General features: G+C 32.7%; 15 protein-coding genes across 27 annotated transcripts in view; 6 read left to right on the forward strand and 9 right to left on the reverse strand.

Annotated features, from left to right (window-relative positions):
• Positions 1 to 6,689, reverse strand: part of LOC114421492 (potassium transporter 10-like) — an 8,387-nt gene extending 1,698 nt beyond the window's left edge. Inside the window, exons 1-10 of one of the 6 annotated variants that reach the window (XM_028387435.1) lie at positions 6,294 to 6,653; positions 6,049 to 6,124; positions 5,613 to 5,926; positions 4,609 to 4,834; positions 3,840 to 4,085; positions 2,719 to 2,769; positions 2,331 to 2,591; positions 2,052 to 2,219; positions 855 to 1,109; positions 194 to 280 (exon numbers count right to left, since the gene is read on the reverse strand). In XM_028387435.1, the coding sequence (XP_028243236.1) occupies positions 194 to 280; positions 855 to 1,109; positions 2,052 to 2,219; positions 2,331 to 2,591; positions 2,719 to 2,769; positions 3,840 to 4,085; positions 4,609 to 4,834; positions 5,613 to 5,738 (1,420 nt within the window). In that variant the 5' untranslated portion in view covers positions 5,739 to 5,926; positions 6,049 to 6,124; positions 6,294 to 6,653. Of the gene's footprint in view, positions 1 to 193; positions 281 to 854; positions 1,110 to 2,051; positions 2,220 to 2,330; positions 2,592 to 2,718; positions 2,808 to 3,839; positions 4,086 to 4,608; positions 4,835 to 5,612; positions 5,927 to 6,048; positions 6,125 to 6,234; positions 6,253 to 6,293 lie in introns of those variants that run through there. The other 5 variants (XM_028387434.1, XM_028387437.1, XM_028387436.1 and 2 more) reach the window with 5 other exon arrangements.
• A 7,884-nt stretch (positions 6,690 to 14,573) lies between these two features.
• LOC114422620 (pentatricopeptide repeat-containing protein At2g41080) lies at positions 14,574 to 16,814 on the reverse strand. The gene has a single exon (XM_028389072.1). The coding sequence runs from the start codon at positions 16,678 to 16,680 to the stop codon at positions 14,656 to 14,658; it is 2,025 nt and encodes a 674-aa protein (XP_028244873.1). The 5' UTR covers positions 16,681 to 16,814; the 3' UTR covers positions 14,574 to 14,655.
• A 2,299-nt stretch (positions 16,815 to 19,113) lies between these two features.
• On the reverse strand, positions 19,114 to 22,711 carry LOC114421494 (ATP-dependent zinc metalloprotease FTSH 2, chloroplastic). The gene is made up of 5 exons (XM_028387441.1): positions 22,555 to 22,711; positions 21,022 to 22,215; positions 20,627 to 20,940; positions 20,174 to 20,414; positions 19,114 to 19,692 (listed from the first exon to the last, which is right to left on the reverse strand). Exons 2-5 carry the CDS (start codon positions 22,213 to 22,215, stop codon positions 19,351 to 19,353), a joined length of 2,091 nt encoding a protein of 696 aa, XP_028243242.1. The 5' UTR covers positions 22,555 to 22,711; the 3' UTR covers positions 19,114 to 19,350.
• Positions 22,712 to 24,132: 1,421 nt separating this feature from the next.
• Positions 24,133 to 33,563, reverse strand: LOC114421495 (UDP-N-acetylglucosamine diphosphorylase 1-like). Its single transcript, XM_028387442.1, has 15 exons — positions 33,202 to 33,563; positions 32,952 to 33,006; positions 32,684 to 32,835; positions 30,193 to 30,232; positions 28,977 to 29,069; positions 28,791 to 28,903; positions 28,642 to 28,716; positions 27,608 to 27,647; positions 27,390 to 27,472; positions 27,210 to 27,287; positions 26,703 to 26,846; positions 25,620 to 25,687; positions 25,091 to 25,205; positions 24,725 to 24,881; positions 24,133 to 24,526 (listed from the first exon to the last, which is right to left on the reverse strand). The coding sequence occupies exons 1-15, from the start codon at positions 33,361 to 33,363 to the stop codon at positions 24,429 to 24,431; spliced, it is 1,473 nt and encodes a 490-aa protein (XP_028243243.1). The 5' UTR covers positions 33,364 to 33,563; the 3' UTR covers positions 24,133 to 24,428.
• Positions 33,564 to 35,809: 2,246 nt separating this feature from the next.
• LOC114421496 (SAL1 phosphatase-like) lies at positions 35,810 to 41,071 on the reverse strand. Its single transcript, XM_028387443.1, has 8 exons — positions 40,803 to 41,071; positions 40,292 to 40,367; positions 38,775 to 38,848; positions 38,476 to 38,681; positions 37,399 to 37,609; positions 37,212 to 37,310; positions 36,936 to 37,089; positions 35,810 to 36,259 (listed from the first exon to the last, which is right to left on the reverse strand). The coding sequence occupies exons 1-8, from the start codon at positions 41,031 to 41,033 to the stop codon at positions 36,096 to 36,098; spliced, it is 1,215 nt and encodes a 404-aa protein (XP_028243244.1). The 5' UTR covers positions 41,034 to 41,071; the 3' UTR covers positions 35,810 to 36,095.
• Positions 41,072 to 45,148: 4,077 nt separating this feature from the next.
• On the reverse strand, positions 45,149 to 49,895 carry LOC114421497 (uncharacterized protein At3g50808-like). 3 transcript variants are annotated; one of them, XM_028387445.1, is made up of 5 exons: positions 49,598 to 49,895; positions 47,042 to 47,116; positions 46,639 to 46,779; positions 45,399 to 45,594; positions 45,149 to 45,282 (listed from the first exon to the last, which is right to left on the reverse strand). In XM_028387445.1, exons 1-4 carry the CDS (start codon positions 49,805 to 49,807, stop codon positions 45,418 to 45,420), a joined length of 603 nt encoding a protein of 200 aa, XP_028243246.1. In that variant the 5' UTR covers positions 49,808 to 49,895; the 3' UTR covers positions 45,149 to 45,282; positions 45,399 to 45,417. The 3 variants fall into 3 exon arrangements, with proteins under 3 accessions (XP_028243246.1, XP_028243245.1, XP_028243247.1); XM_028387444.1 differs by having other exon boundaries at positions 45,149 to 45,594; XM_028387446.1 differs by lacking the exon at positions 45,149 to 45,282 and having other exon boundaries at positions 45,446 to 45,653.
• Positions 49,896 to 55,318: 5,423 nt separating this feature from the next.
• On the reverse strand, positions 55,319 to 57,488 carry LOC114421498 (60S ribosomal protein L35a-3-like). The gene is made up of 5 exons (XM_028387447.1): positions 57,333 to 57,488; positions 56,789 to 56,824; positions 56,447 to 56,675; positions 56,324 to 56,366; positions 55,319 to 55,547 (listed from the first exon to the last, which is right to left on the reverse strand). The coding sequence occupies exons 1-4, from the start codon at positions 57,362 to 57,364 to the stop codon at positions 56,325 to 56,327; spliced, it is 339 nt and encodes a 112-aa protein (XP_028243248.1). The 5' UTR covers positions 57,365 to 57,488; the 3' UTR covers positions 55,319 to 55,547; position 56,324.
• A 2,010-nt stretch (positions 57,489 to 59,498) lies between these two features.
• On the forward strand, positions 59,499 to 62,677 carry LOC114422550 (thioredoxin O2, mitochondrial-like). Its single transcript, XM_028388964.1, has 7 exons — positions 59,499 to 59,795; positions 59,897 to 59,962; positions 60,138 to 60,188; positions 60,753 to 60,832; positions 61,043 to 61,087; positions 61,949 to 62,043; positions 62,409 to 62,677. The coding sequence occupies exons 1-7, from the start codon at positions 59,594 to 59,596 to the stop codon at positions 62,416 to 62,418; spliced, it is 549 nt and encodes a 182-aa protein (XP_028244765.1). The 5' UTR covers positions 59,499 to 59,593; the 3' UTR covers positions 62,419 to 62,677.
• Positions 62,678 to 63,898: 1,221 nt separating this feature from the next.
• Positions 63,899 to 65,062, forward strand: LOC114420863 (pentatricopeptide repeat-containing protein At1g06143-like). The gene is made up of 2 exons (XM_028386581.1): positions 63,899 to 64,132; positions 64,292 to 65,062. Exons 1-2 carry the CDS (start codon positions 63,899 to 63,901, stop codon positions 65,060 to 65,062), a joined length of 1,005 nt encoding a protein of 334 aa, XP_028242382.1.
• A 1,028-nt stretch (positions 65,063 to 66,090) lies between these two features.
• Positions 66,091 to 66,781, reverse strand: LOC114421500 (60S ribosomal protein L27-like). Its single transcript, XM_028387450.1, has one exon. The coding sequence runs from the start codon at positions 66,694 to 66,696 to the stop codon at positions 66,289 to 66,291; it is 408 nt and encodes a 135-aa protein (XP_028243251.1). The 5' UTR covers positions 66,697 to 66,781; the 3' UTR covers positions 66,091 to 66,288.
• A 7,741-nt stretch (positions 66,782 to 74,522) lies between these two features.
• On the forward strand, positions 74,523 to 79,861 carry LOC114421501 (copper-transporting ATPase RAN1-like). The gene is made up of 9 exons (XM_028387451.1): positions 74,523 to 74,863; positions 74,957 to 75,574; positions 76,049 to 76,478; positions 76,640 to 76,965; positions 77,442 to 77,500; positions 77,594 to 77,936; positions 78,254 to 78,451; positions 78,543 to 78,800; positions 79,220 to 79,861. Exons 1-9 carry the CDS (start codon positions 74,588 to 74,590, stop codon positions 79,694 to 79,696), a joined length of 2,985 nt encoding a protein of 994 aa, XP_028243252.1. The 5' UTR covers positions 74,523 to 74,587; the 3' UTR covers positions 79,697 to 79,861.
• Positions 79,862 to 85,664: 5,803 nt separating this feature from the next.
• Positions 85,665 to 86,642, forward strand: LOC114423892. The gene has a single exon (XM_028390803.1). The coding sequence runs from the start codon at positions 85,775 to 85,777 to the stop codon at positions 86,438 to 86,440; it is 666 nt and encodes a 221-aa protein (XP_028246604.1). The 5' UTR covers positions 85,665 to 85,774; the 3' UTR covers positions 86,441 to 86,642.
• A 3,446-nt stretch (positions 86,643 to 90,088) lies between these two features.
• Positions 90,089 to 95,228, reverse strand: LOC114421503 (6,7-dimethyl-8-ribityllumazine synthase, chloroplastic). Of its 2 annotated transcripts, none has more exons than XM_028387454.1 (8): positions 94,980 to 95,228; positions 94,677 to 94,795; positions 93,151 to 93,246; positions 92,098 to 92,193; positions 91,898 to 91,976; positions 91,423 to 91,469; positions 91,272 to 91,331; positions 90,089 to 90,419 (listed from the first exon to the last, which is right to left on the reverse strand). In XM_028387454.1, exons 1-8 carry the CDS (start codon positions 95,128 to 95,130, stop codon positions 90,381 to 90,383), a joined length of 687 nt encoding a protein of 228 aa, XP_028243255.1. In that variant the 5' UTR covers positions 95,131 to 95,228; the 3' UTR covers positions 90,089 to 90,380. The 2 variants fall into 2 exon arrangements, with proteins under 2 accessions (XP_028243255.1, XP_028243254.1); XM_028387453.1 differs by having other exon boundaries at positions 94,677 to 94,801; positions 94,980 to 95,226.
• Positions 95,229 to 99,967: 4,739 nt separating this feature from the next.
• On the forward strand, positions 99,968 to 116,237 carry LOC114421504 (E3 ubiquitin-protein ligase UPL1-like). Of its 3 annotated transcripts, none has more exons than XM_028387455.1 (15): positions 99,968 to 100,194; positions 102,018 to 102,113; positions 102,200 to 102,406; positions 102,635 to 110,524; positions 110,607 to 110,918; positions 111,139 to 111,340; positions 111,439 to 112,012; positions 112,185 to 113,313; positions 113,500 to 113,646; positions 114,020 to 114,100; positions 114,319 to 114,544; positions 114,630 to 114,769; positions 115,117 to 115,223; positions 115,325 to 115,501; positions 115,802 to 116,237. In XM_028387455.1, the coding sequence occupies exons 1-14, from the start codon at positions 100,162 to 100,164 to the stop codon at positions 115,425 to 115,427; spliced, it is 11,247 nt and encodes a 3,748-aa protein (XP_028243256.1). In that variant the 5' UTR covers positions 99,968 to 100,161; the 3' UTR covers positions 115,428 to 115,501; positions 115,802 to 116,237. The 3 variants fall into 3 exon arrangements, with proteins under 3 accessions (XP_028243256.1, XP_028243257.1, XP_028243259.1); XM_028387456.1 differs by having other exon boundaries at positions 115,805 to 116,237; XM_028387458.1 differs by having other exon boundaries at positions 102,638 to 110,524.
• A 1,125-nt stretch (positions 116,238 to 117,362) lies between these two features.
• Positions 117,363 to 121,505, forward strand: LOC114421505 (U6 small nuclear RNA (adenine-(43)-N(6))-methyltransferase-like). 3 transcript variants are annotated; one of them, XM_028387461.1, is made up of 9 exons: positions 117,363 to 117,744; positions 118,080 to 118,285; positions 118,533 to 118,648; positions 118,706 to 118,968; positions 119,069 to 119,273; positions 120,320 to 120,427; positions 120,504 to 120,650; positions 120,738 to 120,807; positions 121,184 to 121,505. In XM_028387461.1, the coding sequence occupies exons 1-9, from the start codon at positions 117,509 to 117,511 to the stop codon at positions 121,246 to 121,248; spliced, it is 1,416 nt and encodes a 471-aa protein (XP_028243262.1). In that variant the 5' UTR covers positions 117,363 to 117,508; the 3' UTR covers positions 121,249 to 121,505. The 3 variants fall into 3 exon arrangements, with proteins under 3 accessions (XP_028243262.1, XP_028243260.1, XP_028243261.1); XM_028387459.1 differs by having other exon boundaries at positions 118,533 to 118,968; XM_028387460.1 differs by having other exon boundaries at positions 117,403 to 117,744; positions 118,122 to 118,285; positions 118,533 to 118,968.
• The last annotated feature ends 391 nt before the right edge of the window (positions 121,506 to 121,896 follow it).

Consider the following 121,896-nt stretch of genomic DNA (forward strand, 5'->3'; position numbering starts at 1 on the left):
GTATTGGCTAGGTTTGAACTGGTGTATGTACTACACTTGGCATGTAGAAGGAGGCCAATGAAGTTTGTTAGTCAATCACATTTTACTGTTCTCTCTTTCGATTGTTTCCCTTAACATAGTGTTTGTTGTGCATTTAACATTTGCAAACAAATAGACATAAAGGGCAGTCCAGTGCAGTGCACAAGGCTCTCACCTAGTATGGGAGGGCAAATGTACGCAGCCTTAACCCCCCACACAAAGCAGAAGGATTGTTTCTCCAGGTCACAATGCAGCAACCTTTCTGTTGCTCCAAGGCTCAACCTCATTATCAATCTTGCATATTTAAATGGGATGCATATAGGACCAAAAAACATCAAGATATTTAAATGGGATGCAATATAGCATAAACAGCATGCTAGCATTTGTGTATGAATAAACATACATGGCAGCTGGACAATATCAAGATGTTTAAATGGGATGTACGGCTGCATAGAGGTTGTAGGATGTAATGTTAGGGTCAAGTTTTAGTGCTTATTAGTTGATGTAAGCTACTTAAGGAAATTGCTTTCTAATACTTTCACCAAATAAAAATAGAACTAATTTACTTAGCTAAGCTTTTTGAGTGCTTTTCTCAAACGTGGCATGATGTGGATCATCACAAAATACTTTTGTTTTCATCTTTTATTATAATTATAAAAAAAGAGCAAAGATGCAGATGTAGGTAGGATGTTTACAACATGATATTTTGGCATTAAGATCATTGTTTCTCAATTGTCTTCTTATCAAGCCTAAAATTAAAAAAATAAAAATTGCATCATGTGCATATTTAAAAGCAAGAAATATCCATCTTAATATTCAACAAGGGAAAAACTTACCATATGCATTTCCAATCTGGTTTTGATTTTCGAACCCAGCAGTAACAGCAATGCAAAGAATCATAAGGATCCAATTAATATCTGGAACATATATCTGGCCGAGAAATTTCTTTGATGTATATACAACTTTAACTCTGGGGAAACATCCGAGAGCAAGGGCTTGCTTAATAATCGAAAAAGTTGCAGTTATTGTAGCCTGGCTTGCAACTATGGCTGCCAATGTCGCAATAATAAATACTGGCCAATATATTCTATCTGCAGAAACCATAGATGATCAACATCTAATGATAAACTAATACATGAAGAAACAAATCAGCATCATTCAAACAAATAAAAATAGACAATTCTTGTAATAAGTTTATCTCCAAAGATGAAATGTAAAATTAACCATTTAGGCAAACAAGTCAAAATGATAGTATTCAAACAAACTGGATGCAGGCTTTAATATAAAGAAACAGATGCCATGGCTGTTCAGGCAAATATGTAAGTTGATAACAGACAAGGAGAAAAGGCACAAGAAAAGTTTGGCAGTGAAAACCCAACGATTTACTATAACCATTACATAAAATGATAAACCAGATCAGCAGATAATTCTGCACTGGCTAAAATGAGAGTACGCTATGAGGTCGAACACGGAGAGAACTAGTCTGTATATCCCAAAGCCTAACTTGAACAAAAAGGCCCAAAACATTATTTATGACACACATACACAGTACACACACAGTAACTAAGGCTTGAATTTATCATTTAGGGATGTGAATTATCAGCTTCAATTCATTTGAGCTGGTAAGGACAAGTTAAATATATTATGCAGTCTAGCAAAATGCAAGGATGATTGCATTGTAAAGTATAGAAAGAAAATTATAATAAAGTAGTTAACATAAATTTGACAATAGGAGGGGAAAAAAGAACAGAGAGAAACATTCAAGTTTTTTACTCTTAATGTGGTAATATACCTGCTGACTATCAGAATATATTCCTGAAACAGGTTTTTTTGGATAATTTTCCATTATCAACAATCAAATTATAAACTTTGGACAATAAACAGAGCACTACCTAAAATACAAATATTCTACAAATAGTAACCACAATTTCAGAATCAATTTAATCCTGTGATTCTGGGATTTTCAACAATTCCAAATACTACAGGTACATCACAAACGAAAATTTCAATATAGAATGAAAAATATGACTGACCTGGAATTGAACGATAAAAAGCATCTTGTGAATGGGTCAAGTTATTCATAAGGTAAGCAGCTTGACCAGAATAGGCTAAAAGAAGGCAAGGAAACACAACTAGAGTAAATGCAAGCTGCACAGCTGAGACCGGAAAATGGGCTAGGTCAGCAAAAAGAGCTTCTGTCCCTGATAAAAATCATCAAAAGACATGTCAAGTACAAAATAATAACTATTGACTTCATTTGCTAATGATTCTGAAATACAAGGAAATCAACAGCAATAAAAAATGAATTTTACCAGTTATGCTGAGCATGATCCCACCAAGGGAAGTCCAGCCTTCTTTTCCTCCTCTTCTAAAATAGCGATATATATACACAGGAGAAAAAGCTTTTAGAACACCGCTTCCATACTTCCAGATGTTAAATATGCCTATACCTCCAATTAGGAGAAACCAAAGCAGGACAATTGGAGCAAAGAGCCAACTAACTCTATCTGTGCCATAATGTTGCATGCTGAAGAACCCAACTAATATTACCACAGCAACCAGCACTACTACACCTGTATCCCAGACAGAAAGAAGCTACTCAAGACCCATGAACTTAAAATTAATTAAAAACAATAAATACTTCTACATATAACAGTAGAAATTGAAGAAAAATGTCTTATTACAAGTGTAGGAACATACCACTACTCATCCGAGGCTGATTTACCTTGATGCCACCAACAGCTGATAAAACTACAACATAATGTATGGTTATGAATCTCTTGAAATAACTGGAGAATGGAGATGTGTTAAAGATAATACTCAAGAAGAAGAAAAATAGCAATGAAAACATTTACTATAGAGCCTTTTGCAATACAGCATACATAAAATATAAACGGAAAAAGATCAAAGAAAGGGCATATTTGGTTTGAGAAAATTAGGAATGTGAATAGTGGCTGACTAATCTGCTGCAGCATTGTTATTAAAATCGTGATTTACCTCACAGGATTGTACATCCTACGAGTTGAATACACCCAGGCGAGCTGAATCGTGCCTGGATCGCCGGTGGGTAAGTTCAGAGTGGGATTGTGATCTTACACGTGCAATTGTGAGATCGTCAATCCTCAGCAAGACAGAGCAGGCTGAAAAAACCAGGTTGGGTCTGTATGACCCAGTTCCAGAGTCCCTTTCTTCTCATTCGCAAAGCCCTTCCCTACCCCATTTGCAAATTTCTTCATCCATCACTGCCAGATGTCTTATTCGCTTACAACCTCCAGATCTTCACTCCACGCTGCCACCACCACCCAAGATTGTCGCCACCTGTGCCATCGATTGTGCCTCCCTTTGGATGCAGCAATGTGCAAACTGAAGGTCACTCTCACTCTAGTCTACCACTTCTCACAGTCTCATGCTCAGTCTTTGGGATTTAATTTGTTCTCTCATCTCTGATTTCAGTGATTGGGATTGTTCATTCACAGTTGTTGTGTTATGAATTGTGTGTTTTGTTATGTATTGCATTTGTCTATTTGGATCTTATAACTTATTATGCTATAATTTATCAATTTATGTTTGTTTAATGTTGTGATTTAGAGGTTACTTTCTTTATGTATATTGATTTTTATGTATATTACTTTTTTATCATCCCGTAAAATGAATTTGTAACTATCTTTCACAGTTTGGTAAATCAGCACAAATATGCACACATAATATGTAAGCACATGCATTGATAGATAACTTACTTTGGTAAACAGCAAGCAAGTTGAAATTTATGGAAATATTTTTAAGAAAATGGGAACAATATCAGATTGAGAAAGAAGGCATACCGGATATAGCCGGGGTAAGAATCCCGTCTCCAATAACCATGCAGGTGCCAACAAGGACAAGAATAAGAATGGCTCTCTTCGCAGATTCTTGTTCCTCTAACCATCTTTTGGTTTTTGCAGCAAATGACCTTTCATGAAAGGTAGACCGACTATACGTCGTTAGCTCTTCATCAGTTCGATGCTGGTTAGGAATGGTTTTTATCTTTGCATGTCGGCAAAGCAAGGAATAAAGAGCAAATGTTCCACCTGTTCCATAAATGTTAGTTTGATAAAACTTCATTGCAGCTCAGTAGTCTAAAGCTAGTATATCTATCTAATGCACCCTATATAAAAAAAAAACTTGTGAATTTTACTTACAGTTATGAAAGGAAACTGGATAGTTTATCAATTAACAAGAAACATGGTGAATAATCAGACACCGTCATTATACAGTACTAAACTGTGTATTTGATATACTCATAAGGAATTTTAGTTATGAATGCTAAAATACTGCAGATGTCCTAGGAAAGGAAGCAAGGGGGATATTTTCTGGTATTAAGATATTTGTCCCATTTCAGATTTGTATGTCTCAAATATTATCATATGGGATGCAAATATTTACTACACAGAATGTATGCTGTAAGTATCTTATTGACAGAAAATATCATTAAACCAGATTAAAGGAGCTGATTGTTGCTTAGAAAAGTTACAACATGGTACCAAGTATTTCCTTTGTACAACGTTAACTATTTTAAACATATACCCCAAAAATTAACAAAACAATCCATACCTTGGCCATTGTCATTTGCTCTTAATACAACAAAAACATATTTGAGGAGTGGCACCAAGGTAAGAGAGTAGATAATCAAAGAAAGCGCTCCAATTACATCCTCCTCATCTTTCACTCCATTAGGAAATGTATTGTAGAAAACATACAAGGGTGAAGTGCCCAAGTCTCCATAAACCACACCAAGACTCTGAAATGCTAGCCGCAGAAGCAACAATGCTGAAAATTTCTGAACAACCAAAAACTACATTAACAAGGAATTACATACCAAATCCCTTAGCTTACATAATAGCTTATTAATGCATCCATATTCTGTAATTTGTATGGCACAGAAAAAGCTGGATTTCTGGGTCAAATTGACATCTAGTTATGTATCAAGTTGCTTTAAGTAATTTTATCTTTCAAATGAGACCAATAAGGTATCAAGTTGCAGTTGTGGCTGCAGTCGCAATTTTATCACGATTCTTGATGTTACAGACAAATGCGGCTGATGCAGCCCCAATTGTGGTCATGTAGAGTCCAAAAACCTTGATGTTTAGGTTGAAATTGCGGTCGCAGAACATTTTTCAAATCCTGTGCTATTTCAAACTATGCTCCACAATGCATTTAAAAGCTGGGGATCTTTCTTGATTTCAAAGGAAGGCCCTATTTTTTGTTCAATTTGTGTTCTAATGAAGTCCTTGACACTATTAGCAACTAAGAATACAAATTAAGTGGGCTGAAATTAAAAGTAAGAAGAGGCAAATCAAAATTATGGATTACATAACTCAAATTCCAAGCATCTTTTTGAATAGCGAGCAACATTTGACGATAGCTACAATAGTTAAACTTTTTAATTTTTGATTGACAAATCATCATCGCAAGTATTAATTTATGTACAAGTTAAGAACCATAATTAGAATTAATGAATTGCATTTTTCCCCTCAATAGTAACAGTAATGACAAAACACAAATTCAGCAAGAGAAAGAGAAAGACTGTAAAACCAAGTTGCAATGAGGCATCATACTTTTTCTCTGTACATATTTCTGAGCCTTCCTGCCTCTTCATCCATAGGCTGGTCAAGCTTCTGATCCAAATCCCACATACTACCTCTGTTATCATTATCTTCATCAGTATCTACTCTTGAACCCATTTTTTAGCTTAGTTCAGTAACTTGCAAGTTCCAAGCAGCAATAACAGCTATGCAGCCTTATAATATCCTTTTTCAAGAGTTCCTCCACCCCTTAAGAAAAATACACAGCAAAACCTTCAGGCCTTCAATTTGAACTCACTTGAAATCCATGCCTATTGCGACCACGGATCCCAACTACCCAAAAAAATCTGGAAAAGAAAGCAATATTGAATATTTCACTGAGAGGTCCATGTCATCCATGGGGAAAAAATAATAAGAAAGAAAAAAATTCCTCCAACCCAATTTCAAAAAATCAGCACAAAATCTATACCCTTAAATTGATCCAGCCTCACACTCTCAAAAACTTCATCAGAAACTAGGATAAAAAGAATCAAACTTTGCCAGGCCTACATAGATAATCATAGTAAATTGAGAGATATCTTGAGCAGCCAATACCCTAATAAGAAAAACTCAAATTTGAAACACAAAAACGCAAATTTGATCCATGCAACCATACCCCTTAATGAAAAACAGGAAAAATTCTTGCTTGCAGGTGTTAGCTGAACCAAGTCTCACCTCTTGTAGCATAATCTGCTACTTGCCACTGAAAGTTCCAAAGTGAGTTCTCAAAAAATCTCTGTTTTTTTTTGTTCCTTCTAAGTCAGGGGGGTCAAAAACCAGAACCCATCTGAATTTTCACATAGCCAGGCTCAGTGTTGAAAACTAGGAGATGAGAAGAACACATGCAAGGTCTTTTTATATATATGTATATATATATATAGGAAACGAAGATTGTTACAGAACTGAAACACGAAGTATCCAGCTGCTGAGGTTGTATTGCCTTTTTATGGTATGTGAGTCTTGGAAGCTAGCAGACAAAAAATCTCAGAGCGAGAGAGAGAGAGAGAGAGGGACAAACCAAGAAGAACTAAACTAAATTCTAGAGAGATATAGAGGTGTGGATGTGAGACCAACGAGTAACTTTATTATTTTTTCAGTTGCTTTGTTATTATTATTATTACATAAAAATAAAAATAATTATGTATTGATAATATAATTTTTTTTACACGGAGATATTTAATAATTTATTATGATAATTTATTTAATTTTTAAAATTTATGATTAAATGAAAGGATAAAATTATTTTAAATTCCCACTAAACTCTTATTATTATCGTGTTTTTCTTATTATTTTATTTTTGTTTTATCATGGTGCTGCTTTTTTCATTATTTGGTGGGGGGGGGGGGGGGGGGGGGGGGGGTCCTCTATGCTGTTATTAAATTAACCATTAGAATTGAGGTACATATTGGAAAAAAAAGGTTCTAGAATTGGCCTAGCTGGATCAAAAGGTTTCTCACCTATTTTCATGTTGTGGGGTAATATAAATTTATAGGAATGATGCTTATACTATAGATATAGATTGAATTTTTATATTATATTTTTAATTATGGGCGGAATTTGTAATATCATACATAGTATCTTATATTAAGAAAGTTTTAAAAAGTTGTGGGACTATTCATCTCAAAATCTACTAAGTAAATCTGTCGTTCAGCTAAGTAATAATCTATATTTAGTGAACAGTTAGAGACTATTTTTTTTAAGGTTTGGAGATTTATTTAAGAGATCAGCTTTTTTCAATCAAATTTTATATATACGAATTTAAAAATCAAATCTTAACTAGATCTTAATTAAAAAATATAATTGTATGTCAACCATATCGCATAATCGTGATGTTTTTAATTACTGTGGTTTGTGGACCATAATAGTTGAAAGTATTCAGTTTGAATTGGGCATCTTTGTAGTTATCTCGTATTGAACATACTGCTTTCTAGGTTTTATATGGTTTTTTCAACTCTCAAATTAAGCTTGTTTGTTTTTACTTTTTTATTTTTTATGAAATGTTTGTTTTTACTGTTGGTAGTTGGTGGTTAGGCTTTTGAATGATGGTTTGTTTGGTCGAAAGAGTCCTGTTTTCCGATAAAAACGTGCTTTTGTCATATTCTTCTTCTAGCTTTTTTTTTTAGAATCACAACTATATTCTATGAAAATGGTTCTATTTCAGTTAGATTTATAATTTAGTAGTCTTAACAAAAAAATTAACTTCCATAAAAAAACAAAAAAATTAAAATAATTATTTTGGGGAAAATTTTCTCTATTTCAATTCTCAGACAAATTCTATCGGCGGTTGGCGGCGTCAACTACTTGTCATTTATTGTGTCAAATAAAAAAAGATATGAGTATTCAAATTGTTTCGCATGACTATTATTTTTGTGAAATTAAAAAAAAGCTTCAAATGGTTTTGTAGAAAAAAAATAGAAGAAAGGCAGGATTAAAGTATTTTCTGTGCTGTCATGCTAAAGAATTTATTAGTAAAAAAATATAATTAAATTCCATCTCAATAGTGTAAAACACTGATAACTTAATCTTAACAAATGTAAAATTTAAAGTTAATTTTTGAATGTGTATAAAATACCATAAATTAATCATAAAGAGAATTTAATAATAAATTAGTCTTTAAACTTTATAATTTAATGTTAAATTGATCTTAAAAATATAAATTACCATAAAATTATTCATTCAACATTATAACTTAATAATAATGTGATATCACATATTTAAAGGTGGAACTAATTTATGCATACTTTTTATGTATTTAAAAATTAAATTAAATTTTTTTTTATAAAGATCAATTTATTACCACATTATATTTAGATATGATTATTTACCCTACAAAAACTCAGTTAATGTCTTATTTTAGTTTTAGTAAAATTTATTTAAAGAATTTGATTCATGTGATTATCGTATTTTAATGAGTTTCCACTTTGATATTTATTTTTCTCACATTACTTTAACCTTCTCTAATTTACATACTAATTAAATACTATATTAAAGGAATTTGATCTATATGTGAAAAAATAATCTAGAGCTATAATGTTATATAAATTAAGAAAGATTTCCACAAGACCAAATTTTGAATATTTTTCAACATCCAAATTTTGAATATTTTCCAACTCAAGTTGCAAAGCAAAATCCAAATGGGGCCTTAGAAGACTTATGATAAATAAGAATAATCCACAGTACACTACTCGTGTTACATATTTTACAATACGTATCATTCTTAGAATCCAATACATAATTTATCGTAACTGCTAATGGAACTTTTTATAATAGGCAGATCTAATCATGTGCAACGTCACCCTAGAAGCAGGGAGGGACCATATGCAGATCATAGTACAAAAGTAAAGTGTCTTTATTGTTACTGAATCTTATTGATGCATTTTTTTTTTATTAAGTGTGTTGAAAAGGCTGAGTTCAGTTGGGTTTTTATTCAAGCAACAATTTAATAATGCATAATTATTTATTTAAATTTAATTCAGTCTATAACTTAATAATACATGAAATAGGAATGAAACTTTTTATTCCCCATAAGATTATGATTATCTCTCTTCATCAGACTATTCTCATTCACAATATATAATTACGGTTGACTTAACAAATTTTTATACACAATCAAAATTAAATATAATATTAGATAAATCATACAATTAAAATATAAAACTAAAGTTGATGGATATTTTAAATAAATAGTATTATATAAAGATAATATTATGTTTTGTTATTTATTACGAGAAGTAGTATTGTAATTAATAAAAAAAATCATATATAAATAGTTTTTTTTATAAAAAAGGACATTAAATTAGGTTGGAATAACCTAAAATGTAGTTTGAATTCATCCTTAACATGATATATCACTTTATTGTATTCATTAAATAATTAAACAAAGTTTTCTAAAAAAATAATATAGTTAAACAAAGTTCTGATAAGTTTTTTTTTAAAAAAAAAATCACACCACAAAAGTTGAGCTGTTATAGTTGAAAACTTCTAGAATTTATAAACATTACACTAGAATCACATATTTTCAGTGTAACATTCACACATATCATTTTCAATTAGATACTATTAGTCTCTAACCATTTCATTACTGGGAGGAGAAAAAAAAGAGTCAGCTACATCTCTCAATTTAATGCCCAAATTATGAAAGAGAGAAAAACTTGCCCGAGAGAGATAAAGAAAAGTAAAAATGAAATATACGATAGGTTATATATAATAGTAGTATAACATCAAAAGGTAGAAAGTAAAAATGCTACGTAGTATCAATATAACTGATAAACAAAAAGTCAAATTCATCAAAGCAACGGCTAACGTGGACGCAACTACTTTTTTAGTTGATGACAAAGACATATATCAAAACTAATTTTAGGGGGTGTATTGGATTGGGATTTTGAGAGAATATTTTGACAAAAACAATCTTGAAGATTTTAAAAGATTATGTGGGATTGTATTGATTTTGTGGGATTTTAAAAGATTTTTTTTAAAAGACTTTTTACAATCAGGATTCTTAACCCAAGATTTTAATGGATTTCTAACACAGATTTTTAAGATTTCAAAGTACTTTATGGATTTTTAAGATTTTGAAAGATTAATACATTTTAAACAAAAAAATAACGGAAGTTACAAAAGTGAATGAAAAACATGATAAATAAATTATAATGTTTGAATAAAGAAAATAAAAACGATAGAAATTTTAAACCTTTTAATAACAAAGTCATTATTGCCTAAAAAAATAATAACAAAGTGATTCTCACTTCATGTTCGCCTAAAGTGATTCCAGAACGTTGCCTTGATTGTTGATCCCAACAGCGTTTGAACTCCCTCCATACTCGGATCTCCTTCGCTTGTGACAGTTTTGTTTTTCTATGGGAACCTCTGAATCTAAAGGGGGGTGGGATGGTGGACTTGGTTGGTTTGGTGATGGAGACTGATATGCTGGTTCATAGTTATTTGGTGTTATGAATGTATCACTATTAGGATCATATGAAAATTCTTCTATCCCAACAGTTCTATTTTCTGGCTCAAAAGTTGTTGCATCAGTATCATCTGGATCGACTGATATAGAATTATTCCCGCTAGAAACTCCACCCCCAACAACGATCTTCAAATACTCATAATCAACCATACTTTTTCCTCGAAGTTTGCTGTGACTTGGGTGGGACTAAAAAAAAATCATTGTTAATATACTACAAATATTATAATTTACTAAATTTATAACTATTAATATATTTAAAAGATTATGAACTTAGCTCACCTTTAAGTAATATTTCCATACATCCTCATGAGCAGTGAAAGTTTTTCCAATTGGGTCTCATCCAAAGCTAGAGTTGTTGCGCATAAGGGTTGACATCATGTTATACTGGTTTCGAAACCACTTCATCCGACTCAAATAATGACTATAAGTTTTAGGGAATTTAGTTTTTGCATTGAGTTGAGGAAGTATTATTCGTTCTACATTTTGTTTGCTAAGTGACCCATTGGCATCACGCAATCCCCTATTCATAGCATCCACCAAGAGGTGCAACAACTCATTGGTATCCTCCATAGTCCAAGATACATAATTATCTTTGTCTCTACTCTTTCCTTTGTTATTTTCTTGTGAATCCCCCATTTGATCGCTAATATATATATAAGAAACTAGTTATTTGACAAAAATAGTTATTGTTTCCTAATTGTCAAAAGTATAGTGACTATATCCCGAATAATATACAATTCAATAGAAAAATCAATAAAAAAACTACCTAATAATAAAATAAGGGTCATGCTAACATGCGCACTTAGGACACATGTTAAGGATACTTCCAATAGTAACTATGTCTTAAAAACAACAATTTTTGACTTTTAAAAAAGTAAATTGCACAACTTTCAATACAAAATTTCTATACATAATACACTAACAAGTGTCTTAAGGGCACATGTTAGCATTTTTCATAAAAATAATACTCATATATCATAAAATCATTTAAAAAAAACTATTAACAAAATAACAATAATAATAACACAATAACAATTAAAAAATTATTAACACAATAATAATAATAATAACACATTAATAATTAACATTTTAATAATAACACAAGAAAATAATAATAATAATAATGGACGTTGTAAAAAAACAAGTTGAAGAAACAGAAAAAAAAAGAGTTTTTTATTTTGATTTGCATATACAGTACTAAAAAAAAAGCAATATGAAATCTTGATGCATATCAATTGCCATTCTTTTGATGCATATTCATTGCCTGGACGTTGAAAACAATATGAATACGAAATCTTGAAGCATATACAGCACCCTTTTCTTTTGATTTGCGTAATATACATATAGTATGAACAATATTGACTATCGATTGCCATTAAAAAAATAGGTAAAATTGATTGAAAAGTTGTAAGAGAATGAACCTGGTAGTGGTTTGTGTCTTGTTCGGCAGGAGAAGAAAAAGTCTTTGGAAGATTATGAAAAGTCTCAAGGGTTTGGGTGAGATTGTTGGAGGAGTATTTTATGTGTATTTCTAACTAAAAAGTCTCTCAAAATCCATTCCACAAAAGAATCCATCAAAATCTATTTACTTTTGAATACCAAAAGACATTTTAAAAGTGGTAAGAAATCTCAATTGAATATCAACAGATTTTGTTGCCCTGAAAAAAAAATCTTTATTGTCTTAATTGAATACCACAAGATTTGTTTATATTTTATAAAAGTCTTGATTGAATACCACAAGACTTTTTAATCATAAAAAAGTCTTTTAAAATCTTTTGAAATCTTAATCCAATACACCCCCCTTAAATGTGCCGTATATATTGTATGAGTTAATTTTAAGTGTGCCGTATATATTGTACGAGTTAATTTTAAATGTGTCGTATACATTGTACGATTTAGGTATTGGAATTTTTTATTTCATTTTCAAATAATATTATAAGATAATTATATTAGTTATTTATTATTAGTAAATTATATTTTATGTAGTTAAATTAAGTGACTCTGTTAAATAATTAAATCAGAGAATATAAATTTAAATGAGTATATGTGGGAGTTGACCTATCATAGGATAATGGGAACCCCGATTAATACGTTATAAGAATACCATGATCCCCAATATACTAGGTCGTCATATATAGTTTCTCGTTTTTTCCATTTAAATCGTTAAAGACTAAAAATGTTCCAGTTGAAGAAGAATTATGAAGTTATCGGTTAAGTTGTTAACCTGTTATCCGTTTCGTAACAGATTCTAAAAAAAATATATAAATCAGAAACCACGTACAAATTCTCATTCCACTGTTTTTGTTTGATCAATCATTATGGATGTAATGTGTGTTCCTGATAGTTATATTTATATTTTATAAGAATCTTTTAAAATTGTAACATTAAGTGAAAAGATTTATTTTTTTCAATTTTATCCTAGTAAAGAGTGCTTACAAACCACTCCAAAAAATGAGTAACTTGACTTAAATTAGACCATTGCTTCCTGTAATTTTCTAAGCTTCCGAAATATCTATTCAACAACGTAAAATGTAAAATTATATTCTGAAATAGCTTTTTCATAATATATTTTTTAACATTTCAGAATAAGTTCAAGAAGCCATTAGAAAAGTGCAGGAAGTGATTGTCCTTAAATAATTGAGCAGACAAGAATGATATAAATATATAATGATAGGCTGAGTATGCTCCGTGGGCTTAATGCAAATAATTCCCACGCATATGCCGCTGCAATTAAAGTTGCATCTTAGATTGACCCAATTTGCAAGAAATTCTCCAGAGGAAAATAGATTCTCTCATGTGTGTATCACTCAGTTATATTTTTATCTTCCTTAGAAGAGGATGCTTCACCCCTCCCCCAAAAAATAATCATTAAATGTTAGCATTTGACATATCATATTAAGTAGGTTTAAATATATTTTTATTTTTATAATTTAATATTTTTTTATTTTAATTCATATAAATTTATTTTTTATTTTAATCTTTTAAAATATGTTTATTTTATTTTTTGTCTTTAAAGTGATTTAGATAATACTTTAAATAATAATAAAAAAAATTTGAACAGTGAAAAATATTATCTAAAATACTTTAAGAATGATAAAAAAAATATATTTTATAAGGACTAAAACAAAATAAAAAAAATTAAAATGAAATAAAAAATTATAGGAACGAAAATAAATAAAAGATACTAAATTACAAGGAGAAAAAATATATTTAAGTTTATTAAATATTTAAAATTACATAAAAACATACTAAGAGTTTTTATTTTTTATTTTTAATATGATAAACGCTTTTATTCTGTTAATTTCTTCTATCAGTGTTCTGCTATTTTTTTTTTTTACTTTACCTTAATCTCGGAACTGATTAGCATTTATGACCATAGTCATAAGATAATGGCGTTGCATATTATAAAATGGGTGGTGGAAAATGGGTCGTGAATTTGGTTTAGGACATAAATAGTGTCTTACATGCAACCTCTAATTAAGGTGCATGGATGTACTAAGTACTAACCTTCTAAAACCATTAATTATTTTTAAAATTTAGTCAATGATTAAAAGAGTTGGTGCATGCATGTACTTTACCTAGGAGGCGCATGTTGAAGGCTTGATCTTTGTTGTTCCAACTGTGCGTAGATTAACGACCCATGACTCCAATAAAACCAAACCTAGCTAGCTATTCATTCGGTTAGCTGCTCTCGATCTCATTCTAATTTCTAAAGCCAAGTGTGAATTGGAAGTCTTGATTCCCCTGTTTAACCGCTGGCACATGCCATCTTGAGGGAAGTGTTAGAAAGTTATGGACTAATTACAATTAGTTGACCAAAAAGAATCATTTAGCCATCAATGCAGTTCAGATAATTGCACTTTATAACCAACAATAACTGACACCAGTGTGGTTAGAAGCAACCACTACTCAATATCCTTTATTAGATTTGAGTATAAAGAATTCCCTTTCTAATTTGAAGTTAGTCTCACATATTTATTGTAGTAAGGTTGTGATAAATGAAAATGAAATTGATATGTTAGCTCTGCAAAATCACGAACAACAACTGAAATGGAAATCAAGGAGTAACTACTACCAATAATCTCCACAAGAGCATGTGCCATTTTTGAAATGGTGAAACCTGCTAGAATCTCGCACAATAATTTCTAATTTTTTAATCTCTGATATGTACTTGATGGCAACATGACAATCACTGCAAACCCGCAAGTTTTTCATCACCCTTATTGGCACTCCCTCTGGGGTGTTCATTAAAGCAAAAGCAATTGCCAATTTCTCACTATGGTGCCTCAAGATCTGTTCTTTTTCCTCGTTGTCCATGTCGTGCAAAACGGAGCTAGTATCAGGTACATAGCCCTGCCTCTTGATTTCTGAAGTTAATTCTTCCAGATACTGATTAATCTCCACGTGTTTTGGGTGGCATTCATCACCCATATGAAACTGATGAACCTGATTCTTTACTTCTACCCAACTTATGCCTGGTTCTTTCTTCACCATCTTGTCTTTCATGGCTCTCCTCACCTCAGAAACATTTTGCCATCTGTTAGCTGAAGAATAGATGTTGGCAAGTAGAACATATGAAGCTGAGTCTTGAGGATCAATCCTAAGAACTTCATCAGCAACCCTTCTTGCAATTTCAGCATTCTTGTGGATTTTACATGCAGATAATAAAGTTTTCCATATAATTGCATCTGCTTTTACAGGCATGGACCGTATCATTGCCTCTGCCTCCTCCAAACAACCAGACCTGCCCAGTAGGTCAACCAGACAAGTATAATGTTGTAGTCTGGCCTTGAGTCCATACTTTTTCACCATCATATCAAACAAACCGAGTCCTTTGTCCTTCAATCCACAGTGACTGCAAGCATACAGCAAGCTCAAGAATGTGATCTCATTTCCAGGCAGATTTTCTTGTTCCATCTCATTGAAAAGCTTGATTGCTTCTTCTCCTTGACCGTGAAACCCATAAGCAGCAATCATTGAGCTCCACAACACAACATCTCGCTCTTTGCATTCCAGAAATGTTTTGATAGAGTCTTGCAAGCATCCACATCTAGAGTACATACTAACCAAAGAACTAACTACGGAAACTTCAGAACTAGCTCCTGCTTTGACTGCTTCAGCGTGAATTTGCTTCCCTTGACAAAGGATGGCTAACTCCGAACATGAGCTGATCACACTCACGAAAGTAATCTTATCTGGTCTAAAACCCGCCATTTTCATCATACAGTATTGATCCAGAACTCCCTCGAAGTACCCTTTTTGAGCTTTTCCAGACATAAGTGTATTCCAAGCAACTAAACTACAATCTGGCATCCAATTGATAACTCTCTCCCCATCATGCATGCTTCCAGCTTTCATATACATATGAGCTAAAGAGCATCCAACAACCAAATTACACTCAAACCCACATTTCATAACATAGGCATGAACCTGTTGCCCTGCCAACAAAGCTCCCAAATGTGCACATCCCCTGAGCACGCTACCTAACGAGTACTCATCCGGCATGAAACTCAACTCATTCATTCTCGAAAACAATAATAAAGCCTCTTCATTCATCTCAAACTTGGTCAACCCCGTGACCATCGCATTCCACGTGGCAACATTTCTGTCGGGCATTTCATCAAACAGGTTCTTGGCACTCTCGAGATTACCCATTCCAAGATAGGCCTTGATCATGATGTTACATGACATGATGTTCCTCCTTGGCATTCGATCAAACAGTGCCACAGCAGCTTGAAGTTCCCCAAATTTTGAGTAGAGGTTGAGGAGGTGGTTGGAAATGAACTTGTCTGAGGAACACCCAGAAGTGAATATCAGAGAATGAAGCTGTTTCCCCAAAGAAACAGACTTTAACGGAATGCATGCTTGGAGGAGGTTTGAGAACAAACGGGGTTCGGCCCATATCTCAGATAAAAAGCTTTCAAACGCTTCTCTTATGTGCCCTTTGGAACACAAGGTGGCAAATTGTTCATTGCCATCAGAAAAGCGACCATTTTGAAAGTGGGTTTTGAAGGAAATCGTGGAGAAGCGAAAGATTGAATTTTGAAAAACGATAGGCACTGAGAAGCGAGTACGAGAAACAACAAACCTGCCCATGGATGAAACATGAGCTAATGGTTGTTTATGGGGTTGAGTTGAGTTTTTATTAAAAAATTCTAAAAAGAGTAACTTTTATTTTTGGCTGAGTTCTACTATTTAGTGGGGGAAGAATGTTTTGCGAGGTACGTATGGGGCGTAAGATCTTTTATTTATTAAATTAAGGGTCACGATTTGTTCTTCTTTTTCTTCCTTTCATCTCCCTATGCAAATTCATTGAACAATCTTAACTTATACCAAGAAGATTCAAACCGAAACAAATATAAAGAGCTTCCATAAAAGATGGTTGGAGACCCACGAAAAGAAAAGAAATAAACATTTATCTTCTTAATTGGAAAATATATTTTTTCTCGCACTTTCTCTTCTCACCTACGTAAGGTGGTGGAATAAGAATAAAAATATGCATTAATTTTTATAGAACTAATTAATTTGTAAATGAATTTATATTGGCATAGAAATATGAATGAATATTATTCTATTTAAAAAAATTGGTACACATAATATTTATTTCTTTTAGTACATATTCTATTTTCCTAGTCCGCTGGTACTTTTAATTAAGAAACATACAAACCTCATCCGAACAATGCCTTCTAAATGGAATTAAGGAAATGATAAACAGCACACATCTATATCGATATAGATAAATGAAATACTATTTATACCAATTACTTTCTTTTTGATTTTCACATTTTTAAGATCATTTTACTCTTGATAATATTAAATATTGCATATATATATATATATATAAATTCATTTTTTGATTGTGGGTTAACATTTAGTTACAAATTCCGCACAATATAATCACATTTACATATATTTTCTTCTATTGATTCGATTCTCTCTCTCTCTATTCCTCGTTTGCATGTCGTCGCTAACAATAACAGCAACACAAAAGCAAGTTTTGGAGGAGTGAAATCCAATAACCATGATCTAGAAAAGGAGAATTCCAATTAGCATTCGAATAACAAGTGGAGGCAGAAGAAGAGGAAGATGAGAAGCCAGAACAAACTATATCTTACAAACCTTCCAGAACCCCTTTCACTAATCTTAGCTAGGTTGATGCTACATTGTTTGACCAATTACTTCTGCTTTGTTTTCTCTGTTGTCACCATTCGTGGAAGCAATTGAGCAAAGTAAACAAAAAAAAAAAATGTAATCTTCACATGTTTTTTTTCCTCACTTTTTTTCATGTTTTATCAATAAAGTAATGTGTCTCATCACTTTTTCTATTCTCTCTATGTTTTTTTTTTCCTTTTGTTTTTAAAAGTCAAAAAGAGTGCAGTTGAAGTAAATGTGGTTTATTAAAAAAAAAACAAGGATAGAGTAAGGTGATTAAAAAGAGTGCCGTTCTTTACATATCCTTTCATCAATTAAAACATATAAAGCAATTTAACATAACATAGATATTAAAAAATATTGCTGCGAATAAATTTTCAAGAAAGAAACCAAAAAATTCATTTATTAGATTCAATTTCATCACTTTATATTTTAATTTTTTAAGTAGGTCCTAATTTTTTAAAATATATTTAATTTGATTAAGTTTCTTATTTTAAAAAAAATTGATTCAATTTAATCATATTTTAAATCAAATTTGACAGTATTTTATTTAAATGTTTAAAGTGAACAAAATGAAATGAGACGAAATTGAATATAATAAATAAATTAAGAAACAAGAAAAATAATTTACCTACTGTATTTATAAGTTACTTATAGCTATGTATATAATAATCATATTTTTGAACTATAATCCAATAATAAGATAAAATATTTCAATTTTAGTGGGAAAAAGATATAAACACACATGCATGATTTTGTATCTTTTTTAAGGTAACTCTTCATTTCACTCATTATTAAACTTAGGTATTTCTTTAATACTATTAAAATACAATAAACTATGCACAAAAGATAATATAAGAAGTAAGTATATTAAACTAAAATTAATATACACATCAATTAAAAAATGATAAATATAAAAATAATATAACAATAGAAATGTGAACACATAGATAGTATCATGCCTGTGTTTCAGGGGTGAATAAAATGAACCAATCTAAGGTGGTTCTGTGACAAATTCTATTATTTGGATGCAAATGTAACCAATCCAAGTTCCAAAGAAAGAACATGATTTCATTTTTGTCTTTACTAAAAAAAACTCCTTCCATGTAAAGTTATGAGATCAACCATCAAGCCAAACCCTAAGACCTAAGATAGTGGTCAGGTAAAATCCTCTTCAAAGTGACAACTCAAGATTTAAATCCTTAATATTACAGAAGAAGTTTCTCTAAGGTCACATTTCACTTGCGCTAAACGAAATATTACATTTATCAAGAATGTTTAATTTAATTGATTGAATAAAGTATTTAAGTTAGTATTTTTTTTCATTTCCATTTATAAAAAAAAAAACTAAACATTGTGTCTCACCCGTTACAACTCTACATTTAAAAATAAAGGTTTATTAAAGTTACACTGTATTATAGACGTAAAGAAACTACAAATTTTTACACTAAAAACAGTTTCTCTTTTATACATATTCTGTTGTCATTTGTCAACACTACAAAAAATGAAAAAGTAAGGTAGAATCTTTAATCATTCACAAATATGGAGCAGGCTGCAGAGGGCATTCTGTATTCTAAGATAATACATATGAAAGATGTTACATATATAGGCTATTCAAACAGTGGCTGGTACTGGAGTTGAAGGAGCAACACGGTTTTCAGCTGGAATTTCAACAAACTCAGACAATATAGCACGGAATTCATCTCCGCTCAGAGTCTCCTTCTCCAGAAGGACTTCCACAATCTTGTCAATGGCCTCACGGTTGTTCCTTATATGCTCTAGTGCAATTTCATATGCTTCATCTGAGATCCTCTTGATGGCAGAATCAATGTCTTCTGCAAGCCTCTCTGACATTGAGTTCCTTGCCATCATTCTCATGATGACATCCCCACCTTGTGCTGATGGTTCCATAAGTGACCAAGGACCAATATCAGACATTCCAAATGTGGTCACCATCTGCAAGAAACATAGGAGGTTAAGGAATGAAAATGATTTTTTTTTTTTATAAGAAGAATTAAAAGTTCATCCTTCAGACTGATCATTACCATTCTTTCAATTAAAGCCAAAGTTTTAAGTTTCATGCATTCAAGAAATCAATCATATGGCTGTATTTGTTGCAGGTTTCACCAATTAATTGTAACTAACAACATAACTCCCATTGTTCTGACAAAATATTGCCAAATGAAATCAGGTTTTAAATTAATTTGGTTATAAAATAAGTGAAGATTTCTATCCTGTTGAAAGTATCATAGGTACAACTTTTAAAGTAATTATTAGTAAAGTCAATAATTTTATCATAAATGATGGTAGTCGATCACTCGATGACATTGTAACTTTAAATTAAATTCATGAAGTATTAGCATTTTGCACAACAACAAAAAAAAAAAGTAAAGAAAAAGGAGATATAATTTAACACAATCACATAATTAACCAGTACCTGTTTTGCCAAACTGGTGATTTGCTGCAAATCACCAGCTGCTCCAGTTGTAACTTCAGGCTCACCGAAAATAATTTCTTCTGCAGCCCTCCCACCTAGTCCTCCAACAATTCTTGCAAAGAGTTGTTGTTTGGAGATCAGAGTTGGGTCATCGTTAGGAATGAACCATGTAAGTCCACGAGCTTGACCGCGAGGAACTAGTGTTACCTTTTGCACAGCATCATGACCAGGAGTCAAAGTTCTGCAAGCAAGTATAAACAGATGTTTCAGAACAACTTTTTGAGAATTGTTTACTGAAACTGCTTTTAAATGTTACCTCTTAACGGTGGTAGTTTTGCTTGCTTAAGCTCATATATTAAGTGTTACATGATTTACCTAATTAGGCAAAACACCTTGCTTCCTTGCAACCTTAAAACATTTACTTAAAGACATAAACTGAGCCAAATTTCTTACCCACAAATAGCATGACCAACTTCATGATATGCCACTAAACTTTTGCTCTTCCCATCTGTCATCACTGTTCCTTCCATTCCAGCCACAATCCTATCAATAGAATCATCAATTTCTTTAGATGAAATAGCTGTCTTTCCACGGCGACCAGCTAATATAGCAGCTTCATTCAACAGATTCGCAAGATCAGCTCCACTAAAGCCAGGTGTTCTCATTGCAATCACTTCAAGAGAAACATCAGCATCAAACTTTTTGTTGCTAGCATGAACCTTTAGGATTTCAGTCCTTCCCCTTATATCTGGAACATCAACTGTCACCTGCAAAAGCATTGATGTTTTTTTTGTTCAGTAATTTAATCATTAACAAAAGCATTAGGCATTTCATAACATAATCAATACCTGTCTATCAAATCGGCCAGGTCTCAACAAGGCCGAGTCAAGAATGTCAGCCCTGTTAGTTGCTGCAACGACAATGATACCTGTGTTACCCTCAAACCCATCCATTTCTGTCAAAAGTTGGTTGAGGGTCTGCTCTCTTTCATCATTCCCTCCACCAATTCCAGTCCCTCTTTGTCTTCCAACAGCATCAATTTCATCAACAAAGACAATGCAAGGGGCATTCTCTTTCGCCTTCTTGAACAAATCACGAACACGAGAAGCACCAACACCAACAAACATCTCAACAAACTCAGAACCTGATATAGAGAAAAATGGAACACCAGCTTCACCAGCAATAGCCTTGGCTAACAAGGTCTTCCCAGTTCCTGGAGGACCAACAAGAAGAACTCCTTTAGGAATGCGAGCCCCAACAGCAGTAAACCTCTCAGGCTTCTTTAAAAACTCCACCACCTCCATAAAGTCCTGCTTGGCTTCATCCACCCCAGCAACATCATCAAATGTCACTCCGGTGTTTGGTTCCATTTGAAACTTGGCTTTGGATTGACCAAAAGCAAGAGGAAATCCAGGGCCACCAGGACCTCCCATCCCTCCGGATCGTCTCGAGAGAAGGAACAATCCTCCAATCAAGAGCAAAGGGAAAGCCAGATTCCCAATCAGGTTAGCTAAAAGAGAACCTGACTCTTCTTGGGGACTATGAGCTGCAAAGTCAATATTCTTTTCCCTGAATTTCTGAAGGAGCTCTTGGTTAAGTCCAGGGAGTTGAACTCTAACATACTGTGACCGGTTCCCCAACTCGGGCGAAACAGCCTCAACAACAGCAGTGTTTCCATTGTCATAAAGATCCACTTTTTTAACTCTGTCCTTGTCCAAATACTCCAGAAACCTGGAGTAAGACATTCTGGAGGATGAAACCCCTTGTTCATCAGCATAAGCTTTGCCACTTCCCAATAGTGCAGGCAAACCAACTCCCAGATTTCCAAGCAACAGTTTCAGAAACCCCCTTCTCCCTTCTTCTTGCCTTTGCTCCAAAGATGCCTTTATGGAAAATGCTTTTGATGCCTTATTGTTGTTCAATAATGAAAATCTCCAAGATGAGTAGAGATATCTTCTTCCATTGAAGTCCTTCTTAAGAGTTATTCTATTACCCCGTGTAGATAAACCATTCCCTACAAGGCATGCTGATGATGCTGCCATCTGCATCCAATCCAAAACACAGTAATTTCTTAGTTCTTATTACAAAAAACAACAGAGAAAACACACTCGAAATGTTTGGAAAATTCTAGAATGAAAAACAACAAGCCTACAATTTCTCTAATTGGAAGGAACTAGGAGGTCTCAATTCAATTGAATGAAAGGTATAAAACTTAAAATATGAGCCTTTTAGATTAAAGGGTCTATCACTAACACCTCCAACAATCAAATTACTAAAAAGGTAATCGAGGAATTGAGAAAATTAAAGGCAATTGACATAACATTAAAAACATGAAAAAAATGCAAAAAAAAAAAAAAGCAAAGAAAAAGGCACATACATACCTTGTAAGAAAAATGTGATAGAGAGAAGTGAGAGAGAGCAGAGAATTAGAAGGTATGGAGCTTATTGGTGGTGCATAGGAAGGTGATGATGGAAGAAGAGCTGTTAATGTGTGGTTTTAGAAGGAGTGGCTGTGGCTCGGGAGACTCATACGTGGCGATTTCCTAACGTTTGATTCGTCCCTCATGTTCACATGAAGAGATATTCTTTCGGTTTTCAGTTTTCATCAACACTGTTTAACTTTGGTTAGTTATTTAGTTAATTTTAATACTAGTTTATATAATGAAGTTAATTGTATGACTTTATTGAGCCAATGCACGGAGTCTATACATCGCATCTAATTTATTATGCAAAAAAATCACATAAATGAGTTTTTAAAACGCTTTCAAAAATTAAAAAACAAAGGAAAATATAATTAGAAGCGTCTGCACCGAAGAAAGGCACGTTCGCGTTAAAGATATGTCCAACGCCATCCACATGGAATTTGATTAAAATTTGGCCATATAAACATTCAAAAATCTTTGACCAGTAACGAGTGTGGTTTTAACTTTGATTGTCATCTCATGATGACACGTAGCTAAATTTCCATGGCTTGTTTAATTTTAACACGGCGTTCCAGTGATATGACAGGTATCTGCACATTTTTTAATTTTAATTGTTATCATGATATTATCAAATTAAGTGATATATTACAATTATTTTATGCCTGTGACTTACAATTTTTGAACATAAATCATAAAATTATATTCACTAAGAAGGACTAATGCTACATCTAAAGTTTCTTCTAAGAGCTTTTTTTTCCCTTTACTTTTACTTCTATTCTACTACTTGTTTCTTCTTTTAAGAGTCAAATTCCAATCCTACATCAGAATAAATAATAGGGGGCTCATTGACATTTGGATAATGTTTTAAAGTATCTTCTGTGACATTGTTTTGAAATTTTTCTACTTATTGTGCATCAAAAAAGAAAAAAAGTAAAAGTAAAAAAATGTAATTCATATTTTTTTTACAATAGTAATAATAAGATTTAAATTTATGACCTTGTACAAACTATTTAAACTTTTCACCAATAAGTCGATTCTAACGGATTAAAATTTAAAAAGTTAATTCATATAAAGCAAGTTTTAAGACCATATTTGTAAATTACATATAAAATTTTATAAAATTATGTCACTCAAAATGGCATGCCACTCATAAAAGTACATTTGCAAATCAACAGAAACATGAGTGGTTGGTGATTCACATAGGACTTGCACTCAGTAAATTGTATAACCAAATATGAAAATTTGGATATTTCTCATCTTATTGTTGCAACCCAGGTGATAATGAAATTAATTTTACAATACGTGGATATATGGAATATGACTTTCAACAAAAGAATAAGTAGTTAACGAAATATGTAAAATTTAATTTTCCAAACGTATAATAAAGCACGTAATCCAAATCTTACATGGATAGTGAATTTGTTTAATGGGCAGGGATTTACATCCCCGTGTCATTCCCTCATCACCTCTATTCCCCCAACTACCTCAAATAAAGGGTGAAATTACAATAAAAAAAATTATGGACCATGGCACGAATTAATTTGGTAAATAGTTATGGAAAAAGGAAAATGGGGCGATATATTGGAGTCTGCATGGGCAAATAAATGCTCAGTAAAATTATGATACATGTACATTCCTCAGCACACTAAAACAGATCAGTGGCCAAAAAAGAAAAAACCAAAAACCAATCAGAAACAGATTGGAGAAGATAATATACATTGATAACTGTGAATGATGAGTGGCATACGCAAAGTAATCTTGCAACATGTATGGGACTGAGAACTCCCTCATTGTAGTGTAAGTCACAAAAAAGCTGCACAAACAGGGTGGAACTAGAACGAGATCTCACAAGGTGCATGAAATGTTCTTCCTCGACATATTGGTTCCAGGTTTTCACCAGCATACGAACAGAGTGGTGACACTTCAACACCTGAATGAGGGCGGGACATTTCATAAAAAGAAAAGGAAGAGTTAGATAAGACAATCACTTTTCTAACAAAAAATTATACTATCTCTCCATCTCTTTCTGTCACATTCTCTCCATGTGTGTGTGTACATATGTCTGTGCAAGAGTCCAGCCGCAATTATACTTCTTCTCCATGAAAAAAAAAAAGAGTAAATAACTTACCTGTTGCATATAAGGGCACTGAATGTGTTAAGAAGCCACCTGCAGCAACTACCCAACGAGTGTGGAGTCGAAGAACAAGTAGTTTCGCACTGTCTGGAGTGTCAACATTGGATCCATTTGCATTTTTCACTGGTGCAAATTCCTCCTCCCGTAACACCTGAACATGGATGCATAAAATATGCAATAATGAGTAGCTCGCTTTTGGTCTTTATTAGGGACTAAAGAGATCACAAATTAAGGATTAAGTGTAGACTATTTCCAAATTAGGAAAAGAAAATCAATTTAAAATTTGAGGGACCAAAAGCAAACTTAGTCCAAATTTGAAGGACCAAAAAGATATTTAAGCCAATTTAGAATTATAGTTACCTCAAAAAGTGCAGTCGTAGGAGCATATGGAAATGCATCAAATATAAACTGTTCAAGTTTTAATCCCATTGTATATCCATGTATGGAAGGTATTTTCTTCTCTGCAAGATGATAACTGCACATAAAATCAATCCACATATCAATATATACAAAACAGCTAGAAGGTTGCAGATTATATGATACAAAAGTGGTATCAACACCCTTTTTGACTTTATCCAGAATTAAACTTCATTAATTATCAATTACTGATAAATGAGGCCTCAGAAGAATAGTGATTAATTTTCCTGAGTAATCCATGCCATTTGATTAAACTAGTGAAGATGATCTTTTCTCTACCATCAAATTGGTACTACAGCAATGTCACATTTTTTTAACTTGATATGGTATATGACATTATGACATTAAGTGTAGCTGCATGTCTAGCAATAAGTAAATGTCTTCGCAGTTGGAATTCAGAAAACAATAAGAAGCAAGATGGAGGACAAATAATGGGGGCAGAAGGTTGGAGTTAAGAAGGCAACACACATACATGCTGTCTTTTTCAAGGCCATTTGCCACTTGGTTCAGAAAATCCAGAGTGAACATGTGTAAGCAGACCTGAAATCACAAGGTTGATCAGAAATCTTGAAGATAACTTAAAACTCAGCCAGTAAAAATAACAATCAAACTCTAAAGTACAAATATTTTCATGATCTGTACATGACTAGTTGAATGCTCAAGCTTAAATATGATCACACATAATAGCATTCATCTTATACTACTACAACAACTGAGCCTTATCCCTTTAGTGGGGTCAGTAAAATAGATTAATTGACACCATTGAGTCATTGAGTCACTATCGTCTTATCTTTATGAATTTCCTGTTTTGGTTGATAATGAAGCATGCGTAACAAGCCACTATGACAACCACATGGATGCATAGGAAAATAAGATCAGAAGGAGTAATTATATCTTTCTGAAATATTTAATACAGAACCAGAAAAAATAGGTATATAAGATATTTAGAAACAAAACTGGATGATAAATTTTCATCTTCGAAAGACTCCCATAGTCTCCAACACTGTATGCCTATTTGGTAACAGATAATATATGATCATATCAAAGAGCAGAAGCTCCTGCCAGGATCACAGAAAGCCGCTATCAAAATTTGATACTTTTGGTTTCCACTTAGTTAGGAATTGTAGTGATAGGGCCAGGGAGTAGATGTAGTTAGTTAGAACAGTTAGGCAGTTGAAGATGTTGAGGGAGGGAATTAGCTGAAACAGTAGAAGGTATAGAAGAGTGGACATTCCGACATTACCACTAGGGATCTGAGCATTAGCTTTCTTGGAAAAAGAAAAAAACCCTTTGTGAAGGGAAACCTTAGGAAATAAACACTCTGAAAGTATTCATATTCTCTTCCTTTCTTTTCTCTGTCTTTCTCATCTCTTTTTTACTGAAAACTCAACTCGTTTCTAGGTTCCAATCATGTAGGGTGAGAACTCTTCAATCCCTAGATTTCCATTCTAGAAGATCATACCCAAATTTAAAGGGAAATGATCCTCAAAGCTTATGGCAAATTGAGTGCAGAAAGGAGAAGCAATGAGATTATATATAGGAAGAATAGACTAACATTACTCCAACAAAAACGAAGACGGCCAGTTGCTTGATTGACTGCAGAAGCTAGTGACTGGTCCAACTCACTGTATTCAACTACAGTAAGAGGACCACCTTTACCTCGTCTTACAAACACACCAACCTTTTCTTGTGGATACGCCTGTCATATAATGACAAAATTTAATATGCATATAGTAAGCAAATAAAATCAATTGAATTTTTATTTTTATAAAAGAAACTACTTATCATTTGTCTCGTGCAATTTTCATAAATTACTGATTCTGAATATTACCAACATCACAATGAGATATAGAACTCTAAATATATTAGAATTGAACTAAACCGTAGGTATATACATTTAATGCATGCTTCCACTCTTTTCCTTGGCTATCATTTCTTAAACAGACTTGTTTCATTTCTTCGCACAAAGATGGGAAATATAAGCAATAAATAAATTGACCTCTCAAATTCAGAAATTATTCTACCGATTACCTCAATTGGAATTACTTAATTGATCTGTTACCTTACGGACAACTTTTGCAGCAGCAGCAACACCTTTATCAATGAAGTAACCTAAAAAAGTTGGATCAGCAACTCGAACCTGTTTCACAAATCCTAATCAATATTTCTTTAAATAAGAAGTGATAACTGACCAGGAAAATTGATTAATGAGAGAAAAATAGGAAGCAAGGAAATAAATTACCAGTGCATTGTCAACTCCATAGCAATCAATATACTTAATTCCTTTTGAGGCCATATCCTCCAATAATTTGGTAGATTTCAGAGCTGAATAAAAAAAATCCAATATATTCAATTTTGACCAACCAATATGTAAATAATATTAAAAAAAATGCAGTCTAAGTCAGCATTTCAGACTGGAATATGAGAAAAGAACTCGTCTATATAAACCCCACAAGGTACCTGAATACACTCCACCATTCCCATCAGGAGCCTTTGCTACCTGGCTTTAAAAGTTTCAAATATTAAACCACCGGACATGTAACCAAAGTATACATAGAATTAAAAACAATTCAAAATGGGGTCATAAAAAAATAGGAGCTAGAGTTCAAAAGTAGCAAGATATAAATAAAATTAGACAAGTAAAATAAAACCAAACGTTGTGAATAAAGAATCACCTCTTCAAGTTCTCATTCCCTAATTAGATACTTTAACATTTCACAGGCCTTAAAAAAATTGAAAAAAGGATGAGTGAGAAAATAAAGGCTTTTTTTTAATAGTTTAGTCCTCTATTATTTTTGTTACTTAAAATTTTTGTCAGGTAAGATGTCTTAATCATTGGCATATGTTAAAATTTTAAAAAAAATGTCATGCCATAAGGAGCCCTGATTACTCCCTAACCATTTCAACATATTGGTGAATAAATTTGTCTTTCCAAACTACCAATCCTCAATTTTAAATAGTCTGTCATTTGAAACCAAATTATTTACACAATTCAGCACAAAGAGAAGGACCCAGCTCCTCTAAAATGAGCAACAGCATTCTTGTCAATAAGCTTAATGCAAATTGTTCAAGGAATAGATACAAGACCTAAACATAGGACAAAACATGAGGCAATGCATATATAGCATTCTAAATTTGAGCTTGAAAAATCTTGCAACTCAATCTGACCTCCCATAAGCCATATTGCACAGGAACTCCCAAGTTTTTATTAATATGTATATCCCTAGGATTTATTTTACAAGACACTTCATCTAGAAAAATTGGCACACACCAAGGTGCAGCAGCCCCCAAATTCAAATTTTGAATACTTAAAGAGATGCAGCAATTGTTCCAATTTATGACATTATCAAATAAATAAATCATTTATCAACAATAATAGGTTGAATGCTAAGTTCTTGGTACCCTCATTTTTCTATGTTTTAGTTTACATAAATTTAAGAAAGCAAAAAAGAGAAGAAAATATATTTACAGCTCAGTAAAGAATGAGAGTATACCCTGTATGGAGTCTCCATAATAAATCTGCCATCCTTGGAAACACAAGGGATTGTTCCTTGCTGGAAAAAGGTAACCTATATCAAAGAGATAAGTCCATAGTAAGTAAAACGAGTACTAATAGAACATGAAAAAGGTTTAGACATCTTACCTGTTCTGCCTCAAGACCAAAAAATTTATGACTTTCAAAGAATTTGCGTGTTGCCTCATCAGTGAATGGACTAGTCATGATGTACCAGTGTATTTGCACTGAAGAAGAAGAATCTGCAATGCATAAACTGATGAGGATCTAACCAAATAATGCGAGAGAAACTGAACCAAGACAAATGAAACTTACTCTCATTTGTAGCTTGAGCAGCTAGTCTCTGTGCACACAAAATCCTCTCAGCTTGAAGTTGAAAAAGTGATTTTCCAGATGGAAGTCCAATATCTAAAATATAATATAATATAATAATACATAAAGATATATTTCATGATTTACCCTCAAAGCACATTAAAATGACAAAAATACCACAACTTACTTAGACATAAATACAATAGTGAATGGGTAAATAAATAAAGAAAGGCTTATAAAAAATGCGGACTGCAGCTGCTTTGATACAATTTAGGAGTCAAGCTTGGCAGAAATTTTGGCAAGATAAAAGGGACTGGGAAGTGGAGAAGATAGGAAATGCACTCAGAATTCCTATTTATATTCAGTAAAAAAAAAGTTAGTAGTCCCGGAATCAGAAATTATTAGATACCTTCTACTTTACATGCAAATATCAACTTGCTTGTAACCCATCCATGCTCAACATTCAACTACTTCCTTTCTGCTATCCATGACAAATATATTTTGCTTTCTTTCTTACCAGAAGGAATTTAACTAAAGAATCTATATATAAATAAAAGCTTCTGGTTTTCATTTCATCCAAAGAAGTTTGTTATCTTCCCAAACTTTTTTGTCTGAAGGAAGTTTCTACCATTGGTTCTAATTAGAATGATTTACATGAAATAGAAGGGTGAGTGCGTCAATATATAGTGTGTAAATTATAAACATCATTAAAAGCCACAACAAATGAAAAATGAGCTTCCCTATGGTTAAGAATAAGAGGTGAAGAGGATATAGGCCAATTGATAGATCAACTGATCAAGTTTGTAATATGCCTAAAATTTGGAAGGTTTACCCTAGGAAGAGAAAAGGAACACGAGGAGGGAACAAGGGATGGGAAGGGATGAGAGATAGAATGGGATGAGTTGGCAAAGTTAGTTATAGAGGGATGGGAAGAGAGAAAAGGGGGGAGAGAGAATATATTTTGGGGAAATTTCAGCCTCTTTAGCTTGGACTCTCAACTATGGGAACTGAGAACTTTCTTAGATTTTTTTTCCATTTTTTCTATTTGTTTTCCCTACTTATCCAAAAGATATCTACTGTTTGTGTGGAATCTCATACTTATATAACAGAAGCATTTCAGTAGCATTGTGCCTCTGTTTCTATCAAACTGGTCCAACACGCCAACTAAAGAAATTTGAGTTTCAATAATTTGCTTTCAATATCAAGTGAAAATACTCACTGAAACATCCTTTTGGATCTGAACTTCCAAGTCGAGTCCCCTGCATTTAAAGTTTTGGGACATTCTTAAGTCAGCCAAACAGATAGAGTGATAGACAATTTGAAATTTAACAGTTAAGAATGAAGACTGAATACTACTTAAATAAGTTCCAGATGCATCAGGTCAACTAAGAATGTAATATACATAACTAATATTCTGAGGCTTAAGCATCAAAACAAATCTCAAGGCAAAAAGATTATTTCCTCCAGCTGCTTTTAGTCAAAGATTTATTTTATGCATCATAAATCATTTGTAAGTTGTAACATCTTTCCTCTTTCACGATACAAGTAAATGTTTCTCCAGATTTACTGTATGTGCTTGTATCTCATTCACAGCAAATGTCCAGTGAAAAAATTATCAAGAAGGTTTTGATTGAATTATCAAGAAAACCATAAAAGATAATTCATCAGGCTAACGTTTCCAGACTTCATGCTGCAAGAAGTATTGAGGAAAAAAAACAAACAAATCCATAATTTCTAAAATTGAAGATCGACTAAGAATTGGATCAGCATTGAACTCTTATGCAAATGCATAACCATCTATAAAATTAGTCACATTTTTATAGCAAAAAATAATACTTGGTTCATGATATTATACTTAGTCTCGTGATTAGACAAACAATGCCAACTAAGAAGCAGAAAAAAGGAGTCTTTCAAATTCCCAAGTACAAGTGGTTTTTCAAGCCAGTTAAATGATCTGTTATATATTAATAAAAAAAACATTTTATTTCAACACATTATTATTGAATGTATTTCATGTGGATGTGGGTATCATTAAAAAATCACACTCTCTTTTTAATGAAACTCATACAAAATTCATCTAATAATAGTGTGATGAAAATAATATGTTATTAGTATTTCTTATAATAAAAGTAGTCAATACACATCAAGATGATATTTAGAAATTGTATAGTCTTTAATCTTTTAATCTTTTTACATTGTTATAGATAATATTTAGAAATTAATTTAATTAAAAAATATATTTTAATGAAAAAATAAATAAATTAAAAGATAAAAAGTATAAATATTCACATATTTTAATTTTAAAAATTATTGTTATAATTATATTTTATTAAAAATTTACAAATACTTTGTTATATTTGATGTTGATTGAGGAAATTTAAATATTTATTAAATCTTTGACTAAAAGAGAAGAAAAAAATGAATAATTCTCAGGACGCATGTTACCACATAAAAAAAAAAAAAAAGATACATGATTTCATGAAAGAAAGAAAAAAAGAGTATGATATAACTTCATAAGAATAAAAAATGAGACATCAAATTTAATAATAGAAATAAATAAATAATAACAATATCAACAACAATGACAGTTCATGTAAAAGCCACCTGCCGGATACTCCAATATGGCCAACGAATCAGTGTCGGACACCGATCAATACATATCTGGGAAGTATTGGAATTTTTTGTTTAAAAAATAAAAAAACAACGGATACAGCTAGGAGGTTAGGTTGGGGGGAGACGGCTCAAGCTACAATTTAATATTTTAAGTTAAAATTTTAAAATTTTAAAAAAAAGCTAAAAGGATAGGGATTAGAAAAAAATGTTACTTCTCTTAAAAATCTTCATATTTGAATACATATTTTTTTAATAATTTTTTATTAACATATCAAAACTTATCATATCCTTAATTTTAGCTATGAGCCTACGTCACAAGTAATAAACTACTATTGAAAAATCAGGAATTATTTTTTCTTTTAAAATAGGAAAAGCATTAGAGAGTTTTACTAAGCGGGAATTAAAATTTAACTATGTCAAGTATCATGTTTTAATGTTGATGCCGCTAACCATATGCTTTTTTTTTTAGAGGAACCGCTAACCATATGCCATGTATTCATATTCATATATTGCTTTTTGACGGAATCCGATGAGATGAGAGACACGAGGGCAACCCCATAGCACAAAGCAACTTTATTGTACTTAATGATTACAATAAACCAAGTTAAAGCCACTGCTTTTTACACCTTAGGAAATCAATTACCTATTATTTTAAGTGAAAAACAAAAGAACCGCATCATAGTAGTAGCATACCATAACACATCAAAGCATATTAGTAAAGTTAAAAAAAGAATAAACAAAAGAGCATCCGCTCTTACACTATCACACCTTTGCAGCCAATGATGTTGCTTTTTAGGGACAATCAAAATGGAAGACCCCCGAATTCTACTTTGTCTCTAACGGAGAAGGTTCCCAAAAGGGTAGGCATTATAACAAAATAATGCTGATAGAAAAACAAAGAAATCATACAGCTTGAAATCTTTATCATCATAATCATCACATCAATTATGCACCATTGCACCATGTATTCAAAGATTCTAAACATATGTCGCTGGCATCAAACAATATTGAAATAACACATCATTATTATCATTCATCATCTTCTAATCACTAAAAAAACAAAGGTATACGCTCATCAAAAACAGATTCAAATGTACCTGGCCACCAGATAAAAGCAACACGGCTAATTTGCCATCTGAAATAGCTTTCAATCCCATTTTCAACCATCTCTCTCGATCCTCCTGGCTTCTCTCCTCCACCGTCGACACATTGCTCTCCGGCACCGGCTCAATGGCCGCCGCCGGCAGTCCTGAGAAGCAATCGCAATTCAGTTACACGCAATCGTTAATTAACATGCATGAACGTAAAGAGAAGAATTCGATTCGATTAATTAACAAACACGTAATCACTGATTAGCATCCAAACCTTGAGATCGCAGCGAGCATCGAATAATCCGGTCAATTCTCGAAAGATCTAAACTCTGCAAAACGGAACAGAATAATTAAACAAAAAAAAAAAACAGAAGCAAAAATCACGTGCTACGAGGTCAAAACAATCTGAAAACGAAAAATGCAATGAAGTCGAATCGCGAATCTGAAGCTCCGAGCTCGAATCGGAGGCGAATTTCGTGGCGGAGAAGAAGAGATGGAATTGGATCGGAAGGAAATAAAATTACCTCAATGTCCTTGACGAGAAACTCGCGTTCCTCGGGGGAGAGCTCGTACCAGAGGGCGAAAACGTCTTCTTGGCCGTAGTCTTTCAGTCTCTCGATGAGAGCTTGCGGCGGCGAAGAAACGACGCCGTTGCCTTCGAATCCCACCGACGATGGTTCCCTCATCTCTCTCTCTCTCTCTCTCTCTCTCTCGGTTTCACGTTTTCTCTCTCTTCGGTTTCGATTTCGATTTTGATTTCAGATCTGGAAATTGTGAAGAGAGCGAATGAGCGAGTGAGTGAGGTTGAGTGTTGGTTTGTTATGGAGACAGGGGAACAGTGGCGAGGAAGACAAGAATCAAATCGGTAACCACCATCCTTCAGTCACTGCATAATTACCTAAATACCCCCTCCCTCTTTCACATCTGGAGTATGCTGCCGCCATTATCATTTTCGTTACTAATTTAGTAATTTCACGCCAAACCAAAATATAAAAAAAAAATTAAAAAAAAAGTTTGGAGAAAATTGTTTTTTTCTTCGATAGCACTTTACTAAAGTGATTCTTAAGTCAAGATTTGTCACATTCAATAAACCCAAAGTGAACCTAACATATGTTATTCTTACACCCACGACATCTTGTAAAAGATTAGCCAAACTAGAAATTATTTGTTGTTATTACGTGTACAATGAATAAAATTTAATTATTTTATCACATCATCTCAATCATTAATCTAATATGTTGATATTTTGAAGAAAAATATAATGATGAGGTAAATTTATATTACATGTTCATATAATTTCACATTAATAATTTATATAAATTATTAAACTTTCAAAGTCTTATAGTAATTTTTTATTAACGTTGACATGTGTTTCTTGGTCTGATATTCATGAAGACCAATAGTACCTATCCTGCATATTTTTTGGGGGTGTTCAATAACAGTTTTTAATTTTTGTAGAAAAATAACAGATTCTCTTAACTACTAAATAATCATTTCCATTTAGCTGGTTGAAGTCATGAACAGTCACCCAACACGAGTAAAAAAATTATTTAGAATTCAAGTCCACAAGGACACATTTTATTTGTTAAGATGAGATTGATTGGGAAAGATCTGAAGTTGATAATTTTTGTTTAAGCAAGCACATTGCAATAATTTAATTTGGACAGATTACCATAACACACCCAACCGACCCTAGCATATTACAATGGAAAGCAATGACTTCTAGTTAGGCAAGAGCATATGTCAAATAAATATAATACGGATATGCTCTTGATTGCATCAATATCATAAACATGTCATGGCCCTCTGATGTGAAATTCCGATTACCCCCTCCTCCCTCATATTCTCCTATTCCTATCATTGCATATTTTCATATTTTTTACGTACGCACACGTAAGATACTCACTCGTGTTGCACTGCTAAATCCAAATTTAGTTATTAAATGAAAAACTGAAAAGAAAAAAAAAATTGCACATCTAGAAATTTTACATGCATATATGAATAACATCGCAAACAATTCATACATAGCAGAAAGTGACACGTTGTGCATATATGAATAACATCGCAAACAATTCATAGTTTCATACATAGATGTATAGCTGAGTATATGAACTGCGGCATACAGACAATTTATTTAATCTGTAATTCGTACATGCTGTGGGCTTTGTTAAAAAAATTCATTTTAAATGTAGGTTTCCTTCAGTCCAGTTCATGTAACTTATAGAATTAGTGATTTTTGTTTCCCAGGTTAATAAACGTAGGTTTCTTTCAGTCCAGTCCATGTAACTTTTACAATTAACGGTTTTTATTTCACAGCTTAATGGGTTGACCCCTGAATCATTATGTTATTTTTAATGGAAAATAAATTAATAATATTTAATTTATTCTGTTAAGACTTTCAATATTTAACTGATATAATTTGATAAGACGATAGTCATTCTTTCTTAAATATTATTATAAACAATAAAATTCTTTATAAATATTTAATACAATTGAATATCTGAATCTCTTAGATTACATGTTAAACTCAAAATTTAGCATAACTCCACACTAATTAATTTATTTATGATGTTTAGATCCTTTTAAAATATATTGGTGCAATATTATATTTGATAAAGTAACTCAATTATTTGTCTACCTTACCACACTAGACCAATTCTCTATGCATACATATATAACTTCCATTTCTTTTACAAGTGTATTGCCAGTACTTTTTTCATATATTAATCTCTCTATATATATACACACACATATATACACATGGGAGGAAATTCACTTGCTCTAAGAAGAAATCTTTTAAAGTTACTCCTCATCTCCATCATTATTTTAAGATGTAATTATTGTAATAAGTAATTAATTTTAATCATTAGATCTTAAGAAAATAAGCGATGAGAATGAAGAATAATTCTAAAAGAATTATTCTTAGAGTATATAGATCACAACTCATATATATATATATACACACACAAATGTATGTTTCAAAGTTAACATTTTCTGCAAAACAAACACAGATCTTGATAATATGAGGTCACTGCTTGCCATCCTTATTTTCCTGATATTTGATAACTAAATTTTAGGTTATTTTTGGACTAATATATATTGAAATTTTGAAATACATCACCTCTCACAAAGTAATGAAGAAGAATTAATTTTCAAACAGGCTTAAAAGAAGACCTCTCATCTCTGTTTACTAACAGAAAAGGAGAGAAAAAGACAAGTATTAAGGAGAAGAAAATAGCATCTGCAAAAAAACCAGAGCAGAAATCTGCTACAAAGAAAGTATCAGAGGAAGTCCCATCATTTATTCAACTTTATCAGATCACGAATGAAATATAGCACAATTGAGGGGAAGGTCCCATATAACGAGCCGACAACAAAGTTAGCAAGCTCATTTGTAGAATCATTCGCTTAATGGAGATCACAAGGATGAAACTTTCTCATTGAGTGCTTCTTTAACTGCTCTCAAAAGCGATGCCTTCAATTTCTGGTTTGTAACGATAATACCAGATACAACATCAAGAAACTTTCCTTTTGAAAAGTCCAGAGGGTTCCCCGCAGCATCCATGGCGATACCTCCAGCTTCTACAGAAGTCCAGTTGCATGTATAGAAGATTAGAAGCAGAAACATACATTCAACATCTAATCTATGCAGGAACCTAACTCTTGAAACATGTAAATTGTCAATGAAAGTCATAATTTTTGGCATGTTTCATTCTCATTTATAAGTACATATGCCATTTAAAATAAGAAAGCAGTATATCATATCATCGTATTGACCCTTGAGGACTAGTGTGGACAAGAAAATTATAACCACTAAAATATATTCAATACCCCACTCCCCCCAACAAGCAAATTTCCGGTATTCTTGTAGTACCTATTCCCTTACAATTATTTTTCTTTATTTAGCAGATTTTTCTTGTTTTTTAGAAACAAAAATTAAATTAAGGAAAAATAACCATACATGCCTGGTGTCTTACTTTGAAGGGAAGGGAAAGGAGTATATAAAAAAATCAAACCCCCAACCCCAACCCAACCTTCCACAGGCAACAAAAGAAAAAGTAGTGCATTCAATTTATTTCTCCATCCATTAGACCAACCAAAGACCAATGCTAAGGAACATGATAAAGAAAAGTCAAACAAAATCAGTGATTGAAATATAACTATTCAGCAGCACCTTAAAATATGTGAAGACTGAAGAAACATCTTACTACAGGAAATAATTCATAATAAAAAGACAAAAAGAATGAAAAATACACACCAGTCACAACAATGCTGCCAGCAGCATGATCCCATATTTTTTCACGGTATCCTTTGTGAGGGAAACGCAAATATATAGCCCCATCTCCTCTTGACAAAGCTCCATATTTTGCTTGGCTATCAATTCTGACTGGTGGTGCTTTGACACCGAGTTTCTGTTCATGAAGTAATAATGGTCAAGAAATGTCTGCAGAATAAATCTAAAAGAGCTAAAAGAAAAACTAAAAAAAATATGAAAAAGGACAAATATGTTAACTTCTAGTTCTAACAGTATTACTTCTGCAATGGAGCTAGATAAGTCATGTGAGGAGTGTGCTGCTTCAAAAGATTCAAAAAATGATGCTTCCTCTGGGTTATCAATATCACAGACATGCACCTGGATGATCATTTGGTCATAGGAAAACAGTCAAGGAAATTACCAAAAGTGTAAAGTTTCAAGTAAGAACATTTTGATAAGCACCAACCCTAGTTTGTGTAGAACCACCCAGTGCTTGCATATATGTTCCATCACCAACTTTAGCAAAGAAGAGACAACCAACTTCATTTGAAGAAGAAAGCTGCTGATTGGAGCCAATGGATGCCAGTGGAAGGTTTGGACAAGCCAAGACACCCAATACAACTTTGCCTTCATCTAGTAAAGCTAACGCTATAGCATATTGATCTCCTCTTACAAACCTATAATGTCATCTCACAACCATGAGCTACTCAATGACACATACACAATGATAGCACAGTAACCATGCAAGTGAAACAAAAAGTATAATATAGACTGTAAATTAGGAAATTAATGAAGAAAAAGAATTATTCAATCAAATGTTTAATTATTTTGATGAGTAAAGGAAATAAAAGTAAATATTACTATACTAGTATTTTATGTGATCAAATTTTTATGACTTCAAAAATATAGATTAACAATCTTCATTTAGCATGAACAGATATTCCAATTTTCATAAGCCAGAAGTGTTCTAGACAAATTAAGGGCATTTGCTTTGAGAAAATGTTTTCTATTTTCATTTTATGTTTTCACTTGGTTTCCTTGTAGAAAATGAAAGCAGAAAATAATAAAAATTTGTTTTTCCTATTTATTGTACAAACTTTTGAAAATAAGAAATAAAATAAAAACAAGGTGACATTTTTTAAATTAAAAGTGAAAAAAAATTAAAACAGAAAACGTTTCTCGAACCAAGCAGTCCTTTAGATAGTCAATTTCACCATGCCTGTTAATAGATATTAGATAATGTCTTTCAAAATTAAAATCATCTTTATAGTTATATGTTTGTTTGAAATGATAGTAAATGGATTTCAACCACTATTTTTGTCCTTACTTCCTAATCAAAATAAGATATTGAATGACAACTGCAATCTTAGAAAATAATCAAGATTAATAATACTAGACAAATTTCATGTATTTATGACACGAGATATTACAAACAACTTCATGCTGCAACAAGATTCCAATTTTGTAGGAAGAGAAACTTATGAAACTTCGACACACAGAATATTGAATTTTTTGAGAAAAAAAAAAAAGAAAGGATACTCACCCTTTAGTACCATCTATCGGATCCAAAACCCAGTGCCGTCCAACTGAACCACCTTCAGATTTACCACCGTCAATGGCCGCAAGCACATCATCTGTTGTTAAAGTAGAAAAGCTATTTGATCCTTCACTAGCAAGGGTATCATTGACAAGTTCTGTAATGCGCTTCAGCGTATCCTGACCACTCTCCTTACGAAGATCACCTGAATCCTAAAGTTTTAAAATTGAACTTTATACTCAAGCATGGAAAAGAAAGAAGAGTCTTTGCATGTCCAAGAAATTTGTAAGAGTTTACAATTTCACCTCCTCAGCTACTAATGAAAATGGTTCAGAAGGAAGTTCTCTCTCAAGTATAAAGCTGACCAATGCTTGTGAACCTGTAAACCACATGGAAGCAACACAATTTATATGAAGTGCATTGGCACTTCAGCTAAACCTCAATGAATGAGTGTAGCAACTAAAAAAAATATAAATGGAAAACGATGCAGAAAATGTAAATAACTATCTTTTTTTGCAGGTGGTCCATATTATAGGCAATGAAGCACGAGCTCAAAATTTACATGATCTTACGGGAAAAAAAGACTTCCCAGAAGCAACCAAATTGCCACCTTACAAAGGAAATAGGGAACATCCACTTTTTTGGGGGGGAGGTGGTAGCAAAAGGAATATCCACTAATACGCATATGGACTAGTTTGTTATGCTCAAGAGAAATTTGCCCAAGAACTTGCTGGCTGAGCTAAATATAATTAGCTCCCGTTTTTGTATTTACAAAACAAATAAAAAATGGAGACACATTGCAGAACAATACACAGTGTGATAATAATAAATAAATTAGTAAGGAAAGGCAGACAAAGCATTTGGTATAGTTGCATGTTATAACATAGAACTAGAATTAGAAGTGGAAGGTCTTTCCTCATCTCTGTCCTGTAAGACAAAATGCTTTATACAAGCCAGACAAAATGCTTTATACAAGCCAGCCTTGCCTTATACATAGTAAATCATCAAACACAATTTACAACAATAGGCTTATACTAGCAAATCATCACAATTTTTCAACAAAGAGAGTTTCAATACATGGTTTAAAACTAGTATGTTAGGACTTATAAATAATTGGTGTAGAGAGACTGTATTTATAACAATATTATTAAAGAACAACTCCTAAAAGCTTAAGCCTTAGTGTATTTATAACAATATTATTAAAGAACAACTCCTAAATGCAATAGCTTTCAAACTGCAATGATACTGTTAATATTGGTTGGCTATTTCTTGTAAACCTAATTAGTTATATATTGATGGAACGCATCATCTACACCCATTATACGCAACAAATAAAAGAAAAAAAATTTAAAATTAATGAATGTGAAAAGCTCATAGGACTGGACTCCGTCTGCGCTATTCAATGAGGAAGAGGAACACAAACCTGCTGTTGTGTTGCTCTGTTTGCTGGTTTTGTAAATCAGTTGCAGGGTTTGAACCATAACACTAATAAACTATATGTTGTGATCAGATCAGTAACCCTGTATTATCCATCTATAAATAAACCATGGCAAGTAGTAGAAAAGATAACTCGATATTGCACATCATTCCCATTGTTCAGCTTCTATTTATCTAGACATAATCCAACCGGTACAAGTATCCATAACAACTAAGACAAGAGGATAATATTATAACCGGTCAGCACTACTTCGACTCAGTCAATAGACAACAACTTTACAACTACAATTAGCTTGTCAATGTGAGCTATTGCAGAAAAAATTATTCAACATTAACACATATATATAATCAAACACTATGCGCATAGGAATAAGATAAAACTAACCATAATCAGCCACTGTGACAGGACTTTTGTCTGACTTTGAGTGCACATCGGATTGCAGAAGAGCCTTCTGTACTTTCTGTACAAACCATACAAAGAAGAATCAATCAGTATTATACCAGCATTTCCTCTTCGTTTAATTTTCAGGCATTAATCGTCGCAGTACTTTTGAAAAATAAACAAAATATAAAACTCAGCAATTCCAATAGTTTTTTTTTTGGCAAATGTTAATTGTTAATATTGTTTGTTTTTATTAGCAAAAGGGATTGAAACGGCGACCTTTCCCCTCTTTCCTTCTCCCTTAACCATCCAACTCGCCTTATGGGAATAGTTTTACTAACCAGGATATGCAACAAAAATACAATTGCGCAAAAACTAGTCTAAAATTTCAACATAATAGCACATCGCAGACCCATATGCAAAATAAAGGGGGTTATCTAAAAAAAATTAAATTTTGTTAATGTAAATGGTGATGGTGAAATAAAGGGTTAGTAATTGAGGGAAGGGGTGGTGCCTTGCAGAGACGAGCAGCGAGAGTGGCTGCTTTTTTTGCAGCGGCGAATTCCTTCTCGTAAGGCATTGAAGAAACGATTAGTGTCAGCGGCGAAGAACAAAAACAGCTTCTGCTTCTACTTGTTGACACGGTGGTGCCCTTTTTTCGGATTCTGGATTCGAACAACTTCCAATCACCTCCTACACTTATAGTAGTTCTTGCTCTACACCAAAGTGTTGTTTGAGTACCCATCTTTTTCCTTTCTCTTTTTTTTTTTTTTTTGTTCAAATTAGAAGATCCCTTATTAATTCTTAATTAATTGTTACACTGCTCTTTCCACTACTGGGCCGTGGCCTGACTTTAATCCTCACACACATTTATGTCTATATTTTATATTTATTTAATTTAATTAATGAGAATAATTAACATGTCTCTTTCTTTTTTAGGTGAAATTTTGAGTTTGAATTTTGTAAATAAAAAAAATTAATTAAAGCGTGAGATTCTACTAGAGATGACAGGCTTATCATAGTAATAATATATAATTGGTGAACTATCATTTTAGTACTAAAATTATAAAGCATTGTTGCATTTCTTAAATATAAGAAAATCCAATATAAAGTTATAGTATTGTCATTTTTAATTCATAAGCTTAATTATTTAATATTATTTTAATTCTTAAAAGTATGTTAATATTATTACAAATCACAAGAGTTTTTTAATTTTAGATTAATGAGAGTAACAAATTACACTTTTAGTGTTTTTTTTAATTTTATTATTTTCCGATACTAAAGTGACAATGTCTCGATTTGAATGAACAAATTGATTATTGTGTCAATTTCATATTCACTTGCATACAAATTAATTTATTAATTTATTATGGGGAATCACGACACGCAATATGCACCTATAAGCGAGATTCGGATATCATATGTTTGGAAAAATCATTAATGAATTTTTAACTATATGGATCATTTTGAAATCTTTTTGCTAAAACTTAAATGTTATACTTCCTTCTACTCAATCTCGAATATAAAAGGAACAAAAACTCATTTCACTTTAATTAATAAAATTAGTTAACATCATTAAATATTATTTAACTTATTTAAAAATTAATTTTTTTCTAAATTATATTTTGTTACAACTTATATAAAAAATTAAAAATATTAAAATATAATCTCGATTAAATAAAAAATATTTTAAAAATATTTTCATTAAAAAATATGTTTTTTTCTTTTTATATTTGACACTAGCGGAGTACATAGTAATATTCACAAAAAAAAGGGGAGTACATAGTAAGAATGGAAACTACACAAGCACAACAGTACATTAAACCTAAGTATTGTTTTAAAGAAACAATTAAAATTTTGTATTTGGAATACCTTTTTTATTCATGGAGTATTTGATATAATTATTAAATGTACAAAATTAAGATATTTTTTATTTTATATATATATATATATATATATATATATATATTTCAGTCAAAAAAATAATTAATATATATGCAATATTTTTATTAAATGTATTTCTATTAAATTAACGAAAATAGTTAATGTAATTTTTAAATATATGCATATATACATATACATACAATTAAAATAATTATTTATATTTTTTGAGTATCAAGAGGTTATAGTTCATATGGTTGAACGTTCAATTTTTTTAATTTTTATTGATAAAAATACATAATTATATCAATTATGATAAGTGCAACTCTTGTATATTCTGACATAATGACATATTTTTACAAATTTTCATTAAAATTAATTATTGTTTGGTACAATATACAAATGAGAATAATCTCAAATAAATAATGTCAACTTTTCAAGTGTCAATCTCTATTACAATAAAAAAAAATATTATCTAAAAAAATAGCGTTAATTTCTAGAATAATTTTTTATGAAATTTTATCCCACTTCACACTGCAAATCCTTTATTCATTGCTAGCTATTTAGTGTGTGTTTATTTTAACGGTTGAGGGGCCTCAACGCCTCTAACAATCGTCTCAAACAATCTTTCAATCAAAAGTAATAAATTGTTACTTCTCACAAAACGACACTTTAAAATTTGTGTCAACTGATTGTAATGGAAATACAAACATGTCCTTATATATCAATTTCATATTCATCTACACACATTTAATACATGGAGAACTAAGATAGCAAGTTATTAATGATGATTAGATTAATTATTTAGGAAAAAAATTATCTTAAAATAATTATTATTTTATTTTTTTAATATAATATTATGTATTTTTTCATTTATATTCCTTTTAATATCAATGATATGAACAAAAAAAAAACTAAAAATCAATCATAAGATTAATTTTATAAAATTAATATTTATTTATCTTGATCTTTATAAAATAATCTAAGATTTTTTTATTAAGTAAAACAATGATAATTATAATGGGACTGACAATATTTAATTTTCTAACATAGTATGTATTAAGAATGGAATCTGAACAACAATACAATAAACCCAAGTCATTTTTTAAGGAAACAATTCAAAATAAACATGATATAAGAGTAAATATTTAATTAATTCTGTAAAAAAGAGAGAAATTGATATATATATATATATATATATATATATATATATATATATATATAGTAAAACTAAAAATACTAATAAGAAAATATATAAGAAAAAAAAGATTTTTGAGTTGAGATATACTTAATTTTATTTTAATAGTAGAACATATATTTTGTTTCACACATAACATTAATAATAAATATTCTTATTAAACTTATTATTTATTAAAAGTTAAATATATAAATAATTGTGTAAAAAAAGAAGTTTGACCCCATTTAATACATTTCTGGATTTATCCTTGCTTCAAATGGTGATAATCTTAAAATAAATATCATATAAAAAAAAAACCTTTAATTATATGTTGATATTTATATTATATAAGACCAACAAAGATTAACACAGTGAAAATGATTTAAAGTTTAAATTTTAGATGACTTTTAAATATGAAATAAATCATGTTAAAAGATAAATACATACTTTATATATGCTACGATCATTAATATAAATTTATGAATACTTTAAACTTGACAACTTTATACAAATTACTACTTTGAATAAAAAAAATTATATTATATGAGATCGAAATTTTATGTGAAAAAAACATTTATACATAAATTAAGAGATCAATTTAAATAATTTTTTTTATATGAATATATATTAGTATCTAAGTTACATGAAATACTTGCTTTACATGAAAATATAAATTTACAACGGAACTAAAAATAAAATATTTATGTCATATATAATATTTATAAATCACATATTTATGTGTTATAGATTAATAATGTAAAAAACAAGTTTGTAACCCCCCAAAAAAAACATGTAAAATCAAGTATATAATCTGTACATTTCATTTTTTTTCATACTACTATACTAGCTACATATAATGCCCGAATAATCTGTCAGTCCTTTACAATGTAGTACGTAAAAAAGAAATGTGCAATATAATACAAGTAAATGTATATGATTTTACTGGCGAACTCACAGACATTCGCCCATAAATAGAATATGTTCAAGATATTTTTATATCATTATTTTAATTATGAATTATTGCACATTTGTTAAGTTTTATAAAATTATTTTAAAAACCTCACTAATAATAATTGTAATTAATTGACAGTATATTTTTTATATTGATAGTTTATAAAATTTAAACTCTACAAATATAAGTTTTTTTTAATTTTTTATAGATTATATATATTTTTTATTAGAGACAATCTTAATCACATGTGTGAATAGGTAAATTCTCTTTCTGAATGATGAAAAAAATTATTTACCTTAAAAAAATCTATTTTTAAATAATTAATGAAATTACATACTTAAAATTTAAATTTAGAGTTCGAGATATTTTGATGGGAAGATTTTTTACTAGCTAGTAGTTAAAATCCTCTTGACTAAGAATACCAACATGTGAAAAAGAAAAAGGTCAAACAGTAAAGAAGGATAAGGTATAGTTCCTTACTCATACAACAATAGTATATTTCATTAACACCACACACTAAAAATTTCCATTTCATCATAGCAAAATTGGCAGCTTCGTTAACCACCTTAGATGATAATGAAAAATTCTTCAAATCAATACAAGCATAATATTTTTTTTTTTTTACAATAATCACACTGAAATTAAAACCTAATTATCTTATACATACTATCCAAATCTTCTCTTCACTATGCCGACTCTAGTAATGTGTTGAATTGAAAATTAATACAGACACTAACTCAAGAACATAAACAAATAGTGATCACTATGCCTCTAATAAGGATCCAGATTCTCTGCAGTCAGAGTTTTAATGCATCTACGCAGTCAATTAATGGACATCATCCGATGAAGATCACACGAATCATATTTTAACTCAAATGCTAAACTTAAAATAAACAGTCAAAATATAAACTGTCCAATCTTCATTCAACGGTCTAAATTTATTTCTGCATCATTGCAGCAAATCCAATTCCCGCAAATAAGATCCTTCAAAGGAAGATACAATTGTGAGAGAGAGAAAATACACATAGCAAAGGTGACATAACCTAAAACCTAGAACTCATTTATTAGTTCATAAGTTTAGGTCAAATAATAAAATGTACCCATATTTATTTGGTTTCGCTAGGAGAGTGGAGCTCTATGGGGAGCCCCCTTTCTCCTGCTTCCAAGAGAGAGGAAGAAGCCATTGGTGTTCTTGTTGTTGTTGTTGTTGGCAATGCTGTTACTGGTAGCCTCAGTATTCGAGCAGGAGGAGGTGGGGACAAATTGGGTATAGCAATCAACTCTTAGACCCTCGAACTGCAAAAATGTAAAATCATATTCAATAATGCTTGACCCTCACATACCATGTGATCAACCTGCATTTACATACAATTATTTTTTGTGGGGTACAACGTTAATTTTCATCTTCAAAAAACTGCAGTGTTACATTTATGTAAATGCAGGTTGAAATGTAGACTTTTTTTTTAAGTGTCAAGAAAAAGGTAGACTTTTTAAACACATCACCCAAAACAGAAAAAACAAAAGCTGCAATTTTTACCATTATTTATTAATTTATTTGTCTGACCGTCACATTTGAAGTTTTCAAACAAAACATACTAGCTTATAATTAGTTCCCGTTTACTTAATTATTTTGTCCATAAACTTGGTTGGACAAATTTGTGTATTAGTTTCTATACTTAAACACTCTATATTTCAATTCTTATATCGGCAACTTTCTCATGTTTTAATCTATTTTCTGACTGTGTAAACCTGTCACAAAATTAAAACATAAGGATTAAAATGTATATAAAAAAAATACTAATAATGGGGACACAGTAGATTCTTTATTCATTTTTCAGTGTTTGTAAATAATATACAAGTGATAATACGTAGAGTACGTAATTCGTATTTAAATGAATTTGTTTTTAAAAAATAATTATAAATATAAATTCAATTTATCTTAAAAGGTTTTTCTTCTTCTTATTCTTGATAAATTTATGTAGTTGGGAACACAAAAGGCCTATGAACTAGAAACTGACATCAATGTGTTTAAACTCTAAAGAATTTTTTTCCCAGTTTCGTAATAGACATAGTAATTAATTTTACTAAAAGAAGAAAGTTCCCTTTACGCCAATATTTTTTATATGGGCATCACAAAGGTACTTTTTAATTGATTAGCATGAACATGCTACAAAACAATTCGGCATTTTTACACTAAAAACAAATCAAATGTTGACAAGGTTTAAAAACGTGGATCTTGACCAGTAATTTGTTTGTAAGAGTTAATAGCCAAATAAAAAAATAAATAAGAAAGTGAGTACGAGTGAGAGAGAGAGAGTAACAGTGACATGAGACAAAAACCTTGCATGACAGACAGCAGAAGTGAAAGGGCTCCTGAAGAATCCTGTCACAAGTGCAGCAAGCATTGGCAGTGCCTTTGCATGACCTTGACTGTGGCCTCTGATTTAAGAATATCACTTTCGCACCGTTAATGGTATATGGCTGCCACCCATTCAAACGACCAATTATATATGTTAAACTCACTCTAATTAACTAATTATTACTTCTAAGATTATTCACTTTTACCAAATGGCATTGCATGTGTTAGTTTTGCTCTAATTATTACTACTCAGTAGTAATAAGGAGAAAAAAAAAAACTAGCAAAGTCTATTTTCTACCCTAACTAATTATTTTATTTTATTTTATTTTGGGGAGATAAACAAAAGTTTTTGTATTTTCTTGAAAAGAATTGCATTTGTCCGACCTGAATATTGGAACAATCGACGAGCTTTTCCAGATCACCCAATCGAACCACGTCATGGTAAACATACCTTCTCACCTGTACAATGGCATCAAAAACCTCCATTAGTGTATACCATTATTGGTCACATATTGACATATATGTGAACAAAAAAATAATAAATAAAAAAATTATTAATTATGTGTGTGAGATCAAGTTACTCTACTTCCTTAAGCAAATCAAGTTTAATTCTAGTCACACCAACAACTTATTTTGATACTTAAATATATAATTTAAAAAGTGAGAATTTCATTCTCCTTAATTAAATATTTTCAATTTTCTATTTCTTCTCATATTTCAACGCTAATGCAATTAACAAAAAAAACTCTCAATCATATCAAATTATTCTGCTTTTTATCTTTATAATTAAGTATAATTAATTTTCTTAATTATTTATCTCTTTAAATCTTCTTTCTTTTATTTTTATGAGCATGTTATGAATTTTCCACGGGTTGAAATTCTCTGTTATTACATTTTCACTACATGTGATCTTAACTATTTAATTTATTTTTAAAAAAATATTATTTAGTTGTGTTTAAAATTTATGAAGGGATGAGATAAGGGTACTTTATAAGTTTTGAAAACCAAATCTAACATTCTTAGAATAATTTTTAACAAGTTTTTTTTTTATCATCATAAGAATTGAGAGAGTGTCTACGTGGAGAATAATATTTTTTTTGGATGATTATTTTATTAGTATGAAATACTTATTTACTTTATCAATTGACTAATTTTCATCATTCACAAAATTCAAATTTAGTATCTTATTTAAAGAATTTGAGTTAATTTCACTTTTACAACTTGTGAAAAACAGTAATTTAGAAGAAATTTTGGGTTCCTATACAAATAATAATAAACTAAAGAGACACAACGTGAATTGGGAACCATTTGGTCAAACTTTTCGCTTTCCATGAAAGGAACAGCTGAGTAACCTTTGCAGGGGAAAATGGATAAAAAAATAGAGATCTTCCATTCATAGGAAAGAAACCAAAAAGTTAAAATCAAATAAGACAGGGTGAACCCTTCCGGGAAACCATGTATAAATATATCATATATGCATAAACATGTATGTATGTGGAAACAACAAATACAACCAGACAATACCGGAAGTGACTTCGATTAATCAACAAGAAGGGGCAGGGCTTTCAATTTTGGAAAAACAAACCTCAATTGTTTAAAGAGAAACTAGAATTTTATGGGTAGAGAAAATTCTATAACATATATCTGACAAAAAAAATAATCTATAACATAACAAGTCTAGCGGAGAGAATTAATATGAAACAAGTTGAACCGAGAATTTCAACTTCTTTTTAAAAAAAGAAAAATCATTATCCTGTTCTCACTAATCCTCATCCAAGGAAAAGAAAATTTTAACGTAACAACACTTGTTTTTCTCGTGGAAAAACAAAAGGCATCGAGGTCAAGCGCATGTTTCATTAATTAGAAATAAGTTAGCATTAACAACATGATTAATCACGTGCAATAGTTAAAAATGCATAAACTATAACTAATCAATATCTTCTGCTAAGATGTAGTGTATGTTTGGTTAACAGTTAGAATAGGGTAAATGGACATTTCAATGACACACAATCTTGCTTTCAAATTTCAGGTATTAGAAAGTGTTAATTCTCCCTTATAGTAAACTGGTTTCCAAATTACACACCCTAAAAATTGATGTCGAATTTTCCTATAAGAGGGTATCCAAAAACACTGGAAATTATTCTTTAACCATTTGGTACAAAACTACTTTTAAAATTAATTAGAAATGAAAAGTTCAATGACTGCAACCATCTTCACTGTAAAAAGGAAAAAAAGAAACAACGAAACTTGAAGCTGTCATAAATCCTCCAAAGTTGCATGTCAGAGAAAACATAATCAAAGAAAACCGTAGAATGAGAATTTTGAGGGAACCATTTAAGATCCAAACCAAATATCATATATAAATGAATGTATACCATGTTTGGATACCTACAAGAATTGATTCAGGAACCCAAAATCATGGTGAAAAACTGAAAAAATAAAAATAATTATTTTCTGTTTTGACTTTCAACATGATTTTGGAATTGATGTTAGGAAAATTCAATCTAATCCAAACATGTCAGTAATCTATCAAAAGGAAAGAACCAACGTACACATGCAAATCAACCATCTGATGAGTAGAAAAAATGACTAGGAACTAGGAAGAGAGTGACCCACACAAATTGAGAAAATCCATGAATTTGCAAACTAATACCCATTATATTGACATAATCACAATTCACAACGGATGTGAGTATATATGAAAAGAAAATCCAAAAATTTGCAACTAGCTGGCCTAGAAAAGAAGTGTTGTGAGAGAGGCAGAATTAAAGGTAGTCACAAAGAAATAATTAACAAAAAGGTAGCTAGATGAGTTAATACTTTATATATATATGTGGGGGATATATAATAAAAAAAAGTGGATTAGTATATGAATTGAAGAGGATGAGGAATTGGTGAAATAATAGTGATATGATGATACATAGTATATAGTATAGATACCTGGAGAAGGGAATGGGAGCGGTGAGAAGGGAGGCAGTGGGGGCAGATGCTAAGGCAACAGTGCAAGCAAAAGATGTTCTTCTCGTTCTTCTTGTGATTCTGGTGGACCCCACAACCACCAAAGAATGTCTCAGCCATAAGCCTCTCAAGCCATGCAGATGCAGGCTTCACACTCATGTCTCCTCCTGATGATGCCTCACTGCCCTTCATTGATCTTTGATCCCAAACCCCTGGCCTCACTCTCTCTCTCTCTCTCTGCTATACTATTAACTCATAAGTCATAAGAGTTAACACTACCCGTCAATTACCAATCCTCTATGTACATGTTGTTTTAGTCATGGATATATAGTCATTTAAAATTACCAAGCCTCTTTAATTTGGAGTCCAACATATATTTCCTACAATCCTTCACAATGATTAATATATGTGTAATGTGTGTGACTTAACTATGTCAACTTAAAATTTTAAGAGGCATGATATTTTAATATTTTTAAATATCAAGCATCTCATTAACATGATTAATTTTTCTTTATCTCTCTTCTCATTACATCATAATATCTATTATATTAAAAAAAAAATTCTTCCCTCTCAATATGAGGCTTTTTTCTTCTTAATCAAATACATTAATATTTTTTAATTTATTAGGTCAAAAATTAATTTTATTCGTAATATATATCTTTGTTGGTCCATTAAAATTTTGTATAATATGAAAGCTAGATATAAATTTTTTCATTAAATAAGTTATTCTCATATATAAAATGTAACAAGACCTTACACCAAATCACAAGAAATTAAATAAAACTTTTAAGAACAAATAAATTAAATATTATACTTTTGCATGAATTGAATCCGGTGATATCTAACTAAGGTTCATCCTTTCATATATAATTAATTTGAATGTGTGTTTAGAAGAACCTTTTTAAATTTATTTTTAATAAAATTGATTTTGTAATACTGATTTTGGTATAAAAAAAACTGATTTTCAAATAAAATTATTTATGTTCTTATGTTTTTATCTAAAAAAACTATATTGGAATTAAATTAGGCTCTAGTTGGTTCAACTCAACGTAAAAGTTACTTTTTAGTTTTTATTACTTCTAGTCAAATTGTCCTTAAACTGAAATCAATTTTTTTAACCATCGTATCTAGGATCTTTAGTTCCATGGTTGGTTGTAGTTAAACTAATTCTCATTATAAAATCAAGTTTAATGGTTAATTATCATTATTTTTACCATAAAACCAAACGCACTCTAATTATACGTTTGGTTTCAATCGTACAATATGTTTACCTATGTCAAAATAGAAGCGCAACTGGTGGAAGCTAGCTTTTATGTCTTTAACCAAATTGATGTGAAATTACAAGGTTATGCATATCTTACATGCAAATCCAAACATATTATAAGTGTTTTCCAATTAATGCAATTGATTTTTTGTATGTTTGGTTTTCTGTATGCTCTTCCTCCCACACGTGTCTTTCATAAGTAATATTTTAAACGATATTTGAGTGAAATTTCATATAAATTTAAATCAATGCCAGATTAAACAAATGCTTCGAAGTGAAATGATTTATATTAAGATTTTTATTCTGAAAGTAAAATAACTATATAATTCAGTATTTTTTATCTAAGACACAAAAGCTACCTATCTTCACCATAGATGGGTCATCTTGTTAGATTTTTTTAATCTAATACTATTTTAGAAATTAAAATCTTAATTAGAATTATTTAGTAAATAACCTTAACCAACTAACTTAATGTATTAAAAAATTATGCCAGGTGATAAAACGGTGGATACAAAAAAATTAGATTCAGCAGCACCTTTTGGATGGATTAAAATTAAAAAACAGCCTTACACACGATAGAATACATCTATCTTCTATTCTATTATATAGTCTCACAAGACTTTGAAAACAAGGTATAATGTACTTGATATCAGGTCAACTTTATTAGTGGAATCCAAAAAGAGTTACATAAACTCTTTCTCTTATTAATAAATAGTTATTTATATAAGCAAATTTCTCTCGCATATGCAGTCCCTATATATACTCAATTACTCATACTCTCTTCCATTTTAACAACATTAATTGTAAAATATGCAGTTGTTTATTTTTAAATATATAGCTTACAATATTATAGTTGTTCTTAAGAGTTTTTTTACTAGAGAATTTAGTAATGTATGAACAAATTACGTACATATATAAATATACCGATATAATCTATATTGACGATAGCGGTGGAAATAGGTTAGGCCGGTCTACAGGGATCTACGACCTGGCCTACATAAAGTCTGACCTGAACTGTCCTATTTAATTAAAAAGTTAAACTCAGACTTTTTAAAAAACCTATTAAATTTAATAGATCAGGCTTATACTTATTAAAAACTTTAAAAGCCTGATAGGTCGGCCTATATATATATATATATATATATATATTATTTTTTGGGTATCAATATATAATATTATTTTTTAGATAAAATTAATTTTTTTTAAACTATCAGACTTTGATTACGCATTATTGTTCCACAACTTCTATTCCTACAATCAAGGAAGACTTTAATTACAATTTAAGTGTGAGTCATGTGTCATTTTATATTCCTTATTATTTTAATTCACTTTCATTTTTCTTTAACTTTCCTATTACGTTCTTACTCTATAAAATCTTAAATATTTATTGTAAAGAAGACTTTTAAAAAGGCTATCAGAGCAGGTCAGACGTTTAAAAAGATCAGGCCAAACCAAAATAAAAACTTTTGATAGACTATAAGTCAGATTCAAACCTCAAAGATTCATCGTACATTAAGTTCAGATCTTTCAAAGTCTATTTTAACGTAACCTATTCTCACCGCATAATTGCTGGTTGAAGAATGTGAAACTTTTATACAAATTTTTTTTAACTAGCATTGGCTGCATTGCTCTACGTGATTATTGTATGTCTAACAAAATATGATTTGTACCGTCGAATCAATCATGGTGGTCAAATTATATAGATTGTTTTCTTCAATGCGTCAGAACTTCACATTATTGATGTAAAGGACATTTCATTCTACAATTACTTTGCAGTCAATCATTCAAAATAATGGAGACAGGTTGTTAAAAATATTTGATTTGCGATATCTAAAAAATATTTGATTTGATTTGCACACAAAAAATAATGTACTTTTTGCGTCGCATCAAATTAGAAAATTATTATTTTTATTATGGATGAGAAAATAATAAATCTAAAACATTCAGAAGAGATGACATGAAATGCATTTATTTAATAACATAAAAAAATTATACAAGCTCGTTTGAAACATTATTTTTAACAAAATGATGATTAAGTAGAACTTATTTCGACATATATGATGATAGTAATTGTTGCATAGTATTCCGCGGAATAAAATTGGACTCAGTCTCAAACAATGAAACAAATCAATTATTGATCTCAGTGCATGGAACAGGGAGAGAAGAGAAATCTCAAACTTTGGGTAAAAAAATAATCGGAGATGACTAGGACCAATTCTTGATTGATAAAGATAAAAGTGTATATTTTAGTCTTTTTTTTTTCCCGAAGTATGCTAGTTTTGAATGAATAAGATCGTAATACGATTACCAAACTATAGGTTCTTCTAGTTTCTTCTGGTTTGAATTTTGGTTTTTATCTCCTCAATCTGTTCTTCTTTTGTTCATTTCTTTCCCATTGATAATATTTATTTTTTGCCGTGTGTCTTACGATTTTTAATGTTTGCGGTGCTAACCTACTTGGAATGTCTTGCATTATTGTGAAGTCATATCATCAAGGTTCATTAAAACAAAGTCGCTTCATTCTATTTCTAATGCAAAATTGCATAATCCTTTTCTTGTCTTTATTTTATTTATGATGAAAGAGTTGCTTCATCTAGTCTAGATATTAATATTTTCTTTTTACTTTGATATTGATATGAAATAATTTCTATTAAAAATAATGATTAATATTTATTGAACCATGAGTACACAAAATGATTTATTTCATATCCAAAATCAAAATTAAAGCATGAAACATTTGATTAATAAACACAATTTATTATATTTTTGCATAACCTTTGTTGGATACATCAATAGTACTGTAGACCCTGTGTCTTATTAAATCTCTTTCTGAGTTTCCAGGCTCCTTACATGACCCCAAACGTCCCACATTCGTATGTATCTATAATAATGGTACGCACCATGATGGCCTATTCCTGCTCTAATTTTTTTTTATCTATATGTGATAAGATTTTCTTTAGAGAAGACACGTACACTATCAAATAACTCGACCGTGTCAACTATTTTTATTCTTCAAATTCGTTGAAACTCTAAAGCGAGTAATTTTCTATTTATTGAATGACTCAAAACACCTAATTGCAGTGTTGCTATCTACTAATTTTGGGCGGTATGCCATTTTATTTTTATTTTAAAAAAAATCATTATAATACAGGTTACATTTATAGCATGTTTAGACTGCCGTTGTCGATTCACGTATAGACTGTTTTCTCAAAAAAAAAAAAAATGTAAAAAACACAAACTATTCTTTGTAGCTTAATTCATGACCTGAGTTTCTAACGTGTTACCAAACATACTATTAGTAAAACCATACTATATGAAAAGAGATTCCAATGAAAAACATTCTTCAAACTAATGCACAAGGTCATAATTATTATAATCTATAAAAAAACAAAAGTTAATGAAGTTTTGTAATCTAGAATCTAGATTAACCCGGGTAACTCACAACAAAGTGACAAATCAAAATAGTTGGTCACAAAGAATCTGATGCTCAGAACAATATTGATCTTTTCTTAGAGTGAAACTGGTCTCTTTTGCTACGTCAATTACTTGTGCTTGACTTTTTCCATTGAAACTTGGCTTGAATAGCATAATATGGGACTTTGCAAACACCAAATAGGCTAGAACAACGAGCATAACCAATTAAAAGCCTTCTATATCTGGTATCATTATAGAGACTTTCTAGCCATTTTCTAACCCAAGACTTTAACCCTTTCTTTCTAGTAAATAATAGGATTCTTTGGTTGCATCCTATGAGTCAACACAGCTTGATAAACAGATGCATGCTGTTGAGAACTGCCGATCATTCGTGCTTCTCTCCAGACTAAAGGTTTCAGCACAGTTTGTTGGGTTATGAAGAGGAAAAACCATAACAACAATCTTATTGCGAGCATAGTTTAGAAATTAGGAGGGAAGAGAATTTCCATTACTTTTGGCTTCAAGTTTGCTTGTTCCAGGGTTCCAATCCATATCTTTAGTCATCTTAAGGCTTAGCCCTATGGAAATGGATTGGCATTAGTCCTCTCAGGCAACAACTATTTAAAAAACATCTAAATTGCCAATATCAATTCTGCATTGCTCTTGATGCCAACGAATATCCACATATCCAACATTGCCACGATTTTCATTCCATTTTTTAAAAATATTCATTTAAAATAAGGGGGCATAGTTTAATTAATCGACTAATTATTCCATAATGCCACTTAAACATACCCAAAAAACTCGCCAGTACTAAATTACCAGCTGGAAATCTAGCTTTACATGTTTATTAAAGAAACCAATCGGAGATAAACTTCAGCAACATACTACGTTAACAAATCAAAAGTGAATCAAAAAGTAAAAGCTATGCAAAAATATACAGTCAATAATTAAATTCTATTAAGCAACACACGCACAATTACGATGGATGGAGCCGAGTAACTTTGCCAAATGAAAATCGGGAATAGAAATGCGAACATTCAAGGTAACCAAATCCACACGCTTCATAGTAATGAATATATAATCTTCATAGACAATAGCTATAATAACGGAGAAAAACATTCGTTCAAATGAACGTCTAAACCGTAAGGAAAATTCTCAAAAAGTTGACAGACAACAAAATTATCAAAGCTGAAACAAAAATCCTTGTGCCTACTATTAAGCTGCGAATTCTGAGCGTCTTATCACCTGAATCTGCGACAAAAATGTCCACCACGTAAAATTAGGGTAAGTTAAACCACGTAAAATCCAGGGATATAAGTAGAATTAACTAAACCAAGGTCATGAACAAATCCTGATACAATAACAAGCATCTGAGTAGAAGAATAATTTGCAGAAATTTCTTTACCATTTAATGTTGAAGCAATAATACATTTTTCGTAACTAAATAACATCAGAAAATGTACAACAGTATAAACCAATGACGTCCATTCAAAATTCACAAAAAAGAAACATTAAAAATCAAGGAATAGAGGACTTGAAACAGTTATCATAAACAATAAACAGTCTCTCACAAAACCTAATTAATTTTTTAAGCATAAATAAACACTTACACAAGCAAAAGATGAATATTAAATTTACCATTATTTGTTAGTTTCTTCTCTTAGACAGCATGTAAAAGTAAAAACAGTTTTACTAAACTAGCAACATTGGCAAACAGAGTGTTGATCTATAAAAAGAAAAAAACAAGTGAAAAAGTAAGCATAAATGTACAACAAATGAATAATCAACATGTTATATACACATTTGGATAATCAACAAATGGATAACCATCGTGTATGTTATTTACACACATTTGGATAATGAACAAATGGATCGTCATCATGTATGTTATATACACATTTGGAGACCCAATGATGCAGTACATCCACTGACATAACGCATGGAATACAGCACAGGATTTCCAAAGAATGTTACATAGAATAGAAAGACAGAACAACTAGTTAGAGAACATCAACAAAAGAGATTACCTCATATATTACTTGGATACATGAATACTCTTACTCGAGCTCCCTGGAATGCATCAAAACTCAAAAAAGTCAAATACCATAAAGAAAGCCAGCATAATAAAAACAGCCCTGTCAGATTATTACCATCGATCTGGGTGGAAGGTTTGACTTGAATTTTGCACGGACAACACCACTGTTGCCGTGAGGCCTCGTAACCTTGCCCCATATGCAGCGGTAATGGCTTCCATCCTTTTTCACCTTAGCCTTGTAGATATAGGCCATTTTCTTGCCAGCATACCATCCTACTTCTTCTTTGGTGTTCACTCCCTCAATTTGGATCAGGGATGTGTTTGGGTACTGGTTGGACTTGGACCTGAGAAACACCACCAGTTTATCACAAACCAGACATTTCATTTACAAGCAGCTAGACACAAAAAAAAGGGGAAGCAAAAACTTAATTAAACTAGCAGGGCAACAAGCTTTTACCTTTTGTATCCAAGGATTGTACCCCTCACGTAGAGTCTAAAGCAAAAGATAAAAAAGTACAGTGTTAGGCAAATTTCAACTAATAGAAAATACAAATAAATAGACATTGAAGAAGGAACAAAACACAATAAAGTAAGATCATCCAAACCCAAATCAACATATATACCCAAAACCCTAAAATCTGAAATGCTACAACTACAAAAACCAGTATTTAAATCACTTTCTTTTGCTGTCAGTGAGATCAGTAAATTAATTTCTCCAGGTCATACATCTTTCACTGAGATAGCCATAAAATATGTTCCGGTTGTAACAGTGACTACACTCCAATTCTAACAAACATCATTAAACCATACCCTAAATAACAAATCAACGGTGGAAATAATGAAGCAAACCAGGGTACGCCGTATTTAAAAACACAGAAAACGAATCCATTTAAAAATTGTCAATGGAGTTTCGAAAGAAAAATCAGATAACTGTTACCGATAGAGCGTGAAATTGAGAAATGGGCGAGAGCAAACGCATATAGAAACGAAAGAATGAATACCTGACGCGCTCTCCTTGACGACCTTTCACCATCGTTGGTAGCTGCACCTGATACACACACAAAAAGCGACGACGGCGTAACCCTAGACTAGAACTATCGGAATATGGGTTTTTAGGGGTTTTATAGGGAAAGGAAGAACTACACAGTTGGGCTTTGAGTGGTAAACCCAACCCACATTAAGCCCAATATGAAGTTTTAAGTAATGAAAAAAATATATATATTTGTATTTAAGGACAAAAAAAAAATTGTATATTCAATAATTACATGTATTTTCCATAGCAGATGATCTTAGTCAAAACCCACCAATTACTAAATATAAATTATAAATTCTTCTTACAATAAAAAAATTACATTGCAAAATATATGGGGAATTTATAATAATTTTGGGATAAGAAATAATTTTAACTTTTAAGAGTTTACAAACTATAAATTTTAATGAAATTTTGATTTAAATTGTAGAATTTTGTAAAATTCAAGACTATGGTTTAATTATTATTTTTTTGTTTAGTAAATTTGAAGAAAATAAAATTTAAAATCTTTTTATAACAATTTAAGTAAAAAAAAAAAAAACAGAGAGAGAATTTGAAGCTTCAATTCCCACTTAAATTTATACTTTTGCCTAATGAATCATGGACTTCTATATATAAAAAACTGGTTGATTACATGTAGGAGTAAAAATCTTGTAGACAAACGAAAGATTTAGACACCTTAGCTAAAATGTGAACATTTTTTAAAAGTGTAAGACCATGTTTTATTAAAAAAACGAAGGACAAAAATATACTGAAAATGTGAACAACTTGATTAGTTTGCTTATGAATGAACTTTGCATGCTAGCTCTGCATAATGGAGAGATATATCGGCTAAGGAGTTTCTAAGAATCACTCCCAATTCATCCCTCCAAATCTCTTGCCATTGAATACGCCCACTACTTACTTACAATCTAACTCAATGATAACATGCTTCAAATTCATAAAAGCTAATCCGTTTGCAATGTTTATGTGAATGATGCTTCAGCTTTTCTGTGGTGATAGTACTGTATAAGAGCATTATGTTCTTGTAGTCATAAAATTCCCCTGCTAATTCTGATTCCTTATACAAGTTGATAAACATGTCGTGTCATCTTCGTAAAAAATTGGAACATCAATGTTGCATTTTTAAAAAACCGCCACAAGGCTACATAGTCACTAATGGTTTAGGATCGGTTTAATAAAATAAATATTTTTTTGTGTTTATTTAAACTGTTTTTGATTTAAAAACAATTTTTTGCTTATTTTAAGAAACAAATAGATCTTAAAATAATATTTTCTAAAAGAATGTTTATTTTAAACTTATTTTTTAAAATTTGAACAAATCCACCCTTAGTTAGTTTTTGGTTTCTTAGCTGAAAATTTTGTTATCATACACAAGATTGAATCATGCTATATTGAAAAAATTTATTTAATTTGACTTTTTTATGTAAAATTTCTTCGAACTAACAAAAGTAACCATTGTGAGCAAAAAATTATTTTCTGTAAGTTATGAGACACTTGTGATCTTTAATCTAAAACAACAAAAAAATTATTTAATCTAATAAAAATATTTTATAAATAAGTTTTTTTAGTAATTTATAGTATATTTTGAGTTACTCTTTCAAGTAGGGTTATTTAAAAATGTTAATTTCTAATTTATAAATTTTCATAGTTATTACTTTTTTCCTTGTGATATTTATTAAATTTGTGTTTTACTTTTTAAAAATAGAGTAGATTTCATTATTAGTAATTTTTTTATTTAGACACTCTTATTTATTTTATTTATATGGAGGGCATTGAACAAGCGTAAAAGGAAAAGAATAAATACCTTGCTTGAACGAGAGAAAACTCAAAAGTTTAATAAAATGAGCAAAAAAGTTGTAGGAGAAATTTCAATAACACTTTTATTATTAAAAAATTTAAAATAAATAATTATATTCTTACTAATTATTTTCACAATAATTTTTATAATACTATGAAAATAGTATGGGAACAGAATAGAAAGCAGTGTGTATTAAAAATGAATAATATATAATATAGAGATAATTTTTTAAAAAACAAAAAATCACTCTTTTGAATTATACATTTTTTTTTTCAGAAAGAAACACATGTAATTAAAAATTAAAAATTATGAAATTAAAGTGTGGTAAGAATTCATATGTGTAAACCCTAAGCCCAGAAAAAAAAGTGTTTATGAAGTGAGAAAGCAAAACAAAGCAAAGGGAAGGAGAAAGGGGAAGCAGAATCAGCGTGATGGCGAGAAACTGGGTGGTTCGATCCTTGGCGCTTCGTCACGCAATGAAGAATAGGGTTCTCCCACTCTCCTTCAACCGAATTCTTCCCTCACTCCCATCAAAATCCTCTCTCTTAGCCACCACCGCCGCCGCCACTGCCTCCTCTCAGCTCTCCCTCCTCCCCTCCTTCCACCACTCTCGCTCCCTCTCCTCCGCCTCAGGTCCCTCTCTCTCTCTATATATATATATCTCTTACATTATACGTCGTTTGATTTTTTATATGTAGTAATAACTAAAAGTCTAATGTTGAATCATTTTTCAGCTCCTTCCGACGTTGTCCTTGTTAATTCCGAGGAAGAGTTCAACAATATCCTTACCAAAGTCCGAGGCATGTCTTCTTACTATTTTCTGTTTTCTCTGTTGTAATATTTTGTTTTTCGATTATTTAAGCAAATACACTCTGATACAGGTTTGGGAATATTTTATTGTTCTTCTGTTCTGTTATATATATATATATATACGGAGAGCTGAGTACTTCTTGCTGACAAAATTCTGTTGAACAGATGACTCGTTGCACGCGGTCTTCTATTTCACTGCGGCTTGGTGTGGACCTTGTAAGTTCCTGTGTCTGTTCTTTTTGTTGTTCTACGATATTTTACTGTGTTGTTGGTGGGGCATGTACATGACCATTGCAAAAGGACAATGAGAATTGAGAAAGTGATCACATAATTTTAATTAAAAGGAATATTTGGTGATGATACCAAACAATAAATTACGCTTCACCCATGAATTATACACACGGGATCTTCACCTGTGTGCTAAATTCAAAAGAAACATGCTTTTGATGTGCTAAAAACTGGAAATTCTGATGATATTAGGCTTTGTCTAGTAAGATTAGGTTCCAATCCCCCTCATCTTCATGGATGTTAAAATTGAAAAATACCCCTAAGATCTCTTTATTATAAACTTCAAATTTGCAAACAAGATTCCTGCCCTTGTTCTGGTTGTAGTCTTTTGTTTAAACTGTCATCATGCTTGTGTATAAATTATGTGGATGACACATGTTATGCCCATTGACAATCTGCTGAGAGGTGATGTTCCTATAATTTTTTTCTTTCTCGCTGTGTATATTCTAAAGAGAAATTCTCACAATTTTCCTGGTGTATGTTTCTGTTTAGGCAGGTTTATTTCACCTATCGTTGGGGAGCTCAGTAAGAAGTACCCTCATGTAACAACATATAAGATTGACATTGATCAGGTATGGAGCAAACCAATTTGTCAAATTTAGCCTGTCACTAATTTCATTGGCAACCATTAGGTTTTTTCATTTTGGGGATCTGGTGGTTTCGTTTTTTGCATGTTATGTTTTTGTATTTACTTCAAAATTTTCTTGCTTTATGGCATCAAGAATTTGCTACGTGTCAAGGTGGCTTAATCTACCATTACTTTTTCTTTCCATCTATCCCAGGAAGCACTTCAAGGCACACTGGGCAAGTTGCAGATTTCATCTGTGGTAATTCATTTAACATTTTGTTAGAAATTTATGTGTTCAGATACTGTTTGTGGTGATAAAAACTTTTTCACGCATGTATACAGTATAATCTGGTTGTAGCATGTGAATCATGTTAGGCATTCGTTAAAAGAATATGGCTGAGAAATTTGAAACTTCTCTCCAGCTGTTTAGTCATCGTTTTTATGAATGCATGCCTCTTTTTGTTTGTTTACATCTTTCTGGTATTGCTTCGATGATCTTTATTTTTTAAACTTTCTTTTGTCTTCCTTTAGCTCCTTAATTAGATTATTATTTCATTAATGAAATGGTGAAAACATAATGCAGGATAGACTTTTAAATCTTTTGATCATAGATGTCATGCTCATATTCTCAGACCTAGTTGTAATTTGTATAAATACATGCTCAATTAGGTAAGCTGTGTTTTCATTGTCAATTGACTTTAATGTGTCTTGTCAGTTTAAATGTGCACAGGTTTATGTGTCATTGAATAAGTGTGTTACAGTAGCATTGATTTTAATATCATTTCGTAATTATGGAGTCACTGAAGATTTTGGCAATTTCAGACCATAAATATCTGGAAATTTTTTGGTAACATGAAATTCATGACTTGAACTTTAAGATTTTATCTCTTCCCTTGTTTCTTCTGCGACTAATGGCATGCACCGGTTAAACCCAAGTGATTGAGTTGTTCATATATAAATAAAGAAATGTGCCATTTCTCTTTTTTTATTTTTATAAATTCAGTGGAGACAGTAGAATTTGCTTTATAATGCCTTCCCTTGCAATCTTAACTGTCTCTTCACTGCAATATACCTCCTCCTGAAGGTTATAACATAATAACAATGATTTTACCTTCTGCAGCCAACACTTCATTTCTTTCAGAATGGGAAAAAGGCTGATGAGCTTATAGGTGCTGATGTTGCGCGATTAAACTATATCACAGAGAAACTCTTCAAGTAATCCTTCAGAGTTGAACTTCATGTTATGCTTTCTAAATATGATGCATGCACTGTGAGGCTGTTATTTCAGCCCTTCCATTAGGTTTAACATTGGTGCTTTTCAAGTTGTAATGTTCTGTTCCGACTTCTGAATGTGATTACTGATCTGTTATATATGCATGTGTCAAACATTCTTGCTTTGTAATTTCACTCACTGTAATCACTTGATCACTTATTGCCTAGTTTGGCCCCCCTGCCACCCAAAGGAAACATTCTGGTTGAATCTATTGAGATGGTTTTGCTTCTCACTGGATTTTGTGACCAGCATAAAATTTTATTGTTATATGCTGAATTTTGGCTTAACTAAGCTTTTTGTGTTTCAGGAAGGACTGACTTTGATTTTGGCTGAATGGACGATGAAGTGCAAAATGATTGAACTGTGGCTGCTTGGAGTATGTCTAGGCGTCCCTCTTGATATGCTGGTGTCAATGTCTTGGTTTAATATTGAAGTGTTTTGTGTAGGTCTTTAGGACATGGGATATTTGTTATACGTAATGTTTTTATAGAAGGAATATTGAGAAGTTGAAAATTCTTAAAATTGACATCATTCTAATTTATCTTCTATATGATACTTAATTGTTGTTTTGTAGGATCCAAGTTTGCAAGTTTTGTTTTTATGTTGTTTTAGCGTTGTTTTTCAAAAATTGATCATTTGAGGTCATGCTTTGTTCATTCCGAGGGACCTAGCACGACTTTGTGAAATACATTACGGGTTTCATCTCAGGTGGAATTTAGCTTGACCAAGTCATCAACCTGAACGTCTTTTTTTTCTTCCTTGCGCATGCTTTCCCAACTAAGTTTCTTTAGGCTCTTCACACCTCAAGGGTTTAACGAACTAAAAACAAGAACTTTAATAATTGTTAAGATTTTTAAAGGACCCAATTGGGTAAAATTAGAAAACAAAAGAGCATAGCCAAAAAACTAAGAGAATTAATTGAGCACTTTAAATAAATTAAGGAATCAATTGGGTATTATTAAACCAAAATAAACAAAAGAATGATTGCAATGAATACAATTTCAGCATTTTCAGTCTTTATTTCAATCTTCGTTAATGTCTTGTTTGCATAAAAACAGAACCTTGATAGTTGAAGGTTGTGTAGACTTGGAGCTATGAGAGATGAATATTTTGATTTGCATTAAATCTATGCAGACATTGAACATGTTTTTATTTATTTATTTATTATTATTCATTGCTTTGTTTACTTTGGAGATATATCCTTATATAATTCTTTTAATCTAAAGAAACTTGACAGTTACAGGGGATAAAATAAGAATTTAATTGGAATAAACTTACAATATATAAATTTTTATATTATCATCTAATTATAAATTTGTTGTATATTTGAAAACTATTTATTTCAATAATAGTTACTTAAAAGATTATATTTCAAGTTTCAGTCATACCAATTCAAACAAATATTTAGATATTTTATGTTGATCGGTACATTAAAATTAATCTTTAGAAATAATGCCATTTTTTTTTTCTTTTAACACTGAATATTTTTTTTAGCAACAGAGACACTGGTTTATTTAGACTTTTTTTTTATCTTACCTTGGTTCATCAGGAAAATGAATTTATTTAATTTGAAATTTAATCAAGAGATAAGTAAAGTTTTATGAATTTATTTAATTTGAAGTTTAATCCAGAGATAAGTAAAGTTTGATAATAAAAAAAAAAATTGTTAATGATGAACTTAGTACTCAAACGATTCAAAGAATTATTTCACCACATTAAGCACTTGGAAGTTGTAATCACTTGGTTTTTATTTAGATAAGAAAACAGAGGAATTCCGTGTCCAAAACATTTTGCAGCATGAGCTTCTCCATTGCACACCGCGTGCACCAACCTCCTCGTCATCTTCCCCATGCTTCCGCAAACAAAGCAGCCACGCTTCATCATCATTCACACCACCCAACACCTATTGTTTCCTTTCTTCAGACTGCAACACTTTCAAAGGAACCAACGTGGAAGCAGATTAACCAAGTCCCATACTCAACCACTCATTCGAAGAGAACTTGGGCATCTGACATAGACCCGCCGCACTTGGTTGTTTAGTTAACACACCTTGGAATGCAATGATAACGGGTTATTCACAAGCTGGTTCTCACAGAGGCCTTACAACTGTTCACAAGAATGTGCCAAAACAATATCCAATCAGATTTATACACATTCTGTTGTGTGTTTAACTCAATTGCTGCTTTGAAGTGTCTGAAATCATTAAGGGAGACTCATGGAATGGCTTTGAAATGTGGATTCGATGCAATGCAGATTAGTGCAACCAATGCCCTTGCTGATGCATATGCCAAATGTGACTCACTTGAAGCTGTAGAAAATGTATTCAATAGAATGCAAGAGAAAGACATAGTATCTTGGACAACCATGGTGACAGCATATTGCCAATATTCTGAATGGGGAAAAGCCCTGGCCATCTTCTCACAAATGCGCAATGAAGGCTTTGTACCCAATCATTTTACCCTTTCTAGTGTGATTACTGCATGTGGAGGTCTTTGTTTACTAGAATACGGCCAGCAAATTCACGGTCTGACATGCAAGGCCAGCATGGATACCGAAACATGCATAGAAAGTGCTCTAATTGACATGTACGCCAAATGTGGCAATCTAAAAGGGGCAATGAAAATTTTCAAAAGAATATCCAACCCCGACACGGTTTCATGGACTGCAATAATATCCACTTATGCCCAACACGGCCTTGTTGAAGATGCCCTTCAACTCTTCAGAAAGATGAAACAGTCAGATGCAAAGATCAACGCTGTCACATTACTTATGCATCCTTTTCGCCTGCAGCCATGGAGGAAAGGTGGAGGAAGGCCTGAGAATTTTCCATCAAATGGAGGACACCTATGGTGTGGTGCCCGAAATGGAACACTACCCGAAATGAAGAATCAGTACCTATTGATAATGGTAAGACTGAACTTAACAGCGGGAAAGTCTTACCCTTCCAAATTGTTACTATGATAGTTTGTTATGTTGCTTTCTAGAGTAAAAACTACTTTTCCCGTGATACTGTTACTACAAATTAAAATGCTTCGTCATCACTTTTTTTTAAGCTCTTGATCTTCTGAATGTTCAAGATAATTACAAGCATCTCCTTGTAATACATTATCATTATAACTTGTATGAATAAAAGAAAATTTACTTATATGATAAATAGCTTAAGTGTTCAAATCCATGTTTGCTTTTGCTGCGTATTTCTATAAAATAGGGCCACAAATAGAGCTCCTCGCAGGAATGGACAGGTCACACATTCAAACCTGCAAATTAACAATTAGATGCATGTGTAAAACATTTGCGCTTTGTAATTTTCTTTTCACCTTGATCACTTAACCTATGCCATGCCCCCTGCCCACCAAAACAAATTCTACTTCACTAGATTTTCCGGGGAGATTGTAAGATATTAAATTGGCGAATAATATAAGGCAGTAGCGACATTGAGATGGGAAATGGACCATAAAGTGTAAAATGATTGAACAGCGGCTGCTCAAAAACAGTCTAGAAGACCCTTCCGATAGTCTGGTGTCAATGTCTTGGCTTGGAATTGAAGTGTTGAAGTAATCATTTGATTGTACTTTTCAAAACTCCATACATTTTTTGTGCAGGACATTGGATATTTGTGACAAGAAACGTATTACAAACTTGAAAATTATTTGATACAAGTTCACGGGTATAAAAATAATATCATACATTCATTTTACATTGAAAATATTGAGCTGCAGAGGCACTGCACGGTTTTTAGATAGATAAGAAAAAGGGGAATTCTGTGTCTACATCACGTGCAGCATCATGAGCATATGAATTGAATTTGTTGATTCACTATAATAATAAGTTTCAGTGAACTTTAGCCATAATCATTCTGAAAATTGTGAATGCAGAAACTTAACAAAATATTAGGGCTAAAATCGCAATTAAAACCTAGATTCAAACAGTGCATGTCAAACGAACCAGAAAATTTCCTATCTGAATAGACCCATTTGTGCGAATTCCTCAGTATCAAAACATGCTCGCATTCATTTCCCCCGTAAATTAAAAGAAGGCAAATGTATTAATTAACAAAAGAAGAAGACGACGACGACAAATCTTAAGAGCAGAATAATAGTTTTGATAAGATTTGCAAAACAAGAATACAATATTAAAAAAAGGCAACATTCCAAAAGCCCTAATAATAAAACCTCACGATTGCGAGATCAGAATCTGAGTTTGGTAAAGAACCACCTATTCTTGCCGGTCTTGAACCTCTCCTCCAACCGCTTCTTGGTCTCCTTGAGAGCAGTGACCTTCTTGTCCTTGGTGCCGAGAACATCAGGGGTAACAGCATCCTTGAGATCCACGTCGAACGTGTAACGCGTGGGCATGAGGTGCTGGTAGTTCACGAGCTTCACGAACGCCTTAACCCTAGATTTCTTGGCCGTCTTCTTGGCGGAGTCCTTCTTGATGACCTTGCTTGGGTACTTCTTGATTCCGGCGACGAGGCAGTGGCCGTAGGGGCGCTCCCTGGTTCCCTCGTCGAAGGTCCTCACGATCACCGCCTTGCGCCCGGCGTAGCGGCCCTGCAGGACGATGACAGCCTTGTTGGGCTTAAGGAACTTCACCATCTTCTTCCTCGACTGGTGATGGATGAACTAGGGTTTTGCTCTCGCTGGCTCTGTTGCTATTGCTCCGCTGGTGCACAACAAAACCCTAACTTCGGTTTTTATATCCACACAAGACCGATAGGTTTTTCCTGGCTTCTGGGTTTGGGCACATTGCTAAATGGGCCGTTTCTAGTGAGTGTACAATAGGCCAGCGTTTTCTTTTAATTGATCTACTATTCCCATCACCAACAGTGCTATTGGCACTACAAAGTTTTGTGAAATCACTCTTTTGCCCATTCACTAAATCCCTACACCCCCTCCCCTTCCCCTCAGACTTCTCCCTCACATAGTCACGGAACCTTGTCACACCACCCCCACCCATCATCTAGCACCGTTGCATACCCCCACCCCCATCCAAAATAGAAGCTCTGAATCACACCTTCATCGCGTGCCACCATTGTTGTCGTCCTCCAGCATTGTGTGTGCACACCCCGCCCAGCCTAGATCCAGAATCGTCACTTGCCACCATTGTCTTTGTCCTCCAGCATTGCACGCACACACCCCACCTGACACCCAGCGTAGATCCAAAGTCTTTGCGCATCACTCTATCATATTTCTGTTGTTTAATAAACAACAATTTATGTTGTTTAATAATTCAACATAATAGTATTTTGGTTGTTTACTAAAGGGTGAAGAAAATTAAATAATGGAAATACCATTTTATTGTGTAAAAGAGGGTGCAAAAAGATTACATAACGGAAACACAATTTTGTTGTTTAAATACATAACGAAATCATGTTTTAGTTATGTAATTTTTTTTTTCATCCCCTTTTAGGCAATAGAAATATGATTTCATTGTGTATTTTACCAACAAGATCATGAGCTCATGTTTTTAGTGAAAATGATTTTTGGAAGAAAAAAATTAATGCACACGTGGTTAATGTCAATAGCCCTATTGGTAGTGTCAATAGTTGCTCCCTCTACTTCGTTGCTTTAATTAAAGTAACATATTAGCAATTTTAGAAGTGGCTCTAACATTCCATGGAGTGAGGGAAAGATAAAAGATATTTGGAGAATTTTTTATTTTTTTGGCTCCTTGTTAATTTCTTTTTCCTTGATTTAGCTTCGATTTTAGTCTCTGTTTAATCTTTCGCGCATCAAGATCAATAGTTGCAGAATCATTCCATCTTAATCAATAACTTTTAATTATTTTAAAAAAATTGTATGTTGCATTAATTATATTCCTATTACAATACCCTTAATTAATGGTCAATCTGGATCGGTCCGATGGACCAGACCAGACTAAAAAATTATATGCCAGAATTCCACTAGACATATCATGACTCAATATTATTTTATTTTTTTCGCTTAAATTTAGAGGGAAAAAAAAACAGGCTAACCTGATTAGGCCATACCACAAAAGTGTAAACATATAAATACGGGCCCGTTTTAGCAGTTCTAGCAGTAATGCATGTGGGGGTAATAGCCTAATAGGAATAAAGATTTTCCTACTTACATTGCATGTGGCGTTCTTGATGGTAGGCGTGTGCAAGTGTACGGAAAGCACTCTTTGCACTACGCAGTTTCAAATGGTAGTGTGCTTCAGTGCTGCCCAAATAATCATCACTTGTTCAGTGAAAGAATTAGACATGTTTCTAATTTTTATTTTTATTTTTTAAAACTAGAGTTCATGTGTAGTTAACGAGTAACTACATTTAATAAAGGGAGATGCCAGATATATGCAGGATTCTTCTCACGATTCTTGTAGAGGAACAGGACACTTCACACTTCAGCTTTCAAATCATAATAATGAATACTTAGTAAGTGAAAAGCATAATGGGAAACACATTAACAAGTGCACTCTACGCCTGTGAGACTTTTGTGAATATATATATATATAGGACTAGTATTGTTTTAATCACGACAAGAATTCAGCATATTAGATCTAAGAAATTAGTGGAATTAACGACAATGACCAATTTTACACATTAAATTAATTAAATGAAAAACTAAGTTAAAAGATTTTATTAGAGGCTAAAATAAAAAGTTTTGAATTGTAGTTTATTAGAGACTAAAATAAAAAGTGGTATTAACTCAAATTATAATATCATAATTTAAATTAGTTCTTACAAATTTAAAATATAGTTTATATTTGCATACATATTTATTTATTATGAACTTTGTTCTTGTAGTTGGGTCATACCTAGGATTCATGAGACCCATTTAAAAGAGTTAATATTCAAATGTGAAAGTATAATTTGGCTTCCCTAAGTTAAGCTTTGGGGTTATATGAACAACACTAATGTTTTTGAGATGATTTTGTATATCTAATCTAGTTGTTATCCCAAAATCACTAAATGCCTATAGTGAGTGGTTATGTTTAGATCATGCAATAGAGTTTCGTCACATGTTCGAGGGAAGATGATTATCGGGTTGTTTATGCTCATACCAAACTAACAAAGTGATGAGATCACGGATCCAAACTATAGACGCTGAAAGGGTACACATCTTATAATTTCAAGTGTATGAAAAACAAACTAATGTGTTTAGGATGAGTCAATCAAACATGAAAGGGGTATAAATTTTAATTATAATATAAATATATTTTATGTATTTATGATATGTTATACTAATTCAACATCACAGTTCTAGCACTGTAGTTCAATTAGTGTTTGATTTAGCTGGTCATTGTTTTAAATTCAATTAATGCTGCAACAATGATACATCAAAACATAATGAGACACAACTATACAAGAAAAGTTTGTAATTATTCTGTCATGAAAAATTGATTACTATTATGCTTATACTGCTTCTTTCATCTTTTTTTTTATAAAAAAAAGAAAATAAGTATATACCATTATAACATAAATCACATTTTTTTTACTGACTTTTCACTTGATTTATTATTTTTCGAACAACAGGCAACTCCGAAATAATAATACAACTCCTTATACAGCCATGCCATTGTTCCTTTTTATTCATAATATTCTAGTTCTATTACGATTTTATCGAACAACAGTATTGTGAGCACCTCCTTTTTCACAACAATAATAATGATCACTTTTTAAAAGTTAAAAATCCACATTGTTTTCAAAAGAGTTGTTAGCCTTCTTCTGGTTTCGGTTAACCAACTACTTATGCTTTCAACTAACCTGTTGAAAGCTTAAGCATATTTACTTTTATAGCAATCCAGCATTTAATATATGGATGAAGACATTATACCTAATTGTATCTTCTTGAAAATCCTTTGAGGAAATGTATAAAAAAATATATTCATGTTCATATTCATATTAGCTCAACAAACAAAGCAATTTATAATATATAGTAATTTTGTAATGTATTACTCCTAAGCCTGAACCGAAATCACTCTGTCACCCTCGAACAATTTGAGAGTGTTTTTTAAGCAATCAATTAGAGAGTTTGTGTGGTACAATTGTACAATTTGATGTGGAGAACCAAAAAACCTCCACAAATTTGCCGTGTTGAATGCATCTATTTCATGGTTCCAAGTTTTCATACTCATCTTTGACTTCATTTCTCATACATGTATTGATTGTTGCTCTTTCAGGGGTCATCGTTTAATTAACTATTGAATAAGTAAATATGAATATTTACATGGTCATCCGATTATACAATATCCAGTATAATAAATTTGTTTATAATAATTATTTTAAAAATTATATCAACCATAATTTTTTATTAATTGATAGTGTAATTTATTTTATACTAAAGTTGTACAGAACTAGGTTCTTATTAGATTAATTAAGAAACAACAAATGTTTATGCATATGATCCATTTGGTATGGTAGAGAGAAAAGAAAAAAAATTGAAATTGAAAGAAAAATATTTTTTTTAGAAGTTAATCTTTGTTTTCTTTCTTCTTTTTTCTACTAGTATTTTTTATTGTTGTTTTGTTTCATTTGTCCAAATATACAATTAATGTGCTTTCTCTACCCAAAGAAAACACAGTAACAAAAAACTCTACAAAAAAACACAGTTAATGTGCTCCGAAGTTTCAACGAACACCATAAACAACGATGAAAAAAATGACAAAGCAATTAAGAAAATCTATTTGACAGTTCCACAGATTAATTAGTTGGTCTTGTGTGTCAAAGTTGCAATATTTTTCTTTGGTGAGAAATTTCAAAATGCAAATCAGTGTCAAATTTACTATTCGATCAATATAGATACTAGATAGGACCGCAAGACACATTAACTAGTTAGCAGTAGCTACTCACTTCACATAGGGTTGATCTAGTGATGAGATTTTAGAGTAGAATGCAAGAAGTTGTGCCATCATTATATACTAAAAAAATACTTCTCACATTTTATGAGAAAATAATCTGTGTTTTTAATAAATTTTAATCAATAAAAATATTTGTTAAAAAAAGTGTATTAACAAGTATATTACTAACATTTTATACAACTAAATAAAAAAATCAAACACTTTTAATTCTCTTTTTTTTTCTTTCACTTTCTTTTATAAATGAAGAATATATACCGTTAGTTTGTGGATGCAAATGTGCGTTAATGGTTGAATTATCCGCTTGATCATTCAGTTCTCTCCTATCGGAGTCTCTGCACATTGTCACATTCTATACTTAAAAAATAAAAAATAAAGAAAACCTTAAAATTAGGTTATGGCATGCAAATGTGAGCGTAAGAAAAAGCTGTTTTTGTGGATACCACATATGATGATGTGCCATGCACATAGCACACTGTTTTTGGTGGAAGATAAGGTACTCCAGTGTTCCCCTTTAATTTATCTTTCCTTTCTAAATGTAATAGTAGTTTTCATTTAGATTAGTGGAGCGTGTATCTTCATACTACTATTTTTATGATAAGGGCTAGTGGAGAAAAATGTCATCGTTCCAACATAATTTGTCACGTATAATAAAAGAGGCTTTTGCTTTTCCTCTTCATTTTTTCTTACTCAACTTTTCCCTCGGGACCAAATTTTGGAGGTTTATAATCAACCCATTCACGATTGTTTACTTTCAATAACAATCACGTAATCATGCACTAACTAAATGAGACGAGGACCATTGACATAAAAAAGATTTAAAAAATTGTTTAAAAGGTAATGATAAGAGTTTTTCAGACTAAATAAAGTAAGAGTTGATTTTTTCCCCAAAATATGAATATAGATGATTAAAATTCGAGATAAAAAGAAAAAAATAATATAAAAATTAAATTAAATTTATGTTTTTGAAACATAAAATGTTAATGTTTAAAAAACAATATGAAATGAAAACATAAAAGAAAATATGTTTTTTTATATCAGTGAGGATGTGTGACATAAAAAAGAAAGTATGTAATAAAAAATGTCTTTGGAGCAATTTATAGATCGCGGACTAATTTACCAACTAGGAAAAAGAAAACCTTCTCAAAACACTTTTCTTTTTAAAGGCCTTTCTCAAAACATGCACTTTGTTCTAATAGAAGAAGATTTAGCTTATAACCAACAATTTTGGAATAACGTAACAGAATTAAGAATTTTGCTTTCTTGTTCTTTTAATGAAGGGCATGAATTAAAGCTGTAAATAAGTTAAGTGGTTAAAAATATAACCTTTTTATTTATTTATCTATTGAACGAGACAAAGCAATTGCATTCCAACATGTGTGCATAAAATAAGCTTGCGTCTCTACTTTCATATATATTAGGATTTCTCTTTATTCGTCGTGCTGGTCGCAATTAGATAGATGTAATTTCTAATTTTTGTTTGTCGATCTCTACCACATCTTGGTTTCGTGTAAGTTAGGTTTTGTACACTAGAAAATGGAAGAAAAATAATTAACGAAAGAGGAAGAAAAGATAATAAACCATCTTCTTTTCTTGTTTGGTTACTTGATAAGTGAAGAAAAAGGAATAAAATGTTAGATTATATTAATTGAAGAATGACTCTCGATATTATTTTAATGAAAAGACATGTGATAGTTATTAAGCTTAAAATTATATTAAAGTCATTAAGAGTTGTTTTTAAGTTGTTAAAATAAATCTCCTTTTCTCACTTCATTAATGACAGCTTTGGAAACTCAAGAAGATAAATTTTAAATAGAGTTACAGGAAGTTATAGGAAAGAGTTTATTTTAAACAAAATCAATGACTTCTCGTCCTTTTTCCCCCTGAGATATATACACTTCAAATAAAAGCTCCAAAAAGAGAATAGAAAAAGAGAAGCCAAAACTGTTACATGCAGTGCTTTGTACCATCAAGAACCATAAACGCCATTAAAGAGAGTATGGGATTATAAAATAAAAAAATTAAAGAGGGACAATAAGGATACTGTAGAAAAACCCACTATGGATTGAAGTAAGTTTTTTTAACTTTCTCATAGAAGTTATAAAGTATAATGAATGTGAGAAACTTGTTATTTAAGATTGTAATTTCTTGTATGTTCAGCCATAAGAAATTACTAGACTTAATAGTAAAATTATGCTTACATAAAAAATATAATGAGTGAGACTCACATACTTTATAATCTGTCTAAAATTGAGAGAAAAAAAATAAGAGAGAAGATAATCTTATATATTAAATGACTGAAATGTCCTTACCTTCGTATATTGTTTTTATTATGAATATTCATATTTTATTTTTACATACACACTTAACTTTCTTTTCCATCAAACAACTTACAATTATTTTACTTTCCATTAATTTTCTCTCCCTTTTCCTTTTATTTTTTCCCCTAAACAAAACATACTAGTAATGTGTGCATGTGTAGCTAGAAACTAGGTTTCTAGGTACATCAATCATAATGGATATAATTCTGATGAATTGAGCCGTTTAAAACGCAGTTTTTGCTTGACTAAAGTTTCATATTTCTAAATGCTGGTCTTAGATGTTCAACCTCATAGATTCTCTTAAAATTGGACAATGTACAAACTAATCAACAAAACTCACAATAATGTCCACGAATTGGATTGAGTTAGTTTTTAGGGAAAAAAATTCAATCCATATTCATTTTCTCAAAAAAAAAATTATTAAATAAATTTGTTTAATAACTTCTTGGAGGAAATATGGGTGTCAAGTGACAAAACCTTACCATACACATATATATATATATATATATAAATTTATAAATAGATGTCTAATTATTAAATAATCTTGAATATATAAGAAAGTTGAATTCAGTTTATATTAGATGTGCCAAATACGCAGGCAGGATCAAGGTTTAAATAATTAAAACAAGCTCATATATTTTAGAGGGTAAAACTATAGCACCCATCTCGAGGTTCATGATTAATGAACACGTTGGTGGCGATATAAACAAATCCAAAATGGTATCCAAAAAAAAGCAAGTGGGTCACGTACCACAGCCTGAAGCTGCCATTCCATGCCATCCTGTTCTGTTGCATTTATTGAACTCATCTTGCTTTAATGTTTTTCCAACGTGAAATATTATTCCCTTTACATATTTAATTAACTAAAGAACCCATTCCACATCAAACCTTTCCAATTCCAATCCAAACACAGCTTTTGACGTTGTTTGACCAGCACACCCGCCAGCCATAGCCTTCAACAAAACGTTTGACGAAAACACAAGCAATGCATGCGTTGGCGAACCAAACACGGTCCTATCACCGTAGACGTGGAAACGCAGTACAAAACCCCAACACCAGAAGTACAAGGGCAAAACGGGAAAAAAAAATACCTCAAAAATCTCCCTCCAACCCCTTTACCTGCCCCCACCTCCACCTTCTACTTAGTTAAAAAATTGCTTTCTCCACCAAAACCGATAAATAATAAAAATAATAATATTTCCGGAAATTAAAAAACAGTTTCTCATTATTTTTTCCCGTTTCTCTCCGCATTCCCTTGGTGTTTTTCCCTCCTTTATTTATATTTTCTTTTCCTTCGTATTTTCATCGTCACATTATTCATTCATCATTCTCTTCTCATCTCCTCCTCATGGCGCCGAGCACCGGAGACGTGCAACTAACTTCCCCCGGCGCCGGCCAAGATTTCGACGACCTCGAAGACATTCGCCTCCTCGACTCCTACGACAAAAACGACGTCGTCCACGATGAAACCAAACGGATTCAGGTCAGAATCTCCGGCATGACCTGCGCCGCCTGCTCCAACTCCGTCCAAACGGCTCTCCGGTCCGTTCACGGCGTCACCGAAGCCTCCGTCGCTCTTCTTCAGAACAAAGCCGAAGTCGTTTTCATCCCCGGCCTCGTCAAGGTAATTTAATTAGTCTTCGTTTTTGCGTTTCGTTCTATTTGTACAAGTGTTGTGTTAGTTAATTACTGATTTAATAATTGTAATTAACTGTAGGATGAGGATATTAAGAATGCGATTGAAGACGCAGGTTTCGAGGCCGAGATCTTGCCGGACTCCGGCGCGGCGGCGCACGCTGCCGCCTCCGCCTCCGTGTTGGGGCAGTTTACTATCGTCGGGATGACGTGTGCGGCGTGTGTGAATTCCGTGGAAGGCATTCTGAGAAACCTCAACGGAGTAAAAAGAGCGGTGGTGGCTCTGGCCACTTCGTTGGGCGAAGTTGAGTACGATCCCCACGTGATTAGCAAGCACGATATTGTGTCTGCGATTGAAGACGCGGGTTTCGAGGGCGCGTTTGTGCAGAGTAACGGGCGGGACCAGATAGTGTTAGGGGTGAGTGGCGTGTACTCTCTTGGTGATGCTCAGGTTCTGGAAGCGATGCTAAGTGGCACCAAAGGGGTGAGGCAGTTTCGGTTCGATACGGCAGTGAACGAGCTTGATGTGGTGTTTGACCCTGAAGTTATCAGCTCTAGGTCGTTGGTTGATGGGATCCAGTTGGGGAGTAATGGCAAGTTTAAGTTGCATGTTAGGAATCCTTACGCTAGGATGGCTTCTAAAGATGGCTCAGAAAGCTCGGCTATGTTTCGCCTTTTTATTTCCAGCTTGTTTCTCAGTGTGAGTATCTTTTTGATTTCAGTTATGTTTCTTTTAGTAATGTTTGCGTTTTCCTGGTTTGGTTTCGTTGTACTTTATTTTGTTTCTTTATTTGTCCTCCGTTTGGTTTGATGGTAGTCCTTTTTTGGCTTACAATGGTGGTAATGAGATTTGAACCTAGGACTTTATGCAAACTGTTTAAATCCCCCACCTCTAGGATGACCTTAGTGGGTTTAATAATGGCGATCTTTACGGGTATTTGAAATCGTTTTTTAAAATACCATACTTTATGATTTGTAGGGATTTTATTAGTCTGTACAGGAATTTCATCGAAAGTAAGTGGGATTTTGTAACTGAAGCAAAATGAGACTTGGTATTGTTGCTGAAAGGAGTCATGTTTAATGTTTGTGAGTCTGGGTTAACAGCACTTGTTTTTGTTTAGGGTCTTGGTTTAATCTTTTCATTCTTTTGTACTGATTTTTGCTTGATGTGCAGATTCCTCTCTTCTTCATGGGGGTGATTTGTCCTCATATACCATTGGTTTACTCTTTATTACTTTGGAGATGTGGGCCTTTTCTCATGGGTGACTGGCTGAATTGGGCGTTGGTGAGTGTCATTCAATTTGTGATTGGGAAACGCTTCTATATAGCAGCTGGAAGAGCTCTTAGAAATGGTTCAACAAACATGGATGTCCTGGTTGCTTTGGGAACTACAGCCTCTTATGTTTATTCTGTTTGTGCTCTTCTGTATGGTGCCCTTACAGGATTTTGGTCTCCAACATACTTTGAAACAAGTGCTATGCTTATAACATTTGTATTGTTGGGCAAGTATTTGGAGTGCCTTGCCAAGGGAAAGACCTCTGATGCCATTAAGAAGCTAGTAGAACTTACTCCTGCAACAGCTTTATTGATTGTCAAAGATAAAGGTGCATGTCACTTTAATTTGATGTGCTTTGTTTTCTTAAGAGAAACTGAAACTGAAATGGATTGTTCTTGTTAAGTTATATTTAGGCTGAAAACACGTTAATCAGGGGTGTTTCATTGTAACATCAAATTAGAGCTTGCCAATAATTGTTTTGTTTTCTAGGTGGTAGAACTATTGAAGAAAGGGAAATAGATTCCTTGCTCGTTCAACCTGGTGACACATTAAAAGTTCTTCCTGGTACAAAGATTCCTGCTGATGGTATTGTTACTTGGGGCTCAAGTTATGTAAATGAGAGTATGGTGACTGGTGAATCTATACCCATTTCGAAGGACGTCAATGCATCTGTTATTGGAGGTACGATCAATTTGCATGGTGTCCTTCACGTTCAAGCTACCAAAGTAGGATCTGATACAGTTTTGAGTCAGATAATTAGTTTGGTGGAGACAGCCCAGATGTCCAAAGCTCCCATTCAAAAGTTTGCTGATTATGTGAGTATTCTTCTCATGCTCTTGGATGACTTCTATGTTCTGCAGGTGTTAATTTGATAGTGTAGCTGTGTAAGCATTTTTACATATTAGGTCATGAATCAATTCTGAAGTTAAGTGAAATGTTTCATTTCTCTTGATGACCTAGCAAATGACAACCACACATTTTCATGTTTTTAAGTGATAGTCAGCTGATTGGAATTGTAAAAGATACATTGAGTAGCACGGAGTAAGGATTTTGATGCCTCACCTCTGATCACTGAGGCTCCTTCTGTGAAATTATTCATAAAATTGGATAGTTAATGAATTCATTTATTTTGGTTTTAGGCTCTATTCATAATTCCAGCAGTTGTTTTTGGTCCTTGCTCACTATTGTTTTATAGTAGTCACTATGTTTGACTTTATGATCTTGTTATTGATTGACCTACCAATGACTAAATATTAGAAATGAACTCAGGTACCATTCTTTTGGCTTGCAGGTTGCAAGCATATTTGTTCCTACAGTTGTGGTGTTGGCATTATTGACACTATTGTGTTGGTAAGATTAGCTTGACTAGTTTTGCATATTGACTAAAGCTGGTTTCTGATGTGTAGTCGGAATGCTTATCACTACTTCTGTCTAAAATTGTAGGTATATAGCTGGGGCTCTTGGAGCATACCCAGATGAATGGCTGCCAAAAAATGGAAATCACTTTGTTTTTGCCCTTATGTTTTCAATATCTGTTGTGGTGATTGCATGTCCATGTGCACTTGGTTTGGCAACACCAACTGCTGTCATGGTGGCAACAGGGGTTGGTGCCAACAATGGAGTATTAATTAAAGGAGGAGACTCCTTGGAAAGGGCTCAGATGGTGAAGTACGTCATATTTGATAAAACAGGCACTCTAACTCAGGCGAAAGCCACTGTTACTGCTGCTAAGGTGTTTGCAGGAATGGACCGTGGAGATTTTCTTACATTGGTGGCTTCTGCTGAGGTGACTCTCAATTTCTTGATGATGATTACTTTCTTTGATTCTTGTTCTCTGTTTATGGTATTGTCACAAATACACGGTTCAAGCCTAGATCCAATTAAAAGGACTTATAAGAGTGTAATATTTTTCTGCATTTCTTTCCCCCTCCTCAACACAGACAGCTCAACTTCCCCATAGTACTGGCATTCTGAAATTAGATTTGGAAAAGATCTATATCATCTTCGCCTATTTTTTGTCAGAAAATTTCACCCTTCCATTTATCTTGATGTCTATTAGAGGAATCATTTGTTTCAAATTTCAATTCTTCTGTTTTAATTCAGGCTAGCAGTGAACACCCACTGGCAAAAGCAATATCGCAATATGCGCGCCATTTTCATTTCTTTGAGGAGTCTTCCCCTACCAGTGGTACCAAGAATGCTGCTGAGGAGTTCAAGTCAGGGTGGCTTTATGATGTCTCAGACTTCTCTGCTCTTCCAGGAAGGGGCATCCAGTGCTTTATAGACGGGAGGCGTATTTTGGTAATGTCTTTTGGTTAATGTGATACTACTTATTCTGTTTAAAAACTATTTTCCAGAGAGTTGCTTACTCGAGGCAGCATATCCTAAACAGGTTGGTAACCGGAAGCTGCTGGAGGAAAATGGCATAAATATTTCTACAGAAGTGGAAAGTTTTGTTGTAGAGATTGAAGAAAGTGCAAAGACAGGGATACTAGTAGCATATGATGATATATTAATTGGAGTCTTAGGGATTGCAGACCCACTAAAGAGAGAAGCTGCTGTTGTTATAGAAGGCCTACAGAAAATGGGAGTCATACCTGTTATGGTTACAGGAGATAACTGGAGAACAGCTCGAGCTGTAGCCAAAGAGGTTTGTATATATATAATATTCTCTTTTGATTGGAAAGTTTGCTGTTGTGATAACTTTGAGTGCGATTTCTTAGTTGATGCATTTTAAATTTGGACTTCTACTTGAGAAGAAAACCAACATCTTTGCTTTGGAATATAGTGGTTTTGTAGTGTATAGTATGACAGTTAAATTGAACTGTAGACAGGAAATATTGTAATAGTAATATTTGAAAGAAATGAATTTACCAAAAAAGAAAATGTTGAAAGAAATTAAAACAGTTTTAAATTTGTTACTATAAATATCTGATTCTTCAGCCCTCTATTGTAAATCATAATGGAGTATGTGTCACTTCTTTATGACAGTTGTAACATAACCTTTTGGGTAGAAATTGTTGTTATTATCTCAACTTGGCTAAAAGAAAAAAACATGTGCTGTGATAGGTTGGCATTCAAGATGTTAGGGCAGAAGTTATGCCTGCAGGAAAGGCTGATGTTGTTCGTTCATTCCAAAAGGATGGAAGTATAGTTGCAATGGTGGGTGATGGCATCAATGACTCTCCAGCATTAGCTGCTGCAGATGTTGGTATGGCAATTGGGGCTGGAACAGATGTTGCAATAGAAGCTGCTAACTATGTGCTGATGAGAGATAACTTGGAAGATGTGATCACAGCCATTGATCTTTCCAGAAAGACCTTTTTCCGTATTCGATTGAATTATGTATTTGCGATGGCTTACAATGTTGTTGCTATACCAGTTGCTGCTGGGGTTTTCTTTCCTTCTTTGGGGATCAAGCTGCCACCATGGGTTGCTGGTGCATGCATGGCTCTGTCATCTGTAAGTGTCGTATGCTCTTCTTTGCTTTTGAGAAGATATAGAAAACCCAAACTTACTACAATACTTGAAATAGTTGTAAATTAACGAGAATTGAAACAGAATAACTTGAGGGTGCAAATGAATTTGACCCTTGTAATTCCAATTTTGTGCATTTTCCTTTAGATCCGCTGCACCCATTGGGGTGCAATTGTAATTGTAGCTGCCAATTCATTGTAAATGCTCTTGTAATTTCATAGTTCTTCCTCGTGCCCTCTCTCTCTCTTTCTCTCCACACAAACACACACATTCGCACATTTCTGTTTACTTTGAAGGCTTAATTTCTATGAAGCAGTATGCAGGGTACATGTGAATGTGTTTCTATTTGCAAAATCAGGGCAGGAAAACGCTTTGAGATTGAGTTGAAAAATGTTTGTCCCGTACGTTTCTGTGAGTATGTGCTCTCGTTCCACGGCGTAGCTAGCACGGGAAAAATCAGATTCAGAGTGTTGTGTAAACTATACATTAGGAGTATTAGTTATATTTAATGTCCCCTTTAGTTGTTAGGCGTGTCAGGTGTAAATTGCTCAGTTTTCTACGGAAAAGGTCAAATGTGTGTTTAATAAAAAGTAAAGGTATGCGACTTTGTAGCTCGCATTCACCAATTAACAGTGTAAAGAATTCTGATTGAAACAAAGTTTCAGTTCAATACTTGACCTTGAACACATCGAGTTGACATTTCCCAATTGACAATAAATCGCGAACTGCAATTTCAACAAGAGCTACAAGGAGTTCGATTACATAAATGCCGTTTTCCTTAGCTAAGTAGTTATTATATCGGGTGGATTTTTATTTTTATTATAAAAAAACCCTTGTAGTTTGGTTAAAATTTCAACTAAAACGTAGATTCAAGTAGAACGAATTCCATCTGCCTTTCAACAATGTTGAATCATTGCATTTTTTTATACCAAAAGGTGATGCTAAACGTGATTGTCCATCATCGTCACTTTTATCCTTTTAAGGCTATTCACACCGTTATCTCACCGCGTTGGCATGTGCTATCATATCCAAACATTTTCCTTTTACCTCGTTTCCCATGCTCGCATGATTGAGTCAAGGATTAGTGATGAGGTTGGAAAAACAGTTTCCTCGAGAGTAGAAGTTCTTTCAGATCCCCTTGTCTCAGTCTTGATCTTTATGGTTATAAACAACACACTTGAACTTGATTTTCATAATTGTTGATTGAAATACGAAGATGAAGTTTTCTTGACCGCAAGAATGTCCTTCAAGCTTCCAAATAAGGAAGCACCCGAAGCATTCATGATTTCCAGTTTTTTCTTCTTCTTTATAAACACTAATCGTGAACTTAAAACGCCAACAAAAGATGCTTGTCATGGGTAGAATGAAAGGTGAAGTCCATATTCCTCTACATATGACCTTGTCAAAATTTGAATCTCAGTTATGATTCGAGTACTAGTAAATGTCTACTTTATCAAGCGGAACTGTTTTATTATATCATCTTATAGTTGAATCGGTCACAGACAGATTTATACTCAAGGAAAAGAGAAGTGAGCTTTGTTCGAAGTTTGAACCAAAACAGATGTAATAGCCAATTGATTAAGCAAGATGAATAAATTATTATAAATCTCTTGATTCAATCTTTGATTTTCATGGATAAAAAAAATCTAATAAAACAAATAAAAGTACTTTCACGAACACATGTTACAAAAGCTGCATCAAGCTAATCAAATGCAAATTCTAAGCAGACTGCCAACATAGTAGGAAAAGTATAATGAAGTAAATGTCACAAGCTCTCAAGGCTAATAGATACTAAAAAATAAAAGGTATAAATGTATAATTATAATTTAAGAGAAAAAAACGTTATTTATTTTGTTTATATAAATAAAAAGGAGGCGTAAAAGGGAGGAGGCACTGATTATAATTATATGGTTTGGTCTGATGAGAAAGGGAGTTTGACTTTGGTAATTTGTCACTGTATGTTATTGGCTGAATTCACCAATGAACTCATATTGTGTCGCAAATGTAGACAATTGAAATGATTAGTTTAGTGGGTATGATTCTTTAAAAGATGAGTGTGAATTTTGAAGGAAAAGTCCATAATTACAAGTGCTCATTAAAAAAATGTGGAGGTATGATTATTGTAAAGAAATATGTGCATAATAATTATATGGGTAAATAATTAAATTTGTTGTTGAAGGGGAGAAGTGTTAATAAATTGATTTTAAAAGATATAAAATATAAATTTAATTTTTGAATGTGTAAGAAGTATTATAAATTAGTCATGTGTTTAATCTGTGAGATTATTTTATTATTAAGTTATAATGTTTAAAGATCAATTTAATAATAAGTTATATTTTTTAAGAATTAATTTGATATTAAATTATAAAATTTATAATCAATTTATTATTAAATTGTTTGCAAGACTAATTTATCACATTTTTTCAAAGATTAAATTTAAATTTTTAATCTTTTAAGAACTAATTTGTCTAAAATTTAACTATTTATTCTAATTATATAATTATCAAAACTTGTTGTATTGTGAGATCATTGGTCACCACTCCACATTTTTTTAGGTATACGTTTAACTCAACAAGACAACAACAATTGAATTCAATATACTATTTGTGGCATTTGATTGAATCTTGACTGGGAAATGAAGATATAAAACAGACAATGAGAACAAAAATCAAATTTACATAACATTGCTGCTAAAGCCTAGCACTAAACATACTTTGGAGTTCAAAGACAAAGTCAAGCTATGTTAGTATCGAAATTTTATTCTGCCTTTTGGCTTAGTCAAGCTACAAAAATTGTTCATACTGCACAACTAGATAAGACAAACATTTACACCTTTGGTAACTGCAATCTCCTTCAACGCGTTCTCTCTGTGTCACCACTTCGCAAATGCAAATAAAAGGTCTTTTGTTTACAAAGCAATAGGTGTAATTTAGTAGTGGTGCCAAGCGAGAGTTATGCATATATATATATATATATATATATATATATATTATTTTATTTTTTTCTTCTGTTTCTTTAATCTGTTGAAGAGTTCAATGACATAAACATAAATAATCTATTGAAGTTCAACTTACTTGTAACTAGCAAGCTTACTTTACAAGCGAGAGAGCCCTTACTCCCTGCATTGATAATTTTTTGCAGGAGAAAGAGTCCACCTAAACTTACTTGCACGTAACAGATAATTTTCTTAAATAAGTGAGTCAGCATCCTAACTTGCACTGCCCTCAAAGAAAAGGCAAATTAAGTGAACATCGATTGGATATGGTATTTTCTTGTTTTGAAATAAGGAAGAAAATAACTATAGGCAAAGTCATACTTCCCTTCCTTCAACCACGTATACGTCTATTGTGTTAAAATTCAAGTTTGACCAAATATGAGTAAGTAACAAAGGTTTCGAGGAAGCAAACGTAGAATAAAAAAAATTAAACATCATGTGCTGATAACATATACTAACTTTCTTAACGTAAAACTCTATTGTTATAAAAAAAATTATATACCGAGATTATAAAATAGTTTCACGGTATCATAATCACACATCAATGTGATAATTATTGTTTATAAAATTATCTTAAAAGTTATAAAAATCATAAATTATGATTTAATGATAATATAAAACTATTTTATATTATTAGTATATAACCATTGCTAATTAGTATTCAAAACTCAACAAAAATAATTTAATCAATCCAAAATGATCGAATCAAATTGACCAGTTTAATTAGAACTTTGGCGAAATAATGAAGTCAATCTATTTTTTTTTTTTAAAAGAGAGAATTAAACAATTAAAGAAGCCTTAGAAGTAGTCAACATCGAAAGAAAAAATAGTTTGGATTTTTTTTCTTTTTTCATTTTAACTTCTTATCTATATAAAAATATTTATTGAGCAAAAAGGCCTATAAATAATTAATAATTTTCATAATTAAATATTTTATTATCAATTTTTTTTTAATTTTATAGAGCATATAATTAATGTTTTTTTTTCAAATATTACTTAATTTATTTTTTATTATGTTTATTGATCTACTATTTAATTTCTATGTAATCTTTAAAATATTTAACTAATTATCACCAATTAATCCATGGATTAATATTATATATATAGACCATAAGTATTTTTCATGAGAGACAATTTTTTGAGTTGAGTAAAATTATCACGAGTAACAAAATTCTTTCTCTAAATAATATTTATTGCAGTTGCATATCAAAAATCTAAATTTAAAATTACTAATTAAAGTATAACAATTTCACATAAGTTTATCCATGAATTTGATAATGTGTAGATAATAAATTGTTTTTATTAGTTTAATGGTCAAGCCAATTTTTGAAAATGGATATCCAATCCAATTATAAATTAACAACACCATGTGAAGTCTTTCAGTTTTACATTGTAGTATTTTTATTAACTTAACGTGGATTTTATTTAACTTAATTCTTTTAGAAAAGTAGTTGTTTGTTTTTTAACTTTTTAAGAAATTTTAAACAATAAACAGTTATTTTTCTTAAAATAATCGTTAGCAAACATGTTACGAATATAAAAAAAAAATAGTTTTTGGATATAGCTTTATTTTGGTTATTTATAATTAACTACCTCATTATAAGAAGGCTGAACCACGATATAACGTGTTTAAATAGTAAAGAAATAAGCGAAGGAAATCACTGTTTGAAACATTGAAACCAAGAAAGAGAGAGACTTTTGAGTGATTTTTTGTTGAGAAGTTATATAAACAATTGATTTTAAATACGATTGATTAGGTGTGAAGAAGTCGTATGAAAAATAGTTTATTACTATGAACTACGTAATCTGGCAATTGATTTATAAAGGTGCCATAAGTTGCTCAAGAAGGAATATATGTGTAATATTGACACGAGTCATTTGAAGTACTATCTAATATTTGATGGTAATTACACATCGATTAACGGAAGCCTGGATTTTTGTTAGCATAATTATTTTGTAATTATAAATTTTTATTCAACCGATTAAGATAATTTTTATTCAGACCATTAAAAGTTGCCCTAGCTAGTAGTGGGAGGATTCAGGATTCAGTAGTTCACAAGAGGTTCAAACCTTGTAATTTTAATGCATAATTCATATATTTCCATATCTAACACGATAATTAGTGGCTTGTATAAAAAGTGAAAAACTTATTAAATGGAAGTTAGGTGGCTTGGTGTTGGTGTGTGTGACTGAGAAGTAAGAACACATTTATCTCAGGATTTTCAAACTTTCTCTTCTGATTAAGAACATAAAGACCACCTCAAGACCCAAACAACAAATTAACAAGACTCCAAAAAGTGATGAGTAATCAAACACTGACTTGAATATCACTAATATATATTAATTAACGAAAGCATGTTACTTCGTGGAAACAACCTATCCCTTTGCCAATAAGTTTCTCCCTTATTTCCATCAAAGAATAGTCAAAAATTGAAAATCTTTACTTTGAACAAACGCATCTGTCTTAGTTCTTACCCCCCCTCTCTCTCTCTCTCTAAATTAAAAGTCCTTGTTATAACATCATATTTATAAATTTTACGTTAACCCAAACATTACTTAATTCTCGATTTATAAATAATTTTAAAATATATGAACATATCATTCATTTATTGATCTTTTAATAATATTGTTTAAGATCTAACAAAAATAATCAATGTAATAAATAATCATATTGCAATAGTTAAGTTGAAAAAAGCAAGATTTTTATATAAAATCAAAGTCTATACAGAAATACTAAATAGTGTATAAGAATATTAACTCTTGCGCAGATGAAAAGAAAAGTTAGAAGAAATGATTTTTTTACTCCTTGATATCTTTCAATTGATAGTTAGAGATCTAATTTTTTTTTCTTTTTATGCGTAAAAATCACTTAAGTAAATTTGTCATCTTTTAATAAGTTTTTTCCACAAAATCAAAGGTGATCTTGACCATGTACTCGTGTGAACAAAATTGATGTTACAAAGACGTTTAAATTTATGGTCAATGTAAGCCCCTCTCTCACCCTATCACCTACTATAGCTATAATATATAAAGCCAAGCTTATGCACTCTTTCTCTCACAAAACAACTCTCTCGATCAAAATAATATTACTACCCTCACCAAATTAATTAGTCGACCATTATTTACCACCACCCAAATTCCTGAACGATAACATGACTGCCACAGCTGATCAATGCATGCATGAGTTTTATCAACAACCTCTCATGGATGGCATGGCTATGGATCCATCCATAGAAGGACTCATGGATGCATCCATGTCATCATCATCAGAGGGCATGATCATGTTGAGCCCAAGCAATTCACACAACAACACAACAATTGGCCACCACAATTTAACTCCAAAGGGTTGTGCATTCAAACAAATCCGAAGGAGATCTAGAGCTTCTAAGAGCACTCCAATTACCCTTCTCAAGGCCAACACCTCCAATTTCAGGGCATTGGTACAACAATTCACTGGGTGTCCCACCACAACAGCCATGTCACTTGCAATCCATAAGGGTCCCGTTACCTTAAATTTCCAACAAGGTGGTAGCAAACAACATATTCATCATCATCACCACACAAAAATAACAACTAGAGGAGCAATGCCACCGTTTATTGGCACCGTAAGTTCTAACCAAAACCAAGTTTCTGTGCCACTTCCAAAGCAACACTTGATGCAAGAGCAGCAAAGTGGATACTTTCTTCCAACTTCGTCGGGTAACTCTTATAGGCCAATTAATTGCATGGATGATGGATTGATCTTTGATAATGATTTTAGTTTACATGAGCTAACCGTGAATGCCATCTCCAATGATATCGATGATTTATTTATGTGATCAAAATGTCGATGAAATGATTCAATTATGTAATATATAGCAATATCTTAGGAAATCATATGCATAATAGAATAGCTCCTCTTCAGTCAACAGTTGCATATGCATGCAATCATAAAAGCAATAATTCATGTTTGCCAGCCTGTAATATACGTTTTAATTTATTGTCTCGATTCAATTTCTTTAGTTTTTGTGGCTTTTTCAATGTTGAGTTCCCCTTCATTACTCTCTCTCTCTTTATACCAACAAAAAAACTGACCTCCAAAAATTATGGAAAAAAGGTCCTAAAATATTGATGAACAATATAAGTTGTGTTAAAAGATATAGTGAGTACTGTGGAAAAACATTTGATGATCTCGAGCTTTGAAGCCTATGATTAATTGACTCCAAGTATTTCCACGCGGCAATCAACTTTTTTAAAGTTGAGTTTGAGTAATTACTCGAGAAGAATAATTGATCGTTATGGTTTTCAATTTTCATGTATGGAATCGTTTCGTGGAATTGAGTCTCGGGTTAATGCAGCCTCAATTTATTCTGTTAGTTGCATACTCATCTTATAGTTCATCTCTGTTCATTCTCTATTTTACTTGTCAATCCGATAATCTTTCAATTCGCACAATTCACGCAACGCAAATAATTAAATTAAGAATGTCATAGTAATGTTTGATTCTATTTTCTTTGACTTTTTTTCCTTTAAAAGGAGTCATTTCAAACGTGTACTATAATTTTAGATAAGTTCTGCGAAATAGAAGGAGTTGGTTGTTTAATGAAGAAAAAAAAAACAAGACCTTGCTGTATAAAGTACAAACACTAATCAAAGAAGATGTTGCTTCATGCATGTTGACGTTGACTTTGACTTCTTCTCTTTTCCTTTCGGATCGGTTTTTTTTATCTAAAAATTACACTGAAATTATAAAATAAAAAAAATTACACTAAAATTGTAAATAATTTTATGACTTCAGTTAAAAAAATTAAAATTGTAACAAATATTACGTCTTCTAATTTAAAAGTGAGTTGTTACGACTATTCCTTTTCTACATAATTCAAAAACAACTTCCATCTAAAAAAATGAAAAAAAAAATATATCCATTTTGCATAAAGAAGCCCCAATTCTCTTCGGCTCTTCCAAACACGAAACCTTTTCCAACCAAACGAGTTACTCTGTGCATGGAATGGTTGGACTTGGCACGTCTTCAAAGACATTAACATTGGGGTAGCATTGGGGGTTTATAGAAATTTAAGATTAAAACAATATGAAATAATCAAACAATTTTATTTTTATAAAAAATATTACTAGTATTAATTTTTAACTTGAGTTTTAAAATAGTCTTCAAAACGAAAAAGTTATAGGAAGCACTAAGAAAATGAAGTAAACACACACTAGCACAATGTTACCAAGTCCAACCAACTATCTGTCACTTCACCGTAGCCCAATACTCATATGACTCAAGAACCATTTTAGAGGCGGAGTTTGGGAAAAAAGAAAAAATTGGGGGATCAAAATAAAATTTAAATAAAAAAGTATTCACTAATTATTTGCTATTGCATAATTTCTTCTAAATTTATTTACTTTTTCTTTAGTTTCTATACACATTATGTAATAATTTTCTTTCAAGTTCTTGGGTGTATTACATCATACCAGAATCAAAACAAAACAAATTAAAAAGAAAAAAAAATGTTAAAAGTAGGCTTATAGTAAAATTGTTCCAAAAACTAAAAAAAATACATACAGTTCTTGTAATGGCACTAATAGCACTACATTGCTTTGCACAAGACAAGAGGTTTCTTGTTGTGCAAGATGTCAAGAATTAAGAAGGAAAAAAAATAATAAAGATAAAATCACAAGGTGATGTAGTAATCAGAAGGTGAGGTTTAGTTGTTGCTGTCCTGATTATGATTTACCATACTTCGCATTAGATTTCAAACATTAATTAAGGTTGAATAGAGTGCTTTAAAGGTGATGTACTAATCAGAAGTTGAGGTTTAGATGTTGAACTCAGTTTCACAGAATGAATTGACTGGCATATAACAGGGCCAAAAACTCATTGGACGCATCTTGGCACTAAAACTAAGTTCACACTGAAACAAGAATTGGTCAACACCCAAAGAGCATCGAAACATCTCTTACTGTTAATTATTGAAAAAAGTAAATATATGATGGAGTCTTGATCAAATCAGCAAACCAAAGCTTGGAAGGTTGCAGGATTGGTGTGGAACGGTTGAGGCTCGTTTTGGCATATCCTCAACAATTTGCCTTATCCCACACGTCTATCTTCTTTAATTTCAAGTCATTATTGCTTTTCAAAACTATATGTACCTTGTCTTGTACTGACTATGACTCTCACTTTTTAGATCACTTTAATTCAAGTGGATTAATTTAATCTCACGTGCAAAATTGAACATATTCTTTAAAAACATGGCACTGTCTCTGAACAGTGTTTCTCTAATATTTAATCTTATCATTAAGAGAATTAATGAAGTTGGCAGAAGAGATGCTACTAGTTGATATCGTTGATTGATATGCTCCTAATAATAATATAATAGTAACAATTTTGGTATTATCATTATTAAATTTTAGACTGAATTTTAAATTGAAGGTTGGTTAATAAGTAATTGCTAATTAAGAAATATTAAAAATGTATTAAAATATTAAATTTATTAAATAAATAAGTTAAACTTGAGTGATGCCCAATAATTCAATTTGTTTTGATCATAAAATAGCCCAACACATACATATACACACACAATATTATATAATTATGGTATATAAAATTAATCAAATAATATATTTTATTTTTTAAGTTCATAGAATTAATTTTGGAATGCATGTTGTTTTCTAGAAAAACAACATAATTCCAAAAATGCATTTCCAGAATGGGATTTTCTTTTTATCTTACTGATTTAGCTATTCAGAAATATATGTAATTCGGAAAAAAAAATACCCACTTTACCGGAAATATATGCGACTTCCGCACCTCAGGAGTGCATCAATGAAGGAGAAAGGAAAAACAATGTAGAAAGGAAGTAATAATAAAAGAAAGGTAATTTGGAAACATTCAAAATTTGGGGGTGTAGGTAGGAAATGGGCGTTCAAGAAGAAAAAGCCCATTTTGAAGCAAACTTTTAAAGTATCAAAGACCAAGTTGTGCCCAACAGTATTAGCGTTGCTACATGCAGCCAGCAAAATTATTAATACACCCAGTAATTATACAATTTTCCCATTTTATCCTTCTATAAAACTGTTACAAATTGACTAATCCGTAAGCCTCATATGGATTGGTCAATCCGTATGAGACTTATGGATTGGACTTACAGATTGGACTAATCCATAAGCCTCATAAGGATCAACTAATTTGTAAATATATTAATTATTATATATGTAAATATATTAATTATTATATTAAAATTAATTATCACAATTTATTATTTAAATTTACATGTACATTAAATATACATTAAAAAATTTAATATTATATATAACATTAATTTTTTATAACAATTGACCTATTAGTTCATTTGATTAGAACATCGTGCTAATAACGCGAAAGTCATGGATTTGACTCCAACTTGAGAAGCCAATCCGTATGAGGCTTTCCGTATAAAACTTACGAATTAGCCAATGATACAAACATACTTATTCATGACAAGGGATAAGAATAATAAAATTATCATTATACAATGAAGTAATAGAATGGAAATTTATTCTGTACCATCATAAAATATCTAAATAGAACGAAACTTTTTAATTTTAATTTATTCCATTCAATTCTGCCACCATCCACTCCATTCTATTCCACTCACCATTAAATATCCAAACATAGCCTTAATAGTTTGAGAACATACAAGAATATATTTCGAACTACAACCAAAAGCAGTCTGGAGATGAAAATTGGGAATTCATGCCGTTCCAACAAAAGCTCTATGAGATTGGTTAAAACACTGACTACTTCAGATGGTGCTCGAACAAAGATGCCATCTCAATCTGTACCACAAATAATTTAAGTTACATAAAACTTTTATTCCACGAAACCTTGGCAAAAATTACAAGACAAATCTGTGGTTGACATTTCATGAAATCAACCATAAAGGGTAAGTGCCAATAAGCTTGTAGCTCAACCCTCAACTAATACCTGTTCCAATCTTTTAAGAAATTTTATGAATAGTTCTGGATGTTAGTCTCATGCTATTCACAATGCAATTTTGACAGCTACGTTGAAATTGGTCGTGTAATATCAATACTTCACATTAGAATAAGAATTTTAGATATGATTGACTACGTAGGCTTAGAATAACTTTTGGGGTCACTACATTCTTAAAAATGTCTGATAACTAACCAATTCTATCTCAAAGCTGGATCAAGGTAGGAGAAAACTGTCAACAGGACTTGATTGCATCATTGTAGTAATTTTAGAAAATGGGAAATTAAATTCGAGCAAAAAACTAAGGAGAAGCAAAATCAAGCATTATGCACAGTAGAGAAACAAAAGTGCAATTATGCTGATTTTTAATAGAAAAAAAATTCATTAAGAAAGAAAGATATGCTGTCGGAGATGTAATAAAATCATTCACGAGCCTTTGCCTAACAGCTTATGTTCTTGAGATAATTAGCTCATGCAATGGTACCAAAAAGAGCATGTTAGAGATACAATAAAACCATTTTTGAACCTTCACCTAACAACTTCAGCTTTTCACATAATTAGTTCATGACCTATACAATGACAGTTGATAAGATACAAAACTACAAGAGACAATGAGTATAAATTTTTAGACAGCTTCATATAGATTTCTAGATGATTATGACATAATTACTCATAATATCAAGTTATCAACTTACAGCAGTCAATGCAGCCTCAGCACCCTTATTCCCAGACTTTCCACCAGCTCTATTTAGAGCCTGCACTTAGCCAAAAAAAATCAAATAAAAATTAAGTAATCATAATTCTCATCTGCAAAGAAGTTTCATAACTATAACAGCAAATACTTACCTGATCCATATCATCACATGTTAGGACACCAAATATGCATGGAACACCTGCAAAGGTGTCTCAAAAAGCTTTAATTTACCAAGTTGATGGAAATTAATGAAAAACAAAAAGAGTGAATAACAAATACTGACAATAGCAATAAATGTCCCCAATCAAAAACCAAAAGGAAAAAAAAAATCAGGAGCTCTCTTATACTGATAAGCTTAGAGGAAACATTAAGTTTCAGTATTTTATTAAGTGAAGAGCAATGTTAAAGTTAACTTACACAGGTATTGCGTTACTGGTTTAAAAAGATCTTTCATTAAATATTAAAATAATTCCAACATTTCAAGAGGCTTGATTCTAGATTCTATAAACAAGTTGTCATAACAATGTTGCATGCATATTTTATTTTCAAGAAAACAGACAGCAGCTGAATACTCGAGCATGATTTGTTTGTATCTGGAGATTACAATCAACATTAACAGAATACCACCTGAGTTTAGACTGGCTGAAAGAACTCCTGATGCTGCTGAATTAGCAACTGCATCATAGTGGGTTGTATCTCCTCGTACCTGTTAACAAGAATGGACACAGTAAAGCTCAAATTAAGTAGACATAAATACAGATGATGGGGAGTCATGAATCAAAAATTTTTATAGAAGAATTTCATCTATTTGTCAACATTTATCGTACCACAGCTCCTATGCATACGATTGCATCATATTTGCCTGATTTTCCTAGCCTTTCTGCAACAACACCAATTTCAAAACTACCAGGTACCCACACAACCTATGGGAAAAGGGAAAGCAACAAGTTTCTGTCAGCATTCAACCCCAGAAGAAAGTGATGTGAAAATTCTGAACAAGGCAAGTCTTCTCCAATTCAGATATTATTGAACATTTTTTTGCAAGCAGAAACAATGGTACATAATTTTTTTTGTCTAAAATCATGACCAATGGAGACATAATTCTGTGACTAAAATACCAAACCAACACAAATAGATGAAATAAATAAAAAAGATTGTGTTAAAATAAAATAAAAAAGGGTAAATGTTTGCAAATCTCAAGTAACTGATAATCCTGATTAGTTAAAGATAGGAGGAGCAGCAAAAAATGAAAAGACGGGCTGCTTGTTTTAGCCAAGGAAGCATGGACGCTTCAAAATAGTAGTTGTCTCATGTTCTACCTTTATCTATGTCAGACATTTTGAATACTACTTGCTTCATTTTACATTTTTCTTTTACCTTTATTTTTTAAACTCTTGCACAATACAGATGAGAACATCACAAAAATTGGATAAATAGTAGCATTTTGTTATATCTACCATGACTTGTGCACATTTTTAAAACATTGATTCTCTCTTTTGATTTAAAATCTGTTTTTATGTGAATTGTATATTTTGTATTGTAGTCTTATCATGTCCTATAATTTTTAAAATTTGTTGTATTCTCATATACGTGGCATATTATATCCATATCCTATGTCACATCCGTGCTTTTTAGGTTTTAGCCTACTATGAAAAGCATGCATAAGTTTGTTTTACTTCATATCTCAATAAAAATATATTTTACAGAACAAAAAAAGTGACAGAAACAAAATAAAAATTCAAAAAGGATACTAAGAGGAGACTCATTGCAAAACCACCAAAAGAAGATAAAATATTAAAGCCACATAATACTAACCAAATTACAAAAAGCAACGTACATTACAAATAATCAATATTCCAAGAATTTGTAAGACAGCTTACATCGATATCCTCATCTTGAACTGAATAATTATTGAAAGTACCCAAAGCACCTTCCAAGAGCGGTTTGGTAACAATTTCATTAAATCTAGCAACAACCTAAAAAAAGCAAATAGAAGTGAGCAAAGAAACATAAAACAAATGAGCTTTGAAGTTTGAACTTTGAAGTATAAAACAAATACAAAATTTTGAAGCATAATATCATAACTTCCTCATGATTGACTACTACTATGTTGTTTCTCTATTTCATATCCCCATCTCCAATGTTTATCCTCTTTGCAACACCATCCCATTTGCATCTCCCATTCTCCGAAATTCTCCCACTTCTTCGAATTTTCATTATCATCAAACCCTTAATCAATCATCAAGAATTAGAATTGGAATTCCCCCTTGCTGTGTTTCACTATTTTATCATCTTCATCTATGGACAATAGGATTTGGGCACTACACTCAATTGGAATTCCTTACTCATTCTCCAAAAAGAGAACTTTATTCTTGCAATCCAACAGAAGTCCAAGATTCCCTCTAAAGGGAAGTCTTTAATTAGCCTATTGTGTTTAATAGTATTAATGCAAATGATGTGTCACAGGTTTGCAGGCCACACAAAGCTCTCCAAATGTATGTTTGTGGCATTAACAAATATATATAGTACGGATTTTTTAGTATTTTGGGGGAAAACTATAATTTTTCAAACATTTGGACTAATTTCTAATAAACCAATTTAGAGGCTCGGGGAGTAGTAGAGTTGGCAACATCCTTTCATGGTGTAATGTACTTCTATGGAATAATTGGTCTTAGCTTTTTGTGATCCTTGGCTAGTATGACTGGTGAGTATTTTAGAGGGAACTGTTTGTCAAATGCATAGAGAGACTGGTATGCTCAACTCACTCGATATGTTCTTTCCTGTTTTTCTTATTTTCTATTTTTGGTGTTTTCTTTAGGATAATATCCTATCCTCAATTCCTCTGCCCCTGTAATTTCTTTCTACTTAGTCTTCTCTAATGAATTTCATTTTTTAATACAGCACTAAAAACTTTTCCCCACTAGGTAGAGTTAAATACGCATGGATCATATACACCATTATGTTCAGTCATAAACCAGGTCAGCATAACGGCCATTTAGATATGAGTCCATTGTTATGAACCTTTGTGTACGATAGTTAGTGGTCCACATCATCTCTTTTAGTGGTTTGAGTTTTACTTGGTCTCCCTCTTCCTCTAATCATTATGCTATCCTCTATATGATCAAATTTTCTTACTAGTGCTTGCATAGTTCTTCTTCTCAAATGAGAAAACCACCTTAGGCAAGATTGTATGGTCTCTTCCTCAACAGGTGCTTATCCCTACTTTCTCTGACCCACTAAACTCTAACCTTCTTGCTGTCCAACATCATGTTTTGAATGCAAAAGGATTTCAACCAACTAGAAGTAAAATGGCCATCCTAACTCCAAGACTAATACTATCATTCATGTTGCTCGAGTTTGTCGTTCTTTTTGCAAACATTAGATGTAGTTTAGCATTAATACATACCACAGCAAAACGAAGTCCATGGGCTCTGGTAACAGAACCTGTAAGATGCCTCACAGCAGCTGTTTGAGAAAAAGACGATCGACCCTTGCTCTGAACAACAACGGCATCTGATCTACTTTCTGAAGCTAAAGAAGGAAAGTAAAGAATTGGTCAGCCACCAAAACAAGTCGAATGCAATAAATTACCACAATTAAGAGAAGGATAAAGCATTATGAACACAGCATTAGACAAATATTAGAAAATTGGACACTTAATTTTCAATCAGCAAAACAGTAGAAGAAAGAAAAGGAATAGGAATATAACCTCGCACGGAGAGCAAAAAGGAGAGAGAGCTAGGGCTTTTAGGAGCATTTTGAAGATGCAAAGTGTTAGTTCTACCACAAGAACGATCTTGGTCATGCACAAATCCAACCCCGCTAGGAAGGATACAGTGGGTAGAAACAAATGAAGCCATATTCTTCCAGCCACGGCGTCGACGGCGTTTAGGGTTCACTGGTTCGGGTGGCCTTGCTTATTGCTTTTCGTTAAAAAATATCTCACGTGCATATGGCTCTGGTAGTGTCACGTGAGTTTATAATTTTTTTTATATGGAAAGGCACAAACTAAATTGCAAGTTTTTATTAAGGCCAGCAATATTTTTATTTTAAAATAAGAAAATTAAAGATGACATTAAATGAAATTATTTCATTTAAAGAAGTGTGTTATGAAGACTTTTTTTTTATTTTGACATAGAGATCAAAACTATGGATTTTAAAAAAATATCCATCAAAATGAAATTTAAGTTCAAATATAAATTATTGTTCTTTAATTTCAAAAAAGTTATATCCATCATGCTAAAATTAAAAATTAAAAAAAAAAATGCAAGAGGCTGTATTAACATTGAAGTTCTATATGGCGAAAGAAACAAATGTTGACAACATTTTCTTAAACTTGATGTACATCCCAGAGTTCAAGCGGATTAGTTTTAAAATTAAAAATAATTTTGAACTTGTAGAATGTACATATTTCAATTAATTCTAACAATAATTTTTATATTAAAACGCGTTAGGATGAAAAACTTAATCTTTAAGATTTGCTAATTAAACGAGACTTAGATACTTGTTTGTTTAACCCAATCAAGAGGGAAAAGTGTTATTAATTAAATTATATGCAAATTGTCATTATTGTTAAAGAAGAATCAATGTCTTGTCGAGACGGTGGAATAAAGCTGACTCAGGCATCAAAAGTCAAGAGACTCAAGAAATATAAATTTTTGCTTCGCTAGTAAGGAAGTTCTTAGGTTACATTGGATTTATATGCTTGTGTGTATGTAGTTTTTAATTATTTATTTTCCACATTTTTAATTTGGTTGAGATTGCCAAAGCCCAAAAGATACACTTAAAACACTTATAAATGATGACCCCATTACCAGCTCGGAAGTATGATGCCCCTCAGGACCTCGATAATATTAACATGTTATTCAAAAACTTATAAATGACGTAACTTATATATATAAATGCACTACCATGAAAAAAAACATTCTCATGAGACTGAGTAATAGCTATTTCCCTTCTCGTGATTTTTATTTGGCGAAAATAATTTTAGGAAACATTATTGGGAAAAAATCCACCCTCGAAAAAAACATGAGATTACAAAAATGGTTTATAAAAACTTCAATATTCTCATGAATATAAAATCAATCTTTGAAACAAATCGCCTTTAAAAACTGTTTTAAACAGTATTTACAAATTTGTACGATGACAATTTAATTATTTAGAGCTAATTTAATATTAAAAAAAACAAATAAATACTACTGATTAAACCGCAGGAAGCTAATTCCCTTTTCCTTCTTTCATATCCAAAGTTTACTTGACATGCACGGTGCAAATTAGCATATGCAAAACTTATCCGAATTATGAAGATAAATCACAACTCAAAACTTATCCGAATTATGAAGATAAATCACAACTCAAAACTTAAAAGTAATAACGTGGAGATGCTTTTGAACATTTTTAAATAGTTTGGTTTTTACTTCTTCTCAAAAACACTATAAAAGTATCGCGGGGTTATCTTAAATGGCTATCTTATTTGAGTTTAATTGCTATATAACAATGTCATTTTTTTTTACAATGTAAATCAATCACAATTCATAACGTTATGTGTCACCATAGTATTCTAAAATTCTAAACCGCGTGAAATAATACAGAAACATTGTTTGGTTCGAGAAAGTTTATAGTAGTAATTAAGAAAAGCTAGTCAACTCGGGTGTTGATGATAATACATGTGGTTGGATTCAAATAAAAAAAATGTTTAATAAAAAATTGTTCATCAGTTCCCCCTTCCCACACTTTGGTAATATATTACCTTTCCTTTTTAGCTTTTCTGTAAATAATAATAATAAAAACACCAAGCACTAATATATGCTTTTAGTTCAGGCTTATATATTTATTTTTTTGATATATTATTCTTTTAGTCATTAAATTTTTTATAATTTCTATTTTTAGTGTCAGAACTTTTTTTTTATCTGCGTGTAGTTTTCTAACTTTTTTTTTTACTTTTAGGTTCTTAATTTTTTTCCTCATCCTTATTTGTGATCACTAAAAAACTAAAAGTAATGACGAACAGAATGTTAAGGACTAAAAATAACAATTAAAAATATCGAAACTAAAAATAAAAATTCTAAAAAGTTAGGGAATTAAAAATATAATCAATTTTATTTTTTTAGAACAAAACTATCTTTTACACCAAATAATATTATTTAAACGGGTGAGATTACTTTGAATTTGAATGAAAAGATTCCAGATATTTAATCCGATATATTTTAAATACTTTAACTTTAGTATATAATTTATATTTTATCATTGAAAATCACAAAATAATAACATCGTAATCGTTTTTTACACAATTCGTAATTGTAAAAACTTTAGTTATTTAATATTGTAGTTTATCAAATAAACTATTGTAAGGTAATCCATCTAAAAAATGTTTAACCTAGTAAAATTTCAAAATACAAATATAAGACTTGTTCATACCACAATCTTGATTTGATATAGTAAATCAAGATTTTATGGTTGCTTGATCAAAATTGTGAATAACGAAAATAAATGAGGAAAAATTCTTCTTTATTTTACACTTGGAGTTTTTTCACAACATTATGTCTCATAATTTTTTTTAATAGGACAATAATTGTATAATTATCAATGTCATGATTGGTAGAGATGAGAGAAATAAAATAAAGAAAAATAAAAATTATGAATTAAAAAAGGTAAAGAAAGCAAAGTATAAATTAAAGATGCTTTGTTGAAGAAGAAAAATATAGATAAAGATAGAGATATAAAAATGGACGAAAATAGGTAATAAATAATGCAGTGGGTATCATAATTTATACTTTATTTATTTGTTTTTATCTATTTTCATTCATAATTTTTATTTTTTTTATTCATCCTCTTTATCCTTCCTGCCAAACAACAATAAAAAAGATTAAAATATAATTTTCATCTCCTTATTTTCTTAAGTTTATAATTTTAGTCTTTTTATTTTTTAATTGAAATATTTTATTATCATTTTTAAAATTTTTGCAATTTTAATTCCTCATTTTTCAAGTGAGACACTTCATCTTTCACTCTTAAAAATTCATAATTTTAATTTTTGTAACCAATTTAAAACGTTATTTCATGTATTATGTATATAATTATGTATATAATGTTAATTAAAAAAGTATATAATTAAATCTAAAATTGATAAAGAGAACTAATATTGTAAATTTTTTCTACAGTGGAGAACTAAATATCTCAAGGAACTAAAATGATGATTTTTTTAAAATAATAGGATGAAAATTTCATTTTAGAAAGGAAAAAAAATCACCCTTCCCCTCTCTTCAATTTACGTGCAACCAAAGTAAAAATATGTTATTTGGATACTAAATACGAATTTAATATTGTAGTATTATTAGTGAAAAAAGAGACTCCGTACTATTTTAAAAGTTACTTATATATTTAGTTAGATGTAATTTAATTTTTTAAAGATGTAACTACTCTTGGATGTTAAAATAAATATAATAGTTTATAATAATCGAAGATAAAAATAATAAAAATAAAGATGATATCAAATAAAGTTATTTCCTTTATAATGATGGTTATAGATTCACATAAACTCAAATAACTATCAAATGTGAACTAAAAACATCATAAGTTTTTTTTTTCCCGTAATTGTTATTAACTATACAAATTTTAATCTAATATTTAGGCAATACTAGTCTACAAACTTCCTACAAAACCACTTACATTAACATTGTTTCTTATGGCGAGCTGTTTTAAGAAAATCATACATGATAGAGCTCAATGGTAATGGGAAATATATGAAAAAAATATGTTTTTTTTTTTTGCATATAACATGTATATAGAATATGTTTTTTTTTTTTGAAAAACAATAGAGATAGGTATTTATAAGTAACAATATTTTAATACTTATTAACCAAATCCACCTTTGTTGCTTCTCTAGGCAGCTAATCTCATATTTGAGTCTGAGGGCTCTAGCCTTTTGGGTATAAAAAAACACTTTTCTAATATTCTACTTTGAAGTATATAAAATATTTTTCTTAATCTTATCTTATTAATATAAAATATAAAATCTCTTACAATATTTTCACACGTGTATAATAAAAAAATAATTTCACAACAGAAAAACTGGTGTTTTATCACGGAAAACTCTAGAAAGGCCAAAAAAATATTGCTGAAAACTTGGAATCTTAAAAATCAAACAGAAGGGACGATTTTATTTTTCCTTCACGAAATTAAAGGATAACCAACGCTTTGAATTTTATAATATATGTTTTATGCACAAATAATACTTGCAGTTTTTTTCTCTCTCAGGATATATATGGAAAGTTAAAGATTAAATATAATTATTTAATATGCGGTGTCTACAACATATATATCAAAGAAAAAGAAAAGAAAAGGATCTACCAGAAAAGAAAAGAGATAATTAGGCAAATAACATTTTTTTACAAACTTATATAACCAATAAGTATTTGCCTTTTATATCTTCATCTAATTTTTCAGTATTCATCTAATAATATATTATCTATTTTTTTCTGACATTAATATTATTAGGAAGTTTACTCATCAAAAACATTAATCTTTATCTGAAATTATAAAAGAACACAAAATAAATATTTTTCTCCAAACACAATATATCAATTATGTATTACTATCTATTATTATATTAAACTATTAGTAATAATAACAATATTTAATTTTATTGAATTTTTGATAAGTAGTTTGTTGTGAATATATAGAAGGGTATTGGAATTGTAAACCACGTTATTGTGTGCAGCTTCTTCCTCAGTTGGGTTTCTTCTCGCTTCCTCTAATCTTCTCTCTCTTCACTTTAACTTTAATTTTCTCATTTCGTTCCAGAATTGGGATCAATTCTTGATTATTGGTCGGGGATTGATCAAGTCGCCGAGTCTCTTTCTTTTCTTCCCTGCGATGCTCTCAGTTCCCACATGAAGTTGAAGAGGAAGAGGGCACTTGAAGTGGTTAGTTTTTTTTTTTTTGATGTTGTTTTCCGATTGTTTATATATGCCTCGATTTTTCTGTTTGTTGATCAATTTCATGTTTTTTAGTTCCTTCTTTTCAATTAAGTTTTTTTTTTTTTTTTTTTTTTTTTGTATTTGTTGTTGGGGTTTATAGTGTTTCTTTTTTCCTTTTGATTTTTTTGGGTTGCAACTGTTTTAGATAATTTTTTTATTTTTCGATAAATTTTTCACTTGTTAATGTGCAAACTGTTATATGCGATTTTGCTCGGTTCATTGATCGGGGGTCTTTTGATTGTTACTGTTGGGGTTGGGAAGGAAGTGAGGATTTTTTCGACATGAAATTTGACCCTTTTTAAGTTTCGTTTGGCTGTGAAATTGTTGAGTACTTATTGGAATCTTAGTCACTTTTCCTTTCACGTTGTGTATGATCTCACTTAGTCGATCAAGTTTAACGGAAGAGTTTTTTTTTTCTCATAAAAGGAGATTTTTTTTGTTTGAAATTCGTAGGTGCAGAAAAAAAAGTGATTGATACTATTACTTGCAATGTAAATACGGTGATGCTTACATATTGCTTGATTCTTTTTGCATGGATTCATGGAATTTGGCTGTTGTTTTATTTTGAATTGAAATTAAAGGGGAATTGACTTGAAACCAGGGAATAGAATAGCACGGAATAGGGATGTTTTAATTTGTATATCAACTATTATTGTTAAAATGCAACTGTGCATAAACTTTAGGGGTGTTGCTTTACTTGTTTTATGAAATGTACAACACTATGTCAACTGATGGACTTAATATAAGCTAAGTTGCTGGTTGTAACAATTGATGGACCTATGCATGCGCAATCGTTTAGGAATGTTGCATTTGTAACATGCACTATGGTTTTTCAAAGATCAATAAACATTTTAGTTTCTGATTTTGATTTAGTTCATATTTGATTGTTCCTGATTTTCATGTTTTAATGTGGGATGTGATTTTTTTTTTTCTCTTTATCTTTTGCTTCTTCCATCCATATCAAGTCCCAGTTTCACAGTTCCCAATTCGTGATGTCCTTATTACAACTTTATGTATATACTGCACATGCACCTTTTGGGAAATTGACACTTTGAAAGGTGATCTTTTGTTAACAAAAATAATCATATGTGTTACACTTCCAAAAATAAGTTATCTGAATGTTAAACCAAAATGTCTTTAGAATGAAAGTTATCCTGTTATGCTGGAGTCAAGTCTATACATAGATGTATTCCCCACATTTTTATGGAGATGGTAATCATAATTTTCTTAAATTGGATTGTAAATGACAATTTTGAAGATGCAACATGTGATGCTATTACTTTTAAAGCTTTTTATTATTTTAACTCTGCCTTTGTTGTTGTTACTGTATTATTTTAGTTCATTGTGGTCATATTGACCCAAATTCATACTGTCAATGCAATACTACAATGCCAGTGGATTAAGTCTAATACTTTGAGAAGAGCTTTGCTTTGAGAACTAGAACTCTGCCTCTCATAAGTTTTCTTTATGTCACTTTGCATTTTCTCAATCGGAAAAACATTTTGTGTGTTGGGTTTTATCACCGTTTTTGTTTATTAGCTGGAAATCAGTTTTAGTGTTTAGTATTAGAGTTATGTGTTTATTTCATTTCCATTTGCTCTCTTTCATCTTTTACATTGGTTATGAGTTTAAAGTTATGCTGTGCGCTCTTTTATTATCCTAGTTAAGCTGTTTTGATAGTTGATTATGCTAATTTCAATATGAGCTGAACATCTTGATAGATCAATTAAAATATTGTACCAACCACCTTTTTTGTTGACTGGTTGCAGCCTCCAAAAATTAGATGTTTCATTGATCATGTTACTTCAGTTCCACTTGAGAAGATAGAAGAACCTTTAAAGGGTTTTGTTTGGGAGTTTGATAAGGTATCTTTATGGCCTTGTCTGACACAGACACAACACACATTTGTTTTAATGTGCTTGATTCATTGCTATTTCTTTTCTCGGTGCAGGGGGATTTTCATCACTGGGTTGATCTTTTTAACCATTTCGATTCATTCTTTGAGAAGTATGTAAAACCAAGGAAGGATCTGCAGATTGATGATGATTTTCTGGACTTGGATCCTCCATTCCCCAGAGAATCTGTTCTTCAAATTCTTCGTGTCATCAGAATAATTTTGGATAACTGCACAAATAAGCATTTCTATAGTTCATATGAGGTATGTTATATTTCCTAAAATTATCTTTTCTCACCTTGCTCAGCATAATAAGATGAGAGCTGAGATAGACTTATTGCTTTTGTGTGTATCTGATTTTCCTTGTTCTCTTTTTTGTTGGTGACCTGTAATATACTAACATTTATTTTATTTAACTTAATTTACTTTGAAATATGTTTCCAATTCATGCCTCTAGCATTGATACTTTGTATGCTTTTTGTGTGTCTGCAGCAGCATCTTTCAGCATTGCTTGCTTCTACTGATCCAGATGTGGTTGAGGCTAGCCTTGAAACTTTGGCTACCTTTTTGAAGAAAACAGTTGGAAAGTACTCCATAAGAGAAACTTCTTTGAATTCAAAATTGTATGCTCTTGCCCAAGGATGGGGTGGAAAGGAAGAGGGTCTTGGACTGATTGCATCAGCTGTGCCTAATGGTTGTGACCCTATTGCCTGTGAATTGGGTTGTACCCTTCATTTTGAATTTTATGCAGTAAATGAGTCAGAAAGTGACGTCAAGGTGACTGAACCCTTGGTCCAAGGCTTGCAAATTATTCACTTATGTGATGTCAACAAATGTATGGAAACTGATCTTGAGCTTTTGCATAAGTTAGTTACAGAATATAAGGTACCTGCCAGTTTAAGATTTTCTTTATTGACAAGACTGCGGTTTGCTAGGGCTTTTGGTTCTTTGGCTTCTAGACAGCAATATACATGCATTCGCTTGTATGCCTTCATAGTTCTAATTCAAGCATGTGCTGATGCTGATGACCTGGTTTGGTTCTTCAATGCGGAGCCTGGATTCATCAATGAATTAGTATCATTGCTGAGCTATGAAGATGCAGTTTTGGAAAAAATTCGGATTTTATGTTTGCACTCGTTAGCTGCTCTTTGCCAAGATCGTTCCCGTCAACAGTCAGTACAGACTGCAGTTACATCTGGTGGGCACCGTGGCATTTTATCTAGTCTGATGCAAAAAGCCATTGACTCCGTTACTAGTGATACCTCAAAATGGTCAGTTCATTTTGCAGAGGCACTATTGTCTCTTGTCACTGTGTTGGTTTCGACATCGTCTGGGTGCTCTGCCATGCGTGAAGCAGGATTTATTCCTACCCTGCTACCTCTCCTTAAAGATACAAATCCACAGCACTTGCATTTGGTTGAAAAGGCTGTGCGCATTTTAGAAGCTTTTATGGATTACAGTAATCCAGCTGCTGCTCTGTTCAGAGATTTGGGAGGTTTGGATGATACCATATCTCGCCTAAAGATTGAAGTTTCCAATGTAGAAAATGGTGGAAAGCCGCCAGATGACAATTCTGAGTCTAGTGCAAGAAGTGTAAATATGGTTGGAAGTTCTTCAACTGGGCTAGACGATACACAACCTTTGTATTCTGAACCATTAATTTCATATCACCGTCGGTTGCTGATGAAAGCTTTATTGCGTGCTATATCCTTGGGAACTTATGCCCCTGGAAATACTGCTCGTATCTATGGATCTGAAGAGAATGTGCTGCCTCATTGCTTATGCATAATTTTTAGAAGAGCAAAAGATTTTGGTGGTGGAGTTTTTTCTCTTGCAGCTACTGTCATGAGTGACTTAATACAAAAGGATCCTACATGTTTTCCTGTTTTAGATTCAGCTGGTCTTCCGTCTGCCTTCTTGGATGCTATAATGGATGATGTTCTCAACTCTGCAGATGCCATTACCTGCATCCCCCAGTGTTTGGATGCCTTATGCTTAAATAGTAATGGCCTGCAGGCTGTGAAAGATAGAAACTCTCTGAGGTGTTTTGTGAAAGTGTTTACTTCTAGAACATATTTGCGTGCTCTTGCAGGGGACACACCTGCATCTTTGTCTAGTGGACTGGATGAATTAATGCGCCATGCTTCCTCATTGCGTGGCCCTGGAGTGGAAATGTTAGTTGAGATTCTGGAAACTATCTCAAAAATTGGTTCTGCAGTGGATTCGTCATCCTTGAGTCCTGATCCATGCTCTTCAACCTCTGTTCCTATGGAAATGGATGGTGAGGACAAGAGTTTGATCTTGCCTAATAACAAGGAGTCATCCAAGGCTGATGACACAGAGCAGATAACTGAGCCATCTCCTGATGTGCCAATTGTAAATGTCGAGCCATTTCTTCCAGATTGTGTTAACAATATTGCTCGTCTACTTGAGACAATTCTTCAGAATGCCGATACATGTCGTATATTTGTTGAGAAAAAGGGAATTGAAGCTATTCTGCAGTTAGTTGCCTTACCTTTAATGCCACCTTCTATTTCTGTTGGACAGAGTATATCTGTTGCCTTCAAGAATTTCTCCCCACAGCATTATGTTTCTCTTGCCCGGGCTGTTTGCTCCTTCTTGAGGGAACATCTGAAATCTACCAATGAGATTTTAGATTTGGTGGGGGGAACTCAACTTGCTCTAGTGGAATCTGCAAAGCAGACTAAGGTGTTGAAATATCTTGCTAGCCTGGAAGCTGTCTTAACTCTTTCTGTGTTTTTGTTGAAGGGTTCAACTACTGTTGTCTCTGAACTAAGCACTTCGGATGCTGATGTGTTGAAAGATCTTGGGAAAACATACAAGGAACTAATTTGGCAAATATCATTGTGTAATGATTCTAAGGCCGAGGAAAAGAAGAATGCTGATCAAGAACCTGAGGTTGCACAGGTACCCCCATCTACTGCTGTTGAAAGAGAGAGCGATGATGATTCAAATATTCAGACAGTAAGATCACTGTGGCGTGGAGCACGAGAATTAGTTTCTGTTGTTCGTGGAGAAAGTTTGCACCGCCGAAGTCGGCATGGGTTATCCCGCATACGAGGTGGAAGGACTGGTCGTCACTTGGAAGCTTTAAACATTGATTCAGAAGCAGCTTCTAGTGCTCTGGAAGCACCTTTATCCCAAGATCTGAAAAAGAAAAGCCCTGATGTTCTTGGTTTAGAGATCCTTAACAAACTGGCATCAACATTGCGCTCTTTCTTCACTGCCCTTGTGAAGGGATTCACTTCACCAAATCGTCGCAGAGCTGACTCAGGATCACTTAGTTCAGCTTCAAAGACTCTTGGAGCTGTTTTGGCTACGAATTTTTTCGAGGCTCTTAGTTTTTCTGGGCATTCTACTTATGCTGGACTTGAAATGTCACTTTCTGTGAAATGTAGATATCTTGGGAAGGTTGTGGATGATATGGCTGCTCTCACATTTGACAGCAGGCGTCGGAGTTGTTATACTGCCATGGTTAATAATTTTTATGTCCATGGAACATTTAAAGAGCTACTCACAACATTTGAAGCTACCAGTCAGTTGCTATGGACACTTCCATACTCTCTTCCATTATCAGATATTGATGTTGGAAAAAAAGGGGAAGGAGGTAAACTGTCCCATAACACATGGCTACTTGATACACTGCAAAGCTACTGTCGTTTGCTTGAGTATTTTGTAAACTCGTCTTTTCTTTTGTCTGCCACCTCGGCATCTCAGACAGAGCTTCTTGTTCAGCCAGTTGCAGTTGGTCTCTCAATTGGACTCTTTCCAGTTCCTAGAGACCCAGAAGTTTTTGTCCGTATGTTACAATCTCAGGTTCTGGATGTAATCCTACCAGTCTGGAATCATCCCATGTTTTGTAGTTGTAGTCCTGGTTTCATTGCATCTATTATTTCCCTTGTTACACATGTATATTCTGGTGTTGGAGATGTCAAGCGTAATCATAGTAACATTGTAGGAAGCACAAACCAGCGTTTCATGCCCCCTCCACCTGATGAGGCAACCATTGCCACTATTGTTGAGATGGGCTTTTCAAGGGCAAGGGCTGAGGAAGCATTGAGAAGAGTTGAAACAAATAGTGTTGAAATGGCCATGGAGTGGCTGTTTAGTCATGCTGATGATCCTGTCCAGGAGGATGATGAACTTGCACGGGCACTTGCTCTGTCCCTAGGAAGCAGTTCTGAATCTACTAAAGCTGAGAGTGCTGAGAAGACTATAGATGTGCTAACTGAAGAGGGACATGTGAAGAAACCTCCGGTTGATGATATACTTGCTGCATCTGTAAAGTTGTTTCAGAGTAGTGATTCAGTGCCATTTCAGTTGACAGATTTGCTTGTAACACTTTGCAGTCAGGGCAAAGGTGATGATCGTCCAAAGGTAATATCTTATCTTCTGCAGCAGCTAAAACTTTGTCCATTGGACTTGTCCCAGGATAACTGTGCATTGAGTGTGTTAGCACATATCTTAGCACTGCTTCTTTTTGAGGATGTAAGTACACGGGAAATTGCTGCTCAGAATGGCATTATATCTACCATTATAGATATCTTGACAAACTTCAAAGGTAGACAGGAGTTGGGGAAAGAAATACCAGTACCTAAATGCATTAGTGCTTTACTACTTATATTGGATCAAATGGTGCAGTCAAGACCGAAAGTTGAAAATATTGAAGGAACCCAGACTGCTTCCCTGCCAGATTCTTCTGGGGAGCAATTTCCTGATACAGTTTTACCAAAGGAAAATAAATCAAATGGGAATGAGAAAGAACCTGCTATGGCTTTTGAGAATATACTGGGAAAATCTACTGGTTTTGCAACTATTGACGAGAGTCGTAAATTGCTGGATATTGCATGTGATCTGATAAAACAGCATGTTCCTGCTGTTGTCATGCAGGCTGTTCTGCAATTATGTGCTCGATTAACAAAAACACATGCTTTAGCTTTACAGTTCCTTGAAAAAGGAAGTCTGGTTGCTCTTTTTAATCTTCCAAGGACTTGCTTTTTCCCTGGGTATGACTCAGTTGTGTCAGCTATAGTCCGGCATCTCCTTGAAGATCCTCAAACACTACAAACAGCCATGGAGTTGGAGATACGACAAACTTTAAGTGGAAATCGCCAATCAGGGCGTGTCTCTCCTCGATCATTTTTGACATCATTGGCACCTGTTATCTCTCGGGATCCTATGGTTTTCATGAAAGCTGCAGCAGCAGTTTGTCAGATAGAAACATCAGGGGGAAGGACTGTTGTTGTGTTGTCCAAGGAGAAAGAAAAATCAAAATCATCAAGTGTTGAGGTTGGGTTATCTTCAAATGAATGTGTCCGGATACCTGAAAGCAAGCCACATGATGGACCGGGGAAATGTTTGAAAAGCCACAAAAAGGTTCCCGTTAATCTCACTCAAGTAATTGATCAGCTTCTTGAGATTGTGCTTAAGTACCCACTTGTGAAAGGTCAGGAAGATTCTGAGTGTGACTCAACTTCCATGGACATAGATGAGCCTACCATGAAGGTGAAGGGTAAATCTAAGGTTGAAGAGGCTGGGATATTAGAGCCTGAATCTGAAAGGTCTACAGGACTGGTGAAGGTGACTTTTGTCCTCAAGTTATTGAGTGACATTCTTCTAATGTATGGGCATGCAGTAGGTGTCATACTCAGACGTGATTCTGAAATGTGTCAATTCCGTGGATCTAATCAGCCTTCTGGACATAGTGGTATTATTCATCACGTATTACATCGGTTGTTACCTCTCTCTGTTGATAAATCTGCCGGACCTGATGATTGGAGAGGTAAGTTGTCTGAAAAGGCTTCATGGTTTTTGGTAGTTTTGTGTGGTCGATCTGGTGAAGGGCGCAAACGAGTGACAAATGAACTTGTTAAAGAATTGATGTCTTTTTCAAATCTGGAGAGCAATTCAATGAAAAACAGCTTATTGCCAGATAAAAGGCTATTCACTTTTGTTGATCTAGTGTATTCTATTTTGTCAAAAAATTCGTCATCTGGTAGCCTACCTGGTACTGGATATTCACCTGATATTGCAAAAAGCATGATAGATGGTGGAATCATTCAGTGGCTAACTAGTATTCTGCAAGTGGTTGATTTGGATCATCCTGATGCACCCAAAATTGTGAATCTTATACTCAAAGGTTTAGAAGGTCTTACAAGAGCTGCCAATGCAAGTGAGCAAATCTTTAAATCTGATGGAACTGAAAAGAAAAGATCTGCTGGTTTAAATGATAGATCTGATGATCAAATAACAGCACCATCTGCAGCTGAAGCAGTGGCACATGATCAGAATGTGGGCAGTCAAGAAGCAATCAGAGATACAATGGATAATGCACTTGATCAAGGAACTTCTCAAGGTGATGATCGTGCTGATAATCCAAATCAATCAATGGAACAAGATATGAGAGTAGAAGAACGGGGAGTAATGGCTCAAAACCCACCAATGGAACTTGGAATGGACTTCATGCGAGAAGAGATGGAAGAAGGTGGTGTCTTGCACAACCCAGATCAAATTGAGATGACTTTTCATGTTGAGAATAGGGCTCATGATGACATGGGTGATGAAGATGATGATATGGGTGACGAAGGTGATGAGGATGAGGATGATGATGAGGGAGAGGATGAGGACGAGGATATAGCAGAAGATGGTGGGGGCATGATGTCCTTGGCAGACACTGATGTGGAGGATCATGATGATGTTGGCTTTGGAGATGAATACAATGATGAGATGATTGATGAAGATGATGATGATTTTCATGAGAATCGTGTTATAGAGGTGAGGTGGAGGGAAGCTCTTGATGGCTTGGATCACTTGCAGATACTTGGCCAACCTGGATTTATAGATGTGGCTGCTGAGCCTTTTGAAGGTGTTAATGTGGATGACCTTTTTCGTCTTCAGAGTTTTGAACGCCGCCGTCAGACTGGTAGGTCTTCCTTTGAGAGATCTGCCACAGAAGTAAATGGTTTTCAACATCCTCTCCTTGTTAGACCTCCACCATCTGGCGATTTTGTCTCAATGTGGTCGTCAAGTGGTAATTCTGCATCCCGAGATTCAGAAACCCTGCCATCTGGGAATCTTGATGTGGCCCATTTCTACATGTTTGATGCACCTATTCTTCCATATGATCATGTGCCAAGTAGTCTGTTTGGAGACCGTTTGGGTGGTGCAGCACCTCCACCTCTAACAGATTATTCTGTGGGTATGGGCTCATTGCATCTACCTGGAAGAAGAGTGTTAGGTAATGGTAGGTGGACTGATGATGGTCAGCCACAAGGAAGTGCTCAAGCCGCTGCCATTGCGCAAGCAGTAGAGGAACAATTCCTAGCTCAACTGTGCAGTGTAGCTCCTGAAAGCAGTCCTGTTGAACGACAGTTACAGAATTCTGGAGAACAAGAGAACAAGTCTGATGCTCTTGCATCACATGATGATCCAATATTGACTGCTGGAACTGACTCTACTTCTCAGCAGATTGATAGTCAGGAGCAAGAAAATGGTAATGGAATCAGAGCTCAGCAAATCAATGATGGTGCTCTTTGTGAGGAAGAGATAAATGTAGACTCTGGTGCTCAAGATACAGCTGAAGACCTGCAAGCTAATGAGCCTATGTCGGTTCAACCAGTTTCATTGACTATCATGCCAAATGGTCTTGATTGCACAGTGATTGAAGAAAATGCCACTCATGATGAGAATGTAGAAATAGCTCAGGCATTTGTCAATTCATCTATTAATTCTGATGCTGCTATACAATGTGAAAGTGGTGCTGATGTTCCTACTAGCATCCACAATGTGCCAGTTGAGTCCATGGAATGCAATGGATCATCAAATGCTGACGGGCAGCCTCCTAATGTTGAGTTAGGGGACTCTGGTTTTGAAACTCTTAATCCAGGTGATTCCCATGCATCATCAATTTATGCTAGTGCTGATGTTGATATGGGTGGTACTGATGCTGAAGGAAATCAATCAGAGCAACCAACTGTATCTGAAGACAGGAGGGATGAGATGTTATCAACTCAGAACACTGAGGTTGCTCCAGATGCAACTCAGGCCGACCAAGTTAGTGCAAATAATGAAGCTTCCGGTGCTAATACTATCGACCCTACCTTTTTGGAGGCTCTGCCTGAAGATCTTCGGGCAGAAGTTCTGGCATCCCAACAAGCTCAGTCTGTTCAACCTCCAGCTTATGCACCACCATCTGCAGAAGATATTGATCCCGAGTTTTTAGCTGCTCTTCCTCCAGATATTCAAGCAGAAGTTTTGGCCCAACAAAGAGCTCAAAGGGTTGCCCAGCAGGCTGAAGGACAGCCAGTTGACATGGATAATGCCTCTATAATTGCTACTTTTCCTGCTGATTTGCGTGAAGAGGTTTAAATCTTTATTTTCTGTTGTGCACTTATTTTGTGAAAATATGACATGATTATAACCCTTGTATTTTGCTTTGTACTAGGTTCTTTTGACTTCTTCGGAAGCTGTTCTGTCAGCACTACCATCCCCGTTGCTTGCAGAAGCTCAAATATTGAGGGATCGAGCAATGAGTCATTATCAAGCTCGCAGCCTTTTCGGGAGCAGCCACAGGCTTAACAATCGAAGAAATGGTCTTGGATTTGACCAGCGACCTGTGATGGATCGGGGTGTTGGAGTTACAATAGGGAGGAGATCTGTTCTTACAGATAGCTTGAAGGTGAAGGAGATTGAAGGTGAGCCACTACTTGATGGAAATGCATTAAAAGCTTTGATCCGGCTTCTACGACTGTCACAGGTAACTCTGTTCTCTTCATGATGGTAGTAGTCTTTTAGTACCATTCTCATGCTGGAAGTGAAAAGGCATTTTTTTTATTCCTAATATTTTGCTTGCTATTTATTCTGTAGATTTTTATTATAAGATTTTCAGTGTGTGGGCGGACATATATGTTTTAGTTGTCCATGTTTGTATCTATGTGATTATAATAACTTGCTGATAATTTTTGTCATTTTTTCAGCCCCTTGGAAAAGGCCTTTTGCAGAGACTCTTGTTAAACTTATGTGCACATAGTGTTACAAGGGCCACTCTTATTTATCTTTTGCTTGACATGATTAAATCTGAAGCTGAAGGCTCTGTAGGTAGACCAGCGACATTAAATTCCCAGAGGCTTTTTGGTTGTCACTCGAACACAGTTTATGGTCGATCTCAATTGTTGGATGGTAACATTTGTACTTTAGTCAGGGAAAGAATCTTTATGTGCTTATTTCAATATTATTGTTAATTTTTGCTGATCATTCCCATCATGTGTTCAAACCAGGTCTTCCTCCTCTTGTGTTCCGCCGAATTCTTGAGATTCTAACTTATTTGGCCACAAATCATTCTGCTGTTGCAAAAATGTTGTTTCACTTTGATCAATCAGTTATTCCAGATTCTTCATCTCCAGTTAAGGTGCATATGAATGAGAAAGGGAAAGAGAAGGTTATTGAAGGGGGACCATCACCTAATTCCTCTGGAGCTCAGACAGGGGATGTTCCCCTAGTGCTCTTTTTGAAGCTCTTGAACCGACCCCTGTTTCTACGCAGCAATGCTCATCTTGAGCAGGTCATGGGTCTGATTCAAGTTGTAGTTGATACTGCAGCTTCAAAATTAGAAAGTCAATCACAGTCTGAAAAAGGAATGGCAGATACCCAAAATTTGTCAACCAGTGAAGCTCCAAGTAATACTGAAAAGGATGCTGCTTTGGTGGAGTCGGACTCTAATCAACAAGATAAGCATGCAGATGTAAATCCATGCCCTTCTGAAGGGAAGAAGAATGTAGATATGTACAATATCTTCTTGCAGTTGCCGCAATCTGATTTGCGAAATTTGTGCAGTCTTCTTGGTCGGGAAGGGTACTACCCATAACCTTTTCATATTTATGTTTTGTTTTTGTTATGTATGCTTATCAGAATATTTTTGCTTTCTTTTTCATACTGTCTCACCTGTTAATTCACATTTCCCTCAGTATTTTTCTAGCTCTTTTTAGTTGGGATGAATAAAAGTGACTAATCTGACAATTTTTAGGCTTTCGGATAAAATGTATATGCTTGCTGGTGAGGTGGTGAAGAAGTTGGCTTTCATTGTTCCCTCCCATAGGAAGTTCTTTACTTTAGAGCTTTCAGAATCAGCTCATGCATTGACAGGTTCAGCCATCAGTGAGCTTGTCACACTACAGAAAACAAATATGCTTGGTTTGAGTGCTGGTTCTATGGCTGGTGCAGCCATTCTACGAGTGCTGCAAGCTCTTAGTTCACTCACTTCACTTAATACTTTGGGTGATATGGATATGGAAAATGATGTGGATCAGCATGATGATCAAGCAACTATTTGGAATTTGAATACTGCACTCGAACCATTGTGGCAAGAACTGAGTAATTGTATAAGTGCAGCTGAGATGCAGCTTGGACAGAGCTCTTTCTCTTCTAACATGTCAAACATAAATGTTGCGGAGAATCTGCAAGGTTCCTCTACTTCACCACCTCTTCCTCCTGGGACACAGAGACTCTTGCCTTTCATTGAGGCTTTTTTTGTTTTGTGTGAAAAGCTACAAGCAAATGAATCCTTCATGCAGCAAGACCATTGCAATGCAACTGCCAGAGAAGTCAAGGAGTCTGCTGGTTCAGCTTCAACAAGTGTTAAAATTGGTGGAGACCCACAGCGAAAATATGACGGTGCTATCACTTTCACGAGGTTTACTGAGAAGCATCGCCGACTGTCAAATGCTTTCATTAGGCAGAATCCAGGATTGTTGGAGAAATCACTTTCCATGATGCTCAAGGCACCAAGGCTGATTGACTTTGATAACAAGAGAGCCTATTTCCGCTCAAGAATAAGGCAACAACATGACCAACACTTGTCTGGGCCATTGCGTATAAGTGTAAGACGGGCTTACATTTTGGAGGACTCTTATAATCAGCTAAGGATGCGTCCTACTCAAGATCTAAAGGGGCGATTAAATGTGCAATTTCAAGGTGAAGAGGGTATTGATGCCGGTGGTCTCACCAGAGAATGGTATCAGCTGCTGTCAAGGGTCATATTCGATAAAGGTGCTTTACTTTTCACAACAGTGGGCAACAATGCAACTTTCCAACCAAACCCTAATTCAGTATACCAGACTGAACATCTCTCATACTTCAAGTTTGTTGGCCGAGTGGTACGTTCTACAAACGTATTCTGTATGTGGTCTCGGGATAAAATAGAACCTCCTTCCCCCCAATCTCCTTCCTTTATATTGCTGGATTTTAGATATATTAAAGCTACCTATGGTACGGGTATTACACTTAAGGTTAAAGGTTGAGTGGTTATGGTTCTTTGACACTTGTTATGATCTTTCATGCAGGTGGGGAAGGCTTTGTTTGATGGGCAACTGCTGGATGTTTACTTTACTCGATCTTTCTATAAGCATATACTTGGTGTTAAGGTTACATACCATGATATTGAAGCGGTTGATCCTGATTACTATAAGAATTTGAAATGGATGCTGGAGGTGAGTATTAATTTACAATCTTTACCACTTTATTGTCTATTTTCCTCTTAGACACCAACATCCAACTGCATATAGGAGAGTGTCATATGGAGCTTGGTGTACAGTCTCATCAGTGGGGTGAGAGGGATGAAAATGTTGGTAGTGAGAGGGACAGAGTGACTTGGAGGCAGCATGTGTGTTTTAGCAAGGATTCATGTATAAAATGGTGACTTCAGAAATTGTTAACTTATCTAGGGTGGGAGATTAATCAATGGATATAATTGGATAGGATACAAACTTATATGATTGGATGGTAAATGAGCATACTGTGTTCGAGATATACTTGTTTTCTGCATTTATATTGTTTAATTTTATTTTTGTATGTACTTAACAGAATGATGTGAGTGATATTCCTGACCTGACATTTAGCATGGATGCTGATGAGGAAAAGCACATACTTTACGAGAAGAATGAGGTAAAAGAGCATTTTATTTTGGTTTACCATGTCTTGGCTACGTACAAGCTTAAAAGTAAAAAAAAAAATGCATTTGTTCCATAAAATCTTGTTGAAACTTTTAAGTTTAATCTGACATTATTTTAGGTAATTTAAAAATTTAAATATATTAACTCCAGACAAATTCTTATGAATTCTCCTATCCATTGCTTTTGCCATCTCCCAAAATTCTGAAACAGGTCACTGATTATGAGCTTAAACCTGGAGGAAGGAACATAAGGGTCACAGAAGAAACAAAGCATGAGTATGTTGATCTTGTTGCTGAACATCTTTTGACAAATGCCATCCGTCCTCAAATTAATTCCTTTCTAGAAGGTTTTAATGAATTGGTACCACGAGAACTTATATCCATATTTAATGACAAAGAGCTTGAGCTTCTCATTAGTGGTCTTCCAGAAATTGATTGTAAGTTGATTTCATCATTAGATAAATTATGTAGTATATTTTTAATCTTCAATGATGCATCTGAATGGTGATATTTTCCTTACAGTGGATGACTTAAAGGCCAACACCGAGTATACCGGTTATACAGTGGCATCAAATGTTGTTCAATGGTTCTGGGAGGTGGTCAAAGCTTTCAACAAGGAAGACATGGCAAGATTACTGCAATTTGTGACTGGAACGTCAAAGGTGATGTAGTGGAAACATTGATTTCCTATCTAATAAAATATAAAAATTTCAATGACATGCTAAGGGTACCTGTCCCATATAATAAACAAAAGGCAGAAAAGGAATCACAGACACATACACACAAGGCAAATCAGGAAGTCTCTTGAGAGTAACAAATGTATGGCCAAAGATTAGTTCTTGTGGCAATAGCTCTGATGTGCTCTCTTATACATGCATGCGTGCACACCCTTGTTGGGGTGCTTCTTCTATTGTTGGTGTCATCTTAGGGAAAAAATACAAGCTTTATTTTAGGTATTTAATCTCCTTTGAATTCACTTTGCTAACAGCCTTGCTAACTTGTTTTTCAGGTTCCTTTGGAGGGTTTTAAGGCCTTGCAAGGCATCTCTGGTCCACAAAGGTTTCAGGTTCACAAGGCATATGGAGCTCCTGATCGACTTCCATCAGCTCATACTTGGTGAGTAAACATTATATATATTCTGTTCAGGTCCATATGATTACTGCAAATTGAGTTTCAGCCATCCTAATTCCTTATCTCTTCTTTCAATTGCTCTTTAGCTTCAATCAACTTGACCTTCCTGAGTATACCTCTAAGGAACAGCTTCAAGAACGTTTGTTACTTGCCATCCATGAGGCTAGTGAAGGGTTTGGTTTTGGTTGACCAGCACTTTGGTGCAATATTTTTTTTTTTGCACAGCGGTTCCACCATTTGTGTCTCCAACTTGTCATTTGGAGGTCAGACATCTCTTTCCTCGTATGTCTGTGTGTATATATCTGTGTTTATAAGTATCTTCCATATGATAATCAGAGGAAAATTTTCATGTGCTAAATTGGTCAAACTAATATTCTAATAAATCTTCAAGCTTATGCTTTTGTTTAAATACCATTTAGATCCAAATGGAGAGTTAATATTTTTCATCCCAAAAAAATAAGAGGGACTTCTAATTGTGGTTGTAGACTTGAGTTGTAGAAGATTTGATCAAATTTTTATTTCTTGAAAGAATAATCACTTATGCTTCCCTTCTCTTTGATCAGAAGGAGTTCGTGCTGCTATTCTGTTGTGGGCACTATTGGTAAGCATCACAATGAGTCAATGAGGCATTCTGATGTTGGTGATCAATTTATTCTGATGCTCTCCCTGCAAAAATGGCTAGAATGTTTTTTTCATTGTATAATTCTGCCATGCCTAGTTTGGGAGCTTTCTGACAGCCTTCATACTGTGTCAAGCTTTTGCAATATGGTCCAATCTTAATTTATATGTAGTTTCTATGGCCAAACAGCCTTTTATAGTTCTAGAATTTTCTAATAAGATTGAGGATGTACATATTCTGGAATACATAATTGATGTTTTTGCTCCAGAAAGAAATTGTTCGATTCATTAAAGAGGAGTCTGAAAGATGATGATGCGATGGAACTTGATCACATACTGCAGCAAATTGCAGGAATATAGATTAAAAAACTAGATTTATTATGTCGTTTCCAATTCCTATGTAAAAAACACTGCGCGCTTGAATTTGTTAAAAAATGAACTGTTTTTTTGAGACAAAAAAAAAAGAATAACTTGATAAATATAAAACATGCTTGTATGTTTGACTTCTAGAAAATTGAAAGCACCTAACTCAAGTATATATTAAACATTCCATTAACACAAGTAGATTTATTATCTCTCGCATATTATATTTTTGTTTTTTCTCCATTTTTTTTGGTATACACTTTGATATCTTTCATGAAAGATGCTCTTTGATAAGCTTTTCTTTCAAGTATTTCAAGTAATTGTATATTAAGAATTTAAATTTAAGATCACTGATTAAATTATAATGTTAGTGGATTTAAGCACTGGACGCTTTTTTTTTTTTCCTTTTATTAAATAACTTTAAAGAGCTTGTTTTGGATGTAGTAAACTAGATAGGGTGAAATTAGTGAAGAAACAAATGAAGAAATATGATATTTTCATTGATAGATTTTAAAAAGAGAAAAGAATGAAATTTGTATTAATGGCTAAATTATGTATTTGATACTTTATCTTATTTTTTAGACTTACTTTAACTTCTTATATTTAATAAAAAAAATTAATTTAGTCTTTTATGTTTTAAATTAAGGCCAAATTGATCTTTTATATTTAACAGCCACAAAAAAAAATACTTACTAACTTGGATATGTTTCTGAACGGGGTTTAACTACTGCAATTTCGACTAAATTGGTCGAAATATTTAACAAAACTCCTTCATCAATTTTAAGATGTATGAAGCTGTATAAGAGAAATCACATATGAAAATTTTGAAGTTCTTTGTGAAGGGTAAACAAGTAAGAATTATTTTGTAACAATTTTTAATTGTTATTATAATAAAATTATTTACAAAGTGATGTAATGATACATTGACTCAATTTAAAATATAAAAGATTAAATTAAATTTTATAAAAGATAAAAGATTAGAATCTAAAAAGTAAGATAAGGATGAAATGTGTAATTTAGTTTTTAAAAATAAAATAATTTTTTATGCATAAAAATATAAAGTGTTTTTAATTAAAATAAATAAGAAGGTAAAATATTCAGATTTGTTGGGGAATAAATTTTATTCAATTTTTTTTTTACAATTTCTTTCTTTCTACTTTCTCCTGTTAGAGCCTATGTTGGTTTTTTCATCCAAGAATGATGAAAAACACAAGTTGCACCACCAACTAACCTTGTACTTGAAAGTGGAGTAAAGGCTTTGGGGGAGAAAACAATTGAAAGGGTTTGATATGGGTGGGAGCAAGAAGAGGAAGAGGAAGAGAAACGAAGAGCAAAGGGGAGGCACAGTGTATTCAGAAAGAGAAAACCCACCAGACTTTGCTCTTTTGGCTTCTCTCTACCCTGAATTTCACCCTTTTGTTCAATTCTTACATTCTCACTCTCGCCCCACCATCGATTGGACCGACTTCAATGCCACTCGCCAACTCACGCGCGTCTTGCTCCATCATCGCCACGCTCTCAACTGGTTCTCATATCTTTTCTTTCATTTCACAGTAACACAGTAGTATTGACTGTATTTGAATTTGATGTCAATTCTTTTCTGTGTTATTCGAGCCCTATGGGCTATGAAGACAGTGACACCGACACCGACACACCTATCAAACACACCAAATTCAATCCGGACACAGGCGTCGGTGTCGTGTCGGTGTCGGACACCGGACACGACAAGGGACAAGGGACTAGAGTGTCTGTGCTTCATAGCCTATGGGCACATACCCGCTTCAGAATAGCCACTTTTTATCCCATTTTCCTTGCAAAGTAGCAATTTTTATGCCAAACCTGTTGGAATGTGTTTTGTAGGTGGATTCCTGATGGAAACCTCTGTCCAACTGTGCCAAACAGGTCCAATTACATTCATTGGCTTCAACACCTTCTCTCATCTGACATCATTCCAAACACCATTTCAAGTGATGGCAAGTTCAGGGGATTTGACATTGGAACTGGAGCCAGTTGCATTTACCCCCTTCTTGGTGCTTCTCTTCATGGATGGAGTTTTGTTGGATCAGGTTTGTTGTTTTTCAACAAAACTTAGATGTGACTCTTTGATTGATTTTGGTCTTTTTCTCCTATCACAATTAGAGTTTCATGTCGTCTAATAAAGGTATACATAGGTTATCGTTATCGAGATAAAATTTTAGTTTTGATTAGAAAACAATATAAAAAAAATACTTAAGAAATGTTTGGTAGGCTAATTAATTTCTGTAAATGCTGTTGAAATTGAGATATAGATTTGCTTGCAATGACTGACTGCAGATGTGACTAATGTTGCAATTGAGTGGGCGGAGAGAAATGTTAATAGTAATCCACATATTTCTCAACTGATTGAAATCAGAAAGGTTCAAGACAATGCAAGTGATCCCTGTGTGGAAGTTGAAGAGTCGGTGAATGGTGACAAGATTGCTTTGTGCGGGAGTACTGATGTGGAGGTAGCTCCTTTGCCTCTTGATTTGCATGCTTGCGAGAATAGGAATTATCATGGGCCTCCCATACTTGTTGGTGTGGTAAGGGATGATGAGAAGTTTGATTTCTGCATGTGCAATCCACCATTTTTTGAAAGCTTGGAGGAGGCTGGACTCAATCCCAAAACTTCTTGTGGTGGAACTTCTCAGGAAATGGTTTGCCCTGGTGGTGAGAGGGCCTTCATTACTCGTATTATTGAAGATAGTACTCAACTGAAGGATCAATTTCGGTATTACTATTTGTATATCAAATATCATTCCTATTTTCTTATAATTATGCTCTCATTTGCTTGCAATAAATTTGTCTCATTCATTTTAATTTGTTCATAGGTGGTTCACTTCAATGGTAGGTAAAAAATCAAATCTCAAGTACCTTACATCAAAACTTTGGGAGGTTGGAGTTGCCGTAGTGAAGACAACTGAATTTGTCCAAGGCAGGACATGCCGGTGGGGGCTTGCTTGGTCTTTCTTGACTCCCCTGCAGAAGACACCAGTTTCTTTGCCCGACAAGAAAAACACGTCCTTCATGCTTGAGGTATAGTATACTAGTATCTTTTTTCTACAGTTTCTAACAATTGTATTGTTTTTAAGTTGACACAAACACATTTCATTTGGTTGTTATCTCATGTGAATGAAAAAATTACAGAGTAATCCTAGTTCCTACTTCTCCAATTGGACATTATCTGGCATTCTAAGATATTAACCTCAATAGAATTGTTGAGAACATGATTTGTATATTCTGTGCTACAACTTATAGTGGATATCAGACTAGTAAGAACCTTTAATCCAAAATATGCTTTGAAGAACAATCTAACTGACTGACGACAAGGTTAGGGATTCAGATCATCAATTTGCAAAAGGTGTGTATGTTCTGGGATATTGGGCTGGTTTGTTTAAACTTAAAAAATTAAAAATTAAAATAAGCACTTTTTTAAAAAAGTATTTTTTTAATAAGCAAATAGAATTTGCTAATCAAAATAAGAACAAAAAATAATTTTTTTTAAACAGAAGCAGTTTAGACAAACATACTAAGAAAACGGAAAGCTTCTTATTTTATTAAAATAAGTGTTTTTTTTTTCAAGAAATAAGTTTAAACAAACTCACTTAATATGTATGAAAGCTAACTTGAAGAGACTTCCTGCTAGATGGAAAGGCAACTAATAAGTTCAGACTTCAAAAGCTTGGCAATCTTTCCAGTATGATATTTGGTTATGCGCACCTTATAACGGGAATTATTTTCCTCAATGAGTGAATGTAATGGTTATCCTTTATCTTTCCAATCATTAAGTACACAAGAAATTTTCTGATTTCATGCATACTTATAGTTGGGTGAGCATTCAGTTCTTTTCAGTGTATTCATCCTTTGCATACAAGGTTGTCAGGTGGGAAATGCAATAGCTGTGTTTCCAATTGAGGCAAAAGTTTGTATTTGATTTCCTGTATGAAAGAGATCCACAATTATATGAATTACATGTTGAATTGCCTTGAGATAGTCATCAATTGCACTTTAACATATATTCTCATATGTTGTCACCTTGGTTTTCTCCTGATGTGATTTAGTGAAACATATCTACTTTTCAGGGTCTTCAACGCCAATATGCAGCCATTAATGTGTTGGAAGCTGTCAATTCTTATTTCTCTTCACATGGCCTATCCTGTACATTGAATACCTCCTCTTTCACCGTGGATGTAAGAAAAGACTCTCTACTCAGATTCTGATTTAATTTCCTTTTGATGGCTGTTAAGCATGATCTCATTATAATAGGTTGCAGCAGCAAAAGATGACTGTGATTTGATCTTGAGGAATGGATTACCCATTATCAATAAATCCATCGATTGCCAACCTACAAGAGAGGCATCTAGTGGATCAAGCTTGAATCTCTCTTCCGAGAGATTATGCTTTTATATATCGGTATGCTTGCATTCTTTGCTGGCTTGAAAATTGATTTTTGGTTGGCAGAATTTACATTGATCTTGTGTTATTTATTCCACCCTACAGGTTTTTCAGCAAATCCCTGGGACACTGTTGGTGAAAGGTTCATTACAAGACAGGAATAGCACATTATCGGGTTTTTCTCCAACCCACTTTTCCAATTTCAGTTTTCATATATTTTTTTTTTATTATTTTGGTAGCACTTTGTCTTGAAATAGATTTGGAGGAATGCGTTCTTTGTCTGTGCTTCAGAGATATCCTTATTGGCCATAAATGAAATGATAAACATTATTAATACGGGCTTGATGTGCATTATAAAATAAACACTTGAACTTTACTGGAAATTTATGTTTTTTACTAATGAACGTTGACTCCCCACATGTCATTGTTTGTACCCTTACACATTGGTTCCTGTAGTTGATATATTGATAATTGCAATGATTAAGTTCAAATGGCAGCATCTCTGTTAACTAGTGAATAACTTATTTAGTTGTGGGTTGTTCTCTATGCAGGAGCATTCTCGATGATTTTCCAAAAACTAGAGGAAGCTTTGCGGGATAAATTTTGTACTAAATGAGTTTAGGGTTTTGATTATTTGATTTATTGTTTGGGACAGTGACTGTATATGAAATGGGATGTTGAGAAGTTCTTCAGTGCTAATTTGTGGACTAATGATTTATACAAAGCAAGTAGTGATTATTATTTTGTTCACCAAACCTTTAAGAAACATTCAGTTGGTTTGAAATTGTACTTAGTGGGAGCTGAATTTAAGAATGTCAATCTAACTTTCCATTTATGTATTTGACAATGAACAGTTTTAGTACTTGCTCGATTGCTCCTCATCTGAATCATCTTGTAAAACAGTAACCTCAGGTTGTTACGTGAACACGTTATGGGAAGTGCCAAATTTTCCTTCAAAGATCAATTTAAATCGTCATAATAGTCTAAAAAGGAAAGAAAACATTGAACAAAACCTTATCTGTTTTAAATAATTAGTCCAATTGCAGTTTTGGTCGTTTTAACTTGTAGTTTTGGTCTCGTTAATGTTTTTGAAATAATTAAGTTTTTCTTTTTTAAAAATGAAATGAAATTGATATTTTTCTCAATTTTCCTTTTTAAAAATGAAATGAAACGATTTTTTCTTATTGATTTATAAGATTTATTTTTAAAAATAACTTAAATTTATGGTTATCATTTTTATTTTTATTTTTAATAAAATAATAAA

This window comes from Glycine soja, chromosome 8, assembly GCF_004193775.1.
Source record: "Glycine soja cultivar W05 chromosome 8, ASM419377v2, whole genome shotgun sequence".
Classification (NCBI taxonomy): Eukaryota; Viridiplantae; Streptophyta; class Magnoliopsida; order Fabales; family Fabaceae; genus Glycine; species Glycine soja.

Coding starts and splice junctions, on each gene's coding strand:
- LOC114422620 (XM_028389072.1), bottom strand. CDS start 16,680: ATGGGCAGGTTTGTTGTTTCTCGTACTCGCTTCTCAGTGCCTATCGTT.
- LOC114421494 (XM_028387441.1), bottom strand. CDS start 22,215: ATGGCAGCATCATCAGCATGCCTTGTAGGGAATGGTTTATCTACACGG. Junction 20,941..21,021: donor CTGGCCGATTTGATAGACAG/GTATTGATTATG, acceptor ATGCTTTTGCAG/GTGACAGTTGATGTTCCAGA. Junction 19,693..20,173: donor TCACCAGTTTGGCAAAACAG/GTACTGGTTAAT, acceptor TGTTTCTTGCAG/ATGGTGACCACATTTGGAAT.
- LOC114421495 (XM_028387442.1), bottom strand. CDS start 33,363: ATGAGGGAACCATCGTCGGTGGGATTCGAAGGCAACGGCGTCGTTTCT. Junction 26,847..27,209: donor CTGCAAAAGTTGTCCGTAAG/GTAACAGATCAA, acceptor ATTATATGACAG/GCGTATCCACAAGAAAAGGT. Junction 25,206..25,619: donor GGCCTTGAAAAAGACAGCAT/GTATGTGTGTTG, acceptor TTTTATGTGCAG/TTATCATCTTGCAGAGAAGA.
- LOC114421496 (XM_028387443.1), bottom strand. CDS start 41,033: ATGGGTACTCAAACAACACTTTGGTGTAGAGCAAGAACTACTATAAGT. Junction 40,368..40,802: donor TCGCTGCTCGTCTCTGCAAG/GCACCACCCCTT, acceptor TGGTTTGTACAG/AAAGTACAGAAGGCTCTTCT. Junction 36,260..36,935: donor TGGCAGCATTGTTGTGACTG/GTGTGTATTTTT, acceptor GGACTTCTGTAG/AAGCTGGAGGTATCGCCATG.
- LOC114421497 (XM_028387445.1), bottom strand. CDS start 49,807: ATGAAGGGCAGTGAGGCATCATCAGGAGGAGACATGAGTGTGAAGCCT. Junction 46,780..47,041: donor TCGATTGTTCCAATATTCAG/GTCGGACAAATG, acceptor AATGGGTGGCAG/CCATATACCATTAACGGTGC. Junction 45,595..46,638: donor TCTGCTGTCTGTCATGCAAG/GTTTTTGTCTCA, acceptor ACATTTTTGCAG/TTCGAGGGTCTAAGAGTTGA.
- LOC114421498 (XM_028387447.1), bottom strand. CDS start 57,364: ATGGTGAAAGGTCGTCAAGGAGAGCGCGTCAG. Junction 56,825..57,332: donor CGTCAAGGAGAGCGCGTCAG/GTATTCATTCTT, acceptor CTTTTGCTTTAG/ACTCTACGTGAGGGGTACAA. Junction 56,367..56,446: donor ACCTTCCACCCAGATCGATG/GTAATAATCTGA, acceptor GATGCATTCCAG/GGAGCTCGAGTAAGAGTATT.
- LOC114422550 (XM_028388964.1), top strand. CDS start 59,594: ATGGCGAGAAACTGGGTGGTTCGATCCTTGGCGCTTCGTCACGCAATG. Junction 59,796..59,896: donor CTCCCTCTCCTCCGCCTCAG/GTCCCTCTCTCT, acceptor ATCATTTTTCAG/CTCCTTCCGACGTTGTCCTT. Junction 61,088..61,948: donor AGTTGCAGATTTCATCTGTG/GTAATTCATTTA, acceptor TACCTTCTGCAG/CCAACACTTCATTTCTTTCA.
- LOC114420863 (XM_028386581.1), top strand. CDS start 63,899: ATGAGCTTCTCCATTGCACACCGCGTGCACCAACCTCCTCGTCATCTT. Junction 64,133..64,291: donor ACATAGACCCGCCGCACTTG/GTTGTTTAGTTA, acceptor GCTGCTTTGAAG/TGTCTGAAATCATTAAGGGA.
- LOC114421500 (XM_028387450.1), bottom strand. CDS start 66,696: ATGGTGAAGTTCCTTAAGCCCAACAAGGCTGTCATCGTCCTGCAGGGC.
- LOC114421501 (XM_028387451.1), top strand. CDS start 74,588: ATGGCGCCGAGCACCGGAGACGTGCAACTAACTTCCCCCGGCGCCGGC. Junction 74,864..74,956: donor TCATCCCCGGCCTCGTCAAG/GTAATTTAATTA, acceptor AATTAACTGTAG/GATGAGGATATTAAGAATGC. Junction 77,937..78,253: donor CATTGGTGGCTTCTGCTGAG/GTGACTCTCAAT, acceptor GTTTTAATTCAG/GCTAGCAGTGAACACCCACT.
- LOC114423892 (XM_028390803.1), top strand. CDS start 85,775: ATGACTGCCACAGCTGATCAATGCATGCATGAGTTTTATCAACAACCT.
- LOC114421503 (XM_028387453.1), bottom strand. CDS start 95,130: ATGGCTTCATTTGTTTCTACCCACTGTATCCTTCCTAGCGGGGTTGGA. Junction 92,194..93,150: donor TTCAAGATGAGGATATCGAT/GTAAGCTGTCTT, acceptor CTTTTCCCATAG/GTTGTGTGGGTACCTGGTAG. Junction 91,977..92,097: donor TCGTATGCATAGGAGCTGTG/GTACGATAAATG, acceptor TCTTGTTAACAG/GTACGAGGAGATACAACCCA.
- LOC114421504 (XM_028387455.1), top strand. CDS start 100,162: ATGAAGTTGAAGAGGAAGAGGGCACTTGAAGTG. Junction 110,525..110,606: donor CTGCTGATTTGCGTGAAGAG/GTTTAAATCTTT, acceptor GCTTTGTACTAG/GTTCTTTTGACTTCTTCGGA. Junction 115,224..115,324: donor CTTCCATCAGCTCATACTTG/GTGAGTAAACAT, acceptor ATTGCTCTTTAG/CTTCAATCAACTTGACCTTC.
- LOC114421505 (XM_028387459.1), top strand. CDS start 117,509: ATGGGTGGGAGCAAGAAGAGGAAGAGGAAGAGAAACGAAGAGCAAAGG. Junction 117,745..118,079: donor CATCGCCACGCTCTCAACTG/GTTCTCATATCT, acceptor TGTGTTTTGTAG/GTGGATTCCTGATGGAAACC. Junction 120,428..120,503: donor CCTCCTCTTTCACCGTGGAT/GTAAGAAAAGAC, acceptor TCATTATAATAG/GTTGCAGCAGCAAAAGATGA.